We start from the raw sequence: 144,179 nt of genomic DNA, 5'->3' as shown, positions 1-144,179 counted from the left end.
CCGGGGCGCGCAGCGCGTAACGTAAGCATAACAAGTCATGTGACTTGTTAATAAAACTTTTCATTGGTTCATTTTACTTTTCTTATTCTAATGATGAAAGCCTTGGTCATATCACCTAAAAATTACGCTTTTAATTACTTCCGAACATTATTTTTTCTTAAATATATGTTATAATGTTCCAGGCTAATGTACTTTCCCGGAAATTTTACAACTGTCCTGCAAGTAAAATATATTCTTTTTTCGAGAAAAAGAGCGTTTCTTCGTCCCATGACGGAGCCGTTGAGCAAAAGAGGGTCGACCTGCTGTCTTAGTCGCCGATACGCCTGAATATGAGATTCTTATCGATCACTTTATGTTGCAGGAATAGAAAACACAACAGCCCTTGACCATTTATCTTTACTGCGTTCCTTCGTATTATATCTTTTACCCTTCATGTAATTGGTCTGCTTTATTTCACTTGCCTTTTAATGATTCTAAAACAGTGACTATTATTAAAAACTTTACCAATGTATATACTACTACCATGTTTTCTTTTAAAAACCTTTATTGTGAAAATTTCATTATACAAATACGAGCCTATAACCACGTGGGCCTGCCACGGAGCAAACTGTAATCGTATATGATGAATAGACATTTACACTGTAGAGGAACGGAACGGGCGGGCCATTAGGTTGCAAGAACTAAGGTGTCTAACAGTTACGGAATCGGTGGACGTACATTTTATAATTAAAATACCACAGGGCCAGTTACAATAAAATTATCTAGATATACATTTGCGGGCAAGTACCATGGGTGACGTTAATTCGAACTTTCAATAGTACAGTAATCAATAACACATCAGAACTTAATATCAATAGGGATGTCGAAATATTCAATCAATTCTCGTCCCCGCCCGCCATGTGCTTCAAAACTGCATACGTATCTCGTGATTTCAAGGTTCTGCAACCAGTACACAACAAGGAGTTACGAGTCCCATTTATTCCGGCGCCATTTTGGGCGAGGACGGGCAGGTCCAGGATATAGTCAAAATGTCTCTACCAACCATCGACTATGATGATGTTCATATGCTGTATTTATTAGAGTAACACTCATCTGTCCACATGAAATTAATTTACCACAATCTAAACATGTCATTTTAATCTTTCCAAAGTTCTTCTAAATATTTGGGACCGTTTCCCTTGCCTCTGAAGCTCTCAGTGCCACTTCTTTGATGAATGTACTAGCAGGTCAGGGGTTCTCCTCCAAATCTCTCTTTTATGCAGCACTATAATTAATTGGTGCCACCTCTCCATATGACGATGCATGGTATAGTTACCACAACTATATTTTTTTTCGGTTCCTCTGGAGAGTTCATCGTGGCAGATGAAACGTGTAACGTACCGGGCATTTACCTTTTTTTGCATGTACAGGAAAGGAAAAAAAAATCGAGCGTCCAAGTTCTAAGGTGTCCCAGGGCCATTTTAGTGGACCAGGCCCAAATCCAAAGAACAGGCCGCCATTTTGAGAGTCCTCTTGCAGCCGCCTGTCGCTGTAGCATCAAGAGCAGCCGAAACTCAGCTGAATGGCAACTGAAACGGTAAATGGGCGCCCCACTACATTTCAGCATTGTAGGATGACCACACCAGTACAGCAACTTGCTAGACATCACCTCGGTGCCATCCGGATCTCGGCGCCCCACTGCAGATGAAGTGCCTCTTAACTATGAAACCACCACGGTGACATCCGGATCTTGGCGCGTTGTGCTGCCTTCGGCCTATTCGCACATCGGTCCGCTACTGACGCCATCTCACAGGCTAATGGGGTGACCCACGCCGAGTTTCAGCATTGTAGGATGACCACACCAACTTCCTAGACATCACCTCGGTGCCATCCGAATCTTGGCATCTCAACGCCTAGTGGTATCTTCCATACAGAAAATATTGTTACGCTGCCTTTGGCCCCATTCGCACATCAGTCCGCAACTTAGACATCACCTCGGTGCCATCCGGATCTTGGCATCTCAGCGCCTTGTGGTGTCAGTCAGAAAATATTGTTGCGCTGCCTTTGGCCCCATTCGCACATCAGTCCGCTACTGACACCATCTCACAGGCCAATAGGGCGCCCCACGCCGACTTTTACCATTGTACGATGGCCACACCAGTGGCACAACTTGCTAGACATCACCTCGGTGCCATCCGAATCTTGGCATCTCAACGCCTAGTGGTATCTTCCATACAGAAAATCTTGTTACGCTACCTTTGGCCCCATTCGCACATCGGTCCGCAACTTAGACATCACCTCGGTGCCATCCGGATCTTGGCATCTCAGCGCCTTGTGGTGTATTCTCTTCAGAAAATATTGTTGAGCTGCCTTTGGCCCCATTCGCACATCGGTCCGCAACTTAGACATCACCTCGGTGCCATCCGGATCTTGGCATCTCAGCGCCTTGTGGTGTCTTCTACTCCGAAAATATTGTAGAAAATATTGTTGCGCTGCCTTTGGCCCCATTCACACATCAGTCCGCTACTGACACCATCTCACAGGCCAACAGGGCGCCCCACGCCGACTTTTACCATTGTACGATGGCCACACCAGTGCCACAACTTGCTAGACACCACCTCGGTGCCATCCGGATCTTGGCATCTCAGCGCCTTGTGGTGTCTTCAAATCAGAAAATATTGTTGCGCTGCCTTTGGCCCCATTCGCACATCGGTCCGCTACTGACGCCATCTCACAGGCCAACGGGGCGCCCCACGCCGACTTTCAACATTGTAGGATGGCCACAGAAGTGCGACAACTTACTAGACACCACCTCGGTGCCATCCGGATCTTGGCGCGTTGTGCTGCCTTCGGCCTATTCGCACATCGGTCCGCTACTGACGCAAACTCACAGGCCAACGGGGCGCCCCACGCCGACTTTCAGCATTGTAGGATGGCCACACCAGTGCGGCAACTTGCTACACACCACCTCGGTGCCATCCGGATCTTGGAATCTCAGCGCCTAGTGGTGTCTTCTATTCCGAAAATATTGTTGCGCTGCCTTCGGCCCCATTCACACATCGGTCCGCTACTGACGCCATCTCACAGTCCAACGGGGCGCCCCACGCCGACTTTCAGCATTGTAGGATGGCCACACCAGTGCGGCAACTTACTAGACACCACCTCGGTGCCATCCGGATCTTGGCGCGTTGTGCTGCCTTCGGCCTATTCGCACATCGGTCCGCTACTGACGCAAACTCACAGGCCAACGGGGCGCCCCACGCCGACTTTCAGCATTGTTGGATGGCCACACCAGTGCGGCAACTTACTAGACACCACCTCGGTGCCATCCGGATCTTGGCGCGTTGTGCTGCCTTCGGCCTATTCGCACATCGGTCCGCTACTGACGCAAACTCACAGGCAAACGGGGCGCCCCACGCCGACTTTCAGCATTGTAGGATGGCCACACCAGTGCTGCAACTTGCTGGACACCACCTCGGTGCCATCCGGATCTTGGCGCGTTGTGTTGCCTTCGGCCTATTCGCACATCGGTCCGCTACTGACGCCGCCTCACGTGCCAACGTATTTTCTCCGCATTTTACACCCTATGCCGCATAACAGGTCATGTGACTTGTTTATAAAACTTTTCATTGGTTCATTTTACTTTTGGTTTCCTAATGATGGAAGGCTTGATCATGTGACCTAAAAACAACACTTTTCATTGGATGAAAACTTTTTTTTTTTCCCAAACGATGAAAGCCCCACCTTGTTTCTGGATGTTTCAGACTGAAGCTGGCGTCAGCATGAGAGCACCACCATCTCGTAGCTCAGTCGTGGTCATTCCGCGAGCAATCATGGCAGCCGCTCCCCACCAGAAGCCTGCAGGAGTCGGAGCCCCCAAAACTTTTGATGAATTCTCAAGGCGGAGGGGACGCTTTCGAGAATGGGGTCCAAGACCTAGCAGACAAGCGTCCGATTTCCAAGGTGTCCCAGGGCCATTTCAGTGGACCAGGCCCAAAAAGGAAACAGCCTGCCGCCATTTTGAGAGTCCTGTGACAGCCGCCTATCGCTGCACCGCAAGAGTGGGCGCAACTCAGCTGAATTGCGGCTTTTGACACAGTGGACCAAAAACGGACGGAATGGCAACTGAAACGGTAAAGGGGCGCCCCACTACAACAGATGACACTCCACCTGGAGAGGCCCGTTCACGCCGCCTCCCCCGGGGCGCCCCACGCCGTTATTCGGAGCAGCATTGTAGGATACCAAAACCAGTGCGGCAACTTACTGGACATCACCTTGGTGCCATCGTTCTGCTGCCTTGGAACTATTCGCGCAACAGTTTGCTACTGATGACCCACCCCCCGCGACGCCCCATGCCGTTATTTGCTGGGTGGCAACTTACTAGACATCACTTTCGTGTCATCTAGATTTCAGCGCGTTCTGCTGCCTTGGAACTATTCGCACAACAGTTTGCTACTGATGACCCACCCCCCGCGACGCCCCACGCCGGAAATCTGGACGTTGTGCTGCGTTGGGACTATTCGCACAGCCGACCGCTACTTCGTTGTTTTTCCCTAAAAATGTTTATATGTTATTACTATTTTTGTTTTCTTGTATATATTTATAAATTATTAAAGTTTTATAATCTTACTACTTTGTCGGAGTGCTATATATTTTTAATGTGACACATAATTGTAAAAACTTTGATGTACAAAGAGTCATCCCTGGAATCTTCCGCTTCAGGCTCGGTCCCCTCCCCAATCACAATACAGGATGGTTTTCAGATAATAGCAACGCTTCTGCTGTGACGGATCTCATCGAGTGTGGGCCTTGATCTACTATAACTCCTTTGAAGAGGGGTGATTCTTTACAGCTGTGGCCATAAACTACATCTGCAGGGCTAGCTGATACCCTAGGACCAGCCTGGACAATCGGACACAGAGGAAAAGGAGTGTCAGAGGGTGCGGTAGTGAATAGGGCGAAAGGGAGGTGTCGGGCGGGCACAGGGTGTGATTCTCAGGGAAGAGCAGCGCAGATGGGGGGAGGTTTATTACCCATGCATAAGACAGAGAGCGGGGGTGACCACTGCCTGGGGGAGATGCTTGCGAGGGTGGGGAGCCATGCTAAGGATCGACAGCGTGCACAGAGTGGGTCTGGTCAAGGCATCTAAAATGGCTGCCGTGCACAACAAAAGTGTGGCATTTGAAAAAAGACAAGATGGCGCAGACAATGTTTTTCAGCACTTCCTGATTTCCTTCGAATCGAACGTTAACAGACGTTGGGGCATATTACCAAAGTTAAGCGATATTTATCCCTAACGATGCTTAGCAACGATTTTTTTACCGTCAGAAATTATCGCAGATAAACCTTGCTATTATCAAGGTTTATCGGAAATACGATAAAAAACGACCGCAATGCATTAATATCGCTGAAAACTCAGCGATATTCATGCATTACCGAGCTAATGCTCTTAGCCATGTTATCCACCTCCCATTGGATAACATGGCTAAGAACTGCTCAGGGCAGGTGGTAGCTTTTGGAGATATTCGCGCTTATCTCGAATATTTCCAAAAGTTGATAATAGGAGATAGCGATGTTAGCGACTGTTTCCAGTCGCTAACATCTTGGCATGCCCACTTTGCATGTCATTAGTGATAAATATCACTCACATGCAAAGTGGGGCCCAAGATGGTCGCTATATTCTACTAGCCGTCGCTAACTGGTGTTAGCAACAGCTAGGTAATACACATATAATTTTATCTCCGCGAAGCGGAGCGCTGTTACAGATATATATCTTGTTTCTGAACGTTAATTTCTCAAAATGCACTGAAGCACATATATTGAGACCTAGCAAAGGCACATCGGGCTACCAGTCCCTACAATTTTGCCAAGTTTCGTGCAAATCCATTCAGCTGTTCGATCCTACCGAGAGACAAGATGGCGGCCGCTACAGACTGTTTGGAATGTTTACAGACACCGGAGAGCCAATCAGCTTCGCTTCGCAAAGCTCCGTAACGCGAAAAGTACGCGAAGCGGTGCGCTGTTACAGATATATATCTTTTTTTGAACGTTAATTTCTCAAAATCCACTGGAGCACATATATTGAGATCTAGCAAAGGCACATCGGGCTACCAGTCCCTACAATTTTGCCAAGTTTCGTGCAAATCCATTCAGCTGTTCGATTATTAATATTTTTATTTTTTTTTGCCCCGCGGGGCCCTTTTAAAACCTCCACATCAAACCTAGGGGGTGAGCGACAATGTACTATGCCCCCTTATGGTCATTTGCCCCTTCGCTTTGGCCTCCTCTTGTCTCTCGATCCTACCGAGAGACAAGATGGCGGCCGCTACGGACTGTTTGGAATGTTGACAGACGCCGGAGAACCAATCAGCTTCGCTTCACAAAGCTCCGTTGCGCGTAAAGTACGCGTCCTGGGACGCTGCCAGGTCCGCTGTTACAGATATATATCTTTTTTTAAACGTTAATTTCTCAAAATCCACTGGAGCACATATATTGAGACCTACAAAAGGCACATCGGGCTACCAGTCCCTACAATTTTGCCAAGTTTCGTGCAAATCCATTCAGCCGTTCGGGCTAAAAGTGAGGCCAACCGCCCTATGGAAAACTCAATGTTAAAAACACGTTTTGGGACCCCCCTTTTTTCTCGGCCCCCCCTTGACGAACCCCCCCCAAATTTTCAAGGGCTGCTCAGAAACAAAATGTGCCATTTTCCTGAAAATTTCAGCCAATTCCGTCCACAAACGCCAAGGTTATTAGACATAGAATTTTCAAAAATCCCATAGAGAAAAAATCCTAACTATATATACCTACTGGCGACCGCCAGTAGGTAATATATATATATATATATATATATATATATATATATATATATATATATATATACTTACATATACATATATATATATATACATATATATATCCAAAGATTACCCTGACCACTTCCAGCAAGCACCTGGCGAGGAAGGAGACTCAGGCCTCTGCAGCAGATTTTCAGGCAAGAAAAACGTTATTGTTCACTTCTCACGACGACGCGTTTCGGGCTATGCAGCCCTTGATCACATTCAGCTTAAACTGCGCCATTTTTTTCTTTTTATACATGTAGTGAAAGTGCACACCTGGGTTGCATTAAAAGAACAATCACATGGTCAAAAGACAGTGTAAAAAGACTTCAGAAGCAAGGTGTGCAGCGTACTTTTTCTTTACCCTACACCAATACATGCTTATATGCTATTCATTTAGTTTAAAATGTTGGTGTATTTTGCACGCAACATTAATTTAACAAATACAGCATATTTAAACAACTACAATCGTTTAAATACAATTGGTAATTGCAAATGAATGCAAAAAGATTCTCTCTGGATAAATCCATATTGAATCAGCGTTTTTTTTTGTTATTTCACACATGCACTGCCCATGTGCATTGCAATTCTATCCGGATAAATTCAGGCAACCAAAATACCCAGTAAAAGTGCTTAAGTGTTAAGGTCCTAAATTAGGAACTAATATGACAGTGCAAAAAACAGAAGTGTGCAAAATAGCATAAAAAGTGCAGTGCAGTAATAAATATAATATGTTAAGGCCTTGATTAATATACTAAGATACAATAATAATAGTTGATAGCAAGCACGTATTATAATCCATCATTAATAAAATACTCCATCCGCAGTAAAATATTAAAATTGATAAAATTATTATGTAAAATGGCATATTGCTAAAAAAACATTATCTTATAAAAACAATAAGCCAGGAAAGGTAGCAGCTGACTATTTTGAAATTTTGTAAGTCTCCAATGATATCAAAAAATTGATGGACATGATAATTATAACCATTTACATCATCAACACAACAATCCAACTTATACCCTTACAAGAAGGTGTGCATATCTTCTGTGTTGTTTAATCCCTGTGGCCACATGCTGTCAAAATCTAATATGAAGTTGGTCTCAAGTTGCCTGAGCTGTCGCTCTCTATTGCCACCCCTCTTGGATTTCGGTATGGCACTGACAACATAGTATGTTAGACAATTAATGTCTTTACCATGGCAACTAGCAAAGTGTCTGGCCACAGGGTAGGCGGGATCGTTGTGTAGTATTGCCCTTATGTGCTGCAATATCCTGACGTGTACTGGCTGCTTAGTACTGCCAATGTAGTTTAGCCCACAAGTGCACGTCAAAACGTAAACTGCACATTCGGTTTTACAATTATAGCTGCCTTTTATTGGAACAGGAGATGTTTCAAAAGGTGTGCAATAGCTCGTCTTATTGCACCCAAACTTACTGGCTCGACATGAGGTACAGCGTCTGAACCCATTGGCAGAGTGCAACCAGAGTGGTGGTTTCCTAGTTTCTGGAGAGTTTTTATCAAGGTCAGTGCCCATAGATTTACCTTTCCTAAAGGTAATTAATGGTACTTTGGGCAACCTTTCTTGTAACACCACATCAGTCAAAACAATTGGCCAATGTTTAGTTATAATGGCTCTAATTCTTCTCTCCCGTCTAGAAAAAGTAGTTATAAATCTAGGACTATCAGAAACTTTCTTCACTGGATTCTGACCAGTATGATGCTTTGTGAACAAAGTGCTCCTGGGACGCTCACTAGCTTTAGCAACGGCATCATTAATGATTTTGTTGCTGTACCCTCTATTTTTAAGACGCGTGCACATTTCCTCTTGGCATGTCAAAAAATCTGCATTATCACTACAAATGCGTTTCAATCTTAGAATTTCTCCATACAGGATACTCGCTATAAGATGTTTTGGGTGTGAACTTCCAGCATGGAACGTTATGTTCCCAGATGTAGGTTTACGAAATAGCGTAGTACATAATACTCCTTCCTTGACCTGAAGCCTCACATCAAGTAAATTTTTTTGTAGCTTGTCGAGAGTAGAGGTGAAATTTAAATTCATGCAATTATCATTAATGGCTGCAATGAATGGTTCTGCCTCTTCCTGTGTTCCCTTCCATAATAAGAACACATCATCGATGTACCGATAATATGCAGTGACATGTGCTTCAAATGTGCTTTATGTGTACGCCTAAGGACCTGTGCCTCCCACCAGCCAACATGTAAACATGCATAGCTGGGGGAGAAACAGGCCTCCATAGAGACTCCTCTTAGTTGTTTAAATAAGGCATCATTAAAGAGAAAGAAATTGTTATGTAAACACCAATCAATTAATGGAATGATAACTTTACTATGTCCATAATATTCAATTGGATGCTTGGATAAATAGTATTTGATGGCCTCAAGTCCTTGGCAGTGGTCAATGCTGGTATACAACGATTCTATGTCAAGTGTAATTAACAAAAGATCGTCCGACCATACTGCCTTATCTATTTTCGAAAGGAAGTTGCCAGTATCTTTTACATAACTGGGAAGGGTAACCACTAACTCTTGCAAAAAATAGTCAATATATTAACAAAGGTGTTCTCAAATACTTTCTATAGCAGGGATATTATATATATATATATATATATATATTCCCTCCGCAAAGTTTTGCCAAAATGGAAGAGCCCAACAGGTAGGTGATAATCGCATATTTTATTTGAAGGCTGCAAACAGGTTTGAAATGCACAGTCCTCCTTCTCCTGTCGCCAAACGCGTTTCGGATGTAACTCGTTCTTCAATGGCGATTGCGTGTTAAGCCCAAGACAGGGTAGTGCAACACAATTTATTTCTATTAGCCTGGCCCTGCCCCAATGGGCGTGGTCACTCTCATAGCATCATGGTACTCGTAGTTGCACTAAGTAGAACCTCTAGTGAGTCCATCTTGAGAGAGGGAAAGAAAGGAGGGGAGACAGAAGAAAGGATAAAGGAAGAAATTCATTAGTCATAGGAGAATGATGAGTGTGAGGATTGTAAAGCGGTAAAAGGTAACCAAAGTAAATCAGATTTTAGCTTTTGAGATAACAAAGAGGAAGACACAGTAGATATTCTATGTTCATCACTAATTAAGTTCCACCAAACCAAAAAAGATAGTTTAGAATTATTTTTATAGCAAGTTAATTTAGCTTTAAATGTAAAAGCAATAAAAAGGTTGAATAAAATAAGAAAGATGATCAACATCAGCAGATCTAGTCCCCTAAAAATATTTTGAATAGAGAATGGAATATTACATGTGAGAATTTAGACCATATAGCTTTCCAGAAATTATGTAATATTGGCAGCTTTATAGGTATAAAAATGTTTTAGCCACATTTGATCCCATTGATGAATAGATAGTGATTGAGCTAAATCATTTTCCCACAACAGTTCACTAGAGGATTTATTCCTTGTAGTAATAGGGACATAGTTTTATAAATGAAGGAAGCTCTCGGGGTGGAATCCATAGTGATATTGAATAAAGGTGTAATAGGGGTAACTGAAGTAACATCGGATGTAAAATAATTGTTTAGTAAAAAGGCTTGAAGTAATGGAAATAATAGGTTATATTGTTGAATGCAAGAATCAGAGAGGCCAAATCGTTCTTGTAATTGAGGGCAGGGTATGATGGAATTATTAGATATTAAATGATACACATAAAAATACCCTTTTCTTACCACTGTTTAAAGTAAAAAGATTGATGGTGCAGTTTGATAAATATGTTGCACCAGCTAGAAGAGGCAAGAAAAGATTGACAAAAGTCAAATCCTTGGGTAAATAGAGTGTGTAATAAATGAAGGTAGTATTATAAAATTGGGTGTTTAAAAATGAAAGTACAATTAGACATAAAAACAACATCCTGAAAATAAAAGTCATGTAATAAAGAAAGTTCAAAAACTACCCATTTTGGTAAAGGAGAATTAAAGTATTCTTTAAACACAGCATAGATTTGTGGAATTAAAAAGGCATTATGGTATAACGTAAAGTCAGGGAAACGCACACCCCCCTCTGTCTTTGGTCGAATTAATTTAACTGAAGTAATACTGACACATTTATTATTCCAAAGGAATTTAGTACAAATAGAAGTAATCTGGGAAAAATAATAGTTAGGGATTTTAAAGGGTAACATCAAAAGAATAAAAAGAACATGAGGAACAATCATCATTTTAATGGTGTCTAACGTACCCCACCAGGATAGAAATAACGGAGACCAGGAAGATAATAATTGATGAAGTTTAAGTTTTAAAGTAGATAAATTATGAACGAATGCATCAGGTACAGTGGAGGAGAACCATACTACCAGGTAAGTAATCTTTCACGGACACCAAGTAAAATGAGTCTTATCATACATGTAACGATAACAAGAGGCATTTGGCAGCAACATTTCAGTTTTAGAGAAATGTTACTTATACTCAAAAACATTGGAATACAAAAAGGATCCAGGGAACTGGAAGGGCTGGACATATAAATTAGGATATCATCAGCATAAGCAGAGTTTAATTTCATGAGAATTGAGTTTGAAACCAGTTATATTGGTGTTGTGTCTGTAACGTTCAAGAAAGGGTTCTAAACAAAGGAGAAAAAGTAATGGAGAAAGAGGACAACCCTGTCTAGTGCCTCTGTGTAATTTAAAATAGGAAGAAAAAATACCATTAATAAAAACAAGCATGTGGTTCAATATATAGCAATTTGATACGAGATAAACTTATGACCAAAACCAAACCAGCGAAGAGTAGAAAACATAAATTGCCAATTTATACGGTCAGAAGCTTTTTCAGCATCAAGTGACAAAGCTGCTAGGGGAGAGAGGTATTTTTTGCCAAGGTCAAGGATGTTGGAAAACATTCTGGCATTTTCAGAAGCAAGTCTGCCCTTAATAAAAACCAGCTTGGTCAGGATTAATAAGGAGTGGAATGGCATTCTCCAAGCGAGATGCTAAGATTTTTGCAAAAATATTATAATAGTAGTTCATTATCTAAAAGGGTCGAAAGTTTTTACAAATGGTAGGGTATTTATCTGGTTTAGGAATAATGACAATGAGGGCTTCCAAAAAGGAACCACTAGCTTTAGAGATAGAGAAAAATGAGTTAAAAAGCTCTAATAAGTTAGGAGCAAAAATAGAGGAAAAGGATGAAAGGAGTTCAATGGAAAAACTGGGCCAGGGGCTTTAAACTGTTTTTAAAGAGTTAAGAGCGTCAATAATTTCTTGAAGGGAAATATCTTTTTCAAGAGATACTAGAGTGTCAGGAAAGGAAGGAGGTTTAGGTATTCCCTGATAAAAATGTTCAACATCACCCTTCGGAAGAAGTTGTATCTTCTATATTTAATCCATACTAATAATATAAAGAGAGAGCCCAAACCTTTGAGGCGGGTAATCTCAGTAACCACAGCACCAATCACAACACCCAATACAGCGTTGGAAAGGGCAGTTGCAGCAAAAGGCTATGCAGACGGCCACCATATACATTTAAAAGGTAAAAGAACCGTGCCAGCAAAGTAATCCCTTGTGAGCATGTCTGCGTTCTGCTGAGGGCATGTGCTGGGGGTGTGACAAATGCTGGGGGCGTGTGGTACGTTCCGCCCTTCATGCCATGTGAGTCGTAATTGCCCCACATCAAGTGGCACGCTGGGGGCGTGACAAACTGGGGCCGTGACAAACTCTGTGGGTGTGTGTCCGCGCTGTGGGCGTGTGTCTGTCCTTCAGGCCATGTGAAGCGCAAATTATGCAATTGCGCGGCATCAAGGGGGCACGCTGGGAGCGTGACAAACGCTGGGTGCGTGTGCTACGTTCCACACTTCATGCCATCTGGATCGTACATTAATCAGATTGTCTGCTGTGGCCATGTCCTGGGGGCGTCACAAAGGCGTTCACCTCGAAGCGTGGTAAGTAACCATTCGCAAGACTCCCTTGGGGGATTGCCCGTTGTCTCACACATACTGGGGGTGCCGAATGCAGTGTGTGCCTTGGCCTGGGTGCGTCTGATAGGGCTTAACGCAGTGTGTGGCTTGGCCTGGGTGCGTCTAAAAAGCACTCGGCCGAAGAGCGTTGGTGTGGGTCATAAAAAAATAAGAACAGTGGGAAACAATAATTCAAGACTCAGACAATTCTAATTGTTAGACGGTCGCTGCTGGCCCTCAAGCGGGGCACACGCGACTGAGCGTGTCTGCGGGGACAATTACTGCAGCCTCTAATGCGCACTGTTACTGAACTATCACATTAAACCAAATTACAGGCGCCTGCTAACATCAGCCAGGGCTGTAGCCGGGCTCAGGCGGCGTATCTCTACACTAATTACATGCGCCTGGGAACATGTACCAGGGCTGCATCTGGGTCTCAAGCGGGGGGACACGCGCCTGCTAACATCAACCAGGGCTGCAGCTGGGCCTCAAGCGGGGGAACACGCGAATGACCGCATCTGAATACACACATTCTATTTCATACCCAGACAACGTCAGGACAGGCTGCTAGTAGTTTATAATAAGATTGAAAGAGATTCACAATTTCAAAGTCGGAGGATAATATTTTGTTATTCTGTTGAGAACGAAAAGGGCCAATATTTTTCCGTTCAGATGTAATTTTTAAATATTTGCCCAACATTTCACCAGCCTTTTTTTGGCCTCCATGATATTTGGATTTAAGAAGGAACTTACAAGCATCGACTGCTGCAATTTTATTCAGGGCAGACTTGGCTTTAATCAGTTCCCGTAGGCTTGAGGAGGATTTAAAGGAGAAGTAAGTATGTTCTAAAATCTTTATCTTTTGAAGACCTGACAGATACTCAGCGTTTAATACCTTTTTCTTTCTGGAAGATTAGGCAATAGTAAAGGCCCTAAAGGAAGCCTTAAAAGCATCCCAATGATTATGAACAGAGGTATTTATAGAGTGATTAAGTTGAAAAAAAATCATTAATGAAAGAGGTTGCTTCCAAAATGAAGGTTTGGTCAGAAAGTAGGGAATTATTAAAATGCCAACTGCCTTGCTTGCAGGTATTAAGAGACCTATCAAAAGAAGATAACACAGGAGCATGGCCAGATGAACCAATTTCAGAAGATTGAATAGAGGGTAGTAATGATTTGGAAACCAAAATATAATCAATAGGAGACATAGTATGATGTACATTGGAAAAAAATGTGAATTCATATATATCAGGGTACATGTTTTCCATACATCAAAGAATGGATGAGAGGAGATGGTGGATTGAAAGGCTTTGTGAGACTTGAGATATAATATCATCAACCAAAACACATCGTCATTCAAATCACATTCAGTTGATACAATTTGCACATTCAATGACTTGTGGAATAGAATAACAACACCACCATGAGGATTAACAGCAGGAGAAAAAGTAACCTGATTAACCCATTGAAGTTTAAGTTTTAGTAATTCCACATCATTACAGTACGTTCCCTGTAAAAAGGCAACATATGTGTTAAGTTTGGATAAATGAGAAAATATCTTTTGACATTTGACATTATGAACTAGACCACAAACATACCACGAGACAACATTAACATGGTGTGGCATGAGGGAAAACATACAGAAACAGGAACAACAAGATGCAAAACCAATAAAAAAGACAAAAACACACCATTTATCGACCATCAAATAATATAAAAAAGAGGCAGTTATGATAGAAAGAAAATCAAGAAAAGGAAACAACTCATGTATAAGCAAGAATAGTAATAGGAGGAAACCAGGAAGAAAAAAGTCAAATAAAGGGAAAGGAGGGATAAGGAGAAAGAAGTATGAAAGAGAAAAAAGAAGGACAGATCAAGCATAAAAATCCAGATCTGTATTGAAAAAGTTAAAGGGTAAGCTGAGGACATGCTTACGTCAAAAACAAAAACGGCAACAGAGAAAAAGACTATCAAAGTTATAAAGTAAGTAGACATATTATTAAAGTTAAATATGGAGATAAAAAAGGTAAAATGAGAGATTACTATGTTAGGAAATTAGGAATATTAGTAATACTATAGTAAGATATAAGAAGACCAACCAAAATAAAGGTTGGTAATAGAGAAGTGCATTTTAGAAGTAGGAGTCATATGAGAAAAAAAAGAAAGAGAAGATAAGAGAGAAAGAATTTAGTGAAAAAAAATTTAACCTTCTAGAAAATATCTAGGTTTAGTCTCCGTATTGTGGTTTGTTATGCTTTGCAGACACGTTTTCAGTTTCAGCCGGTCATCAAAAGACTGGGAGGTGCCTTCATAGGTGATCTTACAAAGACATGGTTGAAGAATGCCATATTGAATGTTCAAATGCAAATCACTGGCCATCTTGTTACAATGAAAGGAACGTTTTGGTGAAGATAGGAAAAGGAACAAAATTGGCCCAGTGAAGCAAATAAGCGGTTGCAAAAATGTGTTCTCCCAAATTCTGTAGAGATGCTGCTGTAGTTATCCACAATAAGGCTGTCAAAAAAGGCTGACCCAGGTTATAGGTAAAAAGAATAGTCATTAAACTGACATATCTGAGGGGATATACCTTCACAGGTAACAGCAGATCAATAGCGGACCAACAGAAGAAAAAATCACCATTTGCAGCAACCAGGTCCGAAAATTGTAGACATTAGGGAGGTCCCAGATAAGTTAGGGATCACTTTTAAGAAAGGGGCAGTAAATTATATCCAAAAAAAGTGAAGAAAAAGAGAGAGAAAAAGCTGTGACGTGAGCGACGCAGTCTAAAATGGCGGCAGCTCGCATCTAGGAGGAGAAAATCACCACCGCAGCACACGTGTCTCAAAACGCACACTCATGGTGTGAAAACAGCATGCAGGTTCATAGGATGTCTACCGAATTTGTGTCTGAGAAAGTGGTACAGGAGAGGCCACAAAGTTGAGTAAGCTTTGCGTCCGCGTCAGAGCTCATGGGGAAGTCACCATCTTGAATCGGCGTCAAAGCTACGCCCCTAACTTTTTTCACTTTAAACATTACATTTTTACAAAATACATACAGATATTCGAACGCAATTCGGTAAGTTTTATTGCATTTAATCATACTGGATTGTAATATGGTCACAAGGCATTAATACTGTCAAACACCGTTTTGAATGACAATTTGCTTTCCCAGTTCTGCTTAAGAATTCACTTTACTGGAGGGATGAATTTCTGTGAACACCCTAGAGTTCGACTCAGCACTTTCTGCCTCAAGGGCCAGTTGTTGGTCTTAATTATAAATTGAATGAATGTAGCACAATAATTATTGAGCAAACTGTGATTATGATCAAGATCCAGAGGGAACAAAAATATTTCACAGAACGAACAATAAGCTTCAAGTATCTTGTTAAAGGTTTTAGGATTTTCTATTTCAGTAATGGTAAAGTAAAACACATCATTAAAAGCATCTCATGATTATGTTTTCATTATCTTACTGTTGCAGTGGTAATTCTTTTTAACTCCACAGATAACCAGATTATGTTCTCGCTATATCTTTGCTGAAACTCGATCAATCTCCAAGTGACTTCTAGCCTAGTAAGCAAAAAGAGTCAGTTTTTGTGACGAATTACTGAATATACACAGAGCAAAGCACTCTGTGCGAAATTCTCAATTTATTGTCATTAACAGAAAGTTGTAGCCTTTGTTATCCCATTCGTAACAAGACGTTATAAACTAATTAGACAATCTGATAAAGTGATCTTTAGCCGAAAACTACTTCAAAACTACAGATGTATTTTTGTCACAGTGTCATATTTTTCTCTATACATTTTGTAAGGTTAATTTTCTAGCAAGCATGGTTGGCTGTAATAATAAATATGTATACGTACACAAATAGCCCCAGTTAACATCTGGGGCATGCACACAAACACCAAAACAGAGTGGTCCCTGCACAAATACGCATAGACACAATGAATGGCAATGCAAGTAGCGCAGTGAAGCTACCTGCAGTTTCAATAATGTGTGCTTTAGGCCTCTATAACCCTCGAGGTGGGTCTGATGAACCCACAAAGGAAAGTAATGAACTTCACCCACATAATAACCTACCTCAGTAACAAGTTGCTTATGCATATGCTGTCAGTGTAGTTGTAGATAAAGATTTATTAGGGAGTACAGAGAGCCGTTCCTGGTGTGACCAAGGCATAGATGGTAACTATCATTATTAGAACATTGGGATCTGCCAATACTCCAGATGACATATAGGAGTTCTGACAGTCATCTAACTACATGACATCACCACACCTTGGCAATTAAGAGTCCCCTAACAGTCCTTCTAAGGGGCAGCATTCAACACAAGCTGCCCGTCGGATGCTCATGAAACCCCTGGCTCACTGGCTTTCTCAGACCTTATGCAAGGTTTAAACTGCACTCAGCACATTCACTCACCTATGCACGTCAAGGATCACACCCTAGACCAGGTTTGGACATCTTGCCTGGACATCTCTGCTCCCCTTATTCTCCCCTGCCTTTGGTCAGACCACCTTTTGATCACTTTTACCTTAGCTATGCCCTCCCCTGCTATCAAGGTCCGAGAAACTAATTTTCTGGCTCGCAATTGGAACAGGGCAGACTTAAATGAATTTACCTCTCTTCTTAGCTCATCTGCTCCACCTATCACTGGATCATCTGTCTCTATCGATTCCCAGACACAGAGCCTCACTCATTGGCTTACTTCTGCTGCTGACGTAGTAGCACCCTTAAAATTAGTTAGAGCGAGACGATGTCATGATGCCCAGAGGTGGTTCACCGAGGACCTGAGAGCCCTAAAACTTGGTCTCCGCCAGGCAGAACGGCGCTGGCGCCGGGGGTATTCCCTCGAGACCAAAGAGATATTTTCCTCCCTGCTTAAAAAGTATAAATTAGCCATAGCATTGGCCAAATCCCTTTATTTTTCCAACAGAATTTTGGATTCCTCAAATAAATCTAAGGACATATTTTCAATTGTTGAGGAACTGTCTAACCCGGCGAGAGTCACTATCGCGCCCCTCCCCTCTCAATCCCTGTGTGATTCTATGAACCAATTTTTTGTGGAAAAAATTGCTAAAATTAAAACCAGTATTTCTGTCCAAGCCCCGTTAGCCCCCTTTCTGCTCACCGATCCCACCAACTATCTCAATTCCCATATCTTAACCCAGATCCCTCCCATCTCGACAGTTAACTTTCTTTCACTCTTGCACAAGGTTTCTTCTGGCTCTCCTCGCGACTGTTGCCCTCCCTTAGCCCTTCGGGAAGCTTTCACTTCCTGCCCTGAATCCCCCTTGGCCCTCTTAAACAACTCTCTGGCCACCGGGGAGGTTCCCTGCTCCTTTAAACAGGCCGAGGTGGTTGCCATCTTGAAAAAACCCTCGGCAGACCCCTCCATTATGAGCAACTATCGCCCCATATCCCTTCTCCCTTTCCTTAGCAAAGTTTTGGAGTCGCATGTAACCCACACCCTCAGCACCTTTGTCGAAGACTCATGCGTCTTGGACTCCCAGCAGGCCGGGTTCAGACCTGCGCACTCCACAGAGGCAGTCATCCTCTCTGTGATGGATGAACTGCGCAGAGGGGCCCACGCCAACATCCGTCAGGCCCTGGTCCTTTTGGATTTATCGGCCGCCTTTGACACGGTCGACCATGATATTTTAGTCGACCGTGTCAGAGAGGCTGGTATCCATGGTACCGCCCTGGACTGGGTTCAGTCTTTCCTGACTAAACGCCAACAAGCCGTCAGGTTGTCCCAGTTCTCTGCTACCCAGGTCGGGCTGACCTGTGGTGTCCCGCAGGGCTCCTCTTTGTCTCCCCTTCTTTTTAATCTGTACCTGGTCCCTCTACTTCGTTCCCTTCGTGGGTTGGGTGTCACCGCGTTCAATTACGCGGATGACATTCAGCTGGTCTTCACCATTGACTCCACTGATGATTCCATCACTATCTTTCAAAACACGCTCTGCCTCATTAGTAATTGGATGAGCTCAAACCATCTGAAGCTCAACCCCGACAAGACCGAATTGATTCTTGTCGGGGGACTCTCCAATCCTTGGCAGCCTTCCTTTTGGCCCGCAAGTCTGGGTAGTTCTCCTTTCCCAGTTAACACAGCCAAAAGCCTGGGTGTTGTCATTAGCAACGATCTTTCTATGACACCCCAGATCAGCGCAGTAGTGTCCGCTAGCCATCCGTAAAATCTCTCGCCTACTCACCACCGAAGCCCTTACTTTGGCTTTGCTTGCGTTAGTCATTTCGAGGCTTGACTACGCAAATGCACTGTATGTAGGCATTCCTGATTACCAACTGAAGAGACTCCAGTTGATCCAAAATCAAGCTGCTCGCCTGATTTACCACCAACCTAGAGATCAACATGTTCGTCCTCTTCTAAAAAGTCTCCACTGGCTCCCGGTATCTGCTCGCTGTAAGTTTAAGCTAGGCTGCATTATTTCAAAATCTCTTGCAGGCCAAGGTCCTCTTTTTATTTCCTCTCTTCTCCACCCGTATGTTCCTCCTCGCAATCTCCGGTCATCCCGGATGGCTTTGTTATCAGTCCCCAGATTTAAGAGGAAGAAACATGGTGGCCTTAGGTTTTCATTTCTAGCTCCATCTCTCTGGAATTCCCTTCCTCTTTCTCTTAGGTTGTCTTCTTCATATTCTGGGTTCAGATCACTCCTTAAAACCCACATCTTCACCGAGTCCTATATTTAGATTCTCTCTCACGTTTCCTTCACCGCTCCCTCAGCATAAGCGCCAAGAAACCTAACGGTGTTAGTCGCGCTCAATAATTTTTTTTAACATAACATAACATAACAACACTGCCAACTGCATTTATACTAATATACATGCTTCTGTGAAGAGTGGATGTATTGGGGCAATGCTGGTTCCATCGAGTATGTCTAGAAATACCCCCAGGCAAATGAGAGGCAACCTCTTTTAAAACACTTTTTTGCAACACTTGTTGAACGCTAAATATAACACAGGTACATCCTGCCCCTTCTGTATTAAACAGCTCCAGTCCCTCATTTTTACTCTGTTTAAATAGTTACAAAACATTTATAAAAATATCATACACAATTGACCCAAATAGTAAATATGTGGATTTGCAAAATATCATTTTTTTCCCAAAATATTTTTTTCCAAAATACAATAACAATATGATATACATAAACTCTCAATCACTCTATGTTTAAGGTGATTGTGACTCTCAACAGAACGTAGGCACTGCGTATGTGACAATGATGTGCAGCATCGGAAAAAAGCGTCTTTAATGATGATGTGCAGTAGTGTCTAAAAAACACAGAAAACAAAAAAAAGAGGGTCATAGCGACACACATACAGCGCATTCAAATCATGCCTTTACCGGTGCCACGTCATTAAGTAGGTATACACGTGTGATGATGTATTCATGTGCATACGTCACCACGCATTCCACAGCGTATTCTGTGACATGGGCACGAAGGGCCTCATTTATGAGGCCTTGTGTCAGTTTTGCGCTTCCAATGTGTCACTTTTTGTGACGCATCAGCGGTGTAAAACATGCCTCCTGTTGCGCACTATTTACAATGTGACGCATCTAAGCAGATGTGTCACTTTGTAAACCCCTGCACTACATTATACCTGCACCAGGTATAATGTAAGCAGGGGGGGCGTTCCACCGCAAAAAGCCTCGTAGAAGTGACGCAGTGAAATCTATAAGATTTCACTGCATCACTTCTAGGACGCTGTTGTGTCAAAATCTTGTGCCTGCCTCACAGCAGGCATAAGACTGACACAGGCCCTTTGACTTCATCAAAAAATTGGAAACAATTAACTTTACAACAGGGAAGGACCTATTAGTTACAATGGATGTAACTTCCCTTTATACACAAATACCTCAGGATGAAGCAGTGACAGTGCTTTCTCACTTTCTGGACTTGAGACCAAGACCCGTCCAAGTTCCCACACAATTTTTGGTAGATCTAGCCTCTTATGCCCTTAAAAAGAACTACTTCTGTTTCAGGAAAGAATTCTTTTTCCAAACGAAGGGGGTAGCTATGGGGTGTCCTTTCGCCCCAGAACTGGCAGTATTGTTTATGTCTCTATAGAAAGACACTTATGTACATAAAAACAATCCATTTTCTGAGTACATTGAGACATGGCTACGGTTCATCGATGACGTGTTTATGATTTGGTCAGGAGGGAGAGATAAGTTGGAACTATTCTACAACTGGTTAAATGCGAGAACCATCGATATCCAGTTCAGTATGGTCCAATCAGACAAGAGAATATCTTTTCTGGATGTGGAAGTTTTCCCTGCTGAAGGGAAATTGTCGACTTCCTTATTTACCAAGCCAACTGATAGAAACAAGGCCTTATTGTTCTCCAGTAATCATCCCAGGAGTCTAAAGGAAAATCTGCCTTACGGCCAATTTTTACGCGTGCGTAGAAATTGTTCTTACAATGATGACTATAATCTGCATGCTGGTAATCTTGTCAAAAAGTTATGTGAACGAGGCTACCCTGAAAAACTAGTGTGAAATTCAATGAAACGTGCTCGATGAATTCCTAGGGAATGCCTTCTTGAACGCAAAAAGAAATCCCAACTGAAACGTCAAGTGTGCGTCACCACTTTTTGCCCAAATGCCAACAAACTTAAAAAAAACATTGGACAGAATTGGCATCTAGTGAAGGACCTACATGAGAGTCTACATGAGTCTCCTCTTTTTGCTTTTAAAAAAGAAAAGTGCATTGCCAACTATGTAGTGAGAGCAGCCCCCCCAAAGGAATCACAACCCACTTTAAGACATCTTATGGGTTTTCCCCCCATCACAGGTCACCACAAATGTGGGACATGTCTGTGTTGTGACCTTACTGTAGAAGGTACACTCTTCCAACACAATGGAATCTCGTGGAATCACATAACTTTCAGTAACTGCAAATCAAAATACGTGGTCTACGGAATAAAATGCCCCTGTGGGCTCTAGTATATTGGCAAGACCAACCAAGAAATCCGTCAAAGGATTTCGCAACACAAGTCCAGACTTAAACAGAAAGTGGTCAATCATTGGAATAGATGCCAACATCAGATTAATGACTTGAGATGGACAGTCATCTCCAAAGTAGAAAGAGACTCCCGCGGAAGTGATTGGGAATTAAAACTAGCAAGGAGGGAAGCCCTTCTTATTGTAAAATTCGATACGGCCGTGTTGGGTCTCAATGAATTGTCCGAAATCTACAAACTTTAACTTCATGTTCTCGTAGCAGCTTAAGGTACGTGCCAGTAGTACTCTGGTCTTTTACTAATTATGATATGCAATACCCATGACGCGAGGGCCACCACCACCCCTGATGTTGTCACAGCAGGACCAGTTACTCTCCTGCTCGTACCACCGCTCCCGCGCACTGAAACTACATTACCCAGCGTGCTGAGGGACACGCATGCGCATTCAGCCCCTGATCACAACCGATTAAGTGCTTGCCCATGGCGTCCGGATCGGCGAACTAATGGTAAGATCGTATGTCTTCTTTAGTAGCGATTTTAGCCCCAACTTTAGAGCACAGCCCAGCTTAAACTAAATACGGCGCCCGCCGGCTTTTGTCTCTTCAGATAGCCGGCGTGCTGATTTATTCTCCGATGCCGCCACCATTGGCCAAATCTTCCTGAACTACACTCGGGCTTCAACTCCGATCCCCGCCCGGTAAGCGCTAAGTGTTTGAAATGCATGCATCGACTCGGTGTGGATTCATGAAGTGTATACACTAAACCATGCATTTGTGGTTCACCAGGGGCATTCCAGCGGGCCGCGCCTCTTTTAAGAAGATTGGATTTTTTTGCCATCCAAGAAAATATCTTTTTCAAGGTAACTGTGGTTTATACACATATAGAACCCACATTGGTTTCTGAGAAGTGTTACTAATACCCCTTCTGTCATTTTCCTGTGTTGATTGTTTCTCCTCTTTGTTTCTTCCTTTCATGTAGGAGCAACCATAATCTCCACTTGCTCTTCTGATGGGTAAGCTGCCTTTGGATTTTTGGTGTGTAGTGCTTGAGAGGTATATATGGTTTTATTACTGAATTAGATACTCAGATTTGGTCTTTGCTCTCTTTTTATTTCCCCTGCAGAGCGTTCTATGGTCCTGATGAGAATCCTGTGATTAGTAAGGATTCGAGACGCGTAGACCGTTTAGGGTCAACCTGTGTTATCCTGGTGTTCAATTTCCTGGCACTTGGTTCTGTGCTTATACACCTATTGAGTGTTTATATTCTTTTTGACAATCGAAAATCAAAAATGAAATGATAGTGATGTATATAGTGTTACTTCTAATAATTTCTTTAGAACTGTACAGTTGACCCTGTATCTCCTGAATTCACTCTTCTTGAATTTTTGTGTATTGTACATATGTCTTAATGAGAGTGGTGTGAATGTGATATGCTTGGAAAGTGATGATATGGTTGAAAGAATTTTTTACTACTTTTTTGTCCTAATTTGTATTGTTTGTCAAGAATACAACTTGTAAAGGCACACAAAACTTGAAACTGTGTCTGCTGTTTATGAATTATTGTGAATAAAGAGCTATTTTATAGCCATCCAAGGTATTGAACCGGTGTCTATACTTTGGTATTAGTAATTGCTTTAAAAAACATATCAGTATTGGCATCCCCTCCTTGTTGTTGTACACTTAAATATTGGCAGAGAGGGTACACAGTGGCAACATTATGGTCCGCTCGCCTATAGGAGAGTGCCTCTTTTGACTTGGTTAGTCCCCACTTTATGCTGATGCCTGATGTGATTTCGAAGTACCCTGAGTCGCTGCAATCCAGGTTCCCAGTGCCTGATCTCTTTCCCAAAACTGTACCATGATTGACACAACTTCAGCCACCTTTGTAACGCCTTGGTAAATGGTACCTCTGGTTCCTATGGCATGGGTACTGAAGAGGGTGCAATCGGGCTGCAGCACAAATTGTGCCACCCCTCACCAAGAACATACAACTGCCATTGCCACAGAAAACCGAAGAGTCGATATGGCACACAGGCCTGCACAAGATATAGGTAAGTTACCCCTACTGCAGGCTTTACAACCCTAAAACAGGGGGAACTTACTATATCCCATGTGTAGATATATATTTCATGAGCAGAAATGACCCTGCAATATCTGAGCCAGTCTTGGATATTGGGGGCCTCATTTATGAGGTTTTGTCATAGGGCAGCGTGGCAGGCCTTCCTGCTGCGCTTCCCTAGGACAAACAGAAAGGGCAGGAATGCACCGTATCTATAAGATACATCACATTCCTGTCCTTTTCCCCTGCGCCGGCGCACAATGGGCTGCCGTGCGCCAATGCAGGCACGTTTGCACCATGGTGCAAGGGTGCCTGCATTGCGGAGATGATTTTTTTTGTTCACAAAGGGAAACCTTTCTGAACAAAAATAATCACAAGAGGCGTTCTCCTCTTTCTATGTGTGCTGCAAAATGCAGCACACTTAGAAAAAGGAAGAACAAGGAGAAATAAAGATATTTCTCCATGTTGTGCCCCCCTTATGTCTCCCCTAGGGAGGCATAAGCTTTTGTCACTGCCTCAGATTTACGATTTCTCGTAAATATGGGAAAGTGTCAAAAGGCCATGGATGTTGCTGAGAACACACCCAGCAACACCCATTGCACGCCCCTTTAATGCAGAACACGTTGTTAAAGGGATTGGTATTTATCAGGCAGCGTTAAGCCAAAAAAATTGGCTTAGTGTTACCTGATAAATATCACGCAGGCCTCTGCGCCACAGAACGGAGACCTAAGGATTCTCATAAATGAGGCCCTGTAAGTGCACAAGGAAGCCTTAACGAGTTCATGAGCTGAATATTTGTCATTATGGTTTTCTAGCTTTATGATGGCTTCACAGTACCCTAAGATGTTTGTGTAGGAAGCTGGCTCTCTGTATGATATTGCCACTAGGTGGTAATGCCATGCACAGAGTCCAGGGGTCCCCCAAAAGTGTACAGGGCTCAATGCAAAATCCAAAGTGCTCTATTAGTGGTAGTGGGGGGGAGCAGCCTTCGGCCTAAAACAGAGAAGTTTAAGAAATGTATTGCACACACGTTATCAATAAAGGACACACAACTCAAGACGGAGACCAGACCAATTTTATAAAATTATATGTGTACTTTATTTTAAGACCTGGTTCTTCATAATAATGTAATTAAATGTTTAGTTAAAAATACTTTTCACTTTCAGAAACTTTTTCACACATCCCAATGTTATCCTAAGGGGAAAACAATATTGCAGTTAAACAAGTCAAAAGTCAGCAAGGGCCAGGGGTCAAACAAGCACTAAAACTGCAACACCAGGGGCACAGGAGCAGCTGGGTGCAGAGGTCAAAATCGGAGTTCAACCTAATGTGTTCCTTTGGAGATAGGGCCCAGGATGTGAATTGTTTCTGGTCCCAACGAGCAGGGGCTCTCTACCCAGGGGTGCAGAAACATGTCTAGTGGTGGTTGGCTGCCTACAGCCAGCGAGTGACCACACCAGGGTAGATAGAGATTCAGGGGGCACCTCTGAGGTGCCCTCTCGGTATATGCTACAATTAATCCCACACTGGCGTAAGTGTTGATTTTTTAAAATGAGTAGCTGTATACCAAACAGTCCTGTATTCAGTAAATTCAGCATGTTGCTGTGGAACTCAAGTTGTCGAGTTCACAGCATATATACTCTCCATGGCTGCAGTGGCACTTACAAGATTGGGATATGGTGCTCGATATTGCCTATACAGATATGCTCTCACCTGGAGTATAGTGCACCCTGCCATAAGGCTGTTTGTCTTCTAGAGGGGTGACTTACCTATACTGTCAGGCAGTTCTATCTGGCATGGCAGCCAGGCAGGGTGCTATATTGACTTTGTTATTTTCTCCCTCCCAGGGGCATGCAGGCTGAAAGGGCAGTGGCCTTGTACCAGTGAGGGGGGGGGGTTCCGAAGGTACCCTAGGGTGGGGTAGTATACTGTCGCATTTCCAGGTTTACGAATGCTCTGAAATCGGGAAATGTGTCTGGTTCCATGGGTGTTGCGTGGAAACAACCACAGCAACACCCATGGAACTCCCCTTTCATGTAAAGTGCTGCGTGTAAAGTGTTGGTATTTACAAGGACAGGAAAAACCACACAGGGTGGCTTTTCCTGTCCTTGTAAATATGGAACAGAGAAATGCGCGACCAGTGTGTTACAAAAAGTGACGTACTGGCAGCGCAAGGGGCTTGTAAATCTGCCCCACAGTGTTTAATAAGAAATTGTCTTAGAGTGGTGCACACAAGGAAGGAGTGTTTGCCCTGCACTCCTAAACTGAATTCCCAGACGTGGAAGTCCTGTACAAATTTACTCCATTGCTCTGGTGACGGGCGGGCCGCCTGCCAGGATTTAAATGAGGCCCTTAAGTTTGGTTATAAATTCATTGCACGACAAAAAGACCTTATAATGAACTTGCACAAAATACACAGAGCTTCAGTATCAGTCAAACACCCAGAGTCCTCCAATGCAAATTAAGCACCCGCTTGTTACCGTTTGCATTCAGGAACCGATTCCATGTTGCAGACGTCAGAAATGGGGGACTACATAGTAACCGCAGTATTTCACCCAGAATTTTACACAATTTGCATATGCAGATGTAAATCCTGGTTGCAAACGTCTGTGCCTGGTCCCAGTTGTATCTGCCTACAATCAGACGGGAGTTAGCACCAAAAGCAGGATTACTTCCATAATTGCATTCAAACCAGTGAAATATTTATTACCTTGAAATATTTACAGCAAACCTCACAAGGTGAGGACATTTATATGAGCAGCACGGAATTGAAACAATAGGAAAAATGCAATCTCGGTTACAGCATTATGCATTTCGCCATAGAAATATTATCTTTTTCTACTCGCCATAAATCACAATAGTTTAGAATTGCTTTTACTCTCATATATTTAAAGATTCTCTAATCTGTTATGGTACTATACACAATGTTCATTCTTCCATGCAGAATAAGGTGCAATGCCTGATAATATACATCTGCATTACAATTTGCAAATTTATGCCACGGATTGTCACACACGGGCACTCGCCACCAAGTCGGTCGCCGTGCACATTCAGTGGAAAATTACATTACACTACATCGACATATGTGCCTGCTATCAGTAGAGCATATATATCGTTCACTGTCAAGTTGAATACAAAGTCCTACACTTTTCTTCATATAGTAAAACTCCACAAAAACGATTTTAACGTTTTAAAGATGCACCTCAAATGTAACATATGCTTTTGTTTGTTAAGCCAATGATCAAATTGATATTTGTTTTCCACAGCAATTATTATAGAATAAAAGTTGATTCATATTTTCTAAGGGAAAATAGCATGTATTCACTTTCAATGACATCACACTAAAAGCCATCACTCAAGCAAGCAATATTTGATTATGGAAAGATTGCCTCCTTTGTCCTCCGATCCATGCAGGCTTAGTTCTTTTAGCATATCGTCCTCTCAGGAAACATATCATTATTTAGCCCAAAAAGAGATGCCCTAATAATTACCTAACATTCATATGGAAAGAAAGCAACGTTTTAGCTCTCACAAAGATAATTCCATTACTCCATTACAGTGCCTAATGCATAATAATGAAATTAGTGCATGCATCTAATCTAATGTATTTCTCAGAAGGCTGATTGTGTAGATTGCTAAATACTAAGACAGCCTAGTCTTGATTCCACGTCATGCTTCTTACTTTCCCAACACTCTCTTAACCTCACTCTTCGGGTAAGGTCTGTAGTGTCTTGATAGGAATGATGACAGACACTATATATCTTTATCAAGGAGCTTTATTCTCTGCTTGTTGCTTCGTCCCAGTCCCTACTCTAACTGCCCTTTCCTTCCCAGTCTCCTCCTCTTCCCTTGACCCACTAACTCTGCCCACCCAGCTACTAGACTGCTCACAACATCACATCTCCCCCTTTGTTAACAAAACAAACATGACTGACTTGGTCATAGTTCTTCAATTAGCCATCGTGGCCGTTGAATGTCTCGCCGAGGTCGGAGGGACACACCTCCACCTTCAGAATCATCTCCTACTTGATTGTCCTGTCTCTGGACTACTGCAGCCGGATCAGGCCTTTCACTCTTCTCACTCTCCGATTGTCCAATCATCCTCTGGAGAGACTCTCTCAGGGCAGGAGTACACATTTGAAAGTGCGACGCATCTCTGGTGAGACGTCTGCTCTCCGATGCCGCCGTCACCATGGTGCCTTTCTGATGAGCGATAGTCGAAACTTCCGCCCTGAAACGAGACACATCTCCATTTCCTTGGTGTGGTTTTATCTTGCCTTGCTGAGCATCTCCTTGATTGCAGGAGTGCATCTTTTTGAAACTGCGAAATGTATCGTGTGTTATCCTTTTTCCCAATTCGTGGTGGTTTCCGATAAGTTTCTGGATCATCCACTCATCTTCAGTTTCCGAGGCGATCACGAGTGCCCCTGTTGAGGTGGCTGTGAAAGGCTCATCGTGATAGTGACAGTTTATTTTCCTTTGTGGCCCTGATGCGATAGATGCTCTATGTTCTTCATGAGTGTGTGCTGATCTGGTTCTCTTCCCAGCACCCGCATAACGTTTTATTTCTCTTTGTCTTGTCTGGTTGAGGGCAGCACTGTCATCCTGTTCAACGTCATGCATCCCGGACTGGGATGCCTTATTTGAAATGATAATTCTGGTTCGGTTCAGGGACTCATTCGCTGCCTCTGGTTGGCCCACCCATTCTCGCTCACGTCTGGGACTGGGGAACCCTTTGACGATCTGAGAAGGTGTACGTTCTGTTCTCATTTGAGGAGGACCTGTCTCTGTCAACATGTCAGGTTTCCTTCGTAGAGTGACTGGATAGTCCTTTGTTATCCAGTGTGTGACATCTGTTATCTCTGTCTTCGTTCGGTAAGTCCTTCTAGTCAACCTCACTGATCCCTTCGGGGGTGACGGTATATACTTTCTGTCGTGATATCCCTGTGACTGACATGACAGGTTGGCTTGTGTGGTGATGGAATGTTCAGGAACATTGGGGTGAGGTAGGTTGCTCTCGACGGGAAGAATGTCCTTCGGTTGTACGAGGTGTTCGGGTGTTTGATGCCGTAGTCGTTGGCGGGACCCTGACCCCGTCGACCCAAAGGATCGGACAGACATGCATTCGGAATCAGATGAGTCTTGTGTTGATCCCCAGGATCGGACAGACATGTCTCCGGAGTGAGAGGGGTCAGGTGTCAATTGTCTTTGAGAACGTTCCTTGTAGAATGGCTTGACTGGTAAATCTCTGACATGAGTAGGCCATGACAAATTGCTCTTCGCGTCGGAGTTGTTTTTGGGATACTTCTCCGAGTATCTTTCTCGAAGTATCTGCGGTGTCATTTCACTGGAGAGGTTGTTTGACACCCATGTGTTGGTTTCTCGTGTTTGATCCCCGGGTATTTCATCTCTGCCTCTCTCACGTGCTGTTAATGACCTATTCTCAGTTTCCCCGTTATCTCGGATGTCATGGATGCGAGAATCAGCCCAGCTTCTCTTCTGCGCTTGGCTTCTTCTTCCCCTTTGTTTTGTGCACTGACATCTGCGCAGCGGGTGTGATGTGTTCTCCAGCTTGATGTTTCTTCGTAATCATCTCCAGCAATTGGCAAACAGTGAGGTGCTCGGGCGTGGTCATGTATCAACTTCCGGTGATGACATGACTGGTTCAATCTCTAATAGTTCGTCTTTCTTGCCTGCTTGGTGGGCAGGCTGCCGTCTTGTCCATGGGTGCGATCTGTCCCACTTGACACTTCATCCTCTTCAGAGTATTTTGTGCCATACTTTGAATGACTCCTTAAGGTTGAATAACTCCCCGAGGTTGTGTCTGTGACACTATCACAGTCCTAGATTATCTCGGTCATTTGTGTTGTTGACTCGGAGTATTCTCTGTCATTTTGTCTCTCCCGCCGTCTTCTCTTCGATCTACCTTCATCCTTCATCTTTCTGGTTTTGTTTGTTTCGGTGACTTTATTCTCAGACACAAGGGATGTCTCTTTCCTGGTATCTTTGGTTCTTGCAATTGTGTGCAATTCTTCTGATACGTATCCTGCTTTGATCCGCACTCCAACATCAGCTTTCCTGATGATTTCTTTTAGCGACCAATGCGCTTGAAGGATCTTGTGTTTCGTGTTAGAGTCTGAACAGCCTTCGATTATCCGAAGCCGAACTGCTTCCTCATTTGTAAATGTGTTGAACTGGCAACCTTTTACCAGACTTTGCAGCCGGGTGATGAAGCTTGGCAATGGTTCTCCTGGTTCCTTCCGTGCTGTGTTGAAAGCGATGCGATCATGATCCACATCTGCCTGTGCATGGAAATGTGCACGTAACTTCTCTTGGAGTCTTTCATAAGTCTCTGTGTCCTTTTCAGAAAAGGTGTTGATTAGACGTCGGCCTTCATGACCCACCAGCTGGAGGAGAAGCATCAGACAATTTCTATCCCTTCGTTCACCGATTGCGTCCAGAAAATCATCCAGTGATTCCAGCTACCGGTTCCATTTGGGACTCAAACTCTGAGTGTCAGTCTGTGTCACTGGGGGTGGTACTCCAAGGCAGGGTTTGGACCATTTTGTTGCTTTCCTCACCTCCATGAGGGAAGGAGATTCTGATCTGCTGCGGTCACAGGACCGTTTACTTTGCTTCCCGTCTTCTTTGCTGATTCTCTTTAGCCGAGACCCTTGGTCTAGTCGTTTCCTTTGGGGTTGATAGGCTTCGCAACTATCTCGGTATGCGCCAGTGAATGACAGCTTGAGTTTCATGAGTTCAGAATGGCCACCACTCAGCTATGCTATGCCTGACTCGTGGCTCGCTTCCTTTAGAGTCGTATGCTAGCTTGAAGGTGGGTAGTGATTCTTCCGCGATGACGCCTGACACATTTGACATCCTGTTTGCTCATGCATCTCTTTCCGGACGAGTGCAGGTTTTCCAATCACTTCGTTGATGGGAGACGGCTCCCTTGGCATTCATCTACCCATGCTTCTGAAACATTTATTTTCTTCGCTTCTGTTACTTTTACTTGCTCGTGCTCATTACATTCGGGATCTGCATGTGCTTGGTGCATTCAGGATGTGCACTTGCTTGTGCTCGCTAACTTCAGAACCTGTGTTGATCCGGGCTTGTTTATATTCTTTCCTGGGCCTTCCGTAATCCCGCCCTCTTTAGGGTCTTCAGTAATTCTGCCCTCTTTGGGGTCTCCTGCAGGACTGCCCTCTTCGGGGTCTTCTGCACTTCTGCCCTCTTCGGGGTCTTCTGCAGGACTGCCCTCTTCGGGGTCTTCAGCAATTCTGCCCTCTTCGGGGTCTTCTGCAGGACTGCCCTCTTCTGGATCTTCTGTGGAACTGCTCCCTTCAGGGTCTTCTGTACCTCTGCCCTCTTCGGGGTCTTCTGCAGGACTGCTCTCTTCGGTTTGTGCCCAATGTTGTCTTTACTTGTCGCTTGCATTTGCTTTCGCGTAGTCTCTTATACCTCTTGCATTTGCCAGTGCTTGTTTTCATTTACCAGTGCTTGTTTTCATTTATCAATGTTTGTTTTATTTCATTGGCCAATGCTTGTTGTTGCTGTTCACTTACATTTATCACTGCTTGTTTTCTTGTTCACCCTCTGCATTCACTCGTGCTTGTTTATTATTTTACTCTTGAGTTTGCTTGTGCTTGTTTGTTAATTCACTCGTGTTTTTGCTTGTGCTTGATTACTGGTTCACCGTTGTATTTACTTGTGCTTGTTTGTGACTCCACTTGTATTAGCCAGTGCTTGTTGCATTAACTCTCTTGGCTCAATCAATGCTTGTTGAATGTAACTCTGCCTGACTCCAAGATGGCCGCTCATGGGTCACACAGGGGATGTCTCTCAAGGCTGCCTGACTCAAAGATGGCCGCTCGCCTGGAAATCTCATTCCTCTCGAGATTTCAGCCTCATTCAAACTGCAGGCTCACAGGGATTCACTCGGCACTCACCAGAAGCCGGTCGTTTGCAGGCAGCAGTGTTTCATCAACACCTCACACACTCTTTGGTCCCAGGAGCGTCCAGGTAAGATCGGGGTAGGCTCCCGATTTCGTTACTTTGTTCGCGTGCTATTCCTCACGCATCGGGGGTGAGCTTTTGTTCGCGTGCCATTCCTCACGCATCGGGGGGTGAGCTTTCACTTTTGGCGCGTACCGGCGCTCTTCTTCGGGGCACTTCCACGAGGCTTTAGCCATGCCTCATACGCTCCTCGGTCACCGGAGCAGCAGGCAGGATCGGGGTAGGCTCCCGATTTCTTCTCACTGAGCGCCTGCCATTTTACACGCATCGGGGGTGAGCAATTTTGGCGCACACCGGCGTTTACTTCAACCGCTTTCAGCGCTCGATGACTCTTCTCCCTCAAGACTCTACGCGACCAGCCGATCACGGAGCAGGGGCAAATACCGCTGGCCTCTTGGTCTAGGCGGCGGACTCAATGTAAACACACGTGTCACATCAGCGCTTTATCCTTTTGTGCTGCACGGGACGGGACGCTTCTTCTTGGGGTTTTATGGGTGGCAGACTGCACCATCCCACCCTCGCCGCCAGCTGTAGTGTCTTGATAGGAATGATGACAGACACTATATATCTTTATCAAGGAGCTTTATTCTCTGCTTGTTGCTTCGTCCCAGTCCCTACTCTAACTGCCCTTTCCTTCCCAGTCTCCTCCTCTTCCCTTGACCCACTAACTCCGCCCACCCAGCTACTAGACTGCTCACAACATCACAAGGTCCAGGGGCTGGGCCCAGCAGTCTGACAGAGTGCCAACCAGTGGATCCATCTAGTCAGCCTTTGCTGGTCCGTCTATGCGGCAGGCCTGATTGCGCGACACAGTGGGTGAGTGGAGACTAGAGATCATCCCCATATGGCTCCGCTACCTCCTTTGGAAACTAAGGAAAGCTGAGCACCCGACAACCCTGCCCGGGCTCTGTGCACAGCTGGGCGATGACTGCTGAGAGGCCGAGGTGCAACTGGCCCTGCTGGGCGCCCTTGTAGGCCATATCGTCTCGTAGCCCTTAAGTGGAGCCTAGCACTGCGACAAAGCGGCTTCATACATGCGTTCCCCATTTGTCAAGGTCGTTCTATTGTTCTCTTTTGTCTCGTGTTCTGCCTTTCTTTCTTGCTCTAGGTGAAGTCTCATAATACAAGATAAGTCCCAGTCGCCAATAATGAATTATTTTGCCCTTCACCTGTAGCACAATTTAAGCAGCATTGTTAAAACACCTTCGATACTTACTGGTATCAAACTTTGAATAAGCATTCTCAAATGTGACATAAAATAAAAATTCCACATTAAACTTTGGACTCTCTAAACTTTTCTATCAAAACATTGCAGATCAGTCGATAACTTCTACAGTTGTCTTGCTTCTGCCTTTCCACTGCCCCTCTGGAAAGTTTATCAATTAGCTTATTTATTTATTTATGCAGTTTTAAATAGTTCAGACAATATCTGAAGCTCTTAGAGTGTTTCACAATTGAAAAACATTATAAATGAAGAACCACGACTTACACCAATAATAAATATGCAAACGGTAAAGTGTCATACTATATAGGGGGAGGGAAGCAAGCCTCAAAGTAAGGCTCAGATCTAAATTAAAGCCAGAGAGGGGGCAGTGGAGAGAAAATAAATAAACTTAAATGTCTTTTAAAGAGAAGTGCTGGGGTGTGGCCAAGATAGTGGATGGTTGAGACGTACCTTCCTGTCTCTCTGTCCAAGATTCTGGGCCCACAAGCCTAAAAGCCACTATGTAACTAAAATGAGAGACTGAATTGTGCAGCGGCGGCCTCGGTTTCTCGCTGAGCGCTGCAGGGGCCGGTCTTGAAGTGTGATTGCACCGAGAAGTGCAGATTGCTTTGCAGTCTAGGGGCTGATCCTAGCAGTATGACAGAGTGCCAACCAGTGGATCCAGCTACTCAGCCTTTGCTGGCCCGTCTATGCGGGAGAGTAGGACTGCACTGGAGGCCTGATTGTGTGACACAGATGAGCACCTGACGACCCTGCCCCAGGCTCCGTGCAGAGGTGAGGAACAGCTGGGCGATGACGTAGGAGAGGCCAAGTTGCAATTGTAGGCCATATCGTCTCATAGCCCTTGAGTTGAGCCTAGCACTGTGACAAAGCGGCTTCCCGGTCCCTGCTGGCCTATCAGAGGGAAATAAGGACCTTGTTGGAAGTTGATTTGCGCGGTCCGTGCTGAACGGAGAGACCTCATCTCCGAGTGGCACCGCTACCCCCTGGAGACTGAAGTGCAGCCGGCTTACAACCATAGCGAGAGTTGGGCAGGATTGGCACCGCTGAGCACCCCTGGAGGTCTCCAAACGGCTTCGTAACACAGAAGTGCCCCCGCCCGCCCACAGAATTGCGTATTGGCCTGTGACTGGGCCACGCCAGGCCAGCCAAGGCCTTTGCTTTAGACGCCTCTCAAACTGACAGCATCCTTGAAAGCTGCAGGCTCTTCACACTACTGTTGGATGGATAGAGCTGCTAGACTTGCGGACTCAAGAACCACAAATGACTTAGATAAGTGCCTTTCAAATTGCGGCAATATAACGTTTCTTAAGACTACCTTTTCCTGACCTGTCCATGCCTGGGGGTGCAGGGTAATGGTGTATTTGCCTTTTCGCTGGTGCCTGGGTCGACAAAGAGGTCGGAGCCGAGAACCGTTCTTGCTGAGGCTCCTATGGTGCTTGGTGCTCTAAATTAAAGCATTGGATACCTGGTCTCGCGCTTAGGCACTGAAGTTGAAAGAAATGGCCTGCGACTCCTCGCCCTCCCTCCTTTATGAAGTTAACTGAACATTGACCCCATTTCTGGCTGTAGAGGGACCAGCAGCACCACTGCTTACCATGCCTAGAGACTCTGGGCCTAGCATGACTGGCTACTTAACTCCTGAGTCGCCCACGTTGGGGGTCCCTCTCTCCACTCCCTGACTTGGAGTTAGGGCAACCCCCTCAAAGACAAAAACAGCCCTGCTGCAATCTGCATTAATCTATGCTACTTGCCTCCCAATCCTTTGTTACCGGGAGGGATAAGAAAGATCTCTCTATGAAAGATATGCTAATAAAGACATGTCGTCTGTGCATGTTCCTACCTATTCACTGCCTGCAGTCCCTACATTGCCTACTGTCCCTCCCCCTGCGCTGCTTGCGGTCCTTGCGCTGCCTGCTGTCCCTGCACTGCTTGCCATCCCTATCCTGGCACTGCCCACTCCAGGTCCTTGCCCGGCACCCTGGTCCACTAAGACCACCTACTTGGACAAATAATGGAGTCTGCTCTATTGCCATGCAGGGGACACAAGCAGCAGGTGCGCAACCAAAGCACTGCTGGTTGTATAATGCCCAGTGTCAGGACATCTTACCCTCCTGCCACCTGATGGTACACCGCCATGGAACTCAAGGACCTGCACCCCAGACGCCAAAATAACAGCTGCGTCTTCACCTCCCTACGATCCGCCAAATTAGCCTTCACCAACAGACACTGACACTTCTCCAGTGCACGTTGGGGGTCCCTCTCTCCACTCCCTGACTTGGAGTTAGGGCAACCCCCTCAAAGACAAAAACAGCCCTGCTGCAATCTGCATTAATCTATGGTACTTGCCTCCCAATCCATGGTTACCGGGTGGGATAAGAAAGATCTCTCTATGAAAGATATGCCAATAAAGACATGTCGTCTGTGCATGTTCCTACCTCTTCACTGCCTGCAGTCCCTATATTGCCTACTGTCCCTCCCCCTGCACTGCTTGTGGTCCTTGCGCTGCCTGCTGTCCCTGCACTGCTTGCTGTCCCTATCCTTGCACTGCCCACTCCATGTCCTTGCCCGGCACCCTGGTCCACTTGGACCACCTACTAGGACAAATAATGGAGTCTGCTCTATGGCCATGCAGGGGACACAAGCAGCAGGTGCGCAGTTAAAGCACTGCTGGTTGGATAATGCCCAGTGTCAGCACATCTTACCCTCCTGCCACCTGATGGTACACCGTCATGGAACTCAAGGACCTGCACCCCAGACGCCAAAATATCAGCTGCGTCTCCACCTCCCAACGATCCGCCAAATTAGCCTTCACCAGCAGACACTGACACTTCTCCAGCGCACAACCTACAAAAGATCCTGCAGCGCTCTTGCCCACAACACCAAGAACACCCCTCAACTGCTCTGTTGTATCCTGCTCAATGCCTGCTCACTCTGCAAACACGCCATGGAAATCTGGGACACCACCGACACCCTCTCCATAGATGTTGCCCTCTTCACCGAAACATGGCATCACCAACGATGACCCCACACCTCTCATGGAACACCTCAACTTTCTGCTACATACTGACCTGAAGACCACGGTAAGAGGTACCTTCATCTACAGACCCCCGGGACTTCAAGCCAAAAACCTGCAATGCCATCCCAACCCTCATCGACCCACCCTAACAATTAACTCCAACCACTACATTTTACTCGGCGACCTCAACTTTCACATCGATGAGCCCAACAATGCCAACTCCACAACCCTCATAGACATCCTGAACAATATCAGCCTCACCCAACTGGTCACTGAACCCATGCACAAAGCTGGAATTAAATTCAACCCCAGTTTCACCTCCAGCGACTAAATTAAATTCAGCCACACCACAGAATTCACATGGACTGACCGCGCCATCGTACACATCATTACCAGGCGTCAGATCTCCTTCAAACACAGTTGGAGCGAGGTCAGCAAAACTCAGTGGTCATAGGCCCTCACCACATCCCAAACTGAGGCCTCAACATACCTTGACTAGGTCGTCCAGATCTTCGCCGCCTGGAACACCAACAGCACCAACAGTCACCCCACAGAAACCTACAGAATCCAACAAGACCTCCAAACATGCCAGGTGGTACGCTCCAGAACTCAGGCACACCAGGCACAACTGACACCAACTGGAGAAACAATGGCGTGCCACCAAGATCCCTGCTGACAGAGCAGCTCACACAGCAACCCTCAGCAACTATCACTGGCTCATCAAGGAAGCCAAAAATGCAGCCATCACACTTCATATCGAATCAGTGGTCAATCACACAAAAGAACACTTCCAAATTGTCAAGGAATTATCTTAGCCTACAGCCATGGAGAACACCATTTACCCCTCCCAAGAAGTCTGTGACACCCTCTCAGACTACTTTCACAGAAAGATAACAAACATCTACAACAATTTCAACCTCCAACCTGCCACCTTCAACCCCATCAACCTTAACCAAACAGCAACCAGCAAACGTCAGCCCAACTATTATCACCTGCTTACTGCCAGACCACCTCAGCCATCACATCTTCCATCCATTGTGGGGCGCCCAGTGAGCCCTAACCTCACCACCTCCACAACCACACAATGTAGCCAATCAGCAAGCAACTTACCAGCATTCTCCACGCCTCCATCTCCAAAGCAGACTTCTTGGACAGATGAAAACGGGAAACATCCTTTACAACGCAACTTTTACCACGCAGTGCCTTTACGACGCAACTTTTACAACGCAAACCATTACAACGCATTGCGCTGGGGGGCGCTCTAGGATAGGGAATAGATTTAATTTACTATCCAACACCTTCCCTACTATCCACGGGGACTGGAGTTGGAATAGTAAATTAAACTATTCACTATCCAGCACCCCAAAGCGCTATGCGTTGTAATGGTATGCGCTGTAAAAACTTAGATGTAAAAGCATGCGTGGTAAAAGCATGTGTTGTAATGTCATACATCCGATGAAAACACGCAGACGTCAGACTCCTCCTCAAAATAGTTACCATCCAATCTCCCTGCTTCTGTACCTGGCCAAAGTACTAGAGAAAGTCATCAACCAGCAGCTCACCAAATTCCTGAAACAAAAACACCTATTGATGCCTCACAAACAGGGTTCCAAACCAACTATAGCACTGAGACTGCACAGATCCCTGCAACAGATGACATCAGATCACTCCTCAACTGTGAACAAACTGCATTGTCTGACCCTCCTCAACCTCTCTGTGGCGATTGACAACGTCTCCCACAACACATTCATCAACAGACTCTACAACATAGGCAAACGGCAAGATGCCCTCAAGTAGATTGCCTCCTTCTTTACAGGATGCAAACAGAGCATCTGACTGCCTCCTTTCATTTCTGCACCCAAAGACATCATATGCAGCATATCACAAGGATCAGCCCTCAGCCCCACCCTGTTCAACATGTACATGACCCCCCTCCCAGACGTTGTCATATCCCATGGACTCAAAATAATCTCCTACCCAGATGAAACTCAACGGATCCTCTGTTTCATCAAGGGCCCCTTCAACGTCAAATACAAGTGTCAAATGCATGAGAGCCAACTCCCTCCAATTCAATTCGGACAAAATGGAAGCACTGATCTTTAGGAAGAACACCTCCGGAAGGGACCACAGATGCTGGCCTGCAGAACTCGTAACTACACCCACACTGACCGACCATGCAAGCAACCTCTGCATCATCCTCAACAGCCGACTGACCATGACATGACAAATCAACTGAGTCACCTCCTTCTGCTTCCACATACTCTGCATGCTCCGCAGATTATTCAGATAGATCCCAACGAACACCAGACAGACTGTAACTCAAGCCCGTGTTACCAGCCGCCTTGACTACAGCAACTTCCTCTATGCGGGAATCTCCACCCAGGTCCTAAGAGGAGTTCAGGCATACAACACTGCCGCCAGACTCATCCTGGACCTCCCCAAATGAACACTCATCATCCCCTATTTGAGAGACTTTCAGTAGCTCCCCATCCAGAAGAGATAATAGTCACCTCTACCAAGTCCTCCATGACCTAGGATCTGCCTACATCAACCATCGAGTGAACCTCCACCTACCCTCCAGACACCTGTTCGCCTCTTCACTCGTACTCGCACACACCTCCTGCATTTGTTGCCGCCGCAGCAGTGGCCACTTGTTCTCCTACATCGCTGCCAAGATCTGGAATGACCTTTCCCTCAAGCTCCATATAGCCCCCTCTGGCAGGTTTCAGAAAGGGTCTCAAGACCTGGCTCTCTGACGGAGACACAGCACCCAGATACCCCTAGGTATTGATGATTGATTGATCCCTACAAGCGATTCAACAGCATTTATTACCTAATCATTGTTGGAAATGGCTTCTTTTGGTGTGTTTCCCCAGTCTTTTTGCCTCCATTCCATTCCCAAAATCTTTATTTCGGTCAGCTTGGACCATAAAAGTGCATACAAAGAAAATTCTTGCATATAAAACCATGTAAAATTAGCACAATCATTGGTAGGTATAGAAGTGTTTTTGGTTTAACAGCATTGAGGTGCATTGCAAAGGTCATAAAATAGTGGATCCGGGCAAATCGTGTCTCAAACCCGTTCCCAACCAACTATTAAAAATCTTTCCCCTTAGTAAAAAGGCCACCTTAGGGATAAAAAGTTGCACTTAAATTAACAGAATAAAAAATGTATTACATCAGCAGATTTAGGAATTGAAACGTTAAAAAGATTAAAAACTGAAATAAAACTATTAACGAAACAGTATGTACATTTAAGACTGAGATAACAGATTAAAAAAGGTCCAGCAAATGCACCACATTGAAGTTAAAAATCTAGATATAGCAAAAACAATGGGCTTGAGAGTGTCAAAGTCAAGGACTCTGAATGATTCCTTACAGTGTACAAACCCTAAATTCCTGCACCGCTGCATAAGCCAGGGCTTCCTGGCTGCCTGTGCCAAAAAGTTAGGGGTCCGAGACTGATCTCATCCCCAATTGGTCTAAATCCTAATTCCAGCCGTAGATGGATTAGGGGGGTACCGGAGGGGAGGCCCAAAATCTGCCTCATAAAACTATTTTCTACTTTGCTCACATTACTAGAACAACAGTGACCCCATAATTCAGCCCCGTACGTTGTCGCGCCCCTGGATTGTACCTTATAAATCTCTGCTATAGGCCCGATGGTTTTGTGGGCGGAATTTCTATATAACTTTTTAATTTCCCTGGTGGTCTGGTCTAGCTTGAGCCTACCTTTGGCTATCTGTGGCCCCCACTCCATGTTTTCTGTCATGGTGACATCTAACTATTCAAATACCGACACCCTCTCCAGCATAGAGCCATTTAGTCGCGGGTTGGAGCAGGATGTAATTGCTGGGTTGAAGACCATGAACTTGGTCTTCTCAGTGTTAATCTTCAACCCCTGTTGTTACAAAAGATGATGAAGCTATCAAGAACCCTCTGGATGCCCATGGTGCGACTTTGACATTAAGATGGTGTTGTCCGCAAACATCATTGCTGGGACCTTTCTGCTTGCTAACTTCGAGGAGTCATTGTCCTTTACCTCAAGTAAGTTGGGCAACCAATGCGTTGACAAAGAGGCAAAACAGGGTGGGTGCAAGAACACACTCCTGCCTTACTCCTCTGTCAACTGGGAATCTGGAAGTTAACTCAACACCTTTCCCACACCTTCACTGCCTTTCCCACCCCTTTTGCTTCCTGATCTCCCAATTTTGACTCCGTTTTTGCTGGTTTGTGTCTCTGCGCACTTTCTCACTGCTGTTCAGTGTTAAAGTGCAAGTGCTCTTGTTGAATTTGTTAATATGGATTGGTGTTTCCATGTTTGGCATATTTAATTAGCTGGTAAGCCCCTTGTAAAGTGCACTGAGTAGGCCAGGGCCCGTAAATCAAATGCTACTAGTGGGCCTGCAGCACTGATTGTGCCACGTACATGAGTAGCCCTGAAAAGTTATCTCAGACCTACCACTGCAGGGTCTGCGTACTGTTTCTAACTGACATGAACACCTGGCAAGTGCACCAACTTGCCAGGCCGTAATCTTCCCTTTTCTTACGTATGTTACCCCTAGACTGGGCCCAAGGTACCCTTGTGGGCAGGGTGCTGTGCATGTTAAAGGAAGGACATATGCTTATGTGTGTTGCACGTTGTGGTAGTGAATTACCGTACATTTTGTTTTTCACTATGGAAAGTCTATCTTGCCATAGGGTAGAATGGGAGTTTTACTTATAACATCTTATAAGCATAGCATCCCTTTGGGACAAGATAGGTACATTGATTTTAGCATGCCTGGACTCAGAATGTAAAAATGCATCTTTTAATAAAGATGATTTTCATGTTTTGTGTTTGAAAATACCACTCTAAGGGCCCTATTCACAGAACTAACTTAAGACAAAATCCTAAACTTACTACCATTTTGGTATTCACAGAAGGCACTTACTCATTTTGGCATTCACAGAAGACACTTACTCATTTCGGTATTCACAGAAGTTAGGAGTCCTAACTTTAGGAATCCTAAATGCCTTCTGTGAATACCAAAAGTCTTAAAATTAGATTTTTCTCAGTTTAGGAGTAGTAAAGTTAGGACTCCTAACTTTAGGACTCCTAAATGCCTTCTGTGAATGCCAAAAGTCTTAAAATTAGGATTTTTCTCAGTTTAGTAGTAGTAAAGGTAGGACTCCCAACTTTAGGACTCCTAAATGCCTTCTGTGAATGCTGAAAGTCTTAAAATTAGGATTTTTCTCAGTTTAGTAGCAGCAAAGTTAGGACTCCTAACTTTAGGCCTCCTAAATGCCTTCTGTGAATTCCGAAAGACTTAAAATTAGGATTTTTCTCAGTTTAGTAGTAGTAAAGTTAGGATTCCTAACTTTACTACTACTAAACTGAGAAAAATCCTAATTTTAAGACTTTCGGTATTCACAGAAGGCATTTAGGAGTCCTGAAGTTAGGACTCTTAACTTCTGTGAATACCAAAATGAGTAAGTGCCTTCTGTGAATACCAAAATGAGTAAGTGCCTTCTGTGAATACCAAAATGATAGTAAGTTTAGGATGTTGTCTTAAGTTAGTTCTGTGAATCGGACCCTAAGAAAGTAGGTATTTTCTTGCTTAGCTATCCTGTGTGCTTCTGCTGGGTTAGTGGATTGACTCTGGCTTTGGAGTGACAGGGACTGGGGATGTGCATTTTCTTCAGGCAGCCACAGGGGGGTTTGAGTTGTGTCCTGCCTTTCCTGTAGGAGTCAGGGCTGGGCAGAATAGACCTGGGCGACATTTAGAGTAGTGGGAGGAGATGTCCTTGCACCTGAATGGGCCTGGTCTGCCTTGAACAATGCTGTCTCCAACTCCTGTCAGGAATTGGACCAGAGAGGACAGAACTGGTTTCTCTGTGCCTGAGAGAACAAAGGAATTTTTAGTAGAAATGTTGGGGCCCTGACCTCAGAACTTTAGAAATCGCTGGAATCAAGGAACTTGCCAAGAAGAAGAGCTGGAGAATCTGCCAGGAGAACTGCCCCTTTGCTGTGTTGTTGCTTTGTTGGGTTGGCCTGCAGTTACTGATTCTGCCTTGTGCAGTGTAAGGACTGGAGTGAACTTTCTTTACTTGTGCTGAGTACCTCCAAGGGCTTGGAGTAGAGCTTGCCTCCTGTTTGAAGTCCTAGGGACTGCAAAGACTTCACCAGCCTCCGGGTACTGATGGAGCAGATTCCATCTGAAGTCAGGCATTGTTTTATTATTGTGCTTCAGACAGACTGCATTTAAATTGCCACACACATTTTGGTGCAAGTGAAAACACATGGCACATAAGACATGAAATGAGGCCTATTCAGTCTGAAATGCTTTTGGTGAATTACCATTTGTTTTTGCAGTGTAGAGAAAAGTGGCCTTTTTAGCTTTGAAGATTATTAGAATGTGTTTCTCTCTTCCCAGCTCATCCCTTGTAATCTAAATTCACTATTTCTGTTTTAAGAGACAGCTTGTTGCATATTTTGATAAATATTTCAGTTGATAACACCTCTTTTTATAATGTGTATGAATTAACAAATGCACCAAACCCTACACATGGGGCTAAATGCTTTTTTTGCATGAAAAGCTATCTAAAACACTAAAGCATGTTGCTGTATGCGCTGTATTAACTGTGTGCGCTGTATTAACTGTGTGCTCTGTATTAACTGTGTGTGTTTTTAAATTTTACACTAAATGCATAATAATGCTAAGTTGCACATTGCACATTTATTTTGCATGTTGTCATAAATAATAGAAAAGCTGCTTGAAACTAATAGCTTGGCTAGGTAAACATTTATAAGGGGTATTAGTATGGAGTTGGGAAACATGATGGGCTGATTTACATGAAATTAATATTCTCTTTGTGTCTGTTTTGTTTTTGGGTCTACAATTAAATGGCTGCCTGTGAATCCAGCAAGGCTATGACTTGCATTAAAGAGAAGAGAGCATGCGCAGACACCAGCTTGACTCAAACTGCGGAAGGAGTCAAGGCCACTGTGAACTGTACATTCTTCTTTTTTTTTTTTTTCCTCATTTGCCATAACCCCTTTCCATAAAGAAAAGCCAACCACCATGCGTGTCCTACCTTGAGAGACAAACAGATTTTTTTTGTCCTCGCTTACCCAGACACGATTCAGTTAATGGCGGGAGACCAAATCATAGAGATGGAACGGAGGGAGGGAGGGGCACACCCGTTATTACTCCATCAAAGTATTTGAACGTGAAGGACCTATAATTGTATTTGAAGGGGGCAACATCCCAAGGTCCATGGAGTGTAATAGGCATAAGCATATGACCCGGGGGAACCCCCCCCAAAGAAAAAACCCGGGACTCCTATCTCCAATAAACCAACAGTTATCAAAAAGACAGATTTCGTTTTCTGCAGGATCTGGCCAAGTCAACCTTCGAGACTTCATATAACGACGTTAGCCAGCCTGCATGCGAAGGAGCAGTAGCATACACCCAAAATTAACAAATTTGTCATCTTGCCAAAATAATTGCATAAAAAAGGAGAGTCTTTGCTTGGCCAGTAGCTCTTTCATCTAAACCAAAAATTATTAATGAGAGAGTGATAGTCAATGTTGTATTTAGGATAGACTCCAGGGTGCCCTTTACTTCTTCCCAAAAGAGCGCAATGGCAGGGCAGTCCTTAAACATATGTATATCTGATACTGCCACTAGATTACATTTGTTACACTTATTTCCTGGGAGGAATTTTGAGAGCCTTAGGGGGGAGAGATAAGCACGATGTAAGGTAAACAAATGATTGCGCCTGAGCCAAGCTGGTTTGACTACTCTATAAAGAAAGGTGAAAGACCTCATCCATAAATCCTCGCACTGAAGGCCCAATTCATTTCCCCAAAGCTCATCTGGGAGAGTAAACTCCCCATCCGCCTCCTCCAGTATATTCCAATACCAGGTCGCCACCTCTTTACCTCCCTCTCGTCTCTCTACCAGCTGTTGTTCAAAAATGCTGTGCTTCTCCAATTTGACGCCCCTCCTGCCCATGACTCTGGCCCAACTGTCCAACTGTATATATTTAAATCTGGATAAAGCCGGGCCTACCCTGTCCCGCAACACTTCCCATTCTTGTAACCTCCCTTCGGCCAGTAACTCTCCCCATCTAGTAATCCCTGCCTCCTTTAAGGGGATTGCAAGACTGTCCTGCAAACATGGTGGCTGCCCTGGGGAATCCCACAGAGGGGCGAAATTTGAAAAATAAGAAAGCCCTACTTTCTTTCTAGTCTGCACCCAAGATGTTACGGCCGACTGAAGGGTCTTTAATGTCACTTTCTTGAAAAATTTCTGATCCCCAAATTTAAATAGAAATCCATCAGGTGGAAGGTCTGCTCCGGCTAGCATAGCCCCAAACATTACCCCCATGGATGAGCTTGATGGTGTTTTCTGAAGCATCCTGGAGTAGGTCAGACGAATGCCCAAGCATAGTACAATAAGTCTGGTAATGCCAGCCCTCCCTTCTCCCTCCTCCTTCTCAACTTCTTCCAGGCCAGCCTAGAATTTTTAAAGTTCCATACAAAAGTGTTAATCTCACGCTGGCAATTGTCGAGTTTTTTAGGATCAAAAGCCAAGGGGATGGGATTAAAAATAAACATAAACTTTGGGATAATGGATATTTTAACTAAGTTCGTTCTCCCGAGTATAGAGAGTGGGCGAAAGGCCCAGGACTTTAAAAGTGTACGACATTCATTGGAAACTCGATCTATGTTGGTCTGTACAATATTTCCTATTTCTTGGGGGATCCGTATTCCCAGATATCTCATAGAGGTGGCCACCTTTAACTGTGAGTTGGGTATATTCCAGGTCATGATCTCCGTTTTACTAGCGTTGATGTCATAACCCGAAATCCGCCCAAACTCCTCCGCCCTCTTAATTACCGTGGGGAAAGCTCTATCCGGATCAGATGTGTAGATAAGAATGTCATCTGCATAAAGAGCTCTCCGCTTCTCCCACCCCCCAAATACAAAAGAGGGAATGTCCTCATCTTTTCTTAATACTTGAGCAAACGTCTCAATGTACAAATTGAATAGGAGGGTGGAGAGCGGGCAGCCTTGCCTGGTACCTCTAGTGATTTTAAAGGGGTCTGTTAGGGCACCGTTAACTAATACTCTGGCCCGTGGGGTCCTGTACAAAAGATCAATAACCCAACAGAAAACCTCCACAAACCCAAACTTTTTCATCACCCCTGTCAGATAGGGCCAATTGACCCTATCAAAAGCTTTGGTGGCGTCTAAAGTAAGAGATGCCAGAGGGAGAGAAAAGGTAGAAGCGATGTCAATTGCGCCCACCAGATCACGGGTGTGGTCTGCCAACTGACGCCCCTTTATTAACCCTTTTTGGTCCAGGTGGATTTTCGAACCAACTACACCCCCCAATCTAGATGCCATAATAGATGTAAAAATGTTATAATCATTATTTAGGAGAGAAATTGGTCGATAAGAGCCACACTCCGATGGGTCTTTGCTTAGCTTGGGGATCAGCACGATCGTGGCTTCATTCCATGAGTCTGGGGGAGCCTCCCCCCTCAAGAGAATACTATTAAATAGGGCCGTCATTAATGGGACTATGACTGAACTTAACACCCGATAAAGCTCTCCTGGTAACCCATCAGGACCAGCCGCTTTCCCCTGCTTTAGAAGACCAATTGCTTTCCCCACCTCCTCCTCTGATCTCTGATATCTCTCTCTCCAGCTGACCACTCTGTGCTACTTGAAGAGTTGGTAAGGAAACATTATCTAGCCAGTTCTCCCTAGCCTCTGGGTCATTCGTGACCTCCTCCTTATATATCTCCTGAAAGAATTTTTGATAAGCGGTCCCTATCTCCCTATCCGAGGTCCTAGTAACAACTTCGCCATCTAGTTTGATTTCCCAATATGTTTCTTTGCTTGGTACGATTTGATTTTCCAGGCCAGGACCTTCCCAACAGCTTCCCCAAATTCAAAGTGGGAGATTTTACTCGCCTCCCACCTCTTGGCCAACCTTTCCTGTAATATTTTTTCCAGCTGATTTCTCAGCTTGGCCCGCTTTTCCAGTTGTTCTAATGAGGCCATAATGGAACCAAGCTTTTGATCTAGTTGGAACAGCTCTTGTTCAAGATTTTGGATAGACTCCCGATATACTCTCCGTCTATGCGAGGCTCTGTTGATTATACAGCCTCTCAAATAAGCCTTCAGCGCGTCCCAAACCGTTGCAATTGCCGCAGATTCCAAATTAAAATCCAGAAAAACCCTCGACTCAGCTAACAAGAAGCTATTTTCCTCCTCTTCTAGTAGAATCATGCGGTCAAAAGACCAGGAGGAGGCAATTATCTGTTTACCAATCTTAAGGCAAAAGACAATTGCAGAATGATCAGACAGATGTGAAGGGAGATAATCCAACTCCATCAGAGATTCTTCTAAGCAGTAACTAAAAAAGGCATAGTCGATTCGCGACTTATGTTTATATTTGAAATTTTGAAAGTAGACCCCCAATTTGTTTCCTGACCTTTCCCTCCATGCAAGACCCAGCTGTTTCATTATAACTACCAGGGTTTGCCTGGATTTTGATAATGTATGGGCTCTTGACTTAGATGACTTATCAGGTTTAGGATTAAGAACTATATTAAAGTCCTCAACCCAAATAACGGGGTCCTAGGAAGTTATCAGATGGTTCTGGATTGCTTTCAGGTAAGAAGGGTCATCTTGATTTGGGTCGTAGTAGCCCACAATCGTATAGGTCACCTCATTGAATAAGGTCTTTGAGATAAGCCATCTCCCACTATGATCTTCTTTATATTCCAGGATTTGAGCTTTAGCCTGTTTTTTGAAGATTATAAGAATTCCTCTTATATTTGTGGTTTGATCAGTGCAGATAAACTTATCCACCCATTTCTGCTTCTGCAACATGTCACAGACCTCTGCTTTGAGTAGATGTGTCTCCTGGATGACAATGACCTGCGCGGGAGAGTCTCTTAGATATTGTAGAATTTTATGTCTTCTACTCCTCACTCGCAGGCCATTGACATTCCAGGATAAAAACTGTAACAGGATCATCCCACTTTCCCTTTTTCAACCATCCCCAGCCCCCAGCCTTTTTTTAAGAGAGAACTGATACTTAAAGTCCGTCTGGTGAAAAAAGCTAATAGGACATATCAAATGGCTATTCTTTACGGGGCCTGACTCGTGAGGAATTTTATTGTTTTTCCCACCACCCCCCGTGTCCCCCTTCCCTCCACCCCTGGAAAACCCTTCCTTACTTACACTAACCAGAAGTATGGCCAGGTTAAAGGCCTCCCTCCATCCCGCTCCCTCCCGCCCTGCTTTGCTGTATGTATTGTGCTCTGTGCAAGTGCGAGTGCCAGCTAGCTGCCCCCAACTGATAGAGGAAGCTCACCTGTCATCCCTCACCCCCCGCTACCAATAGTGCAAAAATGATATACCAATTGGGTTTCCTACCTTACCGGCCCTGCGAGGTGTTGCTGCTGCTGCCTGTGGTTTCCCTGTCTTCTTCGCCTGCCGCGGGGGACGATTGCAGCTCCTGGTTCCTGTCTCCCCCCGCCGCCCCAGCCTTTCCAATCTTGGCGCGGCCGCTGAGAGGGGGAGACTCCAATCCCCAGGGTGCCTTGCGGCAGGAGCCGCCGCCGCTGATTTGCGCGCCTGTAGGCGCTTTAAAAACGAGGCCAGCCCCGGGGGAGCGGGTTTCCCACCTTACCGGCCCTGCGAGGTGTTGCTGCTGCTGCCTGTGGTTTCCCTGTCTTCTTCGCACGACGTGGGGGACGATTGCAGCTCCTGGTTCCTGTCTCCCCCCGCCGCCGCAGCCTTTCCAATCTTGGTGCAGCCGCTGAGAGGGGGAGACTCCAATCTCCAGGGTGCCTTGTGGCAGGAGCCGCCGCCGCTGATTTGCGCACCTGGAGGCGCTTTAAAAACGAGGCCAGCCCCTGGGTCGCGGGACGCGCGCGGGCGACGCCGGGAGCAGCCCGGGACAAGGGATGGTCTGCGGCCATCCTAGGCCAGACGAGGCTGGGCTGGGCCACCCCCCTGACATCGCCACCCTTGGACAGTAAGCACTTAAAATGGACTACTGCATTTTGGCTGCAGGGGGCTGTTATTGGGACCCTAATTGCTATTGCCTTATCTGCTTATATTAAGTGTTATTATCCGCATTATGGAAAAAAGGAGAGTGGGAGACAGGGTGGAGGGACGCTTTCCTTACAAGGGCAGAATCAGTACTAATCAATGAGATTAAGGTCACTGAACGTAGGCTTTCCCTGGATCCCTCCCTCACTAGGAGGAGTTCTCTTCCATGTGCGCAGCTCCCCCCGTCTCAGATAGTCGATGATACTGCTGCTAAAAGTTCTCACTCATCGCAGGGGTCACCAATTTTGCTACCGTCCACCCCTCTCCAGACCTCTCCCCTGCCCATGAGTACTGCAAGCAGTCTTGCCATGGTTACAACTAGAGGGATGAAGGCTACGGGTGCTTCCACTAGGGACCCTCCTAATAGAAAAAGGAAGGGGCGAGGTGCTAAGAGTCCACTACCCATCCCAGCTCCCAAGGGCCCGAGTGGAGTATTTGTCTTTGGTAATCAAAAGACCAATCCTCCAGCCAACCCCCCTTTGTCACTAATTACTCCATAGTTGTCTAAATATTACATTTGCACCCTATTAAAGGAGCAACTGTCAGCCCTTCTTGAGCCACTATTGAAAAGACTAGACTCGGTGGACTCTAGACTATCCAAAATTGAATTGGTGATGGCACAAACCCAGCAAGTAACCCAGGCACCGCCTAGCAATCAGGTGTCATCTAGCACCCCAGCCGTGCAAGTAGGGGTAATTCACAGGGACCAGGGAGGTTCCAGGGTAAACGCCCAGTTAATGGGGGGAGGCGAGGTACAAGCCGGGAAGGTTGGAAGGACACTCGAGTCCGCAGTAGGCATGGATAAGACCTTGACTACTAAAAGACCACCTGTGGTAGAGGAAGCACGTAGGGTGGACAACTTCAGTAAAATTGCCCGGGAAAAGAAGAGCCCCTACCTCCATCTGCCATCTGAAGCTACTCCCTTCACAGTCATCTTAACTAATGTTCCACACCTTCCACAGGGCGGCTACGAACATTGGTCAACTCTTAAAAATGAGGCCCTTGATTTCCTTAACAAAAAAAACGGAATAGGGGAAGCCTTATTTTACGAGTTTAAAATGGTCAGACGTATAGAATTGGGTCGGTTACTCCTCAAAGTCCATTCCGGGAGACTGTGTAGTCTTGAGTTTTAGGTCCCCAGGCTTGGTCCGACACATACTTGAGTTGTCTAGCTATGTCCCATTCGACAAGGCCTCTATTGACATTCTACCCCTTGGCTTTTTTTGCAAACAAAATAGTTTACTTAACCACAGTAGGTGGCCCTCTGAACGACTTCCTAAGACCCGATCTTACAATCCAGCTCAACAATCGTTATAAGGCTCTCTCCTCCCTCGAAGATAACGATTGACTGGGTACGTGTGTGCCGGTGGACCCTGTAGGGGGGCTTAGTAAGGCGGTAGCCGGTGTCAACTTGACGCCTGGCTGCCCCACTCCACCCGCCACCAAAGCACTTACCACCCGTTTATCCCCTGTGGTACCGACGCCTGCTGAACATCACATGGTTAATGTGATAGGCACAGATCGGGCTGCTTTTGCTTCCCAGAAGTCTTCCCTGGTTTTTGCGTCATGGAATATAGCTGGATTAGAATCGAAGGCAGTTTCTGATGAATGGTCTCCATTTATTAAGGGAGTGGATATCTGGGCCTTCCAGGAAACATGGTCAATTAATCCTGTGTTCCACGCTGGCTATCTAACCTTCTCAAAACCAGCAATAAGAGGGCATAGAGGAAGACCTCTGGGTGGTTTAAATTGTTGGGTAAGGCAGCTTGAGGGGATCACAGTAGAGGAGAGCCTTGGATAGCCCGGATATTCAAGCTATTAGAGTCAAATCCGTTAAAGGCCTTGACTTGCTCCTGTTTAACGTGTATGTAAGGGGTCAGCCGGGCGGGAGATCCTCTCAGGTTGTTACCACCCTGGAGTCTCTTTTGGCTGAAGGCCCTTTTAATGTTAACCTCGTAATTGCAGGCGACTTCAATTACAATTTAATTGCTTTGAGCCCCTAGACACAGATGATGGTAGACTCAGTGTTGAGGTGGATGAGAACTGGGGCGTGCCCCAACTGAAACCCCCCCTATTAAAAACTGGTCTGAAGCAGCCCTTCAACTCAAAGGGATGTGCTTGGAATGGGGCTTCAGGGCAGTCAATGGAAGGACAGGGTCTGACGCCCTGGGGGAGGCGACCTTAGATAATGGGCGTACCAAAAGCAGGATTGACTATATTTTAGTGAAAGTCGAGTTCTGGCATTTAGTCCAAGGTATGGTAGTCCAAAGTCGCCCCGAGAGTGATCACAACCCACTGGTTCTCTCATTGAATGATGGGAGTTTCTGCAGCCCTCATGCATCCGGAGCTGCGTCCGGCTCCAACCAAGTAATTTTGGCTAAAGACCTGAGGAAGGTACGTTGGCAAAGGTTGCCCTCGATGATAAGAAAATGCAAGAGATCAGGGCTTTAGTCTCAGGGTCACTAAAGGAAATGAATAAATGCGGTAATCATGAGGTCCTTAAAGCTAATTTAACTAGGGTCCACGATGAGCTCTTTTCAGGGCTAAAAAACTATTTTATAAATACCAAGCCAATTAGAAAGATCCCCAATTTGAAATCTAACTCCTGGTACAACAAGACATGCAGAGCTGCCCATAAGGATTTAGTGGCAGCCATTAGGTCAAGGAACCTTTGTACTATTAAGCAGACTCGATTGGCTGATAAATCTTCCTTGAGAAAGACAAAGAGGGATTGGGACGAGGGGCGCTGGCAGGACTTACTTTCAGCAATCAGAGGTAGGAATATGATCCAGTTTTGGGATTTGATGAAATGGGGCAACGGGCAACGTTCAATAATCCTTAATAACAACGTAGAACCCCACTAATGGGTTGCCTTTTTTGAAGCCCAATTCCAGAATAATAATACAAATGAGGCACCTGCTTCTCCTCCCATTTCCCCAGAAGTACCCTTGCTCTTTACTATTAAAGAGGTGGAGGCAGTTCTGAAGGCCATTCCTAGTGGTAATTGTATTCCGGCCGATTTATTTAAGCAGGACTCTGATCTCTGGATCCCCTACATTACGGACCTTCTTAACGCAATAGCAAGGGGAGCGCCGATCCCAGTTTCTTGGTGCGGCGCAGAAATCATTCCTATATATAAGAAGGGTGATCGTTATGCTCCGGCTAATTATAGGCCTTTAAGCCTCATCGATGCCCTACAGAAAGTCATAGCGAGAGTAATCTTGGGTACGATTCAGTCTTGGATGGATGATGAGTGTATACTTACCCCGTTACAGTCTAGGTTTCGGACCCATATGGGGACACTGGACCAAGCCTTCAGATTTGTCATGCTTTACTCGAAGGAGGTTTTTTTGGGTAAGGGTATGATTTTTGCTGCGTTCGTGGACCTAAAATCCGCATTTGACTTAGTCCCACGATCCAAACTGTGGGATGTCTTGTCGGCCCTGGGGATGCCTAAGGAACTGGTCTCTTTGGTGGTCAGGCTTCATAGGTTTAATTATGCACAGGTCCGCTGGGGAAAGCCAGGGGAGGTCACAGACAAATTTGCAGTGGGAAAGGGCATCCGGCAAGAATGCATTCAGGCCCCCACTTTGTTTTCACTTTTTATTAACGGGGTTGTGCGGTATTTTGACAATCAACCAACGGATGCACCCATGCTGGCAGGCCAAAGAGTCCCCCTGCTCATGTTCGCAGACAATACGTTAATTTTATCCAAGACGAGACAGGGGCTCCAGCTGGCCCTGTCTCGTTTTGAGGAGTTCTTCTGCGACCATGAACTGGTAGTAAACATTGAGAAGACAAAGTTTATGGTTCTACATGGGGCAAGGCCCGTAACTTCAAGAGTTTTCATGAGCGGGAAACTCTTGGAGCAGACTAATGTCTTCACCTACCTGGGAGTCACCTTTGGCGCCAGATTGAGTTGGTCACCACAGCTGAAACTATTGGTGTTGAAACACTCACAGCTAGCTGGAGCCCTGTTAAAGGAACATAGTCAATCAATTACTAAACCGATTGTTCCTGTTGTCAAAGTGTATACTACGAAAATTATTCCTGCAATCCTGTATGGGGCCAAAATATGGGGAGCATGCAACCTGTATCAGTTAGCTCAGGCCCAGAATACATTTTTGAGAGCAATCGTGGGCCTCCCCAAATCAACCCAGCGTATTCCCCTTCTGTTAGACCTTGGTTGCCAGGCAATTGAGGACATTGCACGGTTCAGGTTGTTGGTGTTTTGGAGAAGGCTTTGGATTACTCCCGAATTCCATTTATTCGCCAGAGGCTTGATCGAAGTCAGGGGGTGGGATAGTGGCAACAAAATCATATGGTTAAACAGCATCAAATCTCTGCTCACCAATATGGGGTTGAGAGAATTGTGGGATTACTCGGAGACTGCGATATTTCCTCCCAAAACTGCCTACAAAGCAGCATACTGGAATCTCATTAAAATCGAGAGGTTCTCCTCTTTGACCTGCTCATCCCTGACTAGAGACTATTGTGAGCTCAAAGATGAACCAAAAATAGAAAGCTATTGGGATCTAATAACAAAGCCGAGAGATCGCAAGCTTTACCATCAGTTCCGTGTGGAGTCACTCCCTAGGAGGAAATTCACATGTAAATGGTCACTTGGTACAGGAGATAAGTGCCCGTTTTGTCCTGAGCATATCCAAGATATTAGCCATCTTCTCTACGTCTGTCCTGCCTACCAGCGCCCCCGAAGCACGTGGCTTAAACCAATTTGTAGATCCCTGGGTACCAGTTCCGCAATGGTCGCTAAAAGGCTATTGAAAACTGGTTGCAACGATATTGCTGTTATAGGGGTGTCTAAATTCCTGAGCTGGTCTTGGGCTATCCGGGAAAAAAGAGGGGGTCTTCTGAGCTAAATGTGTTTTTATATATAGCTTGGTAGAGTTTTACTTTCAAGGCACTTGCCTTTCTTTTATATGAAAAGTCTTGTGATTGTACCACATTTAATCTGTTCTTATCGATTGGTTTTATAATGTGATTCTTGTGATTTATATTTTTATCATGAATTGGTAATTCTTATCCAACAGTTTTAAGATGAAATCAGAGTTTTGTATAGTTTTTTATGTATACTCCTGTCTTTTATGATGAATAATCGAAATAAAGACTTTTTTGAATTGATATACCAATTGTACCAACTTCAGTGCGAGATTCAAGATTTTCTCCTTCAAGGTGTACGTCTGAAAGTTGACCAGTATCTTCCTCGGTTTAGTTCTACCGGGGTTAAGGCGGAAAGGATCTCGATGGATCCGCTGAATATCTCTAACTAATAGATCGACTGCTTCGTCCAGATTTAGGGAGTCTTTCAGTAGCGCCACCACAAATGCTTTAATGTCATCTCCCTCTTTCCCTTCAGGGACCTTCAAAAGCCGCAGATTATTCCTCCGTGAGAAGTTTTCCAAAGACTCAACCCTTTCCTTCATAGCCTCCCCTTCCCTCCGTAGGGTTTGAATCTTAGTCTCAGCCACCTCCAGATTCGCTTTTAGAGACCCCACTTCTCCCTCCAAGTTCTCCGTTCGCTCAAACAGTCCATCCACCTTAGAGAATTTCACAAGCTGCTCTAATGTCATTCTGATTTGCTTTTGAAACTGCGAAATTGCTCCTAATCTCCTCCCTCATAGCTGAGATAGTAGTCAGAAGGGTCTCGAGGGAACTATTGGCCCCCTCTCTCCCTCACCGGGCCCCCCGCTCGCCCCACACACCCCCTGCCCCTCCTACACCGTCCGCACCTTTGTCTGACCTTGCCAAGGGATTACGGACCACCTTGTCCTGAGCAGAGTTTGGGTCACTTATGGGAAGAGGGGAAGAGAGAAGAGAGGAAGGTGAGGGAGAGAGCGCAGGGGACACGGAAACAGCCGGTAAAGGGAGCGTACAAGCTGGATCAGCCATATTTAGGTGTGGGTTTAATTTAGAGCTATTACAATCAACCATATTTACCGGGTTTGCCGGATTTATTTCCAGAACCTGAGGCAGCACTTTAAAGAAGGAACGGAGGGATGGGGTAATACGACCTGCACTACTTTGCGCAAGCTTATTTTTATCTCTCTGCTTTTTTACAGACTCTTTTCCTCCTTGGGACCCCCGACTCTCCCTCAGGCCCCGAATTTATCCAACACCGACCGAGCCCACCTCAGACACAACTTCTGCCGCTACTTCAGCCCTCTCCACCTGATCCACCTCCCCAGCGGAGCTCTTGCAATCGAAACCACCTCTCATACCCTTCCCTCGCCCCTTCCCTTTACCTTTAGCTTGCAATCTCCTGGGAGCGCGTTGACTTAGTTTTGGGTCGCCCCACCCTCCAAAACCTCTATGGAAGCCCCCACCTTGTCTCTGCCATTCACTGCTGCTGTTTCGTTGGGGTTCACCGGATCCCCTTTCCTGGCCGCGGTTACTTAAAAATCACCAAATCCCACTTCAGTGGCAGTCTTTCCCCCTCTACCTTCTCTCCCGGTCAAGCCTCTGGAGAGGAGCCCGAGAGCAACCGCCCTGCGTCCTCGCCTCAGCTCCACGGCTGCTTGTGTCCACCTAGGGAGGAAGGCAGAGGGGTGGGGACTCAGGACCGGGTCCAGGCACATTGGCTTCGGCTTCACCTTCCAGCTGGAGTCGTCACAGTTGATGTCGGGCTGCTGAGTCGGGTCGGGTTGCCGGATCGGGTCGGGTCCAGATGGGTTTGAGAGAAGGAAAAAAAAAACGCTGATTTTCCTCATGAGGGGGGAGAGCTTCTTCCACTGTTAAGCCGCGATCACGGAAATGTGCCGGCTAGCGAGAAAAGCAAAGCAAGCGCTGCAGAGTAGGAGCGATCAGGGAGGATGCGCGTACCGCATTAGCCTGCGGCCGCCATTTTTCCGCCATGCGCCGTGAATCTTGTGATTGTGTCAATGTACCAGTTAACTAAAGTATCCCTCTAGACTGCGCTGTGGAAGGAAGGAAGAGAATAAGAATGAAACATTTTTCCTAGCAAATGTTGCAGACTTATAAAATGTATTTACTCATGTATGCTTCTTTTGTTAAAACTGGTATAGTCAGGATTTTAGAATGAGTGAGGATAGTGAGACCTCATGCCATCATGACTGACCAATCAAGTACAAGCTTTTGTGAAGATAAAACATTTTTGTGTAGTCTGCCAAGAATTAGAGTATAAATAATTAACTCTCTGGGGGCGTGGTTGGCTTTTTTAGCTCAGCTGGCTTCTTGCTCATTTTGGCTTAGGTTCTGCTTCATTCACTTGGGTTAGGTACGAGAACGTCGCGGGAGATAGCTGTAGGGTGGAGATTGCTTCCGAGGAGAAGGGCGTTTTTTTTTTATCAAAGAGTCCTTGCACGTCATATTTTGGCATGGTAGGCCACATTCCTTTGAGGTCTGGTGAAGGAGGGGCTGCTCGCTCTTTTTAACACAGACAGAGATGCAGAGAGCAGAAACAGATAGAAAGGCTTTTTAGAATTAAACTTTAAGTTTATGCTTTGCCTAATTAATTATGTCTGAAAAGATGTATTTGTTTTATGCATTTATTTCTCTTAATGGGAGATTTTTGCAAACTATTTAATTATTGATTAGCTTTGCAAGACTATTTTTCTTAGAAACTCTTTAAGAGTTTTTGACTGATATTTTGCGCCACATTTTCTTTCCTACATGTAATGCTTATATGCAGACTGTAATGTGTTCTGTATTAATGCTATTTTTCCTGTTTTCCAAATTCTGTAACCTGATTGATATTTTACTAATGAATAAAGGGTCAGAGAAAAAACTTAACTTTTGACTAGAAAATAAAACCCTTTAAAATACTCCACAACTCTCTTCATTGGCTTGAATAATAATTGCATTTTTGACTGTTCAGGTTTATTTAAAATCTCCTGAAGGTAATACATGGTGTTAAGGGCCCCAAAACCTTTTCAGCGGTAAATTAGAGGTAGCATGAGGGTTTCGCATTGAGAAATTACCAGAAGAAATTACCGCTCCACCAGTACCCCTTCTGGAACCACTGTTTCACTTGCCACAGAGAAGGGAAAAGCAACCGACTCCATGGCTGACTCCGTCGCTGGCTCCATGGCCTGAATGCACTGCAGAAGGCACTACTGCCTCTCCCACTTCAACCCTGGTCTCACCGACGATGACGTCTGATTCCACCAAAGCCCTGCTTTCACGTGACCTGTGGGCATCGCACTCCACGCCATGTCACTTCACTTCGCCGCCCTGGTCTCACCAACGTCGACACTGCCTGCTGACTTCGTAACTCGTGATGGCATTGCGGATGGGAGCACCACTCGTAAGTTTCACAACCCACTGCCTCATCCCACACAGAAGTCTGGGCTGATCAACACCAGCTCCCGCTAACTGGCTCTGTCGCCAGCACCTCAACCTGTCAGTACCGCATCGAGCACCGACTCGCACCATAAGCCTTGGTCTCAATGACAGCGTCTGGATGATCATAATCAAGCCACTGCCTGCACCGTATTGAGAGGCCACCGCACCCTGCACCGCTTTAATTTTGCAATGCAACCCCAATGGTTGCCACGACCAGCTCGCACCAACTTGTCGTACAAAACAAGATAGGTCATGTTCACAAGTCTGGCCATGCTTTAGCTGTCCAGTACTGATGCAGTCGGCTGAAACTGTTAAACTCTGTCGTTTTCAGCACCGTGGTAGCCCCCGACCAGTAGCGGTTGCTGTTGGGAACGTTGAGGCGGGGAGGGGGAGGGGCATAGTGGGGGGTAGTAAACTATGGAATATGACCGAAAGAGGTAAGTAAACAAATAGATAAATAAAACTAATTTAAATGCTCGTGCTGCATTGCCAAATGCGATGCAGCGGGCGCAACAAAATTAGCTTTATTTATTTGTTTACTTCCCTCATTTCAGCAGTATTCCATAGTTTACTACCCCCACCCTGCCCCTCCTCCACCCCGCCTCACCGCCCCATAGCACTCCCACCACCGGCCGCTACTGCCCCGGACAGAGTTACCGACTCAGAAGAACTGTGTTTTTGAGATATATCTGCAATTTTAAGGCTATCTTGCATATATATTTTTTAAGTACTGTATTTTGGATTCTTATCGTTTTGGTCTTGTTTTAGATATATAAAAATATTTGATATTTTTCGAAACTGGTGTGGTGTACTTTTGTAGTGTTTTCACTGTATTACTGTTGGCTATGTGCAAATGCTTTATACACTACCTCTGAGATAAGCCTGACTGCTCCTGCCAGGCTACCAAAGGGTTAAGCTGGGGTTATTTTAGAAGTGTAACTCCCTTATTCTGACTAAAAAGGAGGGTCCCTATTTGGACAAAGGTGCAAACCATTGCCAACTGGAGACCCCGATTTCTAACAATAACTTCATATCATGAATAAAATACACGTTTTGCTGTGTGTTCTTCAGGTAAGCTGTATATTTCTCTAACATAGTGGTTATTGTGATATACATAACTGTTATGTGTACTGCATCTTGTGTTGAGCACTACAGTGATGTAATGGGGCAAAGGTGTTAAAGCACTCCTTGAGGAAAGCCGCTGGACACGGTCACATTTGTTTGTCATCAAGGTTGATTGCTGGATGTTTATTAAGTTAGAGACTGCAGAACCCTTAGGAAGCCTGTGAAAAATTAAAGAAGATTCTAATTGATTGGACAGCTAAACGGAATGTTATCATTTCTGATCTAAATATGTTTATTAGTGTCAATAAGGCCATTGTATTACATGGTTGACTTACCTCTTTTTAACATAGATGCATATAAGAACATTTTAATTTGCTTTTCATGAGCATTCATAATATTATTAACTCAAAACTTCTTTGTGATACATTGAGAGATTTGTATAATGTAAGCATCTCCATTAAATCTTCTTTGAACATGTCCCATAAATAACTAGTTATTTTTCTTGTCGTGCTTAAGTCCTTTTGATGTATGCCTCTTTCAATTTATTGCTCATGCACTCATTTCGAAAAGATGATATAAACCTGGAAGAAAAGTATTTCTTATGATAGTCAATTCCCCATAGCAACTACATTTTAGAGCTAATCGTGAAAAAGAAAGAAAATAGATAATGGCTTTCAGCTGTATTGCAAATGGAAGAGGCAGCACAAAGAAAACACATCTTTCTTAATTCTGAGGGCCATATTATCAAGACCGGCGCTAACATTATCGCCACTTTAGTGGCAGGAAACTGCTGCTAAAGCGCGATAATGGGCTTGATAATATGCCCTTGTGAATTCCCATTGAAGTCCAAGTTCACACCAGAACCTGGGCTTTTATGGGAATTCACAAAGGCATATTATCAAGCCCCTTATCGCCGCTTTAGCAGCAGTTTCCTGCCGCTAAAGCAGCGATAATGGTAGCGCCGTTCTTGATAATATGTTCGTTCTTCAACAAAAATGTTAACGCCACAGGTGATGCTGAATATCAGTAATATTGAATGACATATTTGTGTTTTGTACAATAATGAATCATCGTTCTATCAGAAACACATCTAAAGTGCATATATAGAAATTCTGTAAGTTAATGCATGAACTGCAAACAGTAGAAGCCGGAAACGCAGAGCATATCATGCATTAACTCAGCCCTCTTGCTTACGTGCTTCTTCTAGCACTCAATGTTCTCATCTCCCTTGTCTGCTGCTCTCGCTCATGCCTATATCCCACCTATACCTTGTGCAGCTCCCTTCTCATATGCAGATTTTATCCTCTTTTATCCCCACCAAGCTTTATTTTTATTTTGTTTAATGACTCCTTGTTGATTCCCCCTCTGCTCCTCCTTTGCGCACCTTTGCCTACTGCTATTTTTTTTTTTTTTACTTTTAAACCGTTTCTTGGAGAGTGTGGCAGCTCTTGTTTGCTTCCAGGCCGCTCCACTTGCTCAAACGTGCTTTTGTGCAATTCTTTGAAAATGCGTTTTTTTTATTATGAGCCGAATTACGTCAGACATCTTAGATGGTAAATAATAAAAAAACATAGGGCCTCATTTATGAGAAATGACGCATCGCTGTGTGAAAGCAGCAAGGCGTCACTTCTCAGCGCGCACTCCTTGCGACATACCTGATGCGTCATATTTAGTGTATGACGCATCATGGCGCAAGGAGTTACAGATACGTCAGTATTTCTGACGTATCTGTAAGCGCAAAAGTGACGCATTGCTGGAGTGTGTCACAAAAGTGACGCAACTCCAGCAAAGCGTCCTTTCACATGGGGCAAGCGCCATGTGAGTCAGTGGTATCTTGTATGTAAGAGGTTACATGCACCATGAATTGTTTCAAGAAACAGTCCACATATTTCGCAATTGGCTCCAATAATGAGTCACAACCCGCCACAATTGGTCTTCCGGGCGGGTTGGTTTGGTTCTTATGGACCTTTGGTAAGATGTAAAACAGTGGGACTTTGGGATGTTTATTCTGTAGATAGTCGTATTCTTTGGATCCTAGGAATCCTTGTTCATGGCCGTCTTTGAGTATAGAAAAAAGTTGGTTTTGTAATTCAATTGTGGGATCCTTTTCGATTTTCCGATAACAAGCTCGGTCATTGAGCTGCCTCATGACCTCGGATGTATATTCAGCAGTGTCCCAAACCACAATCGATCCACCTTTATCAGATTGTTTTATTGTGACAGTGGGATCATTGCGTAAAGTTGTCAAGGCATTAGTTTTGTCCTTTGAGATGTTGAATTTCACGAATTTCTTTTGTTTTTCCATTTCGGCGATGGCAGATAAAACCGTTTTCTCAAATAGAATGATTTCCTTGGGAATCTTATTACCTGGAGGGCAAAAGGTCGATTTCTTCCGTAAACCTGTAACTTCAGGTGTCAGAGTAGCTGGACTGTCCGCAAAAAACTACGTCAATCTCAGTTTGAGGCAGAATTCTATAAATTCAGTTTTCATTCCCACAAAATCAGTTCTCCTCGATGGCACAAAAGAAAGTCCCTTGGCAAGTACGCTTTTTTTTGCCTCATTTAGAATTCTTTGAGGCAGAAAAAAGCGTACTTGCCAAGGGACCGTTTAGGGTCAACCTGTGTTATCCTGGTGTTCAATTTCCTGGCACTTGGTTTTGTGCTTATACACCTATTGAGTGTTTATATTCTTTTTGACAATCGAAAATCAAAAATGAAATGATAGTGATGTATATAGTGTTACTTCTAATAATTGCTTTAGAACTGTACAGTTGACCCTATATCTCCCGAATTCACTCTTCTTGGATTTTTGTGTATTGTACATATGTCTGAATGAGAGTGGTGTGAATGTGATATGCTTGGAAAGTGATGATTTGGTTGAAAGTATTTTTTACTACTTTTTTGTCCTAATTTGTATTGTTTGTCAAGAATACAACCTGTAAAGGCGCACAAAACTTGAAACTGTGTCCGCTGTTTATGAATTATTGTGAATAAAGAGCTATTTTATAGCCATCCAAGGTATTGAACCGGTGTCTATACTTTTGTATAAGTAATTGCTTTAAAAAACATATCAGTATTGGCATCCCCTCCTTGTTGTTGTATTTATCAGGCTCAGCCTTACTGATTAGAGCCAGCCCTATTCTGTTAATTGTTGAATATTTAAGTGTGGCACAAAGGTATGAAAAGTGTACCACATTGGAAATATGCATTTCAGTCTAATGATAAGCGCACAGTGTAAACTGAAATGTTACTGATGAAGAAACGCTGCCCAACGCATTATGATGCATAGCAAATTGCCAAGTCTAATACATAATGCATGATTTAGCTTGCTTCAAAAACATCATCCACTTTCCAAACTTTTGCACCTCTCTGTAAAAGTAGCGGTTTTTCGATTTTGATTACCTACATGCAGACCATTGTGCTTGTATTAAAATATCACATTCCATTCATAGAGTCTATTTTCAGATACGCCATTATTTGTGGTTGGGAAATTGAATGATCAGATTGATTTGCTGGTCATGCTTTATAGTCACTGCATTTGCAGCATGGCACAGGAAATATTTGCTTTCAAGAAATGGAATTTGGTTTCATGCATTCTCAGTATTACTTGCTTGATCAAGACATCACAGGTAGCATCATTTATTGTGCATGACAAAGAGAGCTGGGAGGTAATGCATTCCTTGTTGCAGCACATTAAATATGTAGCAGAAAATATGAACTTAAAAAAGTGAACTGAATTTCCAAAACGGCTGACCATGATTATACCAATAATCATATATTTCTCTTATAGGAAAATTCCAAGCAGCAGTTCAGTACTCAAGGACTCAGACATCGTATCCCATGTTGTATCATTTTTGATATGGTAAGATTTAATATTATGTGACTGTTAGATTTGAGGGTTTCTTGTTGGCAGAGGTTTGTACCTTTGACCATATAGGGACCCTTGCGTCTAGTATGGGTAAGGGGGTACACTCCTAAAATAACCGCTGCTCACCCCCTTGGTAGCTTGGCACGAGCAGGCAGGATTATCTCAGAGGCATTTGTGAACACATACAGTAAGCCAGTGACAACACTACAGATGGACACCAAATGAGTAGTAGTATAAAAATAAGTCTTTTTATATAGACTTAACACAAGACCACAAACAACAGAAATCCACAATACTGCACTTAAAAATGGTAGAAATGGCTTAGTTCTCTTAAGATGTAAAATGCGACACGTTAAGTTCAATGTACCTTTGGATGCGTAACACTATACAACTAAAGAGTTGCAGGGAAGGTGATGTGTTGGTTCTTTACACGCAAGAACGGTGATGTGTTGATTCCCTACTGCTGCGTAGGTGACAGTGATGCGTCTGTTTTTCTCTGCATGGAGAGTGATGTGTTGGTTTCTTACTGCGCTTCCATGGTGGTGCGACCCGCAACGCCGTGATGCGATGAAGATCTGGTGCAATGAAACAAAATGGTGTCTTCTTCTTGATGCGACAACGATGCGTGCAGGCCCGACAGCCGTGCGGCGACTCAACGATTCTTTTGAGCCACGATAGGCCCTGCTACACACTTCTCCGGTGATGCAATGGCATCTGCTGCGACGCAACACTCTTCTCCGGTGATGTGAGGCACTTTGGTGATGCGATGCGACAGCGGCAGTGGCGACACCTTTCTTCAGTGATGAGAGGACAGCGGCTGCAGTGGCAATATGCTTCACCGGTGATGCGACGGTGTCTGCTGCGACGGCAACACTCTTCTCCGGCGATGCAAGGCGCTTCTGCGATGCGACAGCGGCAGCAGCGACACCCTTCTACAGTGATGTGACAACAGCGCCTGCGGCGGCGACACACTTCTTCTTCGTGAATCGCGCTTCCAGCTCCTTGCGACACGCAGTCCCAGCCCAACAGCAGGCACTTCAAAATAACTCAGGGGAGCTGGTTGGTGAAGTCTGTAATCCCTGAGACTTCAGCAGGAGGCAAGCTCCATTTCAAAGCCCTTGGAGATCCTTTACAAGTTTATGAAAGTAGCACAAAGTTCCTTTATCCTTTCTTTGGAAGTCAGGCAGCTACTGCAGGATAATCCCCCAAACAGCACCCAGCTCAGGGATAGTCTCATCCTACAGTTTCTCTCTGGCTCCTCTCCTCAGCAAAGGTTCTTCTTGTTTCCCAAAAGTGATCTAAAGTTCTGGGGTCTGGGTTCTCATATTTATACTAGCAAATACTTTGTCCTCTGAAGGGAGAGCGTCATGTACCCAGTCCAAACCAGTTCTGTGCAGTCCTTTGTTGAGAAGACTCCTTCTTTCATTTGACAGTGTGGACCAGGGCCATCAGACGCACCACTGGAGGTGGAACCAGCTTTGTCGAATTGAGGCACAGGCCTACTCAGGTCTTAGGTGCAACTCCTCCCACCCATCTACATGCTGATAGCTTGTACTGACTCACCCAGTCTCCTCGGATCCGCCAGCCCCTATCACTCAAACTCCAGACAAACTCATGACAAGGAATACACAACCTAGCAGAGGCAGGCTTTGACAGGTAGGCAAGAAAAGACCTACTTTCTAAAAGTGGTATTTTTAAACACAGAATGTTAAAACCAACTTCACTAAAAGATGTATTTTATCATTCTGAGTTCAGGCATACTAAACTCGGATTTCAACCTAGTTCCCTGAGTCAGTTAGGATTATAAGATGTTATAATCAAACTGCCCATTGTGGCCTATTGGGAACAGGTAGCCGTGCAATGGTGAAAAATGGAAATGGCTGTAATTCCCCATCAGGACATGCCACACACATCACGGAATGTCCTACCTTTTACCTACAATGCACCCTGCCCCTGGGCCTACCACAAGGATGACTAATATGAAGAAAATGGAAGGTTTAGGGGCTGGCAAGTGGGTGCACTTGCCAGTCAACAGGGCAGTACCAGTCTGCACACAGACTCAGCAATGGCAGGCCTGAGACACACTTTACAGGCTGCTTCTTTGGGTGGCCCAACCAGTGCTGCAAGCTCACCCGCAGCATTTGATTTACAAGCCCTGGGCACACGCAGTGCACTGTACTCGGGTCTGACAAGTAAACCAAACCAGCCAATCATGGAGTCACTAATCCATACATCAAGTTACCATTGGGATAGCTTTTGCACTTTAGCACTGATCAGCAGTGGTAAAGTGCCCAGAGTCATAAAACCAACAAAAACAGGTCAGCCAAAATACAGGAGGAAGGCGAAAAGTTCAGGGATGACCCTGCAAAAAGGGCCAAGTCCAACAGTGACCAATACCATCATAGATCAAATTACTGTTGCTCAATCATATATGAGGTGAAATGGCAGTGTCTGACATTTGACATTGCAGCGTGCGCAATGTAATTCGTTTTTATTTCTTTCTTTCTTTACTTACCTGTGTTTGGCCATATGCCAGAGTTTACTGCCCCTAACCCTGCCTGTACAAACCATTATTGGACCTGAAGGACTTCATAGTCATCAATAGAGTTCTCATAAGTCCAATGTTCTAATGACAAATTGAATATATACCCTTGCAGTATCCTGACATATCCTTTACAGTTGCTAGACGTCTTCTCAAACATGAGAAGGTGAAAAGAGGTTGCAGGAACACTGACTAATAAAAGATATCGTAGTATATCTACTATTTACTGGTTGCAAAACACTACTTAGTAGGTCAGTTTGGAAAATGGAGATTTAGAGTGAGTTGCAATTCAGACTACCTCATTAATAGTCATGAGGTAGATCGCAAATTGTGACTCACTCCTATTGGAGAATGATGCCTGCTGGGTTTAGCATACGCCAATGTCTGTGATTGTCTTTTAAAAAAGTAACCTTTTTATTTTAAATGTAGTTTGTTTTCCTTGAAGGAAATGGGACAACATTTAGAATGGAAAGTTGTTTTTTTCAAAAAGATTTGTTTGAAAGTCAGCAGTGGTCCCATGTAGCATTGATTAACCCCCCCCCCCCAACAAATCTGGTTTTAAGATTCACCCATTGCAAATTACCATCCCAACTTAAGGGTCAGTATCTTTTCAATGGTTTTTGACTGCTATTCTGGTCCTAAACCATTTATATATATATATATATATATATATATATATATATGGATAAAAAAGCTTACTTTAAAGGGACTCTTACAATATGCCCCTTCCAAATAGCGAATCTTTATCTACCTCTAAACCCATTTTTGGAGTTGGAAAAAAGTTACTAACTCCTAATATGGGTTTACCACATTTAAAAAAAATATTTTTACGCTTGCAAACTCAGATACTGAGCTTTTACAACCACAAAAGGGCTTTATACATCTGGCCCACATTTCGACCTCTGCACATTATCCATTGAGAAGACCCTGCTGTTCCCTGTCACCTCACTGCCCACTTGTCCTAGGCTGTGGCTTTCAGGTATGCTTCATACCAGATCCTGACATCAGGGTCCCCTGCTACAGCCTGTGACTGTGGCCAGTATTTCGTAAGCATAGGGTACAGCAGTTGCCCATGCCCTGCTTTCAGTGTCCCTGCCATCATTTGTTTTTGGGAATGCCAATGTGTACCATATGCCAACAACCAATGGAAGGCCTGGTGTTCAGCCCTGACCTCTGCTCAATACACCTGCTCATGATTCCTGTGTAATTCTGTTTGTCCATGCCTACAGATTCCACCAAGTTTAATCTTCTGAAAACATTTTTGTATTTTCACTTTCCATGAATTACTTATGGAACGTTCACAGGGAAAACCAACTTTTAGTGCAACCTCCTAAAATTTTGTTTGGTTGAACAATTTGTGTTGGAACTTTGCTAGATCTACCCTTGCTGATAATATCTTCATTTTGATAGTCATAGTAAAGGCCTATAAAAGATTTTTTTTATGCATGCATGAAGCACCTTTTGTACTAGGTCTAACTAACTTCCAGCCCACGGCTGTAACCCAATGGTGATGAAAAAGACACTTACCTATACAAATAGGACATTTTATTAGTGTAAACTCAACTTTGTGATTTCCAAACATGGATCTACACCCTTTAACGTATTTATGTGCATAAATATTCAACCATGCTCTAACATCTGCAAGAGGTAGTGAATAACCACAAATATATTTGGTAAGAGATATTCCCAAATCTCTTGCAGGCAATTACCTACCAGCAAAACAGTTGCAGAGCGCCTCCTGTTAATACAAAGAATAAATGAGTTTCCAGTAAGGGAAACCAGAAGGATAACTTGAAATGATGTGGGATGTATACAGTGAGACTCAGTAAAGGATGCAAGAGGTAAGATGTTGGCCGAGTGAGCACTGCAACTGACCATTTCCCCGAAAAGCCCACAGAAATGAAGACCTGAGGTAAATTTACCTGTGCATATACTTTGAAAACCTAAGAATAGTTTGGCAATTATTAGCTGCGGCATACAACTATCGTCACTTGGAATTGCACTGGAGTTTACTTACGAGACGGAGACAGAGTCGGAGCGCTTCGGTATCGGACTCCTGGGCATCGTCTCTGCTTTTGGTGCGGTATACCCTGTGGTGGATCCACTGAGACGCTCTGAGAATTGGGAGGGAGGAAAAGATGCCCCCCAAGAATACCAGGGGAGCAAAACAGCATGCGGAAGCAAACAGAAAACGCCCAGAAAGAGGCACAATGACTGGGAGAGGCTACAGAAGACACACTCAGTGAGCTATGATCTGGGAGATGTCAGACTGTGGGGTCAGGGATGAAAACTCCTGCTATCTTTCTTCTTGCCAGAAAAGCGAAGAGCTCTAAACTGGGCAGCATAACAATGGAGGAGGATGGTGTATTATTGCAACACGATGAGGTGAGCGACAAGAACACTGCGGGCAATGCCAATGACATTGGGGTAGAAACAGGAACAAACGAGGGGGCCCATGTAGGTCAAATGGATAGTGACACTGCTGTATGTACTGATGGGGCGCTAGTGGGCTAAATAAACAGTATCCTTCAACTTATGTGATGGGGGGCCACACTAAGGCTCAGGCACAGGCTCAGGCACAGGCTCAGGCACTGGCGTTGACTGAGTGGGGCATGGTTGAACATTTTTTCCCAATGTCTGATCATTCGAACTCATCAGTAGATGAGTCGGCACAATTGTCTGATGGTCCAACTAGTTCACCAAATGGTCAGTGGAGCGAGGCTAGTAGTTTGCACCTAAATGAGAACTGGACTAGGATGTCCAGCCCGGATACTATACGGAAAAAACCCCACTTACATCGATAGTTAGAGAAGGGTCTAACACAGTGACTCCAAATAATCAAACATCACCAGCTGTAGGTTCAGTTGACCCTCTTGAGGAACTGCGATGAGGACATTCAAATTTAATGAAACGAACGGAAGAAATCTCATTGGCATATATATATATATATGAGACAATATATTCACACCAAGTGGAGTCCCAGGCAGACAGCCAGAAAACGCAGGGGGCCTGCCGCAAATTACAAAATATACTTCGACGTGTTGTCAAATCCTGCACTGAATTTACTGAACGAATAACGCAGGCTGAGAATTGAATTTTTAATTTAGAGGATATAACAACTGCTCAAAAGACGGTGATAGATGACTTGGTAACGCAACACAGTGATAAGCTATGGAAACTTGAAGACATGGAAAATCGGCTTCACCGTAACAAATTAAGAATCTCGGGAGTCCCGTAAGACACTGAAGGGAGTGACCTGCAGAAGTTTGTGAAGGGACTATTTACTGAAGCCTTCCCTGAAATGAAGCAGTGGGTATGTGATAAGAAAGTACAAAGAGCCCATTGGTTCCCCTTTCGATAGAACTCTTATCAGGGGGTTAGTAAACAGGTGCAACCAAGAGCAATTCTGATATGTTTATCTAATTTTTTATCCAGACAAGCGTTGTATGATCTGGTCAGGCCAGACAAGAAGTAAAAGGGCAATAGGGTTGAACTTTTGGTACATGCTGATTTTTGCTATCAAACGGTGGAAAAAATGTGGCAACTTAGGCAGGTAAATTACGCCGTTTCAGGCTAAAGGGGCCCAAGCATTCCTCATGATTCCCGCTAAGCTGAAGATTATATATAAGGATAACCCCCATTTTTTTACATCAGCGGTCAAGGCTAAAGAATATCTCCATGATATTAAGTGTAAATTATGATATTCAGTAAAGATGTATACACAATGAGTGGAATGACAGTCAGGGCTATACCCCCAGTCGTTTCCGGTGTGTTTTATTTTCCCTTTATGATATTGACTCAGTGAGGATGTGTTAGTCTGTCTTTCGATTTAGTACAGCTGCAATTATGTATCATGTATTATAGTATAGTAGAGAAAGGTTGAGGACATGTAGTCAGTAGTGCACAGGTGTGAAAAATTCTGGGGGGTAAGGGGAAGCGGTCTGTGCTGGGGCAGGGCTCTCCATCAACCAAGACCTACGGGTCTTGCAGCCTATTGGGTTGGGCGGAAAAGGGGCCTCTGCTAGCAGAAGAGACCAGGGGTGGAAGGGGAGGGTTGGGTGGGATGCTATGGGGAGGGATAGCTGCTATAGGGGCACATGTTTTGGGGAAAAATGGGGTAAAAAGCCAATAAATGTTTGTGTGCAAAGTAAAAGAAGCAAGTTATTTTGTGGGGAGAAAGGGATCAATTCGTCTTCACAATATGAGGAAGGTCAAAGATGAGTATGTTTTCAGTTTGTACATTTACTGTTCGGGGTCTGAATGAGAGAGCTAAGTGGCAAGGGGTAATGCAAGTAATTAAAAATATGAACCGTGATGTGATTTGTATTCAAGAAACCCATATCTCTTGGTCTAAGTGGAAGGTTTTAGCAGAACTAGGGTATAAACTATTGTACTTTACAAGGGACTAGAACTAGAGGAGTAGCTATATTGGTAAAAATATGCAATCTAACGATAGGGAAAACTCTTGCGGACAAATATGGGCGCTGGGTTATTGTGGAGTGTAGGATGGCTAACAAAAAGTTCACAATTTGCTCGGTGTATGGCTCTAATCACGATGAAGCTCAGATAATAGATTATATAAATACCGAGTTAGATTCCTGGGTATCTCCCCTGATTTTAAGTGGGGATCTCAATATTCATTTGACAGAAATCACGCAGGGCCCCTCTGGAGAAAAATATTACGGACGGAAACCTAAAGTTTATAAGGCCCTACGGCAGCTTATATATGATCATGGGCTGGATGATGCCTGGGGTCGATTGAAGCAGGCAGACCCAGGATACACATTATTCTTGTCCACATCAAAAATTAGCAAGGCTTGATTATTTTTTGGTCTCTAAAGTACTTTTAGCTGTCAAACAAATAAAGATCTTCTGAAGAATAACCTCAGATCAAAACCTCAGATCAAAACCCCATATTATTAAAAATTAAAATGCTGGGAGTGGCTCGACCTTGGGGTGCTTTTCCTTTTGATCAGAAGCTATTGCTAAACAATCAGTATGTCAGCCACATAAAACAGTGGCTGAAACAATTTTTAGACATAAACCGCGACACCACTAAAAATGTTATTTTGTGGAATGCACTAAAGGCAGCACGTAGGGGAGAAGCCCTGAGTTTTGTATTGAATGTACAAAAACAGTTTACTCGGGAATTGTATGAAAGCCTCCAACAAACTGTATATGCGCTAATTCAGGCGGTGAGAGAAAAGAGGGATAGCTCCCAAGCACAAGTGGAGGTCGCACGTTATAAGACCAAGATAAATGAGGAATGGGCTAAGGACAGCGCCACAAAATACCAAATGTACCGAAGGGAATGCTATGAGTTTGGGGAGACTAAAGGGAGGTGTCTGGCCAAGTAAATCAGGAACAGGTTGGTAAAAGACACAATTACTGCAATAGAAGATGGTAATGGGAAAGTAGATACACCAGCAGAGATCTTAGAAGTGTTTAGAGGTTTTTATGAGAGGTTGTACCCAGAGGAATATGAATGTCAGGATAATGCAAGAACATTCTATGAAGATCCACATAAAAAAAACACTTAGAGCAGAGGCTTTTGGATCCCTAGCAGTGTGGAAAGCCGCTGTGCCAGATAAGTTACCGCTTGAAGTCTATACATTTTTTTTAACTGCAGTACAGTCAGATATGTTGACAGTATTACGGGAGACTCAGAAAGGGGATGCACTAAAATCATGGGATGAGGCGGGTATCGTTATTTTTCTAAAAAAAGATAATCCAGCTATGCAACCTGGATCTTATAGACCTATTTCGCTCCTAAATTGCGATGGAAAGTTTTATGTCAGAATTCTGGCAACACGTTTGGTGTGTAATAACCCCTGTAATATTCATGCGAGAAACATAGATTTATCCCAGGTAGAGGCACGACCAATCACGTCGGCAGAGTAGTCACTATGTTGGACATTGCTAATGTACAGAAAACATCTTGTGGAGTAGTACTACTTGATGCTGAGAAAGCGTTTGACTGTGTCTCCTTGGAGTTCCTCTGGGCTACTATGAGGGGCAAGGATTTGGAGCGGGGCATATCCAAGCCCTGGGAACAATGTTTAAAACACCCAGGGCTAAAATATGTGCAATTGGGCTAGAGGCTGACTCAGTTGTAATATCAACAGGCACACGGCAAGGGTGTCCTTGCTCTCCTCTGCTATTCGCTATGTATATTAACCCCTTTTTAAGTTTATTGGAAATGCGGCTGAATGTGCCAGGTGATAGACCCGGGATGGAAGTTGCTATATTAGCATATGTGGATTGCATTGCTGTGATCTCACCAGACCCAGCTAAATCCATACAAAAGATTGGCCAACTAGCAGCTGTATTTGGTGAAAAATCCAGATTTAAGCTAAATATTGCAAAAACACAAATATTCTGTACAGAGTTAGCATGTTTTAATGACGGCATGGTTACACAAGAGGCTACATATTTGGGCATTTGTATAAATACATGTTTAGAAAAGATGGTAATATCCAATTAGGAACCCTTGGTATCTAAAATAAAGAAGACTTTGGATAGACTAGAAGGTCTGCATTTATCTTTAGTTGGCAGGTGTAATGTGTTAAAAATGGATGTTCTTCCCAAAGTTCTGTACTATTTTAGATGTGTCCCCATGGAACTTGCTCGGAAGCAATTGCAGAAATTACAATCTATTTGCAGTAGCTTCCTGAGGGCACAAGGAAAACCACGTTGTGCAATGAGGTATATGATTTTACCATAACACCGAGGCGGGTGGGCTGTTCCAAATTTTTTGTTCTCCTATTTGGTTTGTTTATTACAACAAATGCACATAGTGTTGATTGGAGAAGAGGAGTAAAAGGTAGAAGAGTCCCCGAATATTTATAAGATTCTATTGGGCACAAAAACAGAGAGGAAATTCTTTCAGAATCTGGAGCCCAGCTATTATAAGAAAACTTGCTTTAAGGTGCCTCAAGCTGCATATAAAGCATGATCTCAGATCCGTAAGATGCTGAAGATTGGTAAACTTAATTTCTATTCACCTACATCCTCTCTAGCTTTACCTCACTTATTTTCTTCTGATGCTGTTATCGTCAGGTGGCGAAGAAAGAGTTTCGTGACTTTGGGAGATTTAATTAGTAATGGTGTTATTAAAGACTATTCCTCGCTGGTGTCTGAATATAATGTCCCTCACGCTGATGTTTTTTAAATACTTACAAATACGGGACTATCTAATAAGAAGAGTAGATGTAATGAATTTGGTTAGGAAAAGTGATACACTGGAGATATTGAGAAAGCACAGAAGTATTATAATCTACATCAAAGTCTTAGTGAACTACAAAGGGATGACCTCGAAGTACAGAATTCTAAATGGAACAGTGAACTGAATCAGGAGGGGGATATCCTGCAGGAATCAATTGTGTTGGCTGAGAAATGTTTGATATCTTCCAGCCTTAAATCACAATACTTTAAAACCATATTTAACCTGTATTATATTCCTGCCAAAATAGCACAGTGGGGGGCTTAATGAGGGTAGATGAGGGTAGATGTGGAATAGCGCAAGCTTATAGTATCCACATGTGTTATGACTGTCCAGAGTAGAAGCAAATTATATATAAAATGGAAACTTTTCTGTCCGAGGTGACAGGAGAACAGATTGGAATTACTCCAAAGGTGATGATGTTGGGGTTATTGGACGATTCATTGATGGAACACGGGGTATATCAATATAGATTTTTTATTTTTATGGCTGTAACAGTAGCCAGATTATGTATTGCTTCATTATGGAGGGAGAAAATGCCACCGTCCTTTGAAATGTGGAGCGGCAGACTCTATTCAATATACAATTTAGAATATAGTTTGGATGCTTAAAAGGGCCCAATAAGTGTAGGCTTAGCATCAAAATATGGGGGACACTCTCAGATTACTTAAAATAATTAGGATTTAGTAAAATGGCTTAACCTCTGTGTATTCATTGTAAGATCAGGCCTGCCGGAAGGTTTGGCGACTAGATATGTACATTATAATGGTTTATTAGGTGAATGAATTATGATTGAACAATGGCAGATTTATTGTATAATGATTTTTATGCTAATTGCTTTCCTCTCTCTCTCTCGTCTTTGATAAGTATTGTAAAGACATGTATATTGTGATCTCTCTTAATATGTCTTTTGTTTTCAGTGTGTGAACAAAGCTTCTGTAAATGTTTCTTTGAATGGTTATGGCTATTAAAAAAAGACATGTATACCACATTGTCCTAAGTGTAAGTCCCTGTGACCTTGATTTAAAAACGAAAGGCCACAAAAAAGTATACAATTTGGTGCTACTGAATTGTCTTGAAAGTGATAAATATTGGTACCCTACTAGGCTATATTAGGACTAAATGAAAAACACAAACATTCCAAAGAAAATAATCCCCTCGTAGTGTATATTCCCTATAGGCTCTGCTTATTGGAATAATATATCCTATATATTTGACGTAGGACTTAAGTCAATAGCTCTCTATCGAATATACTAAACTTAATCGTGTGTGTGCCAGCTAACTCAGAGGTTACTAAAAACATTCTCGAATACACAAGAAGGAATTTGTTTCTAACAACCACATAAACCTGACAACTTTGTTTCCCAAGAATAAGAATATATCTCTCAGAGTGGTGGAAATAATAGATAAGTATTTCACTCAGTCAATCGTGCATGCTTCGTTTCTACACAGTTGCAGAGAAATAGTGAGACGGGTGTTTTCAATAAAAGTTTTATTGAACAGTCTTCTTTCTCATGCAAGAGAGGTCAACTGCTACAATAGTTAGGCAGACTGCAAAGTATGATGCATACAGCGTAAACAGTAATATGAAATAATACTGTAAGAGCATTGTATGGTTTCTAAGCCATATAAAAATACATACATAAATATCATAGACTAAAATTCTCAACTGGTGCTTCTAAAATACGCCTACCCCAATGTACCTAACCTAGGTCTAGTACGATGGAAGAAGTAAGTATTGTCTTATGCATAGGTTTCGTTTTGCCAATAATCTACCAAAGGTTTCTCTAGGTTCTTATCAGCTCCATACCTTAGAATGAAGGAGGTCTGGTATCTCTGTCTCAGGACCCGATTTCCCAGCACCCCACAAGAGGAGCCGGAAACACTGGAGCTGGATTTCTCAGCAGAGGAGGGCAGCTACCTGATCAATGCGTCAACTGGAGAGTCGGCTTCCTTCTGAACTTGCTGTAGTGTGCTGCGTCAGGCAAGTAGGTCGTCGAACTGCTCCGAACCACAGTGCTTTGCCATAGCAAGTGAAGGTATATTTTTACCTTGAGGTGTTTAGGAATGCCATGTTTGACGTAAAGTTGGGCATATGAACGTCATGAATGAACCCCTAGGCAATAGTTGTTCATTGTAAAGTAAAGCTGGTTTTCCAAGAAATCGTTGTGACGTTTGGTGAACGGATGTAAGTAGCCATGCCTGTATTTGGGTAGCATGGACTATGCCTAAATAAGGGATGGGTTTCTGTGCCTATATAAGGGCAACGTGAATTGTACCTATATAATGGCATGAATTGGGAAAATCCATTCGGAATCTAAAACGCCATACAACACCCTGTACCTCCATTAGCAATTCACTACAAAATTAGAAGTATTGGTATGAAAAATATCAATGAGAGGAATGCTGAACATCAAGAACAATGCTCCTATCACTTCTAATCTCATAGAGCAAGTTACAACTGGTATGGTGTGAGGAACAATAGTTTCTAAATGGTGATCTCTGAGGAACTCGTATTTGCATGCCAAAACTTCATTATTTGTTACAGTGATTAACTGTAAATTAAGAAATTCAAATTAGGCCTGCTTAGCTGGTTATGTGGTTCACTGAACTGGCACATCCATACTTGTCCACTGGCTTGATGGGCATTGAGAATTAAATATCACAGGTGATGTTTTTTCAAACATTAAGCTGACAAGCTAACTGTTCGACATCCTGATATCAGGCGAAAACCTGCAGTTGGAGGGCCACTGTGCCCCGGGCAGGCAGGGAGGCTCTTTCTGTTGGCTGTCATCACCTTCCTGCAGGGGCCAGGTCTCCCATGGCTTTGTCCGCCTCTCATTGAGGTTTGCTGATGCTGTTCATCCCGTAGGAGCTCCAGAGTCCTACCCAGTCTGACACCACCCTTTCCTGGGTTTGGAAGGTGGCCCTGCCCAGTGACTGGCACCTTAGCCTGGGAGGATTATGCAAAAGAAACAATTGATGGACGGAATTGCTGGACAATGCAAACATTCACCCCCAGTCACAAGGATCTGGGTTAAATCCATCATTCTTTTGCTCACCACACCACCCCAGTTTGGACCTAGCCATAAGCAAATCAGTCTTGACCCTGTTCCTTGTGGGAACAGTCCAGCCTGAACTGCCAAGCCAGATCCTCCCTGGACAGGAAACAAGCATCATGGGACCGGTTTCAGGGCATCACCCTTCATCAGCCAGGATAGCTTGAATGTAGTGGTGTAGTGAGCACAGGACCCACGTCTGGGCATACCCGTCCCACTTAGTGTGACATATGCAAAAGAAACAATTGATGGACGGAACTCTGGACAATGCAAACATTCACCCCCAGTCACAAGGATCTGGGCTATATCCATCATTTTTTTGCTCACCACACCACCTCAGTTTGGACCCAGCCATATGCAAATTAGTCTTGACCCTGTTCCTGGTGGGAACAGTCCAGCCTGAACTGCCGAGCCAGGTCCTCCCTGGACCAGAAACAAGCATCCTGGGACCGGTTTCGGGGCATCACCCTGGATCAGCCAGGCTAGCTTGAATCCAGTAATGTAGTGAGCACGGGACCCACATTTGGGCACACCGCTTCCTACTTAGGGTGACATATGCTGAAAGCCCAAAACTGATCTAGGATGCTTGCTTTCAGTCCAGGGAGGATCTGGCCTGGTAGTTCGGGCTCTACTGTTCCCATTGGGTGCAGGGTCAACACTGATTTGCATATGGCTGGGTCCAAAATGGAATGGCATTTTGAGTGAAAAAGGGATGGGTTTAGGACCCTATCTCTGTACTGCGGTGAATGTATGACATTGGTCTGCATTCTGTCCATCAATTGTTCTTTTTGTATTTGTCATCCTGTGTGGGACGGGTGTGCCCAGACGGGGGTCCCGTGCTCTCTCCCACCCCTGGAGTCAAGCTACCTGGCTGATGAGGTCTGAAATCTCGAACCAGTCCTAGGAGCGTATTTACAGTCTAGGGAGGACCTGGCCAGGCAGTTCGGGCTGGACTGTTCCCATTGGACGTAGGGTCAAGACGGATTCGTATATGGACGAGTCCAAACTGGAATGGCATGGTGAGAAATAAAACAATATATTTAGGCCTAGATCTCTGAACTGGGGTGAATGCATGACCTTGTTCTGCATTCTGACCATCAACTGTTCTTTTTACATTTGTCACCCCAAGTTGGACGGGTAAGCCCAGACGTGGGTCCTGTGCTCTCCATGCTACTGGAGTCAATCTATCCTGGCTGATGAGGGCTGAAAGCCCGAAACCGGTCCTAGGATGCTTGTTTTCAGTCAAGGGAGGACCTGGCCTGGCTGATTTGGCTGGACTGTTCCCATTGGGTGCAGGGTCAAGACTGATTTGCATATGGCTGGGTCTGAACTGTAATGTCATGGTTAGCAAACAAAATATGGATTTAAGCCCATATCTCTGTCCTGGGGTGAATATATGACATTTTTCTGCATTCTGTCCATCAATTGTTCTTGTTGCATTAGCCTTCGAGGACTGCATCTCCCAGGTGGAAACCATGGCTTCAGTATGCAGGCAGCCCAGACCCCTCCATAATCTGACTAGTGACTGTGGCCTCACGGGGGTCCCTCTCTCCTCCAAACAGTAGAGAAATGGTAGAATCCTCCCAGTCTGTAGCACCATGCCCTGCATAGGGACTGTCACCCCAGTCCATCGATTAAGTGAGCGCTTAGTCTGTGACTAACACCATCCTAGTACCTAACGTATAAACAAGTCAGAGTTAGCTGCACTGGCCAGTCTGCAAGTCATCTTGTGGCCCTATGGTTATCTGGTTGGCCAGCTAACCACTAAATGGCAAGCAGAGTTCCCAACCCTATGATGACCAGAAAGTGACACACGCTGAGGCCAGTGCTTAAACGGCTCCTTCCTAGGGCCACCAGCTAGCTTTCCTCCCAGACACTCGGCTCAGGGAGCACCTCCACTAAAGGCAGGCCCTCGATTTGGATGATCCTGGGTGGGGTGAAATATATTTGCTTGAAAGAGCAGCTGAGAATGGCCAAGCAGCCCATCCATAAAAGGACCAGACATGTCCAATAAATATGAGTATGGTGCTGGCTAGACAGCCCCCATGCAGGCCACCTTGCAGGGGGATGTCGGCTTCACATCCTTGCCTGCTCTCCGGCAAGGCAGCCACAGCGGAAGGCACATCAGATAGGGATGGAAGGCACCTGCAGACCCAGGCACCCAAGAGACAATGGACCTTATTGCTAATATGCAAACCAATTGACAGCGGGTGAAATTTGACATAATGTACCTGATCTCTTGAGTCGTGGCTGGCCATGAAGAGTCTAATGAGCCTTCAACAGGACTTCCAGGACAGAATGGCCATCTAGGTATACCATTGTTTCAACTGTATTCCTGATTAGAGAGCAGGCTTAAAGTGACCTGATGTCTGGGCTTCAGGGATGGCCTTTGGTCACACCATGTATATTGAATCAGATTCCTCAGGCCATTGCAGGCTCCCAAGGTGGGGCTCTTGGTGCCCAAACTGAGCCTTATTTATGGAGCTGTAGAGAGACTGGAGGGAGGCATCATGGACCTCTGATCTGGTGCCCTGTCAGAGCTTTGGGGTCAGATTCACAAAGTCAGCCATATATGAGCACAGAAAAGGCATTTTGGTGTGTATTAAACCCAAAGTTCACTTTGGGTTTGCAAATACATACCGATTTGTTATTTGGAATGGGCATGTTTAGGGCTTTCCTTGGGATGTATTCATCAATACTTTACTGACATGTAAGGGTAACCCATTCTCAGAGAGGGGGCTCCATCCCTTTTCTGAGTGTAAAAGGAATGTTGGTTTAACAATACAAACAAAAAAAAAACTTCTCTTTTTAAAAGCAGTCTCTTTTCCATTTTTTTTATATAGCGCGAACTTGACCCGAATCGGGTATCAGGGTGCTTTACATAGCACTAGTTACGTTACATGAGGACACACACTAATTTTTGTTAGGCACGGGGAGATTACGTTTTTTGCCCAGAATCACAGGATGTTAAGTGTCACTGCTGAGACTCGAACCCAGTTCCCCAGTTTGGAGGTTGATCGCCCTAGCCGTTCGGCCAACTCCTCTCCCCAGTTCCTTCCTTAATGGGAATCGGGTTGCATTCAAAAAAGAAAGTCTGCTTTATTACAAAAGCAACCATAGACATGGAGGACTAATGCCCGCAGCAGGTCTCCACCCTGTGATGGCTTAGGTTCTAGGTAGGTCACAAAGTTCTACCTACCTCATTAATATTCATGAGGTAGGCTGATTTGCGATCCACTAGGAATCAGTCATTTAAAAATTTAACTTTCACATGTTAAAAATAAAGATTACCAAATAGCGAGTCGGAAATAACGCTATTTGGAAATCACTATTCTAAATTTTTGTACATCTTGTCCTTTTGTTCCAAGCCAAGCAGAGGAGCCCTGCACAGGCACATCAAGCCAGGGAAGGGAGCTCAGGGTAGAGATCTTCCACCACAGGGAGTTCTAATAATGGGCCCATACCAGCTTTCTCACTCAGCCAAACAAGGGGCTGTGTCCAGACTTGCTGGGTCCTGTCCTTTGCTCCAAAAGGACATGGTGGGGTATAGAAAGGAGCCCAGAGCTGAGGGCTTCCACCCCCGGGACAACTGGAGCTCTGCCCCAGGGCCTGTTCACAGCCTCTTACCCCACAGGTCCAGATGTCTTTCAATGACAGACGACCACCTTGTTACCAATTTCCCTGTTTCATCTGTTTTCACATCCTGTTATTCCCTTTTTTTCTCTGTTGTTACTTCTCTCACTGACTGGCTTCTAGCTGGTCAGGTGATGGGGAGGCTGTTATTTAAGTCCCTCCCATTTTTCACCCCAGTGCTTGGCTTTATAGGAATTCTTGTTTCAGGCCCCGAGAGAACGTTGGAGCGTCTCTCTCTGTCCCCCATTTTTTCTTCTTGCTTCCCTCTTGCCACCTGGAGAACGCGGAAACCCCCGCTAAAAAACATTGCAAATGCGGCTGGAGCCGCGAGATACTCTGACCGCGGCAACTGGCGCTACAACATTGTACATTCGGCCAGAGTTGCGAGGTTGTCAGAACTCGGCAACCACAGCGTAATTTGAATAACGCGGTCTGAACTCCAAGGAAACCCAAGCGCGGCAACCGCTGCTTGACATTGAATCGCAGCCAGAGCCTCAAGAAAACCCAAGTGCGACAACCTCCGCTTGACATTGAATCGCGGCCGGAGCCCCAAGGAAATCCAAGATGCGGCAAATGCCGCTTAATATAAAAACGCGGCTGGAGCCACAAGACAACACAAACGCGGCAACCGCCGCTCAGCATTGAAAAGCGGCCGGTGCCGCAAAGCAAACCATAAGTGGCAACCGCCGCTTAGCATTGAAACGCGTCCAGAGTCGCAAGACAGACCAAACACGGCAACCGCCGCTTAACATTGAAACGGCCGCGGCGCAAGGGAAAAAGACAAAGCAGTAAAAAAAACGCGTCTTATTCGTGAAAGCGACAGGGGCCGCTAAGCCCACAGAAGTACCATTTGTTTAGTGCTTATAAGTATTATTATTTGTTACAAAACTGCGAGACACTGTCTTCCCAGCGGTACACACAGCCATCCCTTGATTCCTTTTATTTACTTACTGAGGCGCAGAGCAGGAGCCAGCGCCACCGCCTTCAACGCGAGATATCTCAAGACTTTGGGTTGTTGTTTGTGCCATATTGGACCAATGGGAACATTCCTTTTCAGTGGATAATATCCTACAGCACCATAAGGCGTTTTTTCCAGGGCAAGAGTATACTTCTGTTTTTCTTAATTCCTGCATTGAATAAGAATTACTTATTGTTCCTTTTTTGGATTCTCACCTTTTCCCAAAAAATCTCTTACCTTTCTGTTTTCCAGGACCTATTGAAAGTCATCCCACAGATGCCATCTGATTCCCTTTTCATTTGGTCAGCATCCCCTGTTGATGTCTCACCTAGTGCCATCCCTTCACATCCCGAAAACATCATGAGTTATGCAAATTCTCCCCCCTTCCCCTTGGAATCAATTGCCCATACTGAGCTACTCTGTGTGGAGGATTGGTTTGGAGGTGAGAGAGGAGGCTCTCTTCATTCCTGCGGTACCTGGTTTTCAGGTGAGTTGGGTTGTGACACACTCTCCCTCCCCAATGCTTCTCTGGCTGACACTAGAGAGGGCCATAAAGGTTCCTTTTTTCCCCCACAGGTTCAGGCTGCCCGGGAAGAGATTCCTGAGCAGCTTGAACGTATTTATTTACAGTGTGCACTGCCTGCATTACATTCCAAAAGTCAAAGTTTAAAAAGCAAAAGGGCTTGTTTCACTTTCACTGAATCAGTGCTCATGTGCATATCACAGTCCCAAAAGCCCTGATTCTTTTTGCAGGAGGAGAATCTCTCTCTTCCATTTGTACTTCTGTCAGCGCTTCTCTGATAGGGGATTGCAGCAGGAGAGTGATACGCAAGCAGGGATCTATCCACTATCTGCCAGGGATAAGGGAAGCAGCCCCTTTGGGAAAGGCTTTTGCCCCTCATTCCTCCTCCAAACATTCAGTCTTTCTATCCTCCCGAGGGGGTAGATGGGGCAATGACTCTCGATCCTTACCCCAGGAGGCAGAAAGTCTACTGGACACCAGGGATTGTTTTTTCTTTATAATAATATAGGAGTGTGGGCTTCCCATCAAGGTATTGCTATTTCCCCGCCCCCAATGTATATATTAGAGTCTTTCAGTCCCTCCAGGTGTTCAGATTTGGTAATCACCCCCAATCTGCCCCCTGGAAGGGGCAGAAAGTCCACTAGACACCAGGTTATATTCTAAAATAGAAATGTTGTGGTGGGGCTGACCACAAAGAGAATGGCCATGCCCCCTCCTAGAAAAGCGTAGAAAGTCTTTCCATCCCCACTGGGTGGATGGAGGTGATTACCCAAAATCTACTCCCCTGTGGGGTCAGAAATCCTACTAGACACCAGGGATTTGTTTTTAGAAAACTAGAGGGGGTGGGTGCTGCCCACCAGAGCATGGACATGCCCCTATCCCCAATAGACATGGCAACAGTCCCACCAGGGTGGCAGATGCGGTGATCACCCCAATCTACCCCTCATGTGGGGCAGAAAGCTCAAAAGATATTAGGGTGCATTAAAAAATATAGGGATGGAGGCTGGTCTTTCTGTCCCTTCATGGGGCAGATGGGTGAGAATACCCCAATCTATCCGCATGGGGGATCAAAAGCCCACTAGACACCAGGGTATCTTTGTTTAAAGGTAAACATAGAGGAGGAGGCTGCCCACCATGGACCTGCCATTCCCCACCATAGAAAGGGCACAGGAATTCTTTCTTCCGCTCTGGTGAGCGAATGGGGAATGATTACACTCTCTATTCCACATGTTATTTTTTTTTTTACTTTATTTTTCCAGTTTTATACATTCATGGTCAAAATATATTGCGATACCTAGTACTGGCACAAACATAAATAATTGCAATGTAATATGAATTACTTGTAAAAGCCCATGGCGTCAGTGGACAATGGAATGTGGGGGACAATTGTAGGTCTACTTCCCCCAGCACCCCCCGAAACAAACAGAGATGAAGTATTAGTGTCACGCAAGCTCCTAGCCAACACCCTCAGGAACAATACCATTAGCAATGAGAGTGTCTGCCTCAGTGCATTTGTTAGTGATGTATACTTTGTACGGTCACCAAATTCCACAGGTCGAGCGGAGCTAGGCACTAATGTGGCGTATTCCTTGCAATTTACATTGCAAAACGTCAAACTGAGAAGCCATGACTGCAGTGAAGGGACCCCCCTGCTACCCCATAGTAATGCCACCTCGCATTTGGCCAGCAGAAAACCAAGTGCAGCCAATTTCCTGACCTCCTTGGGGAAATTAACCATATATCCCAACAGTGCAATCTCAGGAGTAAGGATCAATGGCATGGAGAGTATGTCTCCCAATGTGGCGTGCACCTGAACCCAATAATGCTGTACTGTAGGACAAGTCCGGGAGAGATGGGCAAAATCGGCAAATGGAGCCGAACATTTCTGGCAGTGGTGGGGTCCAGTGGGGTCTATCTTGTGGGACCACGCGGGGGGGGGGGTGGTACATTTTGCGGAGAAACTTAAAGTGAAGGAGCTTATGCCTGCTATTCAGGGATACCTCCCTTGTTGCCCTGCAGCACTGTTCCCATTGGTCATCTGTAATAGGCCTGTCTAAATCAATCTCCCATGCTGCGCGAGTTTTAGCATCAGAGAACGGCCGGGACATCACACATTGTTGGTACAATTTGGAGATCAAATGAGCGCCTGTTGGACACTCTATATTTAAGGTCAGTGGTGGGGCCGGCTCAGGAGCAGCCGGAAAAGAAGAGAAAGTGGCACGCAATATGGAATACATGTTTATGTTTATGTTTATGTTTGTGCCATTTTTAGAGCGCGCAAATACCCGAGGGTGTCTCGGCGCTTGAATACAGAACCATCACTGAGGAAAAAAAGTTATGCTGGGAAGAGCCATGTTTTAAATTTTTTCCTGAAACTGAGGAGGGTCGGGGCAGTTTTGATGTGGAGGGGCAGTGTGTTCCAGAGTTTGGATGATGAGATAGTGAAACACCTGTCACCCCAGTTGACCTTCTTTGTTCGAGGAACTTTTAGCAGATGTTCAGAGAAGAAGCGGAGTGTTCTTGAGTACTCGAGCGGGCAGAACGCTGCTCGGAGAAACTTTGGACCCACGTTGTTAACTGCTTTATAGGTGATACACAGGGCCTTGAACACTGTTCTGCTCCTAATCGGTAACCAGTGAAGTTGGCGGATGTGGGAGGAAATGGGAGTGAATTTGGGGACGTTTAAAAGGATTCTGGCCGCAGCATTCTGGACTAGTTGGAGTTGGTTAATGATTTTTTCTGAGCATTCAGGAGGAGGGCATTACAGTAGTCAGTTTTGGAGAAAACCAAGGTACTAACCAAGGTTCTGCCGGCCGATGATGGAAGGTAAGGGAGCAATTTTTTGATTCTTTTTAGGATGTAGAAAGATGAAGAGACCACTGAATTGACGTGGTGATGAAATGTCAATTTGTCATCAAAAATGACTCCCAAGTTGCGGACCTTGGTGACCGGTTGCGGGGGTTCTCCTAACTCTGATGGCCACCAATGAGGGGACCAGATGGGGTCCAGCTTCCCGAATGTCATCACCTCTGTTTTGTCAGAGTTTAGTTTCATTACAAAGGTATCCATGAAGGACCGTTCACTAAACCGAGCTTCCTGTGACACCGAGAAAACGTGATCGTCTGGAAACAGGTCACCAATCGTGTGGATCTGAGATTTCTCCAGCGTGCGCTGAACCAAAACCTCGCCCATTATGGGGAGCAATGAAGGGTTAGGTAGAGGCAACGCCGGGGAGTACAATTGGACTAGGCCCAACACCCTTCGCAACTTGTCCCATGCTCAGCAAGTGGTGGATACAGTCTGAATGTCCTGAGGGTCTCTTGGGATGCCTGTAGGTAGAATGGCAGACAATTTCTGCGAGAGTACTAGGTCAGCTTCCGGCTTCAAATAGGGGATACGTGCGTCTGGGTGATACCAGGCATAGGAATAGCAACATTGTGCCGCAAGGTAATATAAATACATGTCTGGTACCCCAAAGCCTCCTCTCTCATACTGCAGGGTCAAGGTTTGCCAATTCACACGCGGCCTCTTGTCTCCCCAAATGAGTCACAAGAGGAGTGTTCACAGCTGTAGAAAAAAGGTCTGAGTGAGAGAAATGGGGATATTGTTAAAAAGGTACAAAACCCGAGGGAGGATTACCATTTTAATAATGGCCACTCTACCAGCCATCGACAAAGGCAACCGTAACCATCTCTCAACCTGCGATTCCAATGAGCTAATTGCCCGGCCACAAGTAACCCTCAATAGCCTCTCTTATTTCCTCAAGAAAAACCTGATCTAGAAGAGCTCTCCCAGGGAAGCGCAACTGCCTCTCATCCTCTGGGAATGTTAATCTTAAGCATGACGGGAGAGTGGTCTGAAAACGTGCATGGTAAGGTATCCAACCCACTCAACCATCCAGCAACCCCCGGGGAAACCAACCAATAGTCTATTCTAGTCCAGGAGTTGTGAAACCCAGAATAATGCGTGTAGGTTGCGAGGTGCGGGTGTTGTTTGCTTTCAATGTCTATCAAAGAGAAGTGCCCACAGATATCCTGAAGCGCACGGCGCGGGCGGAGTTTAGTGGCAGGTGAGGAGGAGGTGTTATCCCTAGTAGGATCTAGCAATACGTTGAAATACTGCTGAATTAGCAATTAGCAAGGGTCCAAAGCCAGTAAGCACACTTGTAACTCATAATAGAAGTCAGGTGAATCCACATTAGGACCATAAACACAGACCAGTGCAACATTATGTCCCATCAATGAGCCAGTCACAATCAACGTCCGACCCTCCCCGTCCTTCATCATCTTGTGTTGAGAGAAAGGAACTCTTTTATGTATAAATATGGCTACCCCCCCTCGCATAGCTACTGTGGTTGGAAAAATATCTATGGGAACCCCAGGTCGCAGCCACAGGAGACTCGTCAGATTTGGACAGGTGGGTCTCTTGCATGTAGATGATGTCAATGTTATGCCTTGCAATGTAATTAAGGGCCTGCCTTTGCTTTTGGGTATTGTTCAACCCCCTAACATTCAAGGAAATCAGAGAGAGTCCGGAAGAACTGGACTGCCAGCCTAACTGTACCATTGGGAAGCTATCACAACAAACATACAGCAATTCAAATCAAACCGGTGTCATGTACCAGTAACCTGTGCAATGTTCGCTAAAGATCCATGAAAAAACAGCAAATGTCCCCCCCCACCCACCACCCAGCCTCACTCCAACCCCTGCGAGGCAGAACCCAACTCCACTAACCAAATGACGGTGCAATATGAACAACCATACCAATGCTGAAAGCAAATTTACACACCATAAACTTGGCATATTTAGTAAAGAAACCTTGGTTATCACAATGAGGCGCAGCAACGCCAAACCGGCCCGGCATTACTGAATGTTGCTGTAACAATCAGGATAGAATTACACATATAATGCGAACACAGCAGAACTTAAATGATAAGTGCAATAACTGATCAACCCATCCTGGGATTAGAGAAGAGCTCAATGCTGGCTTCCGACCCACTTTGAGGAGGGGAGGTGGCACGTAGGCCTGGGCGTTAAATTTCGTTCCGTATGCGGAATTTGCGGAGTTTGCGGAATTTGGTGTTCTGCGGAGAATTCAAAATAATTTGCCAAAATTCTGTGTTCTGCGACTTTGCGAAATATTTTGCTTGTTCTCGTTCTCAAATGCGTGTTCGCAAGATATTTCCCCCCGAGCACGCCAACAGCGAATGCAAACAGTGAAAAAGCATCGCGAACAAGCAATTCCGCGGGTACCCGGAATTTCTGCGTGTTCGCGGAGATTTTTTACCGTTTCGCAGAGATTTGCGTATCGCGATTACGCAACTTCCGCCCACCCCTACCACGTGGAGTGGTCACCGCTCTGTTGTTGTTCTTTTTATAATCTTGACAAAACTCTTGTGCCTCTGTCCGGGACTCAAATATGCAGAATCTCCCGTCCACATCTACTTTCAATCTTGCCGGGTAAAGCATGCCATACCTAAGGCCCAGGTTTTTCAGGGTGGCCTTAACTCCATTGAATTTGCGTCTCGGATCTTGGACTATGATAGTGAAGTCAGGGAAAAATGAAAATTTACTCCCCTGCCATTGGACCTCCCCCTGTTCACGAGCAGAGCGGAGAGCTGCGTCTCTGTCCCTGAAGTTCATGAGTCTGGCAATAATGGGTCTCGGAGGCTGACCTGGTTTAGGGCGGGGCCCAATGACCTGTGAGCATGCTCCACCACAAACCCCTGCATGAAGGCCTCCCTACCAAACAATTCCATTAATAGTTGCTCCACGAATATATCCATGCAACCACTGGTGGCAGTCTCTGGCACGCCAATAATGCGGATGTTGTTTTGTCGACTGCGGCCTCCAAATCCTCATTGTTTATCGCTTTATTTCTGCGATGTCGCCGCTCCGTCTTCAATATCTGAGACCCTCGCCTCCACCACATCCAACCGCCGGTCATGCGCCTGGACCTTTGAACCCATGTCAGCCAATTTCTTATCTAGCGCATCAAATCTTCCGTCCAGCGCCCTGAAACCAGCTCTTTAAGCGTAGCCATGCACCCCATCTGTCATATCTGAAGGGTCATCCGAGGTGGCGCCAGGGGCCTTTTCAAATTGCAGCGTGCGCTGCTTAGGATCTTTTCTTCCCATACTTCAGGGAAAGCAACTGAGCCTTAAAACGCAAACGGAGCAAAGCAGAGGTAAAACAGCAGGCGGGCCAGAGGAGTGCAGAGTCTTTGTTTGACACCACCCTAAGAGAAGAGCCTCACAGTGCAGCTCCACAATGTGCACCGGACTAACAAAGCGCACGTGGCAACACTGGCCAAGCGATAGATCAATGGTAATGCCCCCATAGGTGAGAGTTGGAAGCAGATATGGCCAGGCCGGCCACCAAAAGACACGTGCGAGGGAAAGCGTATGCTCTCCTTCCGCAAGTAGAACCTGTGGCAAATATGGAGTGATCACAGATTCCCCCAGTAAGCAACAGAGTCAGCGTGTAAACCTTAGGCCCCCTCATGGTGCAGCAGCAGCAGCGTCACAGCCCCAGAAGAGACAGGTTCTGAAAAGTTCTTTGGCCGAATCTTTAGCCATATCAATTCTGCCAGTGTAGAACTTTTGTTTGGCAGTAAACACGAGTTGTTTATAGCTTAGAAGGCTCTTCTTATAGGCCTTCTCTGTTTCATGATATTCTTTTCTCCATATACGTTCAAGACACTTACATTTTAGTTTTTCATATCTCAATTTTTCCGTAAACCCATAGGGGGGAGGAATGCCACTAGACACCAGGGCGAAAACATATAGAGGCAGGGGCTACCCACTATGGGCATGGCGATACACCGCACCCCAAAAAATGGCTCATCTGTATTTTTGACTCCCTTAGAGGTAGATGGGGCAATTACCTTCAATTTGCTTCCCCTGGGGGTAGAAAGTCTCTAGAGTAAGGTACTGCATTTATGCAGGATTGTGTTTGGGGTATGAGCCCCTCTGGGTATGGGCCTCTGGCGGGTTTGAAATATGGATGCAATATATTGCCCCTCAGGGGAGCAACCATTGGCAAAGAGCTCATTCCTTGCAATTTAGCAAATTTAATCCCTGGTGTGTAGTGGGTTTTCACCCCCCTGGGTGGAAGATTTACTAATAAAAATGTCCAAATTAGTCCCCAGGGTGGGCTGAAACATGTGTGCAATATATTCCCCCAAAGTGGAGTGACCCTTGTGCAAAGGGCCACTCCAAAAACAACATATGGCTTCCAGTATGTCCCCAGCAGCATCAGATGAAGTCAGCATGCTGTGCGCGTGTTGATATCATCAGATCGCTGAGGGGATGGGGGCTGAAGGGGGCTGCTACTCCCATTGAAGGCATGTAACAGGGGAGCCTATCCCCTTCCATGCATAGTGCTCCTGTGCTCATGACGAGCTGAGCTCGTCATGACCACACCCGTTTTTATTGCTGTCCAGCATAGCAGGGGAATCTCTCTAGCAGTGATGCGGCTATAGGAGGAGTACCAGCACTCCCAACACAGGTCAGTGCCACGATAAGCCGGAGCCATCATCAGCACACACCCATAGTGGCTGAAGGCAGATCTAGGCAGTCCTCAGCACCAAAGGTGTTAAGGTTGGGCGCAAAAAATGCTGGTCAGATACATTCCCGATCAGGAGTATCACCTTAGGGGCATATTTATGAAGACTGTAGTACATGGCAGGGCAGCAATTCACCTTGCTGCGCTGCCTTGCAACACATGGAAATGGCAGGAATTCACAGTGTATATGGCGCATTCTTGTCAGTTCCATCTGAACTGGAGCTCTACTACCCAGGTGCACTTGTGTTATGGTGTAAGGCTGCCTGCATTGCATGGAGGAATGTTTTTGTTCAGGAATGATCCTTAGAGACATATTCATCTACCTACGGGATCACTGACACAACATCAACCCCTACACAATTATCGAGTCACTAATAAGGCACACAAAAATATCGGCTTCCAATACACACAATTGAAATAACACAAATATCAACAAACAAAATACTGTCAATATATTTATTGACTACAAAAATATTGACTACATAAAATAGTACACACAAATATTGCAAAATTTAAAATAACATATAATGCAACACAAATATTGATATACATAATATTGACAACAAAAACATTGCTAAAATACATAATAATGAAACAAACACATAACAATTAAACATTAAAATAAAATATTTTTAATACTTTAAAAAACAAAAAAACACATAATTTAAACATGATAACACACCACAAAAAAAAAAGAATAACACAAATATGAATACCAATAAACTTAAAAAATGTAATTAAAAAACACACACATACTGCAAGATTAAAAAGAATCACCACTATCAAACATAAACAAACATATAAATAATGTATTTAAAAATAATATGTGACATGTATTAACACATATATTTTGCAAAAATTACTGTGAAACGGACAAACATTGCAGAAGGACAAAACTTTACCAAACAGGCAACACAACAAAAAAGATCTACTATGCAACTAAACAGAAAATCTCTTATTAAAGGTTATGTTATGTTATGTTAACTGAGCTTATATAGTGCGCAGCTGCCTCAGCGAATAGGCGTCCCCGAGCTGACAGACGATAAACATGGAGACTAAGAGACTGAACAGGTTAGCGTGACAAACAGAGCACAAAGGGGAGGGACAGGACTAGGCAGAGGGGAAGAGAAATGTTTTAATGGCTTTCCTGAAGTCCTGCAAACATTCCAAGCTACGGATCTGGAAGGGCAGGGAGTTCCAAAGCTTTGCTGCTAGACAGCGGAAGGATCGTCCCCCGGCCCGGTGATGGTTCACTGATGGGACAAGTGTTGTCCCAGAGAACGCAGCTGGTGACTCGGAACATAAGGTGCCAGCAGATTAGCCAAAAGCCCAGGAGACGCAAGCTGCAAGATCCTAAAGGACAGACAAAGGGCCTTAAATTCGATCCGCTTGGCCATGGGCAACAAGTGTAACCACCGGATAGCACCGGTAGAGGAGCAGCTACGTGGAAGCTCCAGCAGAGCTCTGGCGGCAGCATTTTGGACACACTGCAAGCGCATAACCTCAGCTTGATTAGCCCCTAGGAGGAGTGAGCCAGCATAATATAATCTAGATAGTATGGCTGATTAGACAATCAGCTGACGGGTAGGAGGATCAAAGAACCGCAGCAAGGGCCTAAGTCCCCGAAGAAGGCCGAAGCAAGTGCTTGCCACATGCTTAGTGTGATCCTGGAAACTGGTGGAAGAATCCATCCATACCCCCAGGTTCTTAGCACTATCCTACGGGTGGGAACACTACCAAGAATGGTGGGCCACCATTTCTCACTCAAGAGACTCCTGTCCTTCCCTACCAACAGCACCTCAGTTTTATTAGCATTCAGCTATAGGCAGTTGGTGGTCATCCACTCCGCAGTCAGGCAACTCCTAAACTTGGAAGCATCCTGCATAGAGGCGTCAGAGAGGGCCACCACCAACTGTGTGTTGTCTGCCTAAGAGACCACGGTGAGGCCCTTGTTCCTAGCCACCGTGGCAAGAGGTTGGACATACAGACTAAACAGTACGGGGCTCAGAGCAGAGCCCGATGGCACACCCTGACCGATGGAATGGACATGGGAGAGAAACAGGGGGCAGACACTCAGAATGATCTCCCTGCCAAGAAATATCTAAACCATTCCAGAGGTAGGCCTACAACACCCACCTCTTCCAAATGGTGTAACAGAATCCCGTGGGCAACCGTGTCAAATGCGGCACTGAGATAGAGCAAAATCAGTGCCGCGCAGATGCTCTGTCACAGCCAAGAGAGCAGTCTCCGTACTGTTACCAGGGTGGAAACCATTTAGCGAGGGATCCAAGGTGCCATTAGTGTTCAGGAGCCCCATTAAGATGTTATTCACATGAGTCTCAGCTATCTTAGCTACCCATGGAAGGAGAGATATCGGACGGATATTTTCCAGTTTAGCTAGGGTCCAGTGAAGGTTTTTTAAGTATAGGAGTCTCCATCACAAGCTTCCATAGCTCAGGGACCACACCTGTGGTAAAAGAAATGTTAACAACCTGGCACAAAGGAGCCAGGAACACAGATATAGAGTCCCTCAATTGGGCTGATTTTAAAGGATCAACCGGAGAGCCAGATTTAACTTTCCCACTCAGTAGTACGAACTGTTCCTGCGTAATGATGGGGATAACCTCCAAAGAATGAAAAGAAGGTGATCCGTGAAGAACAACAGGAGGAGGATGCACCAAAGGAAAAGACCTGCAGATGGTTTCTACTTTATTGACAAAGAAGGTCGCTAGGTCCTCACAATGTTGCTCAGACGTAATCACGGAGGCAGAAGAGTTTTTCCTAACTCTGAGGTCCTTGAGTATTTTAAAAATACGCTCGGAGCTTAGCTTGATTTCATTAGCAAAATAAGCTGCCCGGACGGTGTACATGGTCCTATGGTAGCTCTTAATAACGAGTCACGACCAGATAGCAAGTCATAGTTCTTTCTCCAGGCACGCTCCAATTTCTTACATGATTTAATATAGTGCAATCAAAGAATCATTATACCATGGACTCGAGTCAGACGTGTGACCTTTAGACCATTTGGCTGGATGAGGGAGTCCAGCGCTTGAACAATACAGTTATAATGAGATCTATAAAACACATCTGGATCACTGTGTAGTTTTGGAGGGTTTGCAGCAAGAAGAGTGTGGAAGTCCTCTAGCTTCAATTTGCGCAAGGGCGTTTAAAGAAGGGCAGTTGAACAGCCCTGTTTGGGGGCTTGTATGCAGGGTAAGATATAGAGACCAGAAAGTGGTCAGACCACCTACTGGCTTGGGTGTCTCAACAGAAGCAGAAGGAATATTAGAAAAAACGGGGTCCAGCAAGTGGCCGACTGTGTGGGTGGGGTCAGTGACTAATTAATTTAATTGGCAGGCCGCCAGTTCTGCGAGCAGAGTGCCGATTTCAATATCTTGCTGAAGGTCGAAATGTAAGTTAAGATCACCCAGCATGCTGAAGTTGGCTGCACACATTGCAAGCGTGCAGGTGGCCTCCATGAGGGCAGATTTAAATTTCTTAGCGGGCCCCCGGAAGGCGATATACTAGCAGCCCTGACATGTTAGAGTGAGCACTGAAAGTAATTCTGAAACTGGCGCATCCACAACCCTCCATCGCCTCTTTAACAAATGAACTAGAATAGCAGGATTTAAAAATGACCGCAATACCGCCCCCTCTAGATTCTCTGTTAATGGTCAGACTACTGTGGTCTGGAGGCAGAACTAGGCCAGGTTCAGCCACCATGTCATCATTTACCCAGGTTTCAGTTAAGAAGGTATCGAGAGATTCCTCCAGGACCAGATCATAGATATCTAAGTAGTGTTTGGCAAGTGAGCGGACATTTAAATGGAGGATTTTCATAAGAGACCTGGACAGGGAAGGGGGTTAGAGGGGCAACAGCATGAGTGAATTGAACCCACAACAAAGGCAGTCAAAAGGCCCTTCCAAAGGACCTAGTGGAGGAGAGCTACAAGACTTTAAAAGAGTGGTGAAAGCCAGCAATTCTGCCCTGGAGTAGGTGCATAATCATGAAGTACCACCACCAGTGTTTCTGGTGAGAGGTGACGTCCAGGCACAGACAGGCGCTGACGGGCTTGCCTTTGCCCGCGCCATGGCCCAGTTAAATACCGGCTGAAGGAAGAAGGAAATAAAGACTAGACCACCACACAAACAGTATGGCGGCTAAAAATGGCCCACCGGAGGTTAGGTAAGAACAACACTTTTAAAATGAGTAAATAACATTAGCAAAAAAATACTTAAACATATAAACATACTAAACTAAACTATTATTTATTTTTCTTTATATTTTATAGAATAAACCTGACCAAAAGTCTACCAAGAAATTTCCAAACCACCATTTCCTCCCAAAAGAAAGAATAAAATCAACATTAATGAAATATATTAAACAAAGCAAGTTTATATCTTAACTACATTTTTTAATTAACTTATCAGACCTAAAAACAATACTGAAAAAGCAAAAGATAACTAACAAATACGTTTATTTTATTTCCTTTTACAGGCTACAATACCAAAAACAACATCAAAGAAACAAATTACATCAACAAAAAAAGTAAGTATTTATTGGAACCAAAAAAAAACAACTAAATGAAAATCTAACAAACCAAATGTAACCCTTCAATAAAACTAACAATTTATCTTTCAACCAACAGAAAAAATGACACCAGTAAATCACCCCCAAACTTTAAAAAAGCATCAACAAAAAAAAGCAAAAGCTAGATATATGTAAGTATAATTTACAATGCAATGTGCATACCTAAATGTTTACTTGTCACTAAGTAATAATTAACATATATATCTTGTGTGTCCCGTTTTTTGATATGATATGATTATGTGTATATAAATTGAATTGTGATATCTTACCGTATCTTCGCGTACCTTGAATCAGCACTTTAACACTTTAACTTTTTATGCTTAGTATTTTTCCAGTGTGCACTGCCACAATTAATATACATGAGGCTTTATGGTGGCATTGTGGTGTTATGAGTCTTGCATAAGCACTTTTTTTCACTTCAACACCTGTTTAGGCACTTAGCAATCTATTGGGTAGATGCAACATTATGCACACTGCGCTTTATTAGGTGTATATGGGAGCATTGGGTTATATTATTGAGTAACCAGACTTATCAACATGCATTTTATGATTGCAACACCCACATATAATTCATGACATTTCCCTGTTTTTTTAAATTAATATATTGTGCCATGATTTTTCTGTTTAATTTGGTAGCAACAAGAAGATAATAGTGCAGTAATGCCATTACCATGAGGACTGATATAGACATTGCTGTGTTTCAACCCAAAAAAAAACAAAGTTAGTGTGGACATGGAAAGCCTCTCCTCCGTGCACACTGCTCACCTCTGAGCGCCGACTCGCTAGAAATCCTGCCACTGAACAGATCGGGAATCCTCAAAAAGTTCTGTGAACTCCAGTAGCACAGCAAGCCTGCCGCATACTCTCCCTCAGCTGAGAAAGAGAAGCCGGAACTCTCAGAATCACGCACGACATTCTGCGTGCACCACTTCCTTAATGTATCGTCCTCCCGGCCCAGTGAATCATGGGAAGTGTAGTTCTGAAACACCATGCAGCCGTGGCTTGGCTTAAACCTTGACAGACTTAATCATCATCAATGTTATGATTGCAACACCCACATATAATTCATGACATGTCCCCTGTTTTTTTAAATTAATACATTGTCGACGGATTTTCTGTTTAATTTAGTAGCAACAAGAAGATAATAGTGCAGTAATGCCAGTACCATGGGGACTGATATAGACGTAGCTGTGTTTCAACCAAAAAAACACATGATGTGTAGATAATGGTTTTATAACACATTATAAATGAATTGATAGAGATAAGGTTGAAGTTAAAAATGTGCCATGTCTAGAATAATTCATTGTTTAAGATGGTATTTCATCTTTATGTTGCTATCAGCAGTTTGTGAATGAAAGGAGATAGTTGTAGTCTGTTTTTTATGTTCTCTTATTTATTTGTGCATGAGTGATTAGCAGATGCTATAAAAAATAGCAAAAAACGAAGAGAGTCATGTGATCAAGACAGCGATGTAGTGGTTGAAACACGTCATGGACGGCAGTTGCCTTGACTGTTTGTGTTGGTGAAACTTTGCCTGATTAAAAGCATTTTTTGAACTCATACATTCACAGATAAACGTAGAAAATGACAAAAGGGGCATCATTCATTTCCTCACAAAAAGGAAAACTACTAGTATGCTACATGGGCTACAGTTACACACAAGAAAAAATAAAAGAAAATAATACATATTGGAAATGTAATAAACACTACTCCAATTCTTGCTTTGGGAGAGCAACAACAATAGAAACAAGTGTAATTAATGTTAGAGAACACAACCATCCCCAAAGCCACAGAAATGAGGTCAGAGATGTTCTAGAAAACATCAAATACGCAAGCAATAGCTCACAACAAACTAGCACAGAAATCTTTAAAAGTGTGCTAACCTGTGTTCCTGAACATGCAATTACCTTTCATCTCAATCCTAATATGCCTCATAGCCAGAACTAAAAGATCAACTGCTCAAACACCACCCCCTCCAAAACGTACTCAGAACTAGAATTTCTACCAGAATACACAGTAACACACAAATATAACATTTGCATTCTTTATGACAACAATAGCCATTGAAGAAATATGAAATCGATATCATGTAATATTGGCCTAATGTATCCAATATATTAGCAATACCATTTATAGTTTAAACTCTCCATTGTGAATATGCTCGAATCATGTAAACATTAAGAATCGGGCCTTCTCTGAAGAAATGCCATGTTGGTTTCATTTCTCTGTACCTCTTGCTCTTGCTAGGAAAAAACGTGACCTATCACTGTGTAGACAGCGAGCCTAAAAGGTCGGCCTGGGCTATGAATGGACCATTGATTCTAACTTAAGAAACTCAAGGTCGCATCTGCCTTTCTAGTGGGATGAGCACATTCTTGCAGACGCTGTGCCTGTACTCCCGTGCCCGAGAACGAAAGGGAGGCACTTTTACTGACCTACCCCTGAAATAGTTTAGGCTGAGTTTTGAATCAATCAATTGTGCCTTATATGGATTTTCCTGTTGGTTTCACCAGAAGTGGTACTTTTCCATGTACGGGGGTTTCATGAGGTATGCGGAAAGTATATATGCACAGTGTTGAATGTAATCCAACAATCTCCTCTGCGCACCTTTGAGGGTGAAGGCGAGAGAGAGGCTCCCCTATATAGGGCGCTTTGCAAAATAAATAATTGAACCTTCTCCATTGCCGACTGACTTATTCTTGATAAATAAGGTATATGGGCTATTGGTAAGTATAGCTCTATGGTATATATTTTTTTCTAATACTTCAGTTGGCGACTCTGCCGGGGCTCCGCGATAGGGTTGTCCCCTCCTGTAAACAGGAGAAGAGGGACGGGGAGGGGTTCTGGTCGAGTGGGTGGATTGAAAAAGGATCCTAATTGAGAAACCAGTTTGTGGTAGAAAAGGAAATTCCACTCTTGAGCCCAGTGACCTTCCCAGCTGCTAAATAACCCTTCGCCAGAGTCCTACGGGCTTAACCCGGGAACAGCTGACCTTGTTGGTCTATAAAGGAGTCGGCAGTGGAGAACACACAATCAGACCTGAGTGCACCAGGTGAGTGAATTGTATTGTTGGTCCTTTGTTGACTTTGGAACGAGGACTTTGGAGAAGTGGCTCAGAGAAACAGTTAACTGTGAATGGAATTTGGTGGTAAGTGAACCACAGGGAATCTGGGGGTCTGATGTGGCAGTGGAGTGACTGCACGGGCGGATGCCCCACAGACTTGTTTGGTGACTATTTGAGCCAACATCGGATGCCTTAGTGTTGCACGGAGGGTGCTCACTCGGCCGAATCCTCTTAGGAAAAGCCCTAGGAGCAACTGGGTAAGCTTGGGTTCTGGAGCCACGTGCCCAGCCGCCCAGCCCAACCAGCACAGGACTATGGGATGTTCTGTAAGAGGGTTCGTGGTTCGCCTGTCTGATGATCTCAGGGCAGTCTTTGGACTGTCTCTTTTGTGAATCTTTGGTGGTCTGTAATCCGGTGTGATCTATTCCCTGAACAGGAGTCGACGGGCTCTGTACGAGTATAAGACATGTCATTTGGTACTTTGAATTCATGACGAATTGTTTCTATTGATCGAAATGTATGCACTTTATGTATGTTAATTAAGTGAAATTATATGAGTTAGGAATGAAAGGGTATCAGATGAATGGACGCGTCCATGAGAGTGAGTCTTGTTGAAATGGTATGAGTTATTGAATTTATAAACATGTCGTGTTTTAGTAAATTATGTTTTGGGTGCTGCCGTCGTCGGAGTGGACGGCTGGAAGAAAGACAGCCTGCTACTCCGGAAGGCAGCCCCAGTTTTGATATGTATGTCAAACATGGTATTTCTCCCATCTTGTTTAATACATTATGGAACAAATATACTAAAGATAAGTCAGAATTACAATGGCCTTTGACGGGGTCTTTTGATGAAAGTAAGATTAATTATTTACAGAACAAATTGTTTATGAAGAGGAGCCGTCAAACTATGTTCGACTCCCTGAACCTATGGTTAAAGGAGGCGAAACGGCGGCGGATAAGAGAGGAAAAATTGGGAAAAATTAAAGCTGGACAGACTGTTACCCAAAAGGCAGTAGCATATGAAAAAGAAAAGGTAGAGAAGAATATTGAACAAATGGATAGACAATTTCGATTGCAGACAGATAAGAGTTATGTGACACGGACTGATGCAGAAGATGAGATAGAGGTATTATTAGAAGCCCGTCCACCACCCCCATATGCCCCTCAAGTTTTATATCCTGCGGTCCCAATAGCTAGGACAGGGAGGGCTGGAGCCCCATCTTCCGCAGCCTCAGTCGCTACCACACCGGTAGCTTTGCACCCTCCGGTTCCGTTGTTTTCTCCTCTTATCCTTCGCCCAACTACCTCAGATTTGATTACTTTGCTACCTGAGCCGGTGGCTGCTTCTCCCTTGTCCCAGGTAGTTTTGACATCCCCAGACGTAGGATCAATGGTCCCCCCTATGGGAATGACCACTTTCTTCAGATGTTACGCCGCGACGCCCCGTAGGGGGTTTGGAAGGCCGACGAGTTTTTACTCGATCATCCTTAGGAACTGAAGAAAGACGGGCCATTGTGGTTCAGGCATCCCAGTGGATGCGGAATCCAATTTATACTTTAGAAGATATTTGGAGTACTATGGCATTAGAGCACATGGCAATCCGATTAATTTCCTTATGGGAACAGTGTTTTGAGGAAGGGCTGGCTCCTCAGGTATTGTGTGATATCAGGGATCGAGCTTTTAAGTTCGAATTGCAAGTTGAAGAAGAATTCCAGAATGTTGAGACCCTGATACAATACCGAGAACAAATGCATAGGAAATGTCCAGACTGGGGGGTACAATATCCCATGAGAGAAGTGCATCCTCTTGTCCATCAGGAGATTCCCGAAGTAAGGGATGGCGGTGGGACAGTGACCAGAAATCATGTAGAGGCACATTTCCAAGAGCAATGGGTTTATACCCCTTGGAAACGAAGTGAAGTTCTTACATTAAAAGCCCAACTTCCTGACCCACGTAAAACAACTACAGCTTATTATAAAGAATTAACAGAAGCAGAAAATTCGGCCGTGATGACTTTAGCTGACATCGAATTATTTTTCGGCCACTTGATCCCAGTAGATATATGGAGACAGGTACATGACTCAGATCATGCCGCAGAACTTGGAGGGACCTGGGATCAGATAAAAGTATGAGATAAAGATCGGAAACCGGGAGATAAACCCAAAGATGAGATTTTAGCTATACCCTCTCAAATCATAACATATATACAAACTCTTATTCCCCCGCGGAAAGTGGATTGGGATAAATTAACGGCTTGTAAACAGAAAAAGGATGAAAGCGTATCTGATTTTTTCATCCGGTTTGAGAAAGTATTTATTGACTTTGGTGGACAAGATCTGTCCACGAAAGGTGGCATACGATTATTTGTGAATAGATTTGTCACTAATTTGTTGCCTGAAGTAATGGCACGATTTTAGGCTGCTGAGAGTACGTGGACGACTTCGACCCCTTCAGTTATTCTCAGCATGGCCCAGTATTATGAACATCGAGAAAATGAGAGCAAGGAGAAGTCTGATAAAAAGGTTAAGGAGCTGAAGACCTGAGTGCTGCTGCAACAAGTTAGTAGGGGACAAAATGCTGGTAGAGGGGGAAGAGGTTCATTTCCAAGAAGGGCAATGATGGGTCGGGCGGAGGAATGGGTCCTACTCCGGGCATCGGGATAAATCAGTGTAACAATTGTAGACAAGAGGGACACTGGCGAGCTCAGTGTCCATTATTGTATTGACGAGGAACCTTTAATAGAGGAAGAGGAAGAGGATAAGGCGGTAATGATCGGAATAGCATGAGACTTGGGGACATGTCCGGTAGTGAGTCAGGCAGAAATTATTTTGATGATCCTCAAGGGAGACAATACTACAATGAGGATTATCGGGATGATGGATATGATGGAAATTGTTATGCATGAGACAGCCAAGGACGGAGCAGGGCCACATATCAGTACCAGTTGACCAACAGGGGCCTTATGTAAAGGGGCAATTGATGGGGACATCTGAGAAGTTTTTGGTGGATACTGGAGCAATGAATAGTTCTGTTGCTCATTCACTGGTCCCAGGGGCTGCTCTGTCTGGGCAAAATAACGTATCAGTGAGTTTCTCAGGAATTCCGGTATCAAGCCCCATTTCTAAGCCACTGCCATTTACTATTGGCCCGATTACCATGGATTCCCCATTTTTGCTTACTTCTAGTTGTGGAGAGAATCTGTTAGGACTGGACATATTGAAGAAATTGCATGCTCGCATTTACTGTTCCCCTGATGATGTTTATTTAACGATGCAGCCTCCTACTAAATGCACGTCTCAATGTTTTGCCAAAAATGAACATCTTCCACCTGAATTTTCCAAGATTCCCCAGATCCTTTGGGCAACAGGGGACACAGATGTGGGATTGTTAAAAATACTGCCTGTATCTATTACCTTAAAACCGAATGCACATTTGCCACGTATCCCACAATATCCAATTTTGCCACAAGGCGAACTGGCCTTATTACAAATTATTCGTGACTTGATTAGGAAAGGAGTGGTAGAGGAAATAGCTGCTAATGTTTATAATAGCCCTATTTTACCGATTTTGAAAAAGGCCCCACTGGACGGTGACCCTGACTATAAAGATACATATCGTTTTGTGATTGACCTCAGAGAGGTTAATAAGATAGTGATTCCCCAATATCCTGTGGTACCAGATATCACTGCAATTCTTACTATGATTCCCCCTACTGCCCAGTATTTCTCAGTGATAGATTTGAAAAATGCTTACTTTAGCATTCCAATCCACCATGACAGCCGTCATATTTTTGGATTCTCATTATATGGCCATAGTTTTAGATTTTGTCGTGCACCTCAAGGCTATACTGAGAGTCCTAGTATTTATAGCCAAGCACTAAAAGTGGTATTAGATGATTTAGTCCTACCTCCTGGTAATGTTCTCATCCAATATGTGGATGACATACTGGTGGCGTCAGACACAGCAGAAGGATGCAAGGAGGACACTGTTAAATTATTGACCCATTTAGCAGCTAACGGTAATAACGTGTCTTTATCCAAATTTCAATATTTTCGACAGGAAGTGACCTATCTTGGTCATTTACTGTCGAAAACGGGGAGAAGACGGATAACTGTGATTACTAACATGTCGGTGCCCCGTACTCAACGTGATGTTCGTGCTTTTCTTGGCATAACCTCTTACTGTCGCCAATGGATTCCTAATTTATTTTTCTCTTCTGGCTAAACCCTTGTTGCATTTGATTACCAAAGACGTGCATGAACCCTTGCCCTGGACGGAAGAATGTCAGGATGCTTTTGATTCTTTGAAATCTGCTGTTTGCTCTGCACCTGTCTTGGGTACTCCGGACTACCGAAAACCTTTTGTGCTTTACGTACATGAGGTGGACGGTTGTTCACTTTCAGTGTTAACACAAGATTTTGGCAGAAAGCAACGACCTTGCGCATATTTTTCGGCAGTATTGGATAATGATGCCAGAGCCCTTCCAAGCTGTTTAAGGGCTACCGCTGCTGTGGTGGTGGCCATTAGACAGTCGGAGGGGATTGTTTTGAATACTGACCTCACAGTGATGGTATCGCATGCTGTGGATATACTATTGAATCGAACAAAAACTCAGCACCTTAGGAGTGCACAATTGACGGGTTACGAATTAACTCTATTTGTACCACACATTATTATCAAACGATGTGCCACTCTGAATACAGCCACGTTACTACCCTTCGTACGATCAAAAGGACAATATCCATAATTGTATATTTCGGACTGAAGAAGAAACGAAGGGACGTGTAGACCTCACTGACTCCCATTTATCTGAACCACAAGGGGAGTTGTATGTGGATGACTCATGTTTTAAGTTACCAGATGGCACGACAACAGCTGCTTATGCTATAACTACCCTCAGAACAGTAGTGGAGACCGCTCGGGTTTCCCATCACTCAGTACAAGCAGCTGAACTAATAGTATTACTAAGAGCGTGTGTACTAAGTGAAGGTTTAAGAGTAAATATTTTTACAGACAGCCAGTACGCCTTTGGCGTGGCCCATAGTTTTGGACGGCTGTGGAGGGAACGAGGATTCCTTACCTCTCAGGGTCAGAGGATACAGCATGGCCCTTTGATCGAAATATTCTTGAATGCATTAACCTTACCAGAGAAGGTGGCCATTATTAAGTGTAGTGCCCACAAGAAAATCATTGATAGTACAGGGGAGGGAAATGCCTTTGCTTATCAGGTAGCTAAGGAAACAACACAAACTAAAATGTCTGCTATGTTCCCCAGTGCATCAGCCAGATGGGTGGTGGAGACAACAGTGTTTGATAATACTATTGAAAGTGTTAAAGAATTACAGAAAGAAGCTACTCCTGATGAAATAATGAAATGGGAACAGGAAATAGGGAAGTTGGATAAAAATGATTGTTGGATTGATTTAACGGAAAAACAGCGATGGCTTTTGCCTAATGCACTGGTGTATGCAGTAGTCTGATGGCCCATGGTCCCGCTCACATTGGTGCAAAAGGTATTTGTGCATTATTAGACCCTGTGTGGAATAACCAGAATATTCCGAAAGTAGCTGCCCATGTGGTTAAATACTGCATAGTCTGCTTACAGCATAATCCTGGAGGGAGGGAGACAGTCCTTAGAGGGAATTTTGCAGCTCCTTTACCGTTTGAAGTAATACAAATGGACTATATTCAACTCGAAAGGGTGAATAATCTTAAATATGTGGTGGCGGTGGTATGCGCCTTTAGTAAATGGGTTGAAGCATATCCTACTAAAGATAACACCGCTATGGCCACTGCAAAAGCCCTAATCAAAGAGTTCCTGCCCCGATTTGGTTTGCCTCGGGTCATCTGGACAGACAACGGGGTACACTTTAATGCAGAGCTTGTCAAAAATGTTTGTAATGGCCTACAGATAAAACTGAAATTTCATGCAGCACGACACCCGCAGTCTGCAGGACTGGTTGAGAAATATAATGGTATACTGAAACTAAAAATGGCAAAAATTCAAGAAAGCACAGGCTTGAGCTGGCCTGACGCTTTAGCTTTAGCTTTAGCGTTAATGTCATTAAGAGTAACCCCCCCTATTCAAGAGTCGGTCTGTAACCATATGAGGTTGTTTTTGGTCGACCAGCTAATGTGTGGGGTGTCCCAAGACCTAGGTCCTTTCGCGACATTGATTCCCCTATGATGAGAGATTATCTGTACGCTTTGACTAAAGATTTGCGTTTCATTGATCAACAGGTATCAGCTGTATTGCAGCCGCTGCCGGAGGGTCCTGGACATCGCTTGGAGCCAGGACAGTGGGTCCTCGTCCGAAATTATCAGCGGAAATCGAGTTTGGAACCAAGGTGGAGCCATCCCTACCAGATCCTTTTGGCAACGCGGACAGCAGTGAAAGTGGACAGGAAGAAGCACTGGATCCATGTCTCCCATGTGAAGTAATTACCTCTTCTGCTCCCTTTTGATCAGCAGAACCGAGACTGAGTTCTAACGCAAGAAGGAGAGCGGAGATTGAGTTTTGTGCCTTTCTCAGATGCCCTTGAAATCGGGCAAGAGGAAGGATTGCTGATACCATAAGGAGACAAATCAACCCTAGTCCCTGAATCTTTTGATAAGGCTGATTCCTCAGAGGCTTCTGAAAATCTTGTTGCACCGAATGTCCCTGCTGCTGTGTTGTTTCATGACCAGGAGCAACCTGGCCATCTTCGATACAATTTACAGCCCGGAAAACAACGCGGTACCCCAGTTTCGGATAGTAGGAGATAGGGAAAGACTTGAGCTATAGGGTTGGAGATAACATTTCACTGGAGTACTGAGCAAGACACTGGACTGAACCCGTTGAGAGCTTGGAACTGTCACATTGCTCTGTTCAGAAAGAAAGACTGTGTTACTTTGAGGGCCTAAATTGCAACAGCGGAAGCACAAGTAAAGTTGTTCCTTTTTGATGAACAATAGGAGCCTGCCTGTGAGGCTCTAAATGAACACAGGGAGAAGAACCCCTCTGGCAGTTGGCTTGCACCCTTTTTCTGAGTTTAGTTTGGACTTTTAGTTAGGATGTGGCCCTTTGCCCGATTTGCCCTTGAAGATGAGCGACCCCTTGCCCCCGACCTTTCTATGAAAATGTTCCCATGTTTTCCGGTTGGGCTACCAGAGTGAAAGTAGCCTTTGTAAAAATCATTGCAGTAATCATGATAATATTAATGAGTGTGTTTGTATATTTAAAATTCAAATATCCTATGCATAAGGTATTAGGTACTACACCAGCTCCACCTGAACATTTCTTTTATACTTTGCCTCCCCACAAGGAAAGACATCGAGAAACGTATGCTAAAAATGTGTTCATTGAAATGTTACATGAAGCTCACAGCACCACAAATAAGACAAATTGTTGGGTATGTGGCCTTTTGCCATCTGTAATGCATCGTCATGATTTATTCATTTCTCTGCCATTATCACACTTAGCGAGCTGTGAGGCCTGGTTTCAGTTGCTATCTCTTATGTATCTCCATTATGTAGCCGACCCCAATAGATATACCGAAAAAGATTATGAAGCTGTTTTAAGATATATAGAACAACATCAAGGATTTGATGCATTGGGAAACCAAGGAGAGGGATCTTTAGATCCAGATGCCTCTATGAATATGTATACCACTTATGAGAATGCTACATGGTTGAAGGAAGAAATGTTAGATTTTGAACATTTTAACTCCACGCACTATTTCTAGACTTTCCAGGACCGTAATGTTACTGATGACAAGGCAATTGCAGTCCCTATTTTAAATAGTACTGCCTCCTTTTGTATTAAAGGTAAAGGTCATGTGAAGGTAGGAGATAGTAGATGTAACTACACCTACACTTTGCACACCCACAGCACCCCGCCCTTGATAACTCGGCCCAATGTGTATTTTGTATGCAGAGAAAACGCTTACACTTGGCTTCCTCGAGGATGGGCAGGGCAGTGTTACCTGTTGTTCCTTTATCCTCCAGTATATATAGCCCCTTCTAATTATCATAAGAATCATCAGCTGACTAAACGAAATTCAGATCTCTCCCGAGCTAGTAGAAGTATTGATACTGATAGTACTGATCAGACTGATACCGCATCGCAGCAGTTTGTGGACATGGCAAAGGGCCTCTTTCCTATATGGGGTCCCATTTTCACTAGCAGAGACGTTAGACGTCTCTCCAGAGTGGTGGAAAATGTAGTTCAAACCACTGCTGAAATTTTAACTAACCTGACGGTAGAGCTTCAGGCTACGAGACTCGTTTTGCTTCAAAATCGGATGGTGCTTGACGTCATCCTAGCTGATCGAGGAGGAGCATGCCGTGTGATTGGCAGCTCCTGTTGTGTGTATATTCCTGATTCTGCTCCAACTATACACTTAGCCATTCAGAAATTACATCGCTTGGCTGCGGAAGTTCATGCTGACACTGGTACTTGGTCCTTAACGGGGTGATTCTGGAACCTCTTATCCACTTTGGGCTGGAAAATCTTAAGATCTTGGCCGGAGTACTGGGGGTGGTATTTACTTGTTGCCTGTGCCTACATTGTGGGCCAGCATGTTCCTCTTATTGCGCTGCCAAGCTTACTTCCTCGCTGACAGTTTCGCGTCAGGCGAAAATAGAGAAACAGCTAGTGCAGAAGGAAGTTGCAGATCTAATACAAATAGATGAAGGTGTGTTTTTGGATTAAAAACCTGTTCTTTATTTGTATGTACATTGCCTACATCACGCCAAAAGGGTGGTCTGAACAAATATGAAATCAATATCATGTAATATTGGCCTAATTAATCCAATATATTAGCAATACCATTTATAGTTTAAACTCTCCATTGTGAATATGGTGAAATCATGTATACATTAAGCATTGGGCCTTCTCTGAAGAAACGCCATGTTGGTTTAATTTCTCTGTACCTCTTGCTCTTGCTAGGAAAACACGTGACCTACCACTGTGTAGACAGATCCTAAAAGGTCGGCCTGGGCTATGAATGGACCATTGATTCTAACTTAGGAAACTCAAGGTCACATCTGCCTTTCTAGTGGGATGAACACATTCTTGCAGACGCTGTGTCTGTACTCCTGTGCCCGAGAATGAAAGGGAGGCACCTTTACTGACCTACCCCCGAAATAGTTTAGGCTGAGTTTCGAATCAATCAATTGTGCCTTATATGGGTTTTCCTGTTGGTTTCACCAGAAGTGGAACTTTCCCATGTACGGGGGTTTCATGAGGTATGCAGAAAGTATATATGCAGCCTCCCACCCCCTTACCCTCCTGGAGGCCCGCAACTGGGAGACTTGTTCAGTCTTAATAAATTCAGAATGCTGTAAAGGCTATTCACTGAGTAAAGCTAATTTTATACTGAGATTAAGAGGAATTGGTATAAAGTCTACCCAGAACAAGCGAATGCTGTCAAACCACCTGGAAAGAATTTTTGAGTCCATTTGTCTGTCTCATCAATTTCCATCAACGGCACGGTTTTAATAACATGTGTTGTGAAGCAGTGAGAGCTGCAAATTTGAGGAGTATGCATTTTTTTAGCAAATGGATGATTTATTATACTCTGGCCACACTCCATAAAACGTATCCAGCAGATATTTACACTTTAGCAAAATAATCTCTTACAAGAAATTATATATACACACATGATTGCATTGAAGATTATTCTCTGACAAATCACAATTCATAAATATAACTTGTTGCTGACTCACTGTTTTAAGTGTCAGCATGCAAATAGAGATTGGCTATATGTGGTATATATGTGCACCCATTTAATAAATATTTGAAGAAGTGTTTTTTTTCAGAAATTGGAAGAAGGCTGGCTGTTGATCTTCCTCCAGAGGCCTCTGCTGCCCTTTTAGGGTGAGTAGAGGTTTAAGATGAACTTACTTGGGCTCAATGTCAATATATTTTCTTTACCACTTTGTTTGCAAGGTCATGCATTATTGCTAATTGGAAATCAGTAACCATTCCAACAATTTCCCAATGGTTAATCAAAATGCAAAGAGTTTTTAGGAGGAAAACATTGTATGCAAAAGGGATGGGCTCAGTAATTAAATTGAATAGAATATGGAAGGAGTGGAATTCATTAATTTTATTGGGGGGTAGGACATTTGATAAGGTAGATTGAGATAAAATGAATGTCAGTATTTTATTATTTATTACTAACTCTGCAAGGATGTATCATATTTACGTATCCTTTAACTGCATGAATTTTGATCTGTAAATGCACTTTATGTAAATACCCAAAGAGAAAATGGAAATGTTTTTTATATGCTACATTGAAAATAAAGATTTTTTTTTTAAAACGTACACTCTAACTACACTACCACTATCCTCCACTTGCCCTAAAATTACCTTAAGAGTACAATAAAACAAATTTACCTTAAGCAACTAAACACAGCTCCCAACTGCAAGCTGCATCTTCCAAAATTACCTAAAAAAACTAAATAGGTAGACAGAAAAGTGAGAAAATAGAAAAAATGCGCGCATAATAAAAAAGGAAATAAGACTATCTCCCCATATACAAGAATAGAGAATTATAAAAAATCATTCCAAAATTATAAATATATATTTTTTATTACGAAAAAATACAAAAAAAATGTACAAAACATTTAAAATATATGTTAAATACTATATTAACACAAAATATAAAACATAATTTTAATACCTAATAATGATAATATAAATGTTTTTTGTGATATATTTAATTTTCAAAATATAAAATTAGCAAAACAATATTGTTGATCTACAAACATTATGAAAATGTTTTACAACTAAAAAATGTCTTACACAAAAATATTATTTTGAAACATATATGTAAATTATTTAATATATTAAATATTATTCAAACAACAATATCTAATAAACAAAATATTAACCAAAACATTTAAAAACTATAACATTTTATAATACATAATATATAATTTGATTACAAAAAATAATGTTCTCAAATGTATTAAAAACATGTGTCAAAATGAATGTACTAAAAAGTATGTTTTTGCTTTAAAATAAATGACAAATTCTAAAACTTAAAACAAATATAATGAAAATATCAAAATATACTTAGGTTACTGTGGCATAACTGTGTTTGGATACCAATGTAAACATTTTCAAAATTGTTTAAACAATTATAAATGTATAACAAAAGATATGTGTAATATTGTAAATGTGTATTCAAAACATATGCTAAAATGTGTTATTTTTTAAAAATTATTTAAAAAAATGGAAAATAAAAGTAAACTAAAAACATTTTGAACGTTAACTTCTAAAATAAATACACTTGATTTTGAATGAAAATAATAACATAATACCACCTGATACATCTAATTATTTAAAAATAATTTGTGCAAAAAACTGGATAATAAAACTGAAAAATGTACTACTCCAACTCCAAACTAACTAAACTTAGGGAAAGTGCTGGAAACCCCTGGGTGACCGTGCGCTTAACAAATTCCATATAGAAATAGAAATAGAAATAGGAAAATAAACCATTACAAATTACCATTCCAACTCCAAATTAACTAAACTCAGAGAAAGTACTGGATAATAAAACAGAAATAAATTACTATTCCAACTCCAAACTAGTTAAACTAATGAAAGTGCTGGATATTAAACAATAAAGAATTGCTATTCCATCCATCTCCAAACTATCTAAATTCAGAGAAAGTGCTGGATAATAGAACTGATAAAATTACTATTCCAACTCCAAACTAACTAAACTCAAGGAAAGTGCCGGATAAAAAAATTGAAAAATATTACTATTCCAATTCCAAACTAACTAAACTCAGGGAAAGTACTTGATAATAAACTGCAAACAAATACTATTCCAACTCCAAACTAATTAAACTCAGGGAAAATGCTAAATAATAAACCATTAAAAATTACTATTCCAACTCCAAACTAACTAAACCCAGTTAAAGTGATAACTAATAAACCAATAAAAATTACTATTCCAACTGCAAACTAACTGAACTCAGCTAAAGTGCTCCATATTAAACCATAAAAAATGACTTCCAACTCCAATTTAGCTAAGGGGTTCATTATCATAGCGGGCGGATCGCCCGCCAATTCCCACTGCCCGCCTTCCATTCCTCCCACCATATTATGATGGCGGGGGGACCCCGGCAGACAGAAAGACTGTCCGCCAGTTTTCCGCCGGTCGGACAGGTGACCGGGCGGAAAAGGGCTCGGATATGGTAGCGGTGTCTGCAAGACACCGCCATCCATATCATGATGTGCGGCGTTGCAGAGTTTTCCATGGCGGAGAAACCGCCATGGAAAGCCAGGCGTATACACTTGCGGGGGCCCGTTGCTGGTGCCTGCCACGTTGTGCATGCAAATGTACAACATGCCTTTTTTACATTGCGGCAGGTGCTGCTGAAAGCACCACCCGCCACAATGTAAAAAGTGCGGGATGCGCCCACCAGTGTGGCGGGTGCATCCTAATCTGAATCATGGGACCGCCACCCATATGGTGGGCAGTCCCTTTTGCCATTACGGTCTGCCCGCCATCGTAATAGACCCCTAAATTCAGTGCTGGATAATAAACCCTTAAAAATTACTATTCCAACTCCAAGCTAACTAAACTCAGAGAAAGTGCAGGGTAATAAAACTGAAAAAATTACTATACCAACTCCAAAATAACTAAACTCGGGGAAAGTGATGGATAATACACCATTACAAATTACTATTCCAACTCCAAACTAACTAAACTGAGAGAAAGTGCTAGATAATAAACCATCAAAAACTACTATTCCAACTCAGAAATTACTATATTCAGGGAAAACGTTGAATAATAAACAAATAAAAATTACTTTTACACCTCCAAACTAACTAAACTGACAGAAAGTGCTGGATAATAAAACGGAAAAAGTGACTACTCCAACTCCAAACTAACTATACCATGGAAATTACAGCATAATAAACCATAAAAATTACTATTCCAACTTCAAACAAACTAAACTCAGGGAAAGTGCTGTATAATAAACCATAAAAAAATACTACTCCAACTCTAAACTAACTAAAGTCAGGGAAAATGCTTGATAATGCAACTGAAATAAATTACTATTCCAACTCCAAGCTAACTAAACTTAGGGAAAGTGCTGGAAAATAAACCATGAAAAATTACTATTCCAACTCCAAACTAAATAGTCATGGAAAATGCTGGATAACAAAACATAAAGATTAACTATTCCAACTTCCAAATAAATACATTCTGAGAAAGTACACACAAATGGAAAGATTTAAAAAAAAAACATAAACATTTAGATTTTGAATAATTAAGTTAGTAAAATAACCATATATTTTTTAAATTATCAAAAATTATTCAAAATGTTGCTAAAAATATAGGTATTATTAATTATTTTTTTTAATGTAAATACTGTTTAGGTTTTTGAAAAAAATGTATACAATATATACATTGTAATTCAAAAGTAAAAACAGCCTACATTTCTAAAAATCATTAAATTCTTTAGATTTTGCAGAATGTTAGTTTTTTTACAGAGAATAATAATATTTTCAAATGTTTTATTTTATTTTCTTTATTCAAAAAATAAAAAGTTGGGCATAGTTGAACTTCATATGGTGCAGATGAAGAGTCCAGCTACCTGTTTAGACTAAAAAAGGAATGTTGTTCTAAACAGAGCTTGTGGCTGGCTGTTTGGGCAAGACGCTCCATCAGATCTTGCTTTGATTAGTATTTTGACCAGTTTGTTGGAGTGATGAAAATTTCTTTCATTATGTGTTACTGTATGCCTTGCAGATAGGTCAGACACTCCCTATGGAAGGCTTTAGGGAGTATAGCACTGTTAATCGATGTATATTCATTTCTCTCATCCACCTGGAAGGGTCCGGTCAGGAATGTTACCCATTATTGCACTAAAATATTTTCACTCCCCAGGCAATTGTTCCCATTAGTTTGCCTGTTTAATAACTCCCAAAACTTTCTTTGTTGTTGGAGGTGATGTTGTTTGTCCTTTTGACATGCCTGACTGTAATTTCTTTGTACAATTTAATAGTCGGTCAATAACTCTTCGGATTCAGAATACATCCTAGCTGCCCTGAGGGTGATATTTCTGGTTTTCTGTAGTGCCATTGTTTGAGTTTAAATTACGCTCTGTTTATTACTAGGACCAACACAATGTTGCGGCGATAGTTGGAATTGACTTAAAAGTTAAGATTAGAAATGTATCCAGTCAGTTACTGTAGAAGTAAACCACAGGTTGAAACGTATGGTGAGTTGCTTGCACTCTTTCATGAACCTTGTTCTGTTACCATCATTCCATCTTAAACATTTTAAGTTTTTGGAGTGGACTCCTAAATATTTAATTTTAGCTAGGTCAGGGTGAGCTGCATTTGGAGCAATGCTGCTGTAGTTTTCTATGTATGGAAGCAAGTCTTTGTTGCAGATAGTGTAGTCTAGGTAAGAACACTTTCAGCCGTTTGTCCATGACCAATTTGGTGGGATGTCCTGAGGGAATCTCCTGTTCATTATGATGAAACCAACATTGTAAAGTTGTAGGATCCAGTGTTCCCCTAGGCAACAATGCGATTGGGATTTGGGTTTTACCTGTACCTTCAATTCTGATGGAGGGAATAAAAGGAGACATTTTGAGTCCTCGGGGTCCTTTGAAAGAGGTTGGTGTTGAAGTCCCTCATGAGGAAACAGTCTGTGTGTGTTAAATCCCCAGACAAGTCGCACAGAACTGTAAATAGTCGATTTACCTGAGTCATTTTTGTTTGAGAGCTCAGATTAATGTAGGCATTAAAAACAAGAGGGGAATCTGCTGTCTCCATGAGTTGATTTTAATTTCAAGCAGCCAGTTCTCCTGAACATAAAGTGGTTCAATTATACCCTTTAGGCTACATGCAGTGAATATAAAAAGTCCCCCTTAGGCCGGCCGAATTTCTGGTTCCTTACAGCTGGATTTCAGTGTTGAATGTATCCAGTTGACGGTTACTTTTGTGGGGCCCATGTTACCTGAAAGGCAAGGGAAGTTGTGTTTGGACATAAAATTGCATATCTCTAGGGTGTTTATTTTGTGTTGAAGGGCACTGATGTTCCAGGAGCACACGGCTGAGGAGAACTACAGCAACAAGTTGGTAAGGTTTAAAGATTTTGATTGAAGCTCTTTATATTTGTCAACTTAGTTTTGCTTTTGTTGTCGTGGTAGCTGTTCATCAGGTCAGGCTGAGCTTTTGTTGGACAAGGCTGCTGTCAGCCATCCCCAGTCTGGCTCAACATTTGTAGTAAGGGTTGTGGTTCTAGATCTATCTTTTGTGACTGCGTGGCATTGAGCATTTTTCAAGATTGAGCATGTCTTGTTTCTATCTCCGTCCAGTATCCAGCAAGAGCTTGGCTGAATTATTGGTGGGTTTGCCACTGCGGCTGGGTAACCTGGTTTAAGATACATGTGGAATTTGATACCCCATCACCAGAGAATTTCTGTGCTGTCTAAGAGGACTTGGGCCCAGGTAAGAAATTTAAAAGTATGGAATGCAATACAGGGGAAGCTATTTCAATTATTGATTTTGTTTCAGCTTGCTGTTGTCCATTTGATTTTTCTATTCCTTTGGAGTCCCCTCAATTTCTTCAATGATAACCATTGTATTCATTTAATGACAATCTTCTTGGACTAAGAGAACTGGAATATTGGGCTTGATAATGTGCATTGGTGGGCTGTCAGCAACTTGATGGTTTATATCAGAGAAGTAACTTTCTGTTCATCATGGGCGATGTTCTCATCTTGCAGTTGCTTGTTTACGTTAGTGGTGGTTGTAATCTGCATGTTTCAGTTCCCAACCTTCAATGTATTAATGTTTGAAACCTTTTCAACCATTTTAAATGTTTCATAGGCATTTATTTTCTGTGTTCTCAGTTGCCCCACCCTCCCTGGGCTGGTGCTTGGAACTTGTTGGATATTTAATGTTGTGAACAAGGGGTATAATTTAAGGGTGTCTGCTGTAGTTTTGCTGTCTTTTCTTTTCTCTCTTACTGAGTGGGCAGGGCGATTGTGTGTTGACTTTAGAGTGTTGTGAATCCAGCTTGTGTGGCATGGGAACCTGCTTTGAGTAATCTAACTTGGTTAAGTCACTCCTGGCTTCGGGGCTCTGTGGAAGAGTTTGATGCTGCACGGTCAGCAGCCACGCGACTCCCTGTCAGCCTATGATCCACGCGACTCCCTGTCAGCCTATGATCCACAGGTACATGTAATTTTTTGTTTGTTGTAACTGATGCTGATTTGGTGCACTTTGGTTGCTCCTGTTCCTGGCTCTCACTATTCCTACTTAGGCCTCCAGACAGGTGCTTTACTTCGTCAACAACACAATTTAGAAAAGTCAGAATGTATTCAAGCTTGCTATTGATGCCTGCTGTAAATAAGGCTAGGGTGTTCGCAAGGTCCACTAGTATGTCTTGTTCATCTGAGTGGTAATTTAATGCTGTGACTGTTGTTTGATGTGTTTGCAGCAGTTGAGGCCATGTGACCGACATTAAATGGGAGATGGGATCCTTTGTACTAGGTTCAAGTTGTGCCCCCAATGTTGAGGGGTATTTGGTCCAAAAGTGGTTTGATATTTTCTTCGGTGATGTAGCCCATTGATCGGCAGGAGGACTAAGTGTACCAGTAGTAGTTGAGAGGGATTTTGATTTTGCTGGGAGACGTTGTTGCAAATATTGTTGGGACTCAATGTTAAATTGGTCTTTTTGTGGCAATAGGTCATTAGCAGTAGATTCAATGGCTTTGTTTGGTGATTGTTTGAATGGTGAATGTGGTTGGTGATAATCTTGAAGCAAAGGCGGTGTGGGCTGAAGCTCTGAATATGTCCCAAACAGTTGACCTGATGAGATTTTGGGGTTTTCCATGACTGGGTTACCGCTAGAGCCAACCTGCAGTAGCGCAGTTCTGTTATTTGGGGGCAGAGGAACAATAGCTTCAGTTGTTATCTGCTGTGGCCTTCCTAATAGTGCCTCTAGCTTGGGAAATGGAATGCATGCCAAGCCCCTCCCGGATCTTTTTCAAAATAGTCTAGCAAAGAGGAAGCTTGTGAGTGGATAGAGCCATGCTCCCAGATTTTTGCACAATTGGGTGCAGGTTCGGGTGTGGGTGAAGTCAGTGAATGCTGGAGAGACCAGGCCGTAGTTTATTTGAGAGAATTTGCTGTATTGTCTTCATGCCCTGCTATACTAGATTTTAGGTTTTTTTGGCTTTGGGGTTGAGAGTGCCTTCATTGTTCTTAAATAAATCATTTCTTTATTTTATTGAGTTGTTATTGGCCCCCACTTACCTCCACTTGTTGTATGACCTACCCAGGAGTTTGAAGAAGTTCTAAAAAAGGTTCAGGGAGGCCATGGTAGCTTCCTCTTCCATATGGTATAAACTGGCGCCGCTAAGCTTAGCCCCTGTGACCCAGTGCTCCTGTGCTGCTCCGCCCACATTGATTGGCTCTAGTATGTACGTAGTTACTTTTAGTGCTTATGGAACGGGGAGGTGGGTGAGGGGTTCTGAGCCGACTGAATTACTCTCCAATAGTAATGTCATAGTTGTGCGCTTATTGCCTTTTTGCCTTGTTAGACTGACTTATTTACTTACACCTCACTCCTGGATTTATTGGCTGGCCAATTTTTTTCTGGCTGGGAAGAAGAAGGAGGTAGAAGGTCGCGGCCACCCAAGTCTGGATCAACCATTCGTGGCCTCTGCTGAAGCGCAGTAATCCAACTCATTGTCAATTCCTCTCCACTTGATCACCAGTGCGCCGCCCCTCACTCGGCAGTGGTGCCAAGAGGGGAGAGGGACAGGTCCAGGGAGTCCAGGGGTCCCCAACCCATCCAACTGGGAATGGATCTGAAGAAGCAGAGGCGCAGGATCCGAGGCAGTTAGCTTCCAGGGTGGAAGGGTGGGAAGACAAGTCCTGGAAGTGAGTGGAATACACCAGAGAGCACCCACAAGCCACACCTAGCAGTAGCCAGGCAGCCTTTGCGGGTCTCCAGGGGGCACGCATTTAGCGGCAGCTAGCTACCGCACTTGCTCTCCACCCCTCTCTGTCTTAAGCATCCAGACTTTGCAAAACAGGTGCCAGCTGCCAGGTGTTGACGCTGGTGATTCTAGTGCCGCTCTGCGACTCGTCTGCAGTTTGCGGTCTGTGGCTTGCAGCTTGCGGCATATTGGGTCCACGGGGCTGATGCAGCTCTGCTTTCTGCTCTCCACTCTCTGCTCACCACTGGGCACGCGTGTCACTTCCCACTTGTGGTGAGTGATATTTCTTTGTCATTATCTTTCAGTAAGGTGTAGTGGATGTTATTTATCTCTACTCTTCTCTTATAATGCTCCCTGCTAATTAGGGAGGGAAAGAGAAAGGGGTACTTGGTGAATACCATCGATAAGAGGTCCTGAACTCAGAATAATATTCTGACTTTTTTTAAACACTGCCGTGGGGCCTTTATTCGAGAAAATAACACAGGTAGATGAACAATTGGCCTCTCTTCTCGCAACTATGCTCAGTGAGACCGCAGGGCGTGGAGATTCCATCCCGAGAGCAGTGGCGGCTGCCACCAAGTAGCAAGGGTGTAGCAGTAGGGGAGATTGAAAAATAAATCTAAATAGATTTACCTTGTTGCAGGACCACTGGACCGCTGCCTTGCGTCATCCTCTAAAGCAGGAAGCACAGGCTCCATCCCCTAAGCTTGGTGCTCAGATGGGAAAATTGAGACTGTGCATGTTCCTCACTGAACATGCAAAGTGTGCAGGACTAGTTGGCTTCTCCAAGAGGGCCGGCCAACCGCCATGCTCACTTAAGTGCCCGCCATTCCTCCCCTTGTTGGATGTGACAACAGCAAATGCCCCACCCCATAAAGTTGCATGACACAGGGAACATAAGATGATAATAGTGTAGTGTTATTTTCATTTTATTTTCACTTTTTGCACTTCAAAAAATGCAGTGGGCAGTGCTCCTCCATCTTAATGGAGGGGTCACCACTGCCCGAGAGACCAATCTTAGTTGATGAGTTGCCTTTGCCAGAGTTAAATCTACAGTCTTACACCTCATCTGGAAATGCTCAGACCATTGCTTTGAACATTTTGGGTGTTGTTGAGTCTCTTCAGGCCCATTTGCTCTGTTTGAAGGATAGACTGAAAATTGAGGGAAGGCTGGGCAATGTAGTCAGTGCTTTAGTGAACCTGGAGCATAAATTGCACACTTTGGCACACCTTCTAGCATTTCCTCTGGGGTCATACACCCCAGGTCATTTTATATTTCAAATCACTTAGCCCCATGTTCAGTAATAGTCTAGATGCAGTTTGGCACACCTTCCAGCATTCCATTTCAGGTCTCTAACCCTAGGTAATTTTATATTTCAATTCCAAAACTCCACTTAGGCCCATGTTCAGGCTATTGTCTAGATGCCCACTTACAGAGTGCCTTGAAGGGTGCCTGTCGGTCTAAATATATGTTGGCAAAAGAAAATATTCTGCTAATTTCCCCCCTTAGTGACTCACTGAGCTGGGTAGGCCCTTTGCATAGCTCCTATTGTACCCCTGCTCAGGCCCCTTCTTCTAATATTAATGGCCGAACTTCCTCAAAGGCTGTGATACAATTACCCCTGCCCTCAATGCTCTATGTTCTTCTATTGGCTAATGTAACACCTATAAGTTGGGCACGGAAGAGAGCTATAGTCAGATTAAAAACAAGATGAATCACTGGCTCTCAAATCAGTTGCGTCCCTCAGCTTCCTCCTTGTATAGTGAAATTATTATGGAGGGTGGGCTGAATCGGGGTCACCTCTAAGTCATGCGTAGAAGACTGCGTCATGTCAATTTCTGAAACCCCAGGCTAGTGGAACAAATCTGAGTATGAGGACTGACATCCAATTTTATCCCAAGGGTTTATTTTACCCACCCCGCAGCATGCTCGGCTCTTCCAAAGGTGTTTATTACTCAGCCCTTGCAGGATAGGCACCCTATAGGGCCCAGCTCTGCTTTTAAGCTAAGTAATAGATTTGCGCCTTTAGCACAGTTAGATTAGCAAGATTGATAAACAGTCTGTTTGTAACCACCCTTGGGGAGAACGGTTTATCCACCACCCAGAGGGTCATGGCAATACTGGGATGGAATTGTGCCGGGGTTTGCCACATTTTGCGTGATAAATGAGAGATGACTCTACTGCAATCCTACGAAATTATCTGTCTAACCGAGACTTGGGATGTCACACGAGACTTGAATATTGGTGGTTATGCAAACTTTCCCATTAATGCAGTACTATCACCTCATTGTAGACTGAAGGGTGTCCGCCGTGTGACATTTGTTAAACTGGGTCTAAGATGTGAAATGGGGAATGTTCCCATTGACTCACCGAAAATTCTATGTGTGCTTTTAACTTTTGGCAACAACACAAAGCTGTTAGTTATAAATGTTTACAAATCAACTTCATCATCCGACACCCCTGCCACTGATTTGAGAAATTTCAGGGCTAAAAGCTCACTCATTGTCTTTATTTAGACCTATTCCAATTGTAATCCTATTAGATTTTAATTTGCACCCTTGCATGTCATGTGGACTGATTTTGGAGAATTTAGCTTCTTGTCCTTTTTCTGACCAGGTACATTTTAGCATCTCCCTGCAGGGGCCGTTTTAGAACAAGTAAATGTCTGAATTCAACTTTACTAATCTATGATGTAGGGAGAACATTTTTTCTGATGGTTTAGTGCTTACCTTTAAGGGTAGAGGCCTCTGTACTATGATTGATTGTATTATTGTATCAGCTAGTTTAATTGGTTCCCCTATTTAGTTTAAAACAACGCGGGAGTTTTTGCAGTGATCACAGCTAGTTGTGTGCAGATTTTAGAGTGGACCCGTTAGCCGATAAAAAGTCCCCCTCACAAAAGAAGCTGCTTAGACTAAAGGAGTAGGGCCATAGATTAAGCTGTGACAAGGGAAATCCAGATGACTACCTAAAGAACCTGGTTACAACCTTGCTATACAAACCCAGGAATCTGCTTACAGTTAGAGAGTTCTGATTATAAGATTCTGGTTTCAGTTAAACGTATTGGTTCAGAAACTCAGATGGCCCTTACTAGGAAGAGACTTGTGCCTTTAAACTCAGGTTCCAAGTCATTTGATAAGAAATATTCTAATTCCCATAAGGCCCTGCTGGCTTCCTTTCTTCAGAAACTGGGATGCACTGTAACAGTAAGAGACACTAGGGAATTCTAATCGGTTGTGTGCAAGAAATCCAAAGATGCCCTTAAATGGAGGCCAGGGAGGATCTAATGGTTGATTGTTTGCTCAGAGACAGCTCAGGGTTCTGGAGGGTAGTGAACAGTCCTTTTTTCTTACAGATGCCCAGCCTAAATTGGCCTTGACTATCTCCTTCCAAGCATTGGCAGGTAATTTTGAGTATATAAACAAAGAGGAAAGTGTATCTCCTTTCCCTTTTCATTCTAGAAGGATGGAGGAGCTCCTCTTTAACTGGGAGGTTATTAAAGAAGCTATTCAGGCTTGCCATCTGGAAAAACTCTCAGCTCGGACGGTGTTCCTCTATAAAGCTCACGAGGCCCTCTGGGTCCCCATTATCACTCAACATCTAAATGCAGTAGCTTGTAGTTATATCCCCTCCTCATGGTGAACATTGGTAACTGGCCCCATGTATAGATAAGGGAATAGAGCCGAATCAGCCTGTTATATGCCAATTCTCTTATTAGATGCGAAAGATACAATTATTGGCGGTATCCTGCTGAATCTGCTGACAGTGTGGGCACAGCAGCATAACATACTGACCGAAATCCAATATGTTTTTAGACCAGGACTGGGAGCGATTGAACACAATCTCCATCTCCACTTGCTAATTAGCAAATATACCACAGTTAAAAAAGGCTCCATTCACTTGTCCTTCATGAACCTCGTCACAGCCTGTGACAAGATCAACGGATCGAAGCTCTGGGGCGTGCTGGAGTGCATAGGGGTGGATAGTGCACTAGTCACTTTTCTGCTTGATTTGCACACAGAGCATGAGGCATCTGTAAGATTCAACCCCAATGGGGAGTGCACTCCCCACTTTAAGCTGGCCAGGGGAGTGAAACAGGGCTGAATATTAATATATATGTTTTTTATCTTATGTAAAAGCCAGCTTGAGTACTTCCCAGTGGAATTGTGCAAGGATAACTCTAAGGCGGTTAATAGATATGTAGTGGCCTTGCCATACGCTTACGATACTGTCCTTATAGTGTGCATGGCTAATGGCCTTCAGCATTTGCTAGGCCGGTTTATTTTGTCCACAGAGAGCAGGGGCCTGAAAACCAACTACTCTAAATCATACATTATGTTCCTTGACCCGGCCAAAACCAAATCTAATACGGATCACTGAAAGAATATCGACTGAAAGAATATCGACTACCCAAAATATCGTTGAGAAAATATCGACAGTCAAAATATCGAGTTTCTATCTACAAACAGGTAAGTACAAAAATATTGAGTACAAAATATCGTTTACAAAAATATCGTTGTAAAAAATATCGACTTTACTAAAAACAATGTTTAATTACATTAATATAAAAAATTAATTACTAAAATATAATTAACAATACTTAAAATAACTTTTAATAATTAAATAATTAATGAAAGTAAAAAAATAATTTTTTTTAATCATATTTCTTAAAACATATATATATATATATATATTCACTGAAAAAACCATAGGTTATAGACCATATATAGTTAGGAATTAGCATTTAAAAAACCTTATTTTACTCACACAAAACCATTGAAATTCCATATATAGTTAGTTGCACTAACTATATATCGCGCACCCGCAATCCACTGCTGATCATGTCACATATTACATCATTCATGACATGGTCAGTGACATCACTGATGACATCACTGATGACATCTCAAATGACATCACTGATGACATCACTGATGACAACATCCAGTGACTGTATGTTTCTGTAAAGTTAAAATATGTCTTACATATTGAAGAATGAGTGGATGTATAAGTGTCTGGATGAAGGATTTAGTAGGTGCGTGACTGACTGTATGAGTGAGTGATTAAATGTGTCTCACTGAATGCATGGGTTAGTGACTAAACTGTCTTAATTTGTGCATCATTATGTCTGTTGTTCTGTAAACTGCTGCATGTGTTGATCATTAGCTATACGAGAGGCTATATGTGTTATTAATTGGTTGCCCAAGTATTTCTATGGGAGATTGAGTTTGTGTGGGGGTGGCTGGAAGGTGTGTGACTCTATGCATAGATGTGTGAGCAGTTTATTCACTAGGTGTATGAGTTCAAGAGTGCATGTGGAAACAGCTACATGGGCAGTTGACTGTGTGCATGAGTGTATTGATGAGTGAATGGATATCTCAATGCTACATGTCATAGTAAGTACATATGTAAAACACAGTACATGTGAGAGTTGGCATATATAAATAACTGTGCATGAGAGCCACTGAATGAGTGAGTGGTTGTATCGATCATTGTGAACTTGTATCAGGGATTGTATAAGAGAGTAAATATGTGTTAGTATATGTTTCAATAAGTAAGGTGTGTTTAACTGTATAGTTGAAGAAATGGAGGTGAGATTGTTTCTTTGCATGACTGACTGGGTGTGTGAGTAACTCCATGGATGAGTGGCAGTGTGTGAGTGTCTGTATACACTGAGTGTATCTAAGGTTATGTTAGAGTCTGAAGAGGTTTATCGTATTAGCACAAGAATGATGTCAAATGAGATGTCATCAGTGATGTCATCAGTGATGTCATTTGAGATGTCATCAGTGATGTCATCAGTGATGTCACTGACCATGTCATGAATGATGTAATATGTGACATGATCAGCAGTGGATTGCGGGTGCGCGATATATAGTTAGTGCAACTAACTATATATGGAATTTCAATGGTTTTGTGTGAGTAAAATAAGGTTTTTTAAATGCTAATTCCTAACTATATATGGTCTATAACCTATGGTTTTTTCAGTGAATTTTCAAGGTTTTGTAAATGCTAATTCCTAACTATATATGGTCTATAACCTATGGTTTTTTCAATGAATTTCAATGGTTTTTTAATAGCAAATATCATAAGCTGTCGAATGTCAAGTACGTGGTAAGTGAAAACATTTTCGTGTTTATGCACACTGATCTGCTTTGAATGGTGCCCCCCCCCCCTCATTTCTATTAGGAGTACTCTCTCTTTGCAGATAGTGAAAGGTAGTTAACGCAGGCCTTTGCCCCCGTTGTAATCCGTCGTGCCTGCTTCTCTCTCCATTTCATTGATTGTTATCCAAGTATTTACTGTTTTAGAATTAGTTCTCTTTGGTTCATTCTCTATTTACAAACAAACAGAGAGTCGCAATACTCTGTTTAGTCTTTGCAGATAACGAAAAATCGTGTAAAAAAAAAGAAAAGGAATCGAGCAAAATCAGTAGGCCACTAGTGGGATCTCTTTTTGACCTCGCTAAAATAGAAACATTAGGAACAACCCCTCATGACAAATACAAAACTAGTGAGATGAACTGAACTCCACACAATGATGGCTGCAAAACAGCTCGGCTCCGACCACCCACCCCGCCCAAAATAACGATAAAGAACGGCTGCCATGATTGGTTGCGGAATGACCACGACGGAGCTACGAAATGGTGCTGCTCTCATGCTAACCCCAGCTTCAGTCTGAAACATCCAGAAACACTGTAGACTACCAATTCGATCAGTTCCGGTAGCGCCCCAATGTAACCCGGTAGAGAAGAACTAGCCCTCCCCTCTTTGACTGATGGTTCTTGTTGCCTGTCCCTTCTGTTGTCATTTAACAGAACTATTTAGCCTGCTGAAAGGGGTTGTGTTCCGACCGCTGGTTGGTGGAGACATTTTGACTATATTCTGTACCTGCGTTGTCGCGTAATGCGTCACATGACGCGCCGCGTTAGCGCATCCGGAAGTCATCCGGGGCGCGCAGCGCGTAACGTAAGCATAACAAGTCATGTGACTTGTTAATAAAACTTTTCATTGGTTCATTTTACTTTTCTTATTGTAATGATGAAAGGCTTGGCCATATGACCTAAAAATTACGCTTTTCATTACTTCCGAACATTATTTTTTCTTAAATATATGTTATAATGTTCCAGGCTAATGTACTTTCCCGGAAATTTTACAACTGTCCTGCAAGTAAAATATATTCTTTTTTCGAGAAAAAGAGCGTTTCTTCGTCCCATGACGGAGCCGTTGAGCAAAAGAGGGTCGACCTGCTGTCTTAGTCGCCGATACGCCTGAATATGAGATTCTTATCGATCACTTTATGTTGCAGGAATAGAAAACACAACAGCCCTTGACCATTTATCTTTACTGCGTTCCTTCGTATTATACCTTTTACCCTTCATGTAATTGGTCTGCTTTATTTCACTTGCCTTTTAATGATTCTAAAACAGTCACTATTATTAAAAACTTTACCAATGTATATACTACTACCATGTTTTCTTTTAAAAACCTTTATTGTGAAAATTTCATTATACAAATACGAGCCTATAACCACGTGGGCCTGCCACAGAGCAAACTGTAATCGTATATGATGAATAGACATTTACACTGTAGAGGAACGTAACGGGCGGGCCATTAGGTTGCAAGAACTAAGGTGTCTAACAGTTACGGAATCGGTGGACGTACATTTTATAATTAAAATACGACAGGGCCAGTTACAATAAAATTATCTAGATATACATTTGCGGGCAAGTACCATGGGTGACGTTAATTCGAACTTTCAACAGTACAGTAATCAATAACACATCAGAACTTAATATCAATAGGGATGTCGAAATAGTCAATCAATTCTCGTCCCCGCCCGCCATGTGCTTCAAAACTGCATACGTATCTCGTGATTTCAAGGTTCTGCAACCAGTACACAACAAGGAGTTACGAGTCCCATTTATTCCGGCGCCATTTTGGGCGAGGACGGGTAGGTCCAGGATATAGTCAAAATGTCTCTACCAACCATCGACTATGATGATGTTCATATGCTGTATTTATTAGAGTAACACTCATCTGTCCACATGAAATTAATTTGCCACAATCTAAACATGTCATTTTAATCTTTCCAAAGTTCTTCTTAATATTTGGGACCGTTTCCCTTGCCTCTGAAGCTCTCAGTGCCACTTCTTTGATGAATGTACTAGCAGGTCAGGGGTTCTCCTCCAAATCTCTCTTTTATGCAGCACTATAATTAATTGGTGCCACCTCACCATATGACGATGCATGGTATAGTTACCACAACTATATTTTTTTTCGGTTCCTCTGGAGAGTTCATCGTGGCAGATGAAGCGTGTAACGTACCGGGCATTTACCTTTTTTTGCATGTACAGGAAAGGAAAAAAAAATCGAGCGTCCGAGTTCTAAGGTGTCCCAGGGCCATTTTAGTGGACCAGGCCCAAATCCAAAGAACAGGCCGCCATTTTGAGAGTCCTCTTGCAGCCGCCTGTCGCTGTAGCATCAAGAGCAGCCGAAACTCAGCTGAATGGCAACTGAAACGGTAAAGGGGCGCCCCACTACAGCAGACGAGCCTCCACCTAGGAAGGCCCATTCACGCCGGCTCCCCCCCCCTTCGGGCACCCCACGCCGTTATTCGGAGCAGTATTGTAGGATGGCCACACCAGTGCGGCAACTTGCTAGACATCACCTCGGTGGTAACCGAATCTCAACGCCTTGTGGTGTCTTCTATTCAAAAAACATTTTTATGCTGCCTTCGACCTATTCGCCGCAAGTGCGCACACAACTCAACTGCATAGCTTGCTAGACACCACCTCGGTGCCATCCGGATCTTGGAATGTCAGCACCTTTTGGTGTCTTCTCTTCAGAAAATATTGTTGCGCTGCCTTTGGCCCCATTCGCACATCAGTCCGCTACTGACGCCATCTCACAGGCTAATGGGGTGCCCCACGCCGACTTTCAGCATTGTAGAATGACCACACCAGTACAGCAACTTGCTAGACATCACCTCGGTGCCATCCGGATCTCGGCGCCCCACTGCAGATGAAGTGCCTCTCAACTATGAAACCACCACGGTGACATCCGGATCTTGGCGCGTTGTGCTGCCTTCGGCCTATTCGCACATCGGTCCGCTACTGACGCCATCTCACAGGCTAATGGGGCGACCCACGCCGAGTTTCAGCATTGTAGGATGACCACACCAGTACAGCAACTTGCTAGACATCACCTCGGTGCCATCCGAATCTTGGCATCTCAAAGCCTAGTGGTATCTTCCATACAAAAAATATTGTTACGCTGCCTTTGGCCCCATTCGCACATCAGTCCGCAACTTAGACATCACCTCGGTGCCATCCGGATCTTGGCATCTCAGCGCCTTGTGGTGTCAGTCAGAAAATATTGTGCTGCCTTTGGCCCCATTCGCACATCGGTCCGCTACTGACGCCATCTCACAGGCCAACGGGGCGCCCCACGCCGACTTTCAACATTGTAGGATGGCCACAGAAGTGCGACAACTTACTAGACACCACCTCGGTGCCATCCGGATCTTGGCGCGTTGTGCTGCCTTCGGCCTATTCGCACATCGGTCCGCTACTGACGCCATCTCACAGGCCAACGGGGCGCCCCACGCCGACTTTCAGCATTGTTGGATGGCCACACCAGTGCGGCAACTTACTAGACACCACCTCGGTGCCATCCGGATCTTGGCGCGTTGTGCTGCCTTCGGCCTATTCGCACATCGGTCCGCTACTGACGCAAACTCACAGGCCAACGGGGCGCCCCACGCCGACTTTCAGCATTGTAGGATGGCCACACCAGTGCTGCAACTTGCTGGACACCACCTCGGTGCCATCCGGATCTTGGCGCGTTGTATTGCCTTCGGCCTATTCGCACATCGGTCCGCTACTGACGCCGCCTCACGTGCCAACGTATTTTCTCCGCATTTTATACCCTATGCCGCATAACAGGTCATGTGACTTGTTTATAAAACTTTTCATTGGTTCCTTTTACTTTTGGTTTCCTAATGATGGAAGGCTTGATCATATGACCTAAAAACAACACTTTTCATTGGATGAAAACTTTTTTTTTTTTCCCAAACGATGAAAGCCCCACCTTGTTTCTGGATGTTTCAGACTAAACTGGCGTCAGCATGAGAGCACCACCATCTCGTAGCTCCGTCGTGGTCATTCCGCGAGCAATCATGGCAGCCGCTCCCCACCAGAAGCCTGCAGGAGTCGGGGCCCCCAAAACTTTTGATGAATTCTCAAGGCGGAGGGGACGCTTTCGAGAATGGGGTCCAAGACCTAGCAGACAAGCGTCCGATTTCCAAGGTGTCCCAGGGCCATTTCAGTGGACCAGGCCCAAAAAGGAAAGAGCCTGCCGCCATTTTGAGAGTCCTGTGACAGCCGCCTATCGCTGCACCGCAAGAGTGGGCGCAACTCAGCTGAATTGCGGCTTTTGACACAGTGGACCAAAAACGGACGGAATGGCAACTGAAACGGTAAAGGGGCGCCCCACTACAACAGATGACACTCCACCTGGAGAGGCCCGTTCACGCCGCCTCCCCCGGGGCGCCCCACGCTGTTATTCGGAGCAGCATTGTAGGATACCAAAACCAGTGCGGCAACTTACTGGACATCACCTTGGTGCCATCGTTCTGCTGCCTTGGAACTATTCGACAACAGTTTGCTACTGATGACCCACCCCCCGCGACGCCCCACGCCGTTATTTGCTGGGTGGCAACTTACTAGACATCACTTTCGTGTCATCTAGATTTCGGCGCGTTCTGCTGCCTTGGAACTATTCGCACAACAGTTTGCTACTGATGACCCACCCCCCGCGACGCCCCACGCCGGAAATCTGGACGTTGTGCTGCGTTGGGACTATTCGCACAGCCGACCGCTACTTCGTTGTTTTTCCCTAAATTTTTTTATATGTTATTACTATTTTTGTTTTCTTGCATATATTTATAAATTATTAAAGTTTTATAATCTTACTACTTTGTCGGAGTGCTATATATTTTTAATGTGACACATAATTGTAAAAACTTTGATGTACAAAGAGTCATCCCTGGAATCTTCCGCTTCACGCTCGGTCCCCTCCCCAATCACAATACAGGATGGTTTTCAGATAATAGCAACGCTTCTGCTGTGACGGATCTCATCGAGTGTGGGCCTTGATCTACTATAACTCCTTTGAAGAGGGGTGATTCTTTACAGCTGTGGCCATAAACTACATCTGCAGGGCTAGCTGATAGCCTAGGACCGGCCTGGACAATCGGACACAGAGGAAAAGGAGTGTCAGAGGGTGCGGTAGTGAATAGGGCGAAAGGGAGGTGTCGGGCGGGCACAGGGTGTGATTCTCAGGGAAGAGCAGCGCAGATGGGGGGAGGTTTATTACCCATGCATAAGACAGAGAGCGGGGGTGACCACTGCCTGGGTGAGATGCTTGCGAGGGTGGGGAGCCATGCTAAGGATCGACAGCGTGCACAGAGTGGGTCTGGTCAAGGCATCTAAAATGGCTGCCGTGCACGACAAAAGTGTGGCATTTGAAAAAAGACAAGATGGCGCAGACAATGTTTTTCAACACTTCCTGATTTCCTTCGAATCGAACGTTAACAGACGTTGGGGCATATTACGAAAGTTAAGCGATATTTATCCCTAACGATGCATTGCAAAGATTTTTTTACCGTCAGAAATTATCGCAGATAAACCTTGCTATTATCAAGGTTTATCGCAAATACGATAAAAAACGACCGCAATGCATTAATATCGCTGAAAACTCAGCGATATTCATGCATTACCGAGCTAATGCTCTTAGCCATGTTATCCACCTCCCATTGGATAACATGGCTAAGAACTGCTCAGGGCAGCTGTTACTTTTTGGAGATATTCGCGCTTATCTCGAATATTTCCAAAAGTTGATAATAGGAGATAGCGATGTTAGCGACTGTTTCCAGTCGCTAACATCTTGGCATGCCCACTTTGCATGTCATTAGTGATAAATATCACTCACATGCAAAGTGGGGCCCAAGATGGTCGCTATCTCCTACTAGCCGTCGCTAACTGGTGTTAGCAACAGCTAGGTAATACAGATATAATTTTATCTCCGCGAAGCGGAGCGCTGTTACAGATATATATCTTGTTTTTGAACGTTAATTTCTCAAAATGCACTGAAGCACATATATTGAGACCTAGCAAAGGCACATCGGGCTACCAGTCCCTAATATTTTACCAAGTTTCGTGCAAATCCATTCAGCCGTTCGATTATTATTATTATTATTTTTTTTTGCCCCGCGGGGCCCTTTTAAAACCTCCACATCAAACCTAGGGGGTCAGCGAGGATCTACTATGCCCACTTATGGTCATTTGCCCCTTCGCTTTGGCCTCCTCTTGTCTCTCGATCCTACCGAGAGACAAGATGGCGGCCGCTACGTACTGTTTGGAATGTTTACAGACACCGGAGAGCCAATCAGCTTCGCTTCGCAAAGCTCCGTAACGCGAAAAGTACGCGAAGCGGTGCGCTGTTACAGATATATATCTTTTTTTGAACGTTAATTTCTCAAAATCCACTGAAGCACATATATTGAGACCTAGCAAAGGCACATCGGGCTACCAGTCCCTACAATTTTGCCAAGTTTCGTGCAAATCCATTCAGCCGTTGGATTATTATTATTATTTTTTTTTTTGCCCCGCGGGGCCCTTTTAAAACCTCCACATCAAACCTAGGGGGTCAGCGAGGATCTACTATTCCCCCTTATGGTCATTTGCCCCTTCCCTTTGGCCTCCTCTTGTCTCTCGATCCTACCGAGAGACAAGATGGCGGCCGCTACGGACTGTTTGGAATGTTGACAGACGCCGGAGAACCAATCAGCTTCGCTTCACAAAGCTCCGTTGCGCGAAAAGTACGCGTCCTGGAGCGCTGCCCGGTCCGCTGTTACAGATATATATCTTTTTTTAAACGTTAATTTCTCAAAATCCACTGTAGCACATATATTGAGACCTACAAAAGGCACATCGGGCTACCAGTCCCTACAATTTTGCCAAGTTTCGTGCAAATCCATTCAGCCGTTCGGGCTAAAAGTGAGGCCAACCGCCCTATGGAAAACTCAATGTTAAAAACACGTTTTGGGACCCCCCTTTTTTCTCGACCCCCCCTGGACGAACCCCCCCCCCAATTTTCAGGGGCTGCTCAGAAACAAAATGTGCCATTTTCCTGAAAATTTCAGCCAATTCCGTCCACAAACGCCAAAGTTATTAGACATAGAATTTTCAAAAATCCCATAGAGAAAAAATCCTAACTATATATACCTACTGGCGACCGCCAGTAGGTAATTAACAAAATTTAATTAAATAATAGCCAATATTGTACATGTACCCCAAAAACCCAAAACTGACCCTGAACCCTAAAAATACCCCTTTACCCAAAAACTAAAAACTGACCCTGAACCCTAAAAATACCCCTTTACCCAAAAACCCCAAACTGACCCTGAACCCTAAAAATACCCCTTTACCCAAAAACTAAAAACTGACCCTGAACCCTAAAAATACCCCTTTACCCAAAAACTAAAAACTGACCCTGAACCCTAAAAATACCCCTTTACCCAAAAACTAAAAACTGACCCTGAACCCTAAAAATACTCCTTTACCCCAAAACTAAAAACTGACCCTGAACCCTAAAAATACCCCTTTACCCAAAAACTAAAAACTGACCCTGAACCCTAAAAATACCCCTTTACCCAAAAACCCCAAACTGACCCTGAACCCTTAAAATACCCCTTTACCCAAAAACTAAAAACTGACCCTGAACCCTAAAAATACCCCTTTACCCAAAAACTAAAAACTGACCCTGAACCCTAAAAATACCCCTTTACCCAAAAACTAAAAACTGACCCTGAACCCTAAAAATACCCCTTTACCCAAAAACTAAAAACTGACCCTGAACCCTAAAAATACCCCTTTACCCAAAAACTAAAAACTGACCCTGAACCCTAAAAAACCCCTTTACCCAAAAACTAAAAACTGACCCTGAACCCTAAAAATACCCCTTTACCCAAAAACTAAAAACTGACCCTGAACCCTAAAAATACCCCTTTACCCAAAAACCCCAAACTGACCCTGAACCCTAAAAATACCCCTTTAATTTAACATAATTAGCAATTAATCAATTACATTAAATTAATTACCAATTACATTTTAATTAATTAAATATTTTTTAATTAACAATTAATTAAATATTACTACCAATTATTAAATTTACATATTTAATTAATTATAATTAAATTACTTCCCACCCTATTCCCCTATAAACCCACAACCCGCTACAGAAAATACATTATTTTAATTTACATAATTAGCAATTAATCAATTAAAATAAATTAATTACCAATAAAATTTTAAATAATTATCATATATTATTTAATTACCAATTAATTAATTATTACTACCAATTAATAAATTTACATATTTAATTAATTATAATTAAATTATCATATATTATTTAATTACCAATTAATTAATTATTACTACCAATTAATAAATGTACATATTTAATTAATTATAATTAAATTACTTCCCACCCTATTCCCCTATAAACCCACAACCCGCTACAGAATAAAATTACACAATAATTAAAAAAAATCATTAATTAAAAATAATTATAACATAAAATGACACTTTTCAAACATATTATAACATAAAAACACTATAAATAATTAAATATTATTTAAAAAATGATATTTTTTACTATCTAGATTATATACTTGGATATTTTCACTGTCTATATTATTTACAGTCGATATTACTTCACTTACCTTAGAAACGATATTTTGGCTGTCGATATTCTGTCTAGTCGATATTTTGTCCAAACGATATTTAAAACTCGATATTCTGTCCAAACGATATTTTGGAGTCGATATTATGTCTGTGCACCATCTAATACCTATTTGATCAAAGTCTATCAAATTGGCAGGATTGGTAAATTCAGTTATATGTGCTTATTACCGAATACTAAACTGACCTGGCAATTTTTACTTAATGCCCAGGGGCTGTTCTTTAATAGAGTATCCTACAGCATTTAGGAGTTATCAAGACAGCTTGGCTTGCCCCATATTAGATCAATTATTGATCTCTATAAAGTTAATTGTATTCCAACTGCGAGCTTTGGCTGTGAGTTCTGGGGATACAAGGAGCGTAATTTAATCTAGGTGGTGGAAAATAAATTCATGAGGTTTCCCCAAAGATTCCCCATGGATATTGTGCATGAGGAACTAGGGTCTGGCTATATTTCTGATTACATGAGAGCTCACCTGTTAATATTATGGCTGTCACATTGGATCACTTTGCAAATACAATTGACTAGAAGAATCTTAAGTGTCTGTCTCAGCTTGAAACTCCACGTTCCTCGATTGCCTAAATTATATTCAATTCACTTTCAGCAACCTTGGTTTGCCCAACTTATTCTCAGATCCAAATAGCATTAATAAAACAGGTATTTTTTAGGTAAAGCAACCTTTTGTATGTAAAGCTAAGGAAAAAGGGATGATACGCACGATGTTCAAATATTCCCTTGTGCACTATTTTATGATCGAATCTCAGAACCTTATTGAACTATACCTGTCTCTTGACATGCCTGCTCACCGCAGATGACTCAACGTTATTTCATCTGAACTTGTTTCCTCAGCTATTAGTGGGATTGTGTAAGTCTTCTGAGCCTCTGCTTTGCACGTGACATTGTTGCTATGTTTGATACCTTGCACATTGATTTTTTATGCCATAAATTCTCTAGATTGCATTTTAAGTGTATTCGGGAAACATCCTTTATGACGCAACTTTTACCACGCAGTGCCTTTACAACGCAGGATTTAAAACGCAAGTCATTACAACGAATTGCGCTGAGGGGCGCTCTAGGATAGGTAATAGTTGAATTTACTATCCAACACCATCCCTACTATCCACGGGGACTGGAGTTGGAATAGTAAATTAAACTTTTCACTATCCAGCACCCCCCAACGCAAGTCGTTGTAACGACTTGCGTTGTAAATCCTGCGTTGTAAAGGCATGCGTAGTAAATGCATGCGTTGTAACAACGTACATCCGTATATTCACCCAATGTTTTTGGCATTGCATTTTATACAAATTAGACCTGCCTTACTGTATCTTCAATTTCCAGACTCACCTACTATTTGTTTTTATGTCTCTTGGTTTGTAGTAGGGATGTTCCAATCATATTCATGAGATGCTATGAGGAACCACTTGCTTACCTGGGTGGACTGTCCTTTTGTTAAACTTGTATTTATGTTTTCAAGTACTTTTATCATTGTGTAATCAAATCGAATAAAGTGAATAGTGATTGATTGATTGACACCTTCAGGATACTGGATTATTGTGGAGGAAAAGTCCACTTGAACTCGAAGCTCCTCTGAAGGTGAGCATCTGAGTAGTGTGTAGAAAATCACCATATAGTTATGATTCAAAGTTACAAATGCAGAGTCTTGGCACTCAGGGTAGATTTTCGGTACTGTGGCAGAATATCTGCACTTGAGGCGGAATCTCCTCACTCGGGGTGAAATCTCCACACTGCAGTGCTCAGTGCAGAGATTCTGCCATGAGTGCGGAGTCTCTGCACTTGTTACTTTGTGAGTCGTAAGTCCTTTCATGAATCAGGACCATAAGTACAAACATTTTATCTTGGGATGGGACCAGCTAGAGAAGTAATTAAACAATTATTCTCAATAGATATTATAAATTCTGTTAAATGGCAAGGGTATATTAGTAATAAATAAAAAGTATCTTTTAAGAAGTTACCTTTTCAGTGTCTACATTTTCTGGAGGCTATGCTGTATTAACTATCTAGTATCTCTTAGCCTGTGCTCAGTCTGGAAAGAAGTGAGAAAGAGGTGTGAAATTCTACCCAGGAGTACACATAATGCTAACCTGAATGGGCAGAGATAATTCCTCTGAGATCAATAAAATATACAGGGTGGATGCTGTGGGCATTCAGTTGATACCACAGTATCATATCCTGAATGACATGTCCGTTGTGCCTCAGGTAACTTTTTGGTGCTCTTAAAAGATAGAGAATAGGATGTCATGACAGCTCTTGTGTATTCAAGGTCCCCTTTGTTTAGCTCACAACTCTTCTGTCTCTGGGTTTATTGTTGGTACAGTGGCTGCTTTAAACTGGATTTTAGTGTTAGATGTGGGTGAACACTGGTGTTTACCATAATAGGCTCCTCTATGCAGTTGTACGATAAATGCATATTCTTTGTAAAAATATACGGGCTACAAAATGTGTGGTAAAGGCCCAACGAGGTAAAAACCTCGTTGTAAAGGCTGTTTCCCCTCTATACATGCACAACCCTAGAGCCCAAGATAAGTCTGGTCTGACTTTTGCCATTTCTAAAATGCCTTGACACATGGCATTTTGTGCCTGTGTACAGAAAGGTAAACACCAAATACTTAGAAAGTGGGTAGGGATGCCATATGGAACGTTTTCCCCATTGTTAAAGGAGTGCACATATGTCACCACATCCACTTGCTGATATGAAGTATAACTGTGGCCTCAAGGCACATTTCTGTAGCTGCAGAAAAACAAAAGAGGACTGACATGCTGCTTGCCACTTGAGAGGAGCCCTGAAGGACTTGACCTTTCCCGTACTGTACCCAGTACAATAAATTGGACTCCAAGGTTTACTTGGATGACCACTTGTGTGGATACGGGGACACAAAAAGCAGCATGAGGCTTTTCCTGGAACCACCCAGCTGACAAGTGACTGACTGACTGACTGAATTGTTTGTAGAGCGCTCAAATGCAGCGGCGTCTTGGCGCTGTGGTGTAGAAGCACAGGGGGGTGTGACTATAGCAGGGAGAAAAGCCATGTTTTTAATGCCTTCCTAAAGCTCATTCTGTGTTTTAGTGAGCGGAGCATGGGTGGCATCGAATTCCATAATTTGGAAGCTTGATGGGAGAAGGATTTTCCTCCCCAGCGCGCTTTCTTGATTCTGGGCTGGCAGACAAGATCCTGGGTTGCTGACCTCAAGATACGCGGGGGGGAGTATCGGCAGAACAGTTTTACGAGGTCATGCGGGCCATTTTCATGCAGGGACTTATGGACCAGGCAGAGGGCCTTAAACTGAACCCTCCGCCTAACTGGGAGCCAGTGAAGTCCACGAATGGCTTTGGAGGTTGGATGTCTTCTTGGGAGATTCAGGAGGACCCTGGCTGCGGCATTTTGAATGGCCTGCAGTTTAGTCAGTTGTTTTTCTCCTCTGCCCAGATAGTGTGAATTACAATAATCCACCGTGACATGACTAAGGTTCCCATCACAGTATTTTGAAGATTGGGCGGGATGTACGGCAGGATTTTCCTAAGAATCTTGATGCTGTGGAAATAAGCAGAAGTTATCTGGTTGATTTGCGCCTTGCAAGACAGGTCTTTATCCAAAATAAAACCAAGATTGCGGACCTTGTCAGCTGGACTGGGGCAGGAGCCAGCCTCAGGAGGCCACCAGAGATCACTCCATATGGAAGGTTTCTGACCAAACTCAATGACCTCGGTCTTATCTGTGTTTAGTTTTAGGAAATGATGGCTCATCCAGCTTTTGATACCTAGGAGAGCATTCCTAAATCGCTCTGCTGTCTCTTCGATGGACTGGGAGATTGATACGACGATTTGAGTGTCGTCGGTGTAGGATACTAATCATAGGCCATGTGATTTTATTAATGCATCTAGGGGGGTGACATATAGATTGAACATTGTAGGTGATAGTGCCGAGTCCTGGGGGACCCCTCCAGGGAGGGTGAATTCATTGGATTTCAGCCCCTCCCAGTGCACTTGCTGAAAGCGAGAGTTCAAGAAAGATGTTACAAGGGCAAGAGCAGTACCAGAAAAACCTAAGGTTTGCAGTCTGGTTAGCAGGATTGAATGATTGACAGTATCGAATGCTGCTGTTAGGTCCAACAGGATAAGGGCCGTTCTGCCACTCTCATCCATGGTTCTGTGAATATCTTCAGTGGCCAAGATAAGTGCAGTCTCTGTTGAATGGTAGGGTCTAAAACCATGCTGTGAGGAGTCTAATAATTTATTTTGGTCTACATATCTCATGATTTCTTGGTTCATGTGTTTTTCCAGAATTTTAGCTGGTAATGGTAGACAGGAGATGGGCCGATAATGCTTAGGCTCAGAGGGGTCAAGGGTATCCTTCTTGAGGATGGGTCGAATACAAGCCTTCTTCCAGCTCGAAGGGAATTCTCCTGAGTTTATGACCTTATTTAGCAACGGAGTGAGGGCGGTGGTGATGGTCTCCGGGATCAGATGCTGTACATAAGGTGGACAGGGATCTAACGGGGATCCTGATTTCATTGTTGTGAGTAGGGAGCTAACCTGCGCCGCCATAAGAATGGGGAAAGCAAGAATAGTTGGATGTAGCAGAGATGGACTGTACATTGTTATCAAACCTAGTATCGGCTGCTAGGATGCTAAGGTCATCATAAACTGCCTGAACCCTATGTTGAAAGAAGGTGGCGATACTGATTACAAAATCCTGGTTAGGGCAGAGGACCATATCCCGAGGACTCCTGGCTAGATGGGTTACTGTCTTGAATAGTTCTTTGGAAGTGTTTGAGGCCCCTTGAATTTTGGTCGAGAAGTAAACTGACTTGACCTGGGAAATCGCTAGTTTGTATTCCTGCAGGACTTTCATGTATTCTAATTTGTGTGAGTGGTTATAGTCAGAGCGCCACACTCGCTCCAATCTCCGACATTTGACAGTTGACAACAGGACATGGACTGAATCCTGTTGTTTGCCACTGTCTGACACCATGTGTGACTCTGAGTTCATCCCCTGAGGTCTTGATGGCTTAAAATGAGTACTTTTGTGGTTGTTTGGACACCAGAAGAAAAGTTTGAAAACCTTCCTCAAGACCAGTGGGATTTTGAAACTTGAACCAATCCACTTGGTGCATCTGATCCGGGCTCCTTCATGGGCGGCCTGAAATTTCACTTTGGTCCTGATATACCACAACCATTAACTACTATTTCTACCTAAAATATCAAAAAATAAAATTGCTGTTTTTTTGTCTTCTGTTGTTATTTTGTTTACTCTTATTTTCAATCAATCAGTGGACTTATAGAGATTGAAGGTGTCATCCATGGTGTTATCCAGGTGCAGACAGGGGCCTGGGTCTCAGTTGAATGTCCAGAATTTCAGCAACCTTCGGAACTCTTCAAGAGGGAGATGATTCTGAGGTGTGGGGGGATGTCATTACAGGCTCTAGCTGAGAGGTAGGAGAAGAAGCATCCTCCTGATCAGCTATGTCTTATGCGAGGGTGTCGGCCAGAGTGAGGAAGGAGTGGTGGTTTCTGGAGGGTATGTGGAATCTCAGGTGATGTTTGATGTAGGCAAGTCCTGAGTCATGCATGGCCTTTAACACATGGGTGAGAAGATTGAACTGGCTTTTTTCTAAACCAGGGGCAATTGGGATTTTCTAAGGTGGGGGGATGTGTGGGGTAGATGAGAGAGATCCAGGGCAAATCTAGCTGCAGTGATCTGGATGGTATGTAATCTTTGAATGAGGTGTTCCATGATTCCCACATAGAGGGCATTTCCGTAGTCCAGTCCACTGGTTATGAGAACTTGGGTGATGGGGGTCTGTTGCTTAGTGGAAAACACTTGAAAATGTTAAGTAGCATGTGCAGGATGATGAAGCAGAAGGATGACATGGCATCTCATGGTGAGTATGCTGTTCAGTATGATGCCAACATTTCTGCGGTGCTCAGCTCGGTTTAAAGTAGGGCCTTATTCAGTCAGCCACCAAGAGCCGACCCAGGAGGAGTTGTTGTTGTTAAAGATCAGGACCTTGGTCTTGTTAGTGTGGGGCTTGAGGCAGTTGTCCCTCATTCCGTTGGTGAGGCTGATCAAGCATTGGTGGACGTTCTGGTGGTGTTTGAGATTTCAGGGAGGGAAAGGATGAGTTATTTGTCATAGGCTTAGGATATAATGAGCCTGTGGGCTTTGACTATGTTGGCTAGGGGTGTCATACAGATGTTGAAGAGGGTAGGGCTGAGCGATAAGCCTTAAGGGACTCTGCAAATAATCGATTTGGGTTCAGAGGTGAAGGGTGAAATGTGGATTTGTTGTGTTCTGTCAGAGAGGAAGGTGGTGAACCATCTCAAGGTGGTACCTTTTATATCTATGTCATGGATTCTGGCAATTGAGTGTGTGTTAGGAGACAGTGTTGAAGGCGGCTTTGAGATTGAGTGGGTAAAGGGCAGCAGTCCCCCCTTTGATGAGGATGGCCCGTATGTCATTCGTGTCTGTGATCTGGGCTGTCTAGAGCTGTGGTTGATATGGAATCTAGGCGGGGAATTGTCCAGGAGGTGATTGTGTTCCCCATGGATGGTGAGTTGTTGGTGTTTGACTATTTCAATGGATTTGGCTAGGAAAGGAAGCAAGGAGCATGGAGTTAATTGGGGTCAGCTGAGAGTTTCTTCAGCAAGGACTTGACTTCTGCATACTTCCAGTCTTCAGGGAAGGTGGCTGAATCCACTGAGGTGTTGAGCAGGGTGGTTATTTCTTGGCCGGTATTTGGATGCTCCTAGGTTGAGAATGTTGTTGGGCATGGCTTGGATGAGGCCTCCTACTGATGGATATCATGATAGTGGCCGTGTCCTGGGTGGTGAGGTGGTTCCATGTGGAAAGCCTGGGAGATCGGAGGGGTGCTGGGAGGCAGTGGGTGGGGATTGTGACAAAGGCAGGAAGGCGAAACATGTAAGTAGAGGGGGAGGAGGTGGAGGATAAGGGGGGAAGGTAGAGGAGGAGGGAGCAGGAGTGAGGAATGAGAAGAAGGTGGCAAGTGAAAGTTGAGAGCAGCAGCAATAATTGAACAATACAGGGCAGAAAAATTACAAAGAGAGCAAAAGAAGGAGGGATCAAATGAAAATCAGGGAAGAAAAGGCTGAAAGAAAAGGAAAAAGTTGAGAGTGGGAGAAAAAGGGTGAAAACAGGAGATAGCAGCAGCAAAACGAAGAATAAAGAGACCAAAAGATTGCAAAAAGGCAAGAGACCAAAACAATTTGGGATCAAGAGAAAATCAGGCAGGAAAAGTGTAAAAAAAAGGCAAAAAGTAGAGATGGAAGAAAACGGGCAGGAGCAAAAAGGGTGGAAAAAGAGAGCAAAGACACGTAAGAAGAGAGCAGAGAACAAAGGGAGCTAGAGTGAAAAAGCAGAGGATGCAGCACAAGGAGGACTCTGATGTAACAGAAGAGATAGGTACTGGAAAAGCATGGTCCCAAGAGCTGGCTGAGGGGCCAGCACTGATAGGTGTAGAGCTGGCCCTGGGCTTAGTGTTTTGTCTTTATTACTGTGTTGGTACTGCATAAATACTTTACACATTGCAGTAGGCTTAGCCAGTTTGATATTTGCCATCACTACCAGAGGTTAAGCTCAGGTTCATTTGGTGAGTTGAAGGGTTCACCCTGACAAGAGTTGTGATTTTTCCTTGAGGTGGGCAGTCACCCACCCCGATATTAATGCACTTTTGTGCTCCTCCTATATAGCAACCACACAGTGTTCAACTACTACCTCTTCCTGCATAATAGCAACTTAAAACCTCCTGCTGCAGTCTAAAGGCATTGCAGACTAATTTATTGATTGATTACAAATTGAACTGTACCAACATGCAGTACTGTAGCTTTTATTAACATTTTTTGCATTCCTCTGGCCTGTAATCCTTCTATCTTTGTCGCATTTCTTCTTCTTTGTGAGAGAGCATTTTTGGCCACTGCAACAGCTATTTAAAGATACTCTCCAACAAATTCTCCTATACGCCCCTCTGTTTTGCAACAATCACGTTAAAAGCCTATTTTAATTTTTTTCTCACTTATGTTTCTGTTGTTGCCACCTTAACTTCAAAAGCGAAGGAGGTGTCAGAGGAGCAAAAGTAGACCGCATCACAACCTGAAATAAAATGTATTCTAATTCAAAACTGCAAGATATCCTTTCACTGTAAAACCCAGACAAAATGATTAATAAGAGAAACGCCTTGGATTTCTACTACATTGTGTATATATTAAAGGAGCCTAGTTGTGAAATATATTTAGTCATCTTTCTTTGAAATATCTGTAGTTGAATGTATCACTTCAAATTCAAAATATTTCTCTCATGGAAAGCAGATAAAGATTATTTTTTTTGCCGATTTTTTTTTTTTGTCTATTGCTGTTGAAGCTTTTCTCAGACAGAAGCCAATAACAAGTACAGTTTGCTATTGAGGGGTTTCACAAAAGAGTAAACAAATTGTATATTGCAACTAGATGGAATATGTTAGAATTGCAGCACTCAGTGTGATTTTATAGCTCAAGGTCTATAGCTGCAATAATCGACTGCATGCTCTAATAGGAGTGTTACGGCCTGTTAATTGTAAAAAAAAAAATATATAGGTTTGATTGGAATAGTATACTTACAACTGATTGTTGCCAATTATGTCTAAATTTCCAATTTCTAACCAGGCTAGACTGAAGGGATCTATACATTTGCTGTTGGACTTGGCCCACTCTGCAGGGTCATTCTTAATCTTTTTGCCTTCACATGCCTGTTTTCTGAAAGCATTTTTGTTGGCTTTTAGGACTCTGCACACTTTGCCAAAGTGCTTGTGCACTCTCTTTTAACATGGTGAAATTGGATCTCACCCACTTGACACATTTAATTTACTTGTAAATCCCTCGTAAAGTGGTACTACATGTACCCAGGGCCTGTAAATTAAATGCAACTAGTGGACCTGCCGCACCTATTGTGCCACCCACTTTAAGTGGCTTTTTTAAACATATCTCAGGCCTGTCATTGCAGCCTTTAAGCGCAATTTTAAAATGTGATTTCGACGTAGCAAAATAAACCTTTTGTGAGGCCTACACCTTCCTTTTTATTACATATAAGTCACCCCTAGGATAGGCCCAAAATAGCCGTTTGGGCAAAGTGACAGGAAGTTAATATGTTGAGCATATACTTTTGACTTTTAAATGTCCGGGTAGTGCGACCATTTAAGCACTTATTGCTTCTAAGTGCTATTTTACATTTATTCTTTTGTTCTTTAAAAACCTTATCTCTCGACTTCTACTTGTTGGATATTTGTCTGTTATATTCATAAAATTAAGCTCTGTTATTCTAGCAGGGTGTGGTTTACTTATGGTGTTTTCACTGTGTTATTACTTAAAGGGTTGCACAAATACTTTACATATTGCCTCTTAAGTTGAGCCTGACTGTTCTGTACCAAGCTACAGGAGGGTGAGCACAGGATAATTTAGGGTCCGATTATTTAGGGTTGTGGTTCCTGCTTGGGCAGGGGATATCCCTCTGTCAAAGAGAAGCCCAATTTCTAACTGAACTCTACCAGGTTGCCATCAGGAATAACATTAATGATGTAACATGTTCTCCAATCTTTGGCCGGATTAAGCTTGTAACCATTTCCATCACGAAAAAGTGTTGAAAATGGGATTGTGAATGACCACGGACTAAGGAGGTTGTTGGCATTCACAGATATTCCACACCTCAATTCACCCAGTCTCTGCCCCATTGTGTGGAGTTAAAAGCCTTGTATTTCTAGGCACTTGTGGCAGAGTATTACACAGCACCAAAATAATTTATGCTTATTAAAGGTATTCATTCGGTGGATAGATGTCAGGCTTAACATTGGTTGGTGGCTCTAAAACCTTTGTAAACTGGACCATGGGAATTTGACATTGATTGTGACATTGTTTTTTTTTTCTAAATAATGGAACAACTTTGTCTGCATTAGACCATTGTGCATTAAGGTGCTTTATTTTGCTTATTTCGGGGGAAGCTTGAAACCTCAGTTACTTGGTGTGCAAAAGAGATTTCGAGCCACTGTACAGTAGAAGGTTGTGGTCATAACTCGGTATTAGCATACATAGCAATGGTATGTTCCTCCTCCCATCTATAATGCTCCATCTTTTAGGTCAATTGATCTCACTGAAATACTATAATGGAAGACATAATCTTATTTCCTGCTGTCTTGAGCATATTTTGTTATTCCCCATTGTCTTTCAAATATGAAGAGCCATTCTAGGCAAATAGGAAGCTTATTCAGAAAATGCTTTGGTTTGATTGTTCGTGAACATTACTTTTAGTATAGGCCTAATCTAGTGCACTGAAATCAAACATAGTACCATATTGAAAAACTATTCAGTGAAATCGGTTTTGCACATTTACTGAGCCATTGTGCTTTTCAGGTCAAGGTTGCCCAACCCAGACGTCTGCGACCTTTTGGAACACTTGCCAATACCCTTGGTGTGCCCATTAGGTAGCATTCATTACACTTGAGAACAAACGTACTAGTATTCTTTTCTACAAATCATTTTTTGTGTCAGATTGGCATTGGGATGCAAACAGACCTACTGTACTCTGGAGATAATCTGGTGATAGTGCCTTTGCTTCCTCATTACATCTAATGTACATACCAAATAGATATGCAGCATCTGCTTTGTCAAGGATACCATACTACTTATCTGCTTTGTTTCGATATAGAATGTGAGACTTTTAATTTAAATGACCTTTAAGGAGTAAGGTATGACCAAAACTCCGACCAAGAATTCATTTTGGAAAGAACTGTTCAATAGACTAAAAATATCATTTTTATACTGGTTAAGAGCAAAATTGAATATGTTGCTCCATCCACAAGCCTGACATCCACTAAGTACTAGTATAAGACGTTTAAGAGAAATATGACAAGAAATGTGTTAGGAATATTGTAGAAAGCCGGCTATTTATATGAAAAGAGGTAAACTGTGCAAAGAGTCCAGGTATTCCCTTACTAGTGGACAGGGGCTTGCTCTATTAATCCCAAGGTGCTCTTCTAGGGAGTAGTGTGGTGGAGCAGCCTTAAGCTTTTCAGAGAGGAGTGTTATACATCAGCTGCACAAACACAGCCAATAAATGACACCCACGACTCAATAAGGAGATCCACACCAATTTGTAAAAAATACATGATCTTTCTGTTAATATTGAGAAAGTCAATGTCAGTATGAATAATGATAATTTCATGTATAGGAACGAAATTGCATCTTTTTTATGAATTTACCCGTTATGAACTCCACGTCAACCCGGACTCAGAAATACGTATTCAGGCAGGGTCTGAGACTCAAGACCGAGGTCACTGTTTGGCAAATCTCAGGTGAGCTGACACGTAGCTGGCAGACAAATGCGGAAACTCAAAATCCCATATCTATCCCACAGATAGGGTCACTGACAGCACAATGGTCAAGGGAGAATTAACTCAAAAAAGCACACATGGCCAGGGCGTACACACGTTCCTAAAACATCATCAAGTCGGATTCTTCATAAAGTTAAGATCATACAGTGAATCAGGACAAAGCACACACAGTACAATCAGTGATCACGTGCTCCCCATGCTGGACCTTTGGCCACAGTACCCACTGGCCGCATTGTGTCCATACGGGGTCGAGGTTCACCTGGATTTCTCATTGAATACATTAATGTATGGCTCCACGGACAACGGTTCAGATACCTACCTAAAAAGTATGGCCTGACCTGTTTTATTGCATTCAATAAATTGTATAAAAACCATGGCCAATCGCTTGTAAATTTAAACAGTCCCCAACGCTGTGCTTCTAACTGCTCTACCAGCCCCACTGTTCCTGTTTTGTCAAACTACTCTTGTCAAGGTATTTCGTGTTAAAGTAACTTTTATATGACTTTAGGCACAAAGATCCTCAAAATAAGGTAAGTACATTTTAAAATAGCCGGTTTGAAGAAAACAGGTTTTTGATACTTTAAAACGTAATTGAAGCACTTTGTGGCAATATTAACCTGTGGAGGAAAAACTTGTATTGTATTCGGGCACTCAACAGCGACTTACGGGATCAATATTCTAGACTTAGGGTGATAATGGGGCAAGGTCAACGGCAGCACCAACAGTTCACTTCGGGCAGCACTGAGGTGGCCGAGTGCAGTGGTGCCTTGCAGTGTCTGGTGCCCCATTCAAGTCTATGGAGATCGGTGTATATGAAAAGAGGCTGCAGGCTCAGACTCGGAGACCAGTCAGGCTGAACCACCAAGGGTGCTCAGGTCTCACGATGCATGGCTACCTGGGGGGGGACCTTCGGCCCTCCTCTCTACTGGCCAAAGGTGACGGGTGCACAGGGGTCCTTAGGTGTCAGATTTTTGTCACTGGGAGCATTCGCGGTAGAGGGGGCCTGCAAACAGAGTCTGCAAGCAGTATAAGGAAGTCCAAGGTGGGCTTTGTCTCTGGAGAATGGGGGGACCATGTTGGCGCCTTTGGCCCACTTAGCTCGAGCTAGGAATTGCGGGTGCAGTGGTGCCTTGGAGTGTCTGATTTATGTGGTTCCTGAGCCTAACAGTCTTCTTTGGGGTGCCTGCAGGATGCCGGGGAAGTGGCTCTGCTGCTCCATGGGCGTTTGTGGTTCTGTGTTGAAGTCAGGTGGGCTTTGGAGGCACGGCAGCTATAGGACGAGATGGCTATTGGGAACAGTAGAAAGGCTTATGGGCTTGCTCTGGGTCAGTTGCCTCTTCTGTAGTCTGTGCTTTTGTGGCTCTTTAGTGTTACTTGTTCTTCCTAGGAATCTAGAGACCATGTTGGCTCCATTGGTCCATTTCAGCTCAGGCTAGGTGACTCGGGTGAAGTAGATCTTTCTGGTGTCGAGTTCTTGAGGTCTTGGAGCTTCACAGCTCAATCTTTGGTACCTGCAAGATGCAAGGAAACAGCTCAAGATTTTCCACAGAAATTACTGAGGCTTTGAAGAAGTGCTTGCAGTCCTCCCAGGCTTTGGTGGATCAGCATCTTGCAGAGCAAGACAACTTTGGTGCAATTGTTGAGACTAGCTGAACAGGCATACAGGGCTTGTGTCAAATTAGTTGCTTCTTCTGAAGTTCTTGCTTTCAAGGCTTTCAGCCCTTCTTTTTCTTTTGGTCAGCAGGATCTGATTTCCTGGTGCTAGGGCACCACTAGATACTACATTTAGGTGAGTTAGCAGAGAATAGGTAGTAGGCAACTGTCTTCTTACTGCTGGTTCACTACGTACTCCATATGAACACAGCCTGGGGGAAGTGGGCAAAACCCTGTCCCAGAGATCCTAAATTTGCTATCACCAAGATGGTCACTTCTGAAGAAGCATCCACGTCAGATAGCCCAGTTTTGGGGTTGTACCCCCGTGAGGGTAGACATTCCTGTCCTGCCTGATTAGCTAATTTCCACACCTGTCCAGGTGCCAAAGGGTTCTGGACAAAGGGGTCAGTTGCCTTTCTAGTGAGAGAATCCAGATTTGCATACCAAAGGCTGGAGGTCTAATTGAAGATCCCCAGCCCTGGAATGCTAATCCACAGGTCATTCTGTGGGTGGGGGGTGCAAAGCGCCCTCTGCCCGACCAGGCTTGATTTATGGCCCCAAGAGCAAAGGTGCTTACCCTTATGAGTCTCTGGTGGCAGGCTGGCAAAAAACAGTCAGTCAGCACACCAGCAACTCATAGGTTTTCAGGGGGGACCTCTAAAGTGCCCTCTGGGTTCATGTGTTACTAAATCTGGCACTGCCATCAGTGTTGGTTTATTAATGGAAGATGTTTGATACCAAACAGCCCTATTTTCAGTGAAGCCATCATGCAGATGGGAAACGCATTGTAACTAGTGCCCAGCACATGCTTTTTAAATGGCTTCCCTCATCACTTGTCTGGCACTAATAGAACTGACTAGTACGGGGCATATCTGCTCATGCATTTATGACCTGACATGCAGTATAGTCCATCCTGCCTTAGGGCAGTAAGGCCTACGTTAGGGCTGACTTACTTAAACTACATGCAGTATTGGTAGGCAGTGCACATAGGCTGCATGTCTTTTTGTGTTTTCAATTTTGTCCCCATCAAGACACGCAACTTGCAGTGGCCGTTTGCTTGAATTCGGTTAGGGGTCCCTTATGGTGACACAATTTGTGCTGCAACCCTTAAAGACAGTCTTTAGTATCTCAGGCCCTAGGTACCAGGGGTACCATTTACTAGGGACTAACAGAGGATACTAAAGATAATGCCAATTGAGGGTAACACTCTCAAAATTCTAGGAAAGAGTTCTTGGACTGAGGACCTGGTTACCATAAACCTTGTGCAATTTCAGTCAAAATCAAACACTAGGCAACAATTGGGGATGATCAATTCAACATCAGCACGGGCCTTCAGTGATGTATAATAAAAAAGAGCAGAAAGCAGCTTCTCAATTCTCTATTCAATGCAAATGTACAGCACTCAGTCAACACATTGGAAACAAATCAATAAAAACAACAACCTAAAGTTTAACTCAAAAGATATTTCTTGTCATTGCTTACAGAACATTAATGATTAGGTTTTCCAAGAATTCTCTTGAAATTAGGTTGATTACCTAGTGGGTCTCGTGAAAGCTGCAAAAGAGATAGATTTTCACAGGGCATTCTGCAGTCTGGTAATTTAGGGCCGCATGCATCAAAGTTAGGAATTGCGTTCGTTAATTACGATTTTTAAGAAATCGCAATTTAGGAATCGCAATTACTTATGCATGTCGGAGTCGCAAAAAAAATTGAAATCCCTTCACATTCATTATTTCTAACTCCCAAATTGCGAGTCGCAAATAAGGAATTGCTTCTCATTCATTCCTGGGAATAGCATGAGAAATTTGCGAGTACCAAATAGGTACTCGGAAATTGTGCATGCAATTTCAAGGGTGCAAGGGTGCCAAAAGGACACCCTGATGTACACCTGAAATTGCAATTTAAAAACATGTTGCACACGCACATGCCCCAAGAACATATATCTGTGTAACATAGAATTTTGAAAAATGCTCTTTTGGGCATTTTTCAAAGTTTTCGCAAATTACCATCAACAGACAAATTTTATAAATCCTTTGCCTATAAACTATTCCTTTTTTTGACCGATTAATTTAATATTGTTAAGGATGGGGGGGAATTCTCTTCTTACTTTAGGGACACTACTATTGTTAGCTTCCTAAAGAAAGGTAAAAACTCTGAAGATGCAAACTTGTATAGGCCCATAAGTGTTCTTAACGCTAATTATAAGTTGTTGATGAAACTGTGGGCCGTTCAGGCCAGCCCATTGGCCCAGCCCGTAATCCACAGGGACCAAACAGACTTTGTTGCTGGGAGGTTGATGGCTGCTAATACGTGTTTCTTATTACAGGCTATCGATTAGTTTTCTCTTAACCAGACAAAGGCTGTAGTTATCATCGTTGATGTGGGGAAAGCTTTTGATATCGTTAATTGAGAGGTGTTGCTTTTTGGCTTGCATAGGTCTGGGTTACCTTCCGGTTTTGTTACTATGCTATCTAAAATCTATGATGGAGCCAATGCTTACATTTTTGTCAATTCATGCCTAGCTGGTACGTTCACAATAAAGGGGGGGACCCATCAAGATTTTCCCCTTTCTCCTATATTATTCACTTTTTTTATGAAGCCTTTTTGGAAATGGCTCTTTTTGCAGGGTTATCCACAAACTTTTTGCTTCTTCCTCCTTTATTTGTCCTCACCCGTGGTTGTTAGCAATAGGACCCTAGGCACTTTACCACTGCTGATCAGTGCTAAAGTGCATATTCTCACTGAGTAAATTGTTATTGTGATTGGTTATCCATGATTGGCATATTTGTGTTACCAGGAAGTAGCTAGTAAAGTGCACTGTGTGTGCCAGGGCTGGTGACTCAAATGCTACTAGTGGGCCTGCAGAACTGATTGTGCCACCCACATGAGTAGCCCTAAAATGGTGTCTCAGGCCTGCCACCGCAATGCCTGTGTGCAGTTGCTAACTTCCATGCTGATCTGGCCAGTGTTCACCCTGGCCTGGTCTAACCCTTACCTTTCTGCACACACTGGACACCCCTATAGAAGGCCCTAGGTACCCCCCTGGGCAGGGTGCAGTGTATATGAAAGGTAGAGCATGTACTGGTGTGTGTGACATGCTCTGGTAGTGAATTACAGGCATTTTCGTTTTTCACTATTGAAAGGCTATCTTGCCCAAAGGCTATAATGGGGAATGCTGTGCATAATGTTTACCTGCATATCTTCCCATAGAAGCAAGATAGCAAATTAATGTCTGATATCCCTGAACTCAGAATTGAATAACCTATCTTTTAGGAAGGATGTTTTTTAAATACTGTGTTTGAGAACAGCACTTTAAGAAAGCGTCTGTTCTATTGTCTGACCTTTCTGTGTGCTTTGCCCTATTTGTGAATTGACTGTCTGGTTTGTGAGTGACAAGGGCTGGGGAGACCCCAGGAGGCTGGATGAGTCAGCCCTAGACTAAATAGCTGCATCCACATCTTGAGTGGTGGGAAGGGATAGCACCTGGGACTGAATAGGGCTGTGCCTGCCTTCCACAATGCTGGGTCCACCTCCTGCTGGGCGGCTGACGACCCTGCCCCTCTCTCTGAAAGGAAAGGAGATGTCTGGAAAATAAAGTGCTCCAGGACTGACCAGAACAGGTTCTGACTAAACCAAGGCCGTTCTGCCTCCAGAGAACAAAGGAAAGACTTGTATAAAAAGGGCTACCCAGACTACAGAAAATTACATCATCCTTGAATCAAGATGGAACCTCTGCCAAGGAGAAAGCTGGAAGACTGAAGAGGAAGGACTGTCCTGCTGT

This window comes from Lissotriton helveticus, chromosome 2_2, assembly GCF_964261635.1.
Source record: "Lissotriton helveticus chromosome 2_2, aLisHel1.1, whole genome shotgun sequence".
Lineage (NCBI taxonomy): Eukaryota > Metazoa > Chordata > Amphibia > Caudata > Salamandridae > Lissotriton > Lissotriton helveticus.
The sequence above is the reverse complement of the archived record's forward strand: the minus strand, read 5'-3'. Positions refer to the sequence as shown.